General features: G+C 37.7%; 4 protein-coding genes across 4 annotated transcripts in view; 1 reads left to right on the top strand and 3 right to left on the bottom strand.

Moving 5' to 3' along the window:
- Window positions 1-48,650: 48,650 nt before the first annotated feature.
- LOC140244617 (uncharacterized) lies at window positions 48,651-60,838 on the bottom strand. The gene is made up of 9 exons (XM_072324238.1): window positions 60,667-60,838; window positions 58,577-58,788; window positions 57,176-57,366; window positions 56,225-56,325; window positions 54,935-54,974; window positions 54,273-54,338; window positions 52,573-52,691; window positions 50,916-51,545; window positions 48,651-49,704 (listed from the first exon to the last, which is right to left on the bottom strand). The coding sequence occupies exons 1-9, from the start codon at window positions 60,779-60,781 to the stop codon at window positions 48,854-48,856; spliced, it is 2,325 nt and encodes a 774-aa protein (XP_072180339.1). The 5' UTR covers window positions 60,782-60,838; the 3' UTR covers window positions 48,651-48,853.
- Window positions 60,839-63,905: 3,067 nt separating this feature from the next.
- Window positions 63,906-72,948, bottom strand: LOC140244167 (uncharacterized). Its single transcript, XM_072323796.1, has 5 exons — window positions 72,883-72,948; window positions 71,584-71,710; window positions 70,003-70,089; window positions 69,352-69,485; window positions 63,906-68,994 (listed from the first exon to the last, which is right to left on the bottom strand). Exons 1-5 carry the CDS (start codon window positions 72,939-72,941, stop codon window positions 68,499-68,501), a joined length of 903 nt encoding a protein of 300 aa, XP_072179897.1. The 5' UTR covers window positions 72,942-72,948; the 3' UTR covers window positions 63,906-68,498.
- Window positions 72,949-73,163: 215 nt separating this feature from the next.
- Window positions 73,164-105,726, top strand: LOC140244165 (calcium-binding protein 39-like). The gene is made up of 9 exons (XM_072323795.1): window positions 73,164-73,241; window positions 92,856-92,998; window positions 93,825-93,946; window positions 95,352-95,510; window positions 96,113-96,231; window positions 96,665-96,833; window positions 98,021-98,146; window positions 103,756-103,899; window positions 105,511-105,726. The coding sequence occupies exons 3-9, from the start codon at window positions 93,836-93,838 to the stop codon at window positions 105,697-105,699; spliced, it is 1,017 nt and encodes a 338-aa protein (XP_072179896.1). The 5' UTR covers window positions 73,164-73,241; window positions 92,856-92,998; window positions 93,825-93,835; the 3' UTR covers window positions 105,700-105,726.
- A 19,393-nt stretch (window positions 105,727-125,119) lies between these two features.
- LOC140244195 (ras GTPase-activating protein 3-like) overlaps window positions 125,120-144,179 on the bottom strand; it is a 142,104-nt gene continuing 123,044 nt past the window's right edge. The window contains exons 17-24 of the mRNA XM_072323828.1: window positions 143,359-143,471; window positions 142,614-142,696; window positions 142,076-142,146; window positions 130,184-130,273; window positions 129,451-129,498; window positions 128,296-128,399; window positions 127,551-127,731; window positions 125,120-126,120 (exon numbers count right to left, since the gene is read on the bottom strand). Coding sequence (XP_072179929.1) covers window positions 126,072-126,120; window positions 127,551-127,731; window positions 128,296-128,399; window positions 129,451-129,498; window positions 130,184-130,273; window positions 142,076-142,146; window positions 142,614-142,696; window positions 143,359-143,471 — 739 coding nt within the window. The 3' untranslated portion in view covers window positions 125,120-126,071. The remainder of the gene's footprint in view (window positions 126,121-127,550; window positions 127,732-128,295; window positions 128,400-129,450; window positions 129,499-130,183; window positions 130,274-142,075; window positions 142,147-142,613; window positions 142,697-143,358; window positions 143,472-144,179) is intronic.

Below are 144,179 nucleotides of genomic sequence, written 5' to 3'. Positions count from 1 at the left end.
CTTTAAAAAAACACTCTGTACTAAACATGGGTGGTGCAGTCAAGAAAGTAAATGTACAATGTATAATGATGTTCATACGGACGACGGACGAAAACATTCTAAAGCAAACGCAGGTTTAAAAACTTTTATGGCATGCCACTTTAAGATGTTTACGAACAAAATATCTCCACGGTGTTTAAGCGATTTTCTAATGGTTTATTCTATATATCTACCATTTAGGGGTGAAAATGCCATGAGCATGTAATGGTCAAAAAGTCTCTCACAGCTCTGCATGTTTGTTTGTTTGTGTATGTGTGCGTGTGTTTGTGTGTATGTGTGTGTGTGTGTTTGTCGATCAATCATTTTCAATCACAACTCCATGTTTACATAAATCTAAAGAGAAACTATGGACACAAATGACATTTCAAAGTCATGCATCCTTTGACAATCCTTTTAGAAATAAAAAGGTGAATGGTAAATGCAGAATATTGTCTATAAGTTGTTAATAGATAGGCGTCGCCTGATAGCGATCTCCTCTTTGAAATGAAGCTTTATTTTCTATTTTCCATTCTTTTGGACTACCATCGTGATATACCCGGACACAGTGCAATACAATCCATCCAAGGACACCATTTGGAGTTGCTGTTGTTGTCGTTTTCTTATTCATTTCTCCTTTAATTCCCACTATAAAAAGTGTAACTGCAAACCAATACTTAACAATCGATATTGAGTATCATATTGATTTTCTAACTTGATACCTCTCTAGAAATTGCGAAGGTCAAGTCCCCAGTAACTAAATGAACTATATCAAATCTTACGGCCATTATCAACAGCTTTCGTGGCTGGAACGATAGGTTAACTAAGCAAATACAGGAAGAACACAGACAAACACGCACATTCACACACACACGCACACACACACACACACACACACACACAGGTTTGAATTTGAAGCATCCAGCCAAGACATAAAATTGCACATTAATGTACTTGTCAGAAGTGCAGCGTCCTTAGATATTTTTATCAATTCAAAAAATGGTCTCATCAAGGTAATCACCAGGTCTTGGTTGATTGATAAACATTACTTGTGAGTCAAACATTAAGAGCACTAAATACTTCTTACATTGAATTCAAATCTTGTATTGATATGTGTATGTGCGTGGGCGTATTTCTTGATATAATCGAAATTGTGAGGTTTGTAAAACCAGGCGACAGACTCTTTGCGATCTGATTGGATTGCCTAATTGGTCTCCTGATCAGACACTGCAAAGTTCCGTGATAACAGCATTTCAAAGGAGTTATATCATTGTATCTGTTGTTATTTTTTCCTCACTCACTTTCTTTCTTGCTTTTTTGCTAGTGAGATTCTTCCTGAGCGAGGGTTTTTTTCTTCTTCTTCTTCTTTCACAAAACATAATGGTCGGCTTCTGATGGCACAATAACACGATGAAAACTGTCGCAAGATATTGATGCACTCTCAACTTTACGCATTATACTTGCTTTCCCCCAGTGTGCGCCAAGTAGCAACAATGGTGACTGGCGCCGCGTGTTACCTTTCTCAGCAGGGAGCTATCCAATAATTCCTGAATACTGAGCAGGAGTGCTCAGTGTTTGTCTGTTACGTTGAAATCCTCTTATTATTGTGTGATTGTGTATGTGTGCGTCTGTTTGTGTGTATTTGTGTCCGTGTGGTCTATAGATACACCTCTCTCGTGTTTACATATAATTTCAGTAATTTTCCACGCGAATTTCGCTGTATGCTTTGAAACGAATGTAGAATACACCATTGAAGTAAAACTGTTTCGCTGATGCATATTCTTGCCTTCCTCTGGCGATATGCGTATGTTTGTTGGTTTATGCCGCTGCTTCTATTACTTTGCTCGTTGTATTTACGTGTTATGATGAGTCAACGTATCTTTAAGAATAATCTGTTGGGCTGAATCAGTCACCAATTTTCGCAAGTTTTCTTTTATGTAATTCAAGAAATATATTCTCTGTTGATCATACTAAAAGATATCAAAGGTAATCCAATTTTCGTTCCTGATTTTTTACTTGTCTTTTCTCTCCCTTTTAAGCTTTCTCTTTCAATGATCTTATCCATCAACTCTTTCTCCATCTACTCCTTTTAACCCATAAACTGCGGAAACCAAGTCACTTCTATAGAGCTTTCAGAACGTCGTAGGGAACTGGTTAACATGCCCTTCTTTGACACTTCCTCAAAACCCTTTCGGTGATGCTACAATCTATACTGAAATCAAAATCATCTCTACACAGGCGATCAACCGTCTGTAGGATCTATAAGTCATTCAAGAGTAACGCTTTCATGAAAAGCTCGTCTGCACGTTAAGACTATAGAAGGCTTTAGAATTAGGCCCGTCTTAAGCTTAAGACAATCTAAAATTAACATCGCTGTGTTTGGACACTTGCTTCGTTACCGCCTGCCAGTATCAATTCCGTCAGTTAAGTTTCAAGGGTATTAATTTTAAAAGTAAACCAAAAAAAAAAAAAAAAAAAGGGGGGGGGGGGGGAGAAAAGACAGCGTTAAATACATTTTTCGACCATGCCATGATTTGCTTATCTTTTCACCTATAACAGTCTTATCTCTGTCATTTCACCTGGCATCTGTATGGACATTTTAATTTAGCAAACTATACAGGTGAAAATGTGATAAATCTTCCTATTTTAAAAGAAGATATTACGATTTCATTGGTTTTGAATAGTACAGAACGATTTAACTTCGATATACATACATTTTTATCTTCCGTCTATCGAACTGCTTTCCTCGAATGGCATTCCAGGCAGTAAATCAATACTTTGTATATCTCTACCTATGCAGTTTTAATTGATTCTAAACATTCAGCTCCATGTCATTAAGAAGAAGGCAGTTGAAAGAAATGTAAATCTTCTTTCTCCACGCACATTTTCTTTGTAAAGCTTTGGATTAAAAAACTTGTGCACGCTTTAAAAGCCCTTTTGGAAATATGTTCGTTCGAAAGTCTCGACTGCACACTGCGATAGCAGCCAATATCAAGAGAAAAAAAAGAAGAAAAATATCATGATAAACAGAATATCCTTCTTTGTCCGAAGGGCCTTTCAAGGGTTTTCAATTGATTTTGTGCAGTAATAGAACATCAATTGAGAGAGAGAAAAAAATCATTTTCTGCGCTCCAACGCCCACTCTCTGATGAGTTGGCGACATTTCAAGTTACATTATGGTTCCCACGCATGCAAAAGGTCATCGTTGCTATAGGTTTAATAGACATTGGAGACATGATCCGACAGGCACGCCACATCACCAGTTACGATGGCACTTAGAACGGCATGATAACAATAATATACTAAATTTCTCTTTCCGCTTTCTCTCGAATAAAAGAATAAAAGATTTTTACCTTTTTGTTGTCGTTGTTAAACACAAAAATTATGACGATCCGTAGACAAACATTTCTTTCATTTATTACAGAACATGTCGCTGCAAAGGGAAATAAAACTACTGACGTCATTTGCCGTGAGCATACTGCACGAAGTTTAGGACTTATTTTTATTGACAATGTAAACATGATATCTTGTAACATTGGTATCGAGGTGAAGATGTAGTATCTATACATTATTTTATATTTTACACCGAGCACTTTACATTCACACACTCACACACACACACACACACACACAATAACACACATACACCATATCTTGCGATTGTCAGTCATTCCTGGAAATTTTGAAAACACATTTTTCAATATATATGTATATATATGTATATATATATATATATATATATATATATATATATATATTTATGTGTGTGTGTGTGTGTGTGTGTGTGTTCCCTCATTCCTCTGTATATTACAGTCAGCTGTGACTGATGATTATCATTTGTCCTAACGTATATTTCGATTATTAAAGAATCAACCAACAACACGCAAAAGGAATGGCAGATAAAAGGGGAATAATAAATATAGACAAGTACCAGACACTTCAGTTCTTCTCTGAAAGCCGCCACAGACAATGTATACATTCGTGCTTCTTTTTAGAAGTAGAAATCATCTCCGGATGTGTGCTGGTTGTTAATGGCATTATGATCTTGCATTGATTAACTTGTATTCAATCTTTTACGCACTGTAAGGCTCTTACAATTTTTGGATACATGTATGGCAGAATCGTTTCGATACCTAGATATTTAGATGAAAATAAAAATCGTTTCGCATTTGAGCTGTTTTGTATTCTAGTGTACTCTTTCCTGCTGGGTGAATACGGACAATGACTTATTATATGAATTGAATAGAATATTCGAATGACTGAATAAGCAAATTCCACAGAGGGGCCAAGCGTGTGGGAACCACTTAAGCTATGAACAAGAACATTGTTCTACATGTAGGTTGGTATGTCACGCAATAATCGCCTAACAATCTTCTTTAGTTTCTCTCTCCCTCTCTCTCCCTCTCTTTCTCTCTCTATCATTCTATCTCTCCTAGAATCGATGACTCTTGCATTTCATAACTCTTTCGTGAACAAGTCCTTAAAGAGCACAGTAAAAATGGTAGGTATGTTGCCTTGAATGACGTCTTCGTTGATGCCATATACTTTTTATTTATTTATTTATTTATTTATTTATCTATTTATTTATTTATTTATTTATTTATTTGTTCATTTATGTATTCATTTATTTATTTATTTATTTATTTATTTATTTATTTATTTGTTTATTTATTCATTTATTTGTGCATTTATTTATTTATTTATTTATTTATGTCTTCTTTAAAAGCAAGGTAGTCCCATTCAGAGCCACAAAGGTCTACTTTACAAGGAAACCCTACGTCAAGTATAAAAGTTACAAAGCATGATATGTGCTTAATACAAACAGTAATATCAAGTAACATCAAGTTATAAGACATGGGAGTCAAGAAGGGATAAGAGTTACAACCGCATTGTCAAATACCGCACCTCCACATGAACTGAAGAATTCCATCGGCGTGTTTAGATTACACAACCATTTAAGAGTGGTTCGTTGTATTGATTGTTTGGTAGATACACAACAACATGTTATAAAAGATCACATTCTTTTGGAGTTGTATCCAACGTTTAAAAGAAGGCCGGTTTTAGATTGCTGTAGATTATTTTAAAGGGATGGTGCAGTATTGGTGGAGATGAGAATAGGGCTTTTAACTTTTGCGAGATACCAAAACGCTTATAAGACAGTGACAGAGCATACCATTCTAAGAGGAATTCAAAATTTATTTAATGAAAATTAGTTTTGGAATGCCTGAATCATCCAAAAACAAAGTAAAATAAAGCGATTATAATAAAAGGTGGGTCTCGCTTTTTATTAGAATCACTCTGTTTTGGATATCCTAGCCATTTCAAAAGCAATTTTCTTCAAATAAATGTTGAATTCTTCATTGAATTACATTCCCTTTCATATTTCATAAGAGGTTTCTCATTATCTAACCAATAAATGTTAGAAACCTGAAGTTAGGCCACAACCAAAACTATACAATCCCTTTAACAGACTTCATACTTTTATATGGTAGGGCAGACCACTTAAAGAAAAAGCAAGAGAACCAAACGAAAATATGAATATCTGCTGATTCATAGCAATATTGTGTCCTTAATGGTTATCATAATGCACATGAATATTTTATCACTGCACATTTAAGGATTTTGTAAGGTCAATGTTTGACGTTGCACAGCAGCAAAACTTTTCGCGAAGTATGTATATATTTTGTCTTCTTTATGTTCAGATGGCAGAAATTTGAAATCAGAAAATTGCGTTAAAGCATTTCATACAACACATGTATAGATCCTTGCCATGTGATTGGATGAATCCAGATCACATGACATTCAAAAGAATCAGCTATCCCACTATCCCACGCTCACTCTTAGTGACAGTGCAGATGCCTATTGAACAGTAGTGCAATAGATCCTAGGATACACTGAACTTGTGTATCGTAAAGCATTGATGCATACGCGCACCCGTTTGCACTGCCAGCAAGACCTAGAGCAAGATCTAGATCTAGGCCTAACTGTTAGTCCTCCTCCTAGATAGGCTTAACGTTAGATTTATTTTGGTCTAGACCAGGCCTATATATATTTATATATATCGTGTGTTGTATAAAACAAATATTCAATGTTTTATCAATCGAGCGACGGTTCGAATATTACATTGGGTGCAAGTTTAAAGGTATTGTTTACCATTGGGAGCAGTGATTTTAAAAAATGTTCGAGATATCAGATTTGATGCATATGTGTAGGTCAGTTGCATCCACACAAAACATCCCAGGCTGAACAGGCTGAAATACAAGGAGATATCACCTTTTTTCTCAATAAATCATAACTGTAGACGGTTTAGTCTTGAAACAATTTCATACCCATCGTTCACATTTTGTATATTTTACAATGTTTATCATTGATTATACTGATTCAAATTTTTACAATGGTTGTTTCTATGCCTAACTCGCATTTTAGAACTATTTTGAAGCACTAAAGTTGGATTTTTGTTTCATCTACAAATTGTAAATTATGCCTTTAACGGTTCTATTCAACTCCGCTTCGCGTCGTTGAAAAGCACTGGTGAAACTTGCACGCTCATGTGATATTCGGAACCATCGCACTCATAAACATGGAATGTTTGTATTATTCAACATCACGGAGAATGTGTGGGTGTTTCACAAACAGTCGTGCTCTTTGTGCATGATTCAGCACAAACTCTGTCTGTGCGGTTTCTTGGTCAAGCCTTGTTATGGTCGTTTCATGAAATTATTACGCTTCACAGACCAATTTGATGGGAAGGATGTGACTGCATGATGTATTGCTTTTTATTTAATCCTACCAGAAAGAAATTCAATAAAGAAACGTGTGCAGACCTAAGATGTGGTGACTCTAACTTTCACTGTAATCAATGCACTAGCGTCACATCTATTAAAAAAAAAAAGATGAGTTCCTCCCTTCCGCACGATCTTGAGGAGGAAATTTATAAACGCATACTGGAAACTCCAGGTTCATGGTTCCATATTTGATGCACCACAAGGTACCCCAGGTTACCATGTTATTGCGCTATCTTTAATTCGTAAGATATAATCACACACTGCAATCATGTCTACCAATAAAACTTAGCAGTCGGCGATATTTATCCCAATGCCAATTATTCAACCGGTTAGGATTTTTTTCTTTCAACTGTATAATTACAATAATGCTTAAGATGTTGTTTTTTTAATATTCATAACGTTTTCAAAACATCTTATGACAATTATGAAAAGTATTTCAGATTGAGATCAATCCACGAACTTGTTTTATGGTCACTTATTTTAGGTCTTCCATTAATTGGTAATGCATAATAAATAGTGCGGTGCAGTTGAAAGTGTAACACTAAAGTCATCGGTCAGTGTCGGTGTAGTGTATGTCATTAGCGCTGTTCAATGTTGTGATGCTATTGCACTGCTGAGCTCATTGTTGCGATCAAATTTTCCTCCATGAAATCCAAGAAATTACTCTTACCTATCTTTTTTTACCCATTAAACAGCGCTTTAAAGGGATTGTATAGTTTTGGTTAAGAACCAACTTCACATTTGTAACATTTTTTGAAGAGCTGACGAGAAACCTCTTTATACGAAATATGAAAGAGCATGTAATTCCAAAAGGAGTTCACCATCTATTTGACGAAAATGGCTGAGATATCCAAGCAGTGGCTGAGATATGGCTGAGAAATGGCTGAGATATGGCTGAGAAATGGCTGAGATATCCAACCAAAGCGATCCTAATAAAAGGTGGGACCCACCTTTTAATAGGATCGCTTTGCTTTACTCTGTTTTAGATGTTTCAGCCATTCCAACACTGATTTCATCAAACAAACTTGAATTCCTCTTAGAGTGGTATGCTCTGTACTAGTACTATTTCACGGTGGTTTCTAGGTATCTCTAGGGAGGTGACCTCCCTGGTATCTCACAAAAAGTTAAAAGCCCAATCCTCATCACCGCCAATACTATACCATCCCTCTAGAAAAGAAATCAACAAAATGGAGGATTTCTGTTTCGTACACTAGGCCAGGATACCAAAAACCGCATCAATTAATTCATTGTGTCTGTACATCGGGCTCAGCGGGGGATTCGGACGGGTGATAATCTTTGACTGCTAACAATGGCCATCTCTCCATCCTTCGCTACGCGCCCGGATCTTCCCCCTCGGTTGTAGTGTTCTATAGAGCCTCGCTCGGGCAATCACGCAGCTCTTTTGTTGTAAAATGTAATAGACATTCATTTTGTCGCATTCGTCGGCGAATGCATTTCCCGTTGCAGAATTTGTTATTCTTACAATACAGTAAATCTTTTGTAAGAACTCATTTTCTGATAGCTTTCTTGAATATAAAAGAATGAATGAATAAATGAATTTGAATTTGTTACCTTGCAGTATCATAATCATTGTACATGTTAATATGCAGTCACATGGAAAAAAGCAAGGATAGTAAGGAACAAGAAAATAGCATGAATGCTAATAATATATACGTATGCATAATCTAACTGAAAACTTCGAATCCCGATGGAAACCCACTTTCTTTGCTCAAAGTTTCACCATTTACCACTTGTTTCTGGTCAGTTTCCCCCTTTCTTTGTTTATATATATATATATATATATATATATATATATATATATATATATGTTGATAAGGTAGTCCACGTGTTGGCAAGATAAAAAGATAAGTAACAAAGCTGCTGCAACAATGTTCATGCTGTATTCACCAACGGCTTATTTCTTCACACAAATTTTCGAGCGTCTCGAAAATTTGCCCCTTTCAGAGAAAGGGCGGCGAGACGCTCGAAAATTTGTGTGAAGAAATAAACCGTTGGTGAATACAGCATGAACATTGTTGCAGCAGCTTTGTTACTTATATATATATATATATATATATATATATATATATATATATATATATATATATATATATATATTTCTTCGTTTGCATACATTCATTAGCCACATAATCTAACTGGACTGACGCTAAGCATTAACGAACACAGACACGCCCACTGTATATGCAGTGCTGTTTTATGTAAAACACGTAATGAATAAACATTTCTGTTTATTTATTACGTTTGATTTTTTTTTTCAGTAGAAGTGTGTGACCAATGAAGCTGATGTGATGTCGCCTCATAATCTCCCTCCCTTTTTTTTTTTACAGTCCGCAATGTGACAAAGCTTATGTAAAGGCTTATCAATAATTATCTGAGATTGCTGTTGTAGCTGTATATTTCTTTTTGGTTGTGAGACATACATTTTGATATTTTTAATTCAATTCAATTCAATTATCTATTCAATTGCATCAATGAAAGGAAGTACATGATACAAGGTGATACAATTATCAATTAATATCATTACAATCTAAAAGGACTAACCATGATAATGTAGCGAAAGAACGAACAATTCAGTCTTCGCGATTTTAATAATGACACATAAATATGGCAATGGAAACCTAGCTGATGCTCACATTATAACACACGCTATAATTTTGGATTTACAAAATAATCTTTGAAAAAAAAAATCTTTGAGATGCCCAAAATCATACGAAATGATGTACAGAGTGCGTGAAAAAATAAAGCCTTATTTGTTATGTATCATATTTGCTCGTGATATGGAGAAGGCCTTGAATTATTACAACAGTATTTTCTTTTTCCTGATTCCTAGTTTATTTGTAATGTAAGCATGTAGGAAACTTCACATTAAAAAAAAAAGAACAAAGCAAAAGGCTGGAGGTACAAGTTGTATATCAAGTTCAGTGCCCTGTTGCATAAAACTCTTACCGCTGGACTTACCGCTCCTTTCTAGCGGTAAGTCTTCAAATTAGCGGTAAAGCTTATAATCCTTGATGCTGATTGGCTGTGACGCCTAATTTTGACGGTATAGTTACCATTGAAATTCAACGGTAAGTTTTATGCAACGGGCCACAGATGTATGCGACATGGCGTGTGTCCAAGATAAGCGCAAATCATGGGGGGGGGGAACTCATTCAGCGGCTAATGTTTGCAAGCGTAGCGAATTCTAAGTTTTGTTATGGATCGTACGCAGTGGCAGTCAAGTTCTTGAACAGTTCCAACCAAATTTGCAATGTTTTCATTGCAGCAAAGAAATTCTGAACATGCTCATTTTTTTTTGTGACAGGAAAAACTGTTGTATTGCAACTGATTGAAAGATTGCCCTACATCGACCTCGATATAGTACAACAATCATTTGTCAGTCAATTGCAATAAATAGAATCGACGCAAGAATTTCACGAATTTGGAAAAAAGTTTGCGACAATGAAAACTGTTTACGAATTTGATTTCAACTATTCACGAACTTGATTTCAACTGTTTACGAACCCTGACGAAACCTAAAATTCGCTACACGTTCGCAAACATTCGCCGCTCTGTGAGATACCCGTAATGTATTTGGTTATGCAAACTTAAGTAACTTTATTCTCTCCGGATGAACGCTCGCGAATGTTTGCGCTTATGAGAAACACATTGGCGAGTACATATACCAAGGAATTGTAATTCCAGCATGTTGCCACACTTGATTACACACACACATAAGGGCGACATGATTCTCCGTATACTTACTGTCACGGTTTGGGGGTTGATTTGTTCTTCTCTTTTTTTTTCTTTTTTTTTTTTGCTTCCGGTGAGGTCGTGAGAAGACGGGATTTGGCGGCAAAGTAAAGACGTTCCGCTCGTTTCACATCACGAGAATAATGTCTTTTGTAGCGCTGCGATTCATTGCATAGCTGTCTGTGGCGTGAGGCACTGCTCCGAAAATGAGTATTCGTCACGCACTTTGGAAAATCGCGAAACCACAAAGTAAATATCTGACGTTTGTAGTGACAATGAGCACATTCATAAATGTTGAATGAAGTGCATATAATATATATATATATATATATATATATATATATATATATATGCGCGTGTGTGTGTGTGTGTGTGTGTGTGTTCTTATATATATAATATTCTTCTAGTCTGAATTATTCCTCTGATAAACCGTTAAAGTTGTGGTGAAAAAAAACTCAAGATGCTTACATTTCTTGTTCTAGATCAAAAACGTTTCTCTTCTTGAGAGAAAGAGTCACTGTTATCCTCTTTGCAGATGATGTTTGTTGTGGAAATCCACAGTATATGTGTTCCATAGAATAATGATTTTAAATTATCTTTTCTAAATCATAAGACAGTGTAATTTGCGCAAAATGGATCGATATCAAAGACCGAACATCACTGATTAAAGAAACAAAAGATCAAAGAAACAAACACCTATATATCATGAAATTACGGCTTAACGTATTAACTATCCGAATAAAGTGCACAGGTCTAGATAGCAAGTGTTTGCGTGTGGCCTGCTTACAGATGGAATTTGGACACTCTCGTCCACATGATTAGACTAAATCCCAGTTCAATCAAATATATATAATTATTGTTATCAACAGCGTGTGAATACGTAATCAGTTTGCTTGATAAAGGAAAATTTGGAAGGAAATTGATTTCTCAAATACGAATTTCTTCAAGTATGACTAGAATGATCGGGCTTAAAGATGAGGAAGCAAATAAGACGCTACACATGCATCATTATCATTATTTCACTGACAGTTAGTGACTCCAGCTAGTTATCCCCTTGAGTGCATCCTTTGAGTGCAATTTCACACAGAAAACCCCATATATTGTCCAAATTTCCTGGCATAGAAAGGGTTAAAGTAGATGGTGCGGTCTAGGCGGTGGAGATATAGGTGAGAGGTTCGAATTCAATATTGGTATATTGGTAAGTATATTATCCTGACTCAAATCAGTCTATAAACTGGGCATTACGTGTTACTTATATTGATGTCATTGATTATGCTGGCAGGAAACAACCTTTCGATTTTGAACATAAAGGCGTATTTAAGCTTTGAGCATAATTATGTGTGATAAAAACCTCTTCTGTCAATGACCACTTTATGATGATATCGACTTTCAAGCACAATATGCTTGGCAAAGGACTTAGAATGTGGGTATCATGATTGAAGCAACACTTGATGCAAAGCACATCGTTGACTATAACATGCTAAACACATTTCCTCTCTGTAAATATGAGCCCCGGATATCCAGAAACTATTACTTTTCGAAACAAGATTGCAGCATAAACAGGATATGGGGCTGGTGTTTCCTTCATAAACAACGCATTCGAAGTCTCTTTGGTTTCGTTCTGGCAGAAGGGCGATATTGCAAAGTGATAATAACGTTTAAGAAAGATTCTTTGTCCATGCTATGGAAATCGTCGCTTTGGTTTTTCTGTCCTTGTTTTGGTTTTGACAAAATGAAAACAGACACGTTCTCAGATCTGCGATTGACAATGTTGTGGAAACCGAGAATCAGAGCTTAAACAGAGCGAGACTGGTAAAGCAAAAAGAGTCTCTATTATACAGATGGAAGAGAAAGAAAAGGTTTGATGTAAGATCGTTAACAGAAATGAAAAGCACTTTAAAGCAAGAGATTCTGGGTTATTATTCTGCTTTTATAAGCGCATTTCCTGATATACAAGAGACGGTTTAAACGAGGCTATAGTTCAATGTCAATAGAGCGATTGCGGTCGCTCATTATGCATTTGAATGGCTTTTGTCTGAGCCAGATGATGGAACATCCAACATTCTTCATTAAGGCCTATGACCATCAACTGTCGCTCTGTCACCCCCCCCCCCCCCTTCACCCTCACCCTCCCCCTTCTCCTTCTCTTCTTTCATCTTTCCCTCTCTCCCTCTCCCTCTCCCAAAGAGGTTCTAGAACCTTTTTGCTCTCTCTCCCCGCTTTAAGCTCATCAATGCGCCATGTACGCAACTGCAGCAACAGTGACCGGTAAGCTGTCTCTAGATAGTCCTTTTTGCCTAAACACTCACTCGTAGATTGTCGACAGATTAATTTGACTGAAAGGCGTAACTCGGAATATGTCTTTCTACCTAAACAACCACTCGTATATTGGCAATTGATTGACTTGGCAGCGAGGCGTATCTATAGATAGGCCTTTCTACCAATTTAATCGATAGCAAAACGACATTTTCATGGTGTACTAGGTATCTGCAAATAGGCCCTTCTGCTAAATCAATCTGTATGTAGAGCAAGTAGATGTGGTTTGGTAAAAAAGGGATGTGTCAACGAAACCATCAATTTAGAAAGATTTGTGGAATTTTGGCACAAGAAAATTATTAGATAACTAGAGAAGTACTCGGCGAGTGCAAACCTCTGCGAAGCAGCTAATTGCCATCCATCCCATGCCGAAAAATCGTCCAATTCCATAATATCATAGAATCCTTTTGTTTACGTCATCAGCTTCCAGCTGCGAGGCGCCTCATCCGCGAGCAGAGCACGCGCTTTAATAGATCACGTATAAGATGTTCGTTTGTCTGTGTGCAAATTAACTCAAAAAGTTGTGTAGGGATTTGAATGGAACTGGCAGGAAAAGTCGATAAGGCCTTATAACACAAGAAATAGATAGATGATTAATTTTTGGTAGTGATCCGGGAATTTTTATGGAATTTTAAGGGTTAATGAACTTGGGAGTAAAAGCTGCGCACATTTCAGGTTTACATACGAGCTCTATAAGCGCGTCCTCTGCTCAGGCGAGACGCCGCATGGCTGGAAGTCGCAGACGTAAACAAAAGGCTTCTATATAAAAATGTAATATCATTTTATTGTGAAATTTGTCATTTTTCAGCATATGGATGGAAAGGAGTTGCTCTCTGAGTGCTTTTCTTGTTTCACATGTTTCTGTTCGATCGTGTGTAGCTGAATTCAGTGTTGACACTATTAATGCTTCCCATCTTTAGAGTTCTTGAATGAAGCGGGAACCCATTTCCAGCAGCTCACGGCAATTAGGTCAAGCTATTCATCATCTGGAACACTCCATTGTTGTGTAATGACATGTGAGGGGAAACATATCCACGAATGTGTGCATGTACATAAACACATGTAAATAATATAACAATACATTATTATACAAGGCATGCATTTCCAGTAACCCGATAGCCCGCGAGGGGTCTCCAGAATTAATTTTCAGTCTGTTTACGGCAGAATTCAGCCACACTATCTCCTTTCCTCGCTGCCAAATTTTATCTATCATTTTATCTATCTAATAATTGAACCATACCCCTTATGTTACAAATAATCATTACATGAACATGTGGTGTCACGGAAAAGCATGTGTATGCCTCAGTGCAATATCGAATAAATTAGGCTTAGTGAACTTGGTCACAGTATGTGGTATTTAGAACCCTTATCAGCATACTGCCATTGGGTTGTTTGTTTTTTTAAAACATAATTGTCATGGCTTAGAATTACTCCAGTGTTTAATAAAATGACTTCATTTCTTTTTAATTCTTAGTTAATTGTAGTGCTTGATTTTTGAAACATTTTCCTTCCAAATTTCACATGATCATCATGATTTGATATTCTAGTTTAGTGTACAAATCATCACATTATTTTTTGCTATGATTTTCTATACTTTCGGGCCTTTTTTCTATTAGGCATAACATTTTACATTTTTCCACTGCTCAGAAAAAAACACTGTTGTTTTTTTGCTTTATGTTTGTTTGTTTGTTTTTAAAAGACGTCCTTAACATGTGGTCGAGATGCAGTTTGGAGTGAATTTCCCTGAAGATGAGAATTCCGTTACAACCTGGTCGCCAAACACTGCCATACATGTCTGCTGTTCCATTTACTTTTTGACGAATACATGTAGATGAGATTCATCATTTGTGGCAGAACCTCTTAAGTTCGCAAAATCTCCAAATGCAGTATTTGTAAAATGAGAAATATGAAAAAGACTGAGAACTCTGTGGAAGATGAATTTTGATTCACTACGATTTCATTTGAGAAATATAGATTTGCATACACGCATGTGCATAGATAAGGATGTAGCTGTTAATATATCCATAGGTGGGGGTAGATAGCTAGGGCCTATATAAAAACCAATATACAACAGAGAGAATGATTACGTTTTCGGCAACAAAGTCGTATACAGAGGGGATTTTCTCTTCTTGGTTACTTTTTTTTTCAATTCACAGTAAAAAGTTAGACTGAGAAGAACGAGTAAAATTTTCTAAGCTCAACAATAAAGATTTGATTGAAATCGGAAGAAAGATAAAGAAAACGTGAAATTTTGACGTTTTTTAATTTTCACGAAATTGTTTTTGAGCAGTCAATATGAATATGAAAATGGTAAATTGATAATGTCATCCCCTCACAAACTGCCGCATACTAGTATTTATACAGTTTTGTGTATTAAAACGATGAAATTTCCAGTCTTTCGTTCGAACGCAATTATGGTTCCATGACATTTGCTCCCATGAAATTCCTGCACGCTAAGCCAAACATAAAACTTACCCACAAACATAACGCTAACCCTAATCCTAATCCTCACATCAAACTAAACCTTTCACCCTATCACAAATTTAACCCTAACCCTAAGTCCTTGGAGAAAATAAGACCAGAACAATTGTCGCAGGAGCAAATGTCGTGTCACCACAATGATTATTATGCCCCAAGTCTAAAATCATGATGTATCTGACTGATCATTATTTGGAAGACATTCAATCAGGAATTAATAATATTTGTTTATGTTTTACACTTCTGCAGCAGAAAAGTAGAACTATGGTCATTTTTTTTGTGTGTACATGAGCAAGGGAAAATTTGTGAGGTGATAACATCATCAGTAAATTGGCTTCTGCATACCAACCAATGCTAACTGTTCAAGAACTGTTTTGCAAAAATTAGCGGATCTCTGAAATTTCATAACTTCCTTACTTTTAATCCAATTTTGATTAGATTTTTTGCTATTTTGTTTGTCATATTTTGCTCATTCTTTCAGACTATCTCTTGATTGGTCCGGAATTCCCTTTAATAGCATGATATAGATTCGGGAGACAGTGACTGTGAAGTAGATAAATCAACCGTCCTTCCGGCACTGTGTCTGGGAGCCCTGCTTCAATGCGTGCGACTGTTATGTTATTAGATTTCCCTTTTCGATCTATAATAGACCAACACATCCCGATTGTTAAAACTGCGGGTGTTTTTTTTTTTTTTTAACTCCGCATTGCAGACGATGTAACTCAACGTGCACGATGCCTCTATGCCAACACACTCTTGGAAGTTATTTTTGTATAATTACAAATAGTGTCATCCGCTTTACACCATCCCGTGCTCTTGCATATTCCATCCTAGGTTTTCGTTGAACGAGAGAACACCAAATAAACAGACAACAAAACGGATATGGTACAAATGTATTATGTTTCGTCAAGTTCCGACCTATAATGGCTTTAAAAAGGTCAAACTTTCACAAGTTATGATTTCACTGAGTAATGATTTCGATTGTCACCACTGTTTTCTTTAATGCACATATTGGAAATGGTAACGTCAAATGCGCAATAATCCGGCGTTAGTTTGCCCCCGCTTCCTTGGTGCCAATCAAAATGTGCCATTTCTGACGTTTTTAAACACTTTATTAAATAGAGAGTGACCTAGTGAGCGGAATTGAGTGCCCTTTTAGTCTTGTAGGCCCTACTAACCTCGCTGAAAATGGGTCATCCCACCAGCTATAAGACACGCATGGGACGCATGCGGCCTACAAACAAGATATTGAAAAAAAAAAGGTCCATGGGTCAAATGCCCACGAGTCATACAAGCCACGAGCTACACACAAAGTGAACAAGAACCACGAGCTTGACATCAAGTAAACAGGCCCACGTATATGCAATATGTAGACACTAAGCAAATAAGGTCTGGTGTCTAGCTATAGTGTCATGGACAGATCTCATGGACCTATCTTACTTGAAGTCGAGCTCGTGAGCCTTTATTTATTTATTGTCTTGCTCGTGGGTTGTAGGACTCGTGAGATGCACAATTTCTATGTTGTATGACTCGTGGGCTGTATGACTAGTAAACAGTATGACTCGTGGGCTGTATGACTCGTGGGCTGTATGACTCATGGGCTGTATGACTAGTGGCTAAAACCCGCTGAAAGAGTTGCTTTGGTATTTGCTCATTTCAATTTCGACCAGTTATCATTACAATAATGCTGTGTTATTACTTTGTATATTGTTTGTTTTTGCACATTGATGACAAGGTAAAAGAACTTGTTCTATTAATTCTGATGTAATATTCATAAATAAGAAAAATAAAATGAATTAAAATAAATTGAATTTTCGGATTAATGAACCTTCGAAATAACGAGCGTCACCCGAAGCAATCTATACCAGCTACACTTAAAGGCATAATTTACCATTTGCAGATGAAACAAAAACCCAGCATTAATGCTTTAAAATAGTTCTTAAATGTGAGTTAGGGATAGAAACAACCACTATAAAAATTTGAATCCGTAAAATCGATGTTAAGTATTGTTAAATATACAAAATGTGAACAATAGTTATGATAAAAATGTTTCCAGACTAAACTGTCTACAGTTACGGTTTATTGAGAAAAATTTCTCCTTGTATTTTAGGTTTTATCGCGAAAAATTTTATATGATAGGATGTCTTGTGGTACAACAGGCCTAAACATATGCATTAAATGTCATATCTTGAATCTTTTAAAATCACTGTTCCCAAAGGTAAACAGGGCCTTTAATATTTTTGTAGTAAAGTGATTCTTAATTACGTCGGCCTCATGCCAAAAGGGCCCTAACAGTGTACAAAGTCTATGGTGTTAAGGCCCTTCTGGCATGAGGCCGACGTTAATGTAAAGCAATGCACATTACTTATGGGATATGTTGGCCCATCTCGTCAAAACTTAATATTCGTATTTGTCATCGCCGCTAAGGGCAATGCTTATTGTAATACCCACCGAAATGTCATGTTCAGGTTATGAAGTCTAGATTAAAGCGTCGATAGCAATAGAGTGAAAATGATTTCTCGTGTTCCTGAGGGTTTAAAGTCAATCCTATTTCACTGATCACGATTTGTGAACTTCATCGGGGAAGGTAAATGAAAGACCACTGTACGTATGACAGGCAGACATGACAATTACGTGACACTACGGATTCATCACTGACCTCGTTGACTGCGTGTTGCAGTCGTCAGTATGTCGCGGGTTTTTGCGTGTGTTTTTTTTTTTTTTTTTGTTCTGCTTCATACAGATATGAAGTGTATATCTTAACAAAAAGGTACCCAACTGAGATTGAGTTGTTCTTTTCCTTGAACTTCAGCTACAGGAGCGTTATAGAATAATATCTTCTTTTGCCTTGCACCACTCCGAACTCTGTGCAGTCAGCCTTTTTAAAAGGTTACCGAGGGATAAAGACATAACGAAGATAACAAGAAGGCGAAATAAGCATTTCTGTTGTAATCCTGAAGAATAAAAGCTATACGAGTTTGTTGAGGGTGTGTAATCGCACTCCGAGTTGTACAAGTACATGCCTACCTGTTTGTAACGTTATGTACGCAAACACGAGAAAATTTAGCAGTGTGTAAGGGGCAGTTGAAAAGTTCAGCGAAACCTTTATTACGAATTCCCTTGTCAAAGAGGCAAACGATGTAAGAAAACACGCCTGTTGAAAAATATAACAAGAAAAAAGATGAGCACGTCGAAAATAAACCACTAATAAAAAAAAAAATGAAAAGGGACATATCCCCAGGCTACCAAAGGACAGAGGTTAATTTTTGCTTCCAGACAGGAACTCAACAGCGCATGAAAAGGAGCTATGCCAATACATTTAATACAAGCGAGTGGAGATAATGCAATTTACGTAAAGTCACACAAAATGAATTGATCCCAAAATAGGAGTCAGCAGAATATTCATAAACACTATAATATTACATACTGCTGCTCTCATTTTATTCAATTAATTTTTCTCCTTTACTGTACACATACTCCACAGTGTACTATATACGTATACCATAGTGTTTGCAATAAATAAATATTCTGTATCTTTATTTGACTTTCCAGTTTGCAGTTACATTAATTCATTTCCAACAATACAAAACATTTACATACACATAATAACAAAATATCAATGCAATGCAGTAACGAAGAAAAATACTGTGAAGTTAACAATACTACGCATCAGTTTCAGATGACATTGAATTTGAATTCAAGTAGCAGGAAATGGAGGAGATGTGCTGGAAACACTTCAGTTCGGTATCATTGCGCGTACAGGAACAGTCGTAGAAAGCCCTATACAAATGTTATCTGTTATGTTATTTGGATTCTTGCATTATGATTGTACAGAGCACGAAAAATGGGGCAGATTCACTAGAAATCTACGAGCAGGTGAGAGCGAGAATGATCCACTATCTAGCGTGATGTAATCTATTTGGAAATCCACGATCTCCATGCAATTAGCGGATTCTGCGCTTTTCTAACATTTTTGCAGTGCGCGTAGCTAGCTATCACTACAAGCGGTAGGTAAAGCGGTGCCGGTGCATGGTGTGGCGTCTGGTGGGTGATCAGTGCAATTCAGCTCAATTGACAAAATGACTGCTTCCGATAACGAAGGAAATTAGTGAATTACAGTAGAAATACAACAGATCATGCGCGGTTTAGAAAATGTTCATTAAATTGAAGACGATTTTTTATGATGATCTGGATAACAAACCCCTTTTTAGACCTTCTTTTAGTCCTAGACCTCTTCTTGCAGTTCCACCACGCTGGAGCTCCGAAGAATCAACGGTGGATTCCGTGTATACGGTGTAGGCCTACTACGGAGGCCCGTGCATTACATTAGTACACAGCTCTGTCGCTCCCTAGATGCACTGCACGGCCTGTAGACCTATTGGCCCGAATTCACGAAGGTGGTACAAATGAAACCATGGTTTAAACCATGGACGAAGACCGTAGTTTTTTTATGGGGCGCCAAGTGTCGCATGGCCTAATCTATTACGAAATCAGTCATTTCGTTAACGAAATGATCATTTTGTAAATCAGACGTAATGTTAATATTTCGTGACAAAATGAACATTTCGTCGACGAAATCGACGAAAAGACTGATTTCGTCGACGAAATAGGCCATGCGACACTTGGCACTCCATACAAATTGTCCATGGTTTAAACCATGGTTTCATTGTACCACCTTCGTGAATTCGAGCCTAGGTCTACACGTTTTGTAGATCCAAGAGAGAGACTCTTGTAAGCATCCCTCTTCCCATGTTTCTTTAAATAGTGACATGATCTTGAGGGATATAAAACAAATATCGACTGCTTTTTTTTTTCGGGTCATGGTAAAAACTATTTGCCCTCAGTGATTCGCAACAGTGTCATATATCCGTCGACTTCGTCTCAGTCGGGGCATATAGCACCACTGAGTAATCACCACGGGCAAATAGTTTTAACCACCCCTTGACTCAGTATGTATACTATCTGATATTTCTTATCGTTATTATCATAAGATCTATTTTTCATTACTATTACCATTGTTATCGTCGTCATTATCAAAAGAAACTATAACATAAAGAACGTGTTGCTAGCCATGGCCTCCCGTACTCTCTCCAACTGCAATATCGGCCAGACGTGAAATAGACACAAAACACCTTTGTTACAGATGTTGCGTAAAACTGATCACTCTTTATCAAATCAATGACAAATGCAAACAACATCTCTGGAAATTGAATTGTATATATGTATATACATATATATATATACATACAGTGCGAGAAGAAGAGCAATCATGGACGTAGCTAGTGGTCAACGTGCGTGTTCATTGGCGAGCTTTCGGTCTCGTTAGGACCTTCATCAGGGCTGTAACGATACAAAAATGACTCACTCGTATGGCTACACTAATAAATACATATATTTACACATGATTACATAACTATTATAGACTCACGCCAGTTATATTTATATTAGTGTATATATAAATATATAAATAAATATATATATATATATATATATATATATATATATATATATATATATATATATATGTATTTATTAGTGTAGCCATACGAGTGAGTCATTTTTGTATCGTTACAGCCCTCATGAAGGTCCTAACGAGACCGAAAGCTCGGCAATAAACACGCACATGACCACTAGCTACGTCCATGATTGCTCTTCTTCTCGCACTGAATATAAATAATGAAGGAGCTACACTGGTGCTGTAAATGGTCGAGACCCCTTCTCGCAGTCTATATATATATATATATATATATATATATATATATATATATATATATATATATATATTTCACACACACACACACACACACACTAACACACACTCTTGATATTAGTGTCACGGTAATGAGGTGATTTATTCTTGGGATAAAATGGAAATAAGAAAGGAGGCACTGTGAGAATAATATTTTTTTCTTCACACTTTACTGCACATCATTACGCTTCGAACATAGGTTTTTCAGGTCGCGAAGTTACACAAACGAAATGACTAACGTACGTTTCCCAGCCGGTGGTCGTGCTCTGATAAATAGGCAGATTATAGAAGATAAGTATTATGAAATCGAATCGCTGGCATGGCCTGTCCATGTCACCTAAAGTTTCTCTAGGACCACTGAATTTCTGATCACTCTCCAGCGCTGTAGACATTTCCACTGGAAACTACTATGTCATTTTATTTCTAATATACGTTGGTATCTTTTAATTTGAATTTAAAGTATTGTTGGTCTGTTAATATGTTTATTATTCCTTTACCTTACTCTGACAATAAGATTGGTTTTCCATTTGCCTATTGCTGCTCTACAGATCCTTAGAATCTTTTTAGTTGATCTGATGAAAAACTAGCATAGATTTGTTTCACATACATACTTCACTGAATACACATTATCATAAGTTGTGTTTAATTAGTTTGTGTGACACTTTAAAACTGATTTTGTACTCAAATGAAGCTTTTAGTCCATTTCTTTGTCTGCTGTCCCAAGGTACATTCGTATATGCATACTATGCTTTGCATTTCATTTTGATTTTGAAGTGAAAGACGGATATTTCGTACTTCATTCTTTCAACTAAATTTACTAATGATCCATGCATTCAAAAAAAAATAATAAAATCAGTGTTATGCTCCAGACTTTGCCGCAGGATTTTTTTTTTCACATACCAACATAAACTAAAGAAAGTCTTCGCGCCTTGTACTAAGGCTATAAAATGACAACATAATATCCATTCATAATCGTTAGCCTACGACGAAGATGACTGTTCCGATTTTCGATGTATGAAGATGTACATAACAAGTAAAGCGCCATACTAGCGCCAACCTAGGTATTCAGTGAATAGAAGAACATAGCCTTGGACTATTAAAACATTCATTGCTTTGTTTGTTTCATCTTTTCCTTTATTTATTCAGACACGGGCAGAAACTCGCACTCGACCGAGAAGCTGTTTTTCAGCAAGTCCGTACATACATGCTCGCATAAATGAACAAGCTTAAAACAAACATGCATTTTTCACAAGGACGAAGCAGACATGCACAAACATGTACAATCTTATGCAAACAATATGTATTTACTATACAAGCACTCGAATTAACGAGTATATACCGAAAATAATTTTTTAAAGGAGAATCGTGTTAATAGTTTCCAGCAGCGTATTGTTATCAAGATTTTTTTTTCGAACAGTCGAGAAATAAGAACGAAAATATATGAAGAATTAACACGTTCCACGGAAACTTGATAAAAAGGGTGACATTGTCCAATTCCAGCTGAGCATAACCCCGGAAAGTATTTTCTATGGAGGAGGACGTGCCGCGTCTTAAAAGAAAAGAAGACGAAGAAGAAGAAGAAAATAAAAGCAAGTGACGCATGTGAATAATAGCGGTAGTGTCTGAAATTAGACCTTAGACCTTTTAGCTACAAACCTTGGTAATTTCCTCATCCCCATCTCCCCGAACAAGTGTCTCTGGTATTAATAGAGAGAGAGAGAGAGAGGGGGGGGGGGGGGGGGTAGAGAGAGAGAGAGGGGAGGGGGGTAAAGAATTGACGTGATGTAACTTTTACTATTCATTATTCCATCAATTTACCAGATAAGAGGGAGTATACTTTCAGACGTCATCATTTTCAAAAGACGTAATTTATTGCTTTCTTGATATTTTGGTTTTGCAGATTTTTTAAATTCTATTTTAAATAATGTTTTGTGCATCCCGCCCCTTCTAAGATTGGAGAACATAATACATTATGTTCTCTAAGCTTTTTGCCCCTACCCCAATCCCCAAGCACACACTTTCTCGTTAAAGCAATAATCATAATTTGTGCCTGGGAGGTGCGGGTTTTTTTTTTTAACACTATATCCGTCATCCCAAATTTTATCATTGCATATCAATCCTGCAATATGCGTTGCGCGCTCAATTTACCACGTATACGCTGGTAACGTATGGAATACATTGCTCATACAGCACAACGGAGGAGTGGACAGATGAATTGTTAAAGTCCTTCGACCCAGGCAGCCCTGGGGCTGACGTCAACCGCGGAGACGGCGCGATTACCATGGCAACGGGTTTTTGAATGAAGCTCGTATCTGAATGGACTGTCATTGATTTCATTATTGAAGGCTCATCCACTTAACATAGCGCATTCCGTTGCCGTTGTACAATGGTTAAATACTTTGAAAATTGATCCATTGTCGAACAGTTGACTTCCTTTTTCAATTTGCCACTGGAATTCTCAATCCTTTCATGTTATATTTCTTTTGACCTTGCTGATGTACGTCATCGTTGCAACAAAACATTCAATGAATTACCCTCCCCCTTCAGAAACATATATAAGTATTATGATTTTGTCCAATTTCAATTCTGTCAACAGGGGATAAGGATCTAAATATAAACTGAACACTTTGAAAAGTTTGCTCTTTTTTCAAGTTTTTCTTATTTTCTATATTCATCCCTTGTCTCCTCAAGATTCTGTTTCCACATTCTAAAGCTCAACATGTTGTTTAAGATACAAATGAGTGCATTTTATTCGCAAATATTCTCTTGACTTCTGTGAGACGGTGCACTTGTATTTCAAACAAGCACTGCCAAGGAGTGGTTGCCATGGGACAAATATTAACGGTCAGGCTGAAAACGGAAAAAACAAGTGGATAGGAAGAGGTTTAAAAAAACAACAACATAGAAGTCAAAACTCAGTAATAAAAAAGAAAAGGAGTAGTCGCAAAGAGATTGACAGCAAAAGAATGAGAATGGAATAGGGTTGGGGTGGTTGTGTAAATCAATGTTCATACCAACAACAACAAAAAATGAAGCTTATCAAGAAAGCAGCTCCACCCATTCTACCGTTTTATGACTCTCTTGCTTTTATTTGCCCTTCATTAGTCAGTGCGCCACGTAAATATGACGTCACTTGTGCAATATGCCTTACAGTGCCACCCATCCTCTGCCCGTGATTCGATCGGTTTCAGCTCCCTACTCACAAGGTTCGTTATACCGAAGGTTTGTTATTCCAAAAATGAAAAGAAGACTTTTTATAAGGGAGGTTCGTTAATCCACGAAAAAGGGGGTTCGTAATTCCTGAGGTTTGTTATACTATACGCACCTTTTTTTTTTCGGATTAACGAGCCTTATTTCATTTTCGGATAAACGAACATTCAGAAAAACGATCCTTACTTTATTTTCGGATAAACGAACCTTCGGTAGAAACGAACCTTATTGCATTTTCGGATTAACGAAACTTCGGGATAACGAACATCACTCGCTTTGTTCTACCGATATTTGATTTCCAACTTCGAACGCATAGACTTCAATGTTCAATTGTCTTAATTGCTGTATTCAACAATTTACCCATGCAATTTTTGTTATGTTAATGGTTTATTTGTTGAAACGTGGAATATTGAACAATAAAACAAACAAACAAACTTCGACGTCTCCTGTCCGTCTTCCGGTTATATCCAGTAGCACCAACCCCACGCCCATGATACATTGTCGGTAGTAGACATTGTTCTTATTGTTGTTTCCTATATCCACCACGTTAACTTTAACTCATGATCATATTTCATCTTTGTAAAATGCAGTACTGCGCATTTTTAATCCGTGACTTACATGTTTTACGCACTAGAATACGAATCCTTTCCATGTCCTTTTCTCTCTCTCTCTCTCTCTCTCTCTCTCTCTCTCTCTCTCTCGAACAGGCACGGGCATAAAATAAAATCAATCTGAGGTCGAATTGCAATCCTTTTAATCCTTAAGAGATCTATTGTCTTTGCGAATGTATTTTGAATTTAATGCAATGCCATGTTATTATCATTCTGACGCTTACGAATTTCCCTTGGTTCCCATGATAACAAGATAGTGATGTTTCTTAAAATATCTCCTGAGGGGAGGCCTTCATTCCGTCTGTAACTTTATTTTCTTTATCCTCCTTCGAGGGACTTCATTTCATTTCAAATATCTAAAAAAAGTTCACAAAAACATACAGAGAGCAGGATGTACGAATATAGAAAATAAGGGTACGAACAACTAGTTGTCAAAATCATATGATCACATGAATTTCGATTCCTCTAGTGAAAGATATACTTCAAATATATTTCGTCTGTAACTTACCATTGCTTACTGCTGGACTTTGCATATCAATTATTTAAAGATCCCATTGCACCATCTTTAGATATATCACTTCGTTTTAAAGAGATGAGTAAAGCACACGAACGTCACATTAATTTTGAATGAAATAGATATACAATGTAATTGATGACCTTTCCTATTAAGAAAAAAATAATCTCTGCTGTATGATATCTAACTATTCTCTGACAAGGAGGCTATAGTGCTGAAACTGAAACAATATTGGGGTTCAACATGATCATTAAAATGCTCTAATGACAATTTTCACTTGACCGAATTTTCAGCTCAATTTTTCCATTGACCGTACCATTAGAAACTATTTTCAAACAGTCATTATGATCGAATGTTGATATTTGTTCATATTTAACAGGTATGTTGGCAGTTCATCATCTATTGTCTAAATGTATGCATGCCTGAATGTATCCGGGTTTTTTTTTTTGTTTGTTGTTGTTGTCGTTTTTGTTTTTTGTTTTTTTGGTTTTTTTTTTGGTTTTTTTACCCATAGCATAATCATTATACAGCTTAATATTCAGCAGAGTTTGACAATGTTCCTACATGGAGCCACCGCCATGTTTGAAATGTGTGTGTGTGTGTTTGTTTGTTTTAATATCAATCGTGAATACCATTTTTTTTTTTTTGGTCCACGGCAAGATAAATGACATTAAAGTACTGAAGTAATTAGAGAGGTACAGACTGTCTGTGTTCAAAACATTAATTATTCTCTACAGAGCATAGCGTGTGTATCAGGTTTCTTCAAACAACAATGTGACAATGGTGTAACACCACAGGATCATATTAATGACATCCTGTATATCAACTGACATTCGTGTCAGCTATCAAGAACTGGATCAAGGGTCAAATTTAAAAAAAAAAAAAAATATCCACCTTCGTGTCAATTATTCTGCCATAGTGATACTTCTATCATAGTGATACTTCTACCATAGTGATACTTCTACCATAGTGATATTCTATCATAGTGTTTACTGACTTACAGAATGTAACTAACTATTTTTTGTAACACTTCTGTGGACAACCTAATGGCAGAGTCGAGAAATAGATAATGTCATATTATCAACCTAAAAACTTGTGAAGTGATACCAATATCACGACCGACATGATGAAACATTAATATTTCCTTGCCTGCCTGTGGTTCATTTTCCAATCAACTTGAACATGATAAAACTTCATGAGGACTTTGTAGTCTCCCTTTAAAGGAGAATGAAACCCAGATATGTTGTCTATATTTTGGATAGAAAAAAAAAATAATCCTGTTGTGATTGGTTGAGAGAGCCTCACGTGATTTTCAACTATTTCAGAATGTTGGTCTGTTTGACAACCTATGGTATGCTACTTGGAAAATTATGTCACTCCCTATGATTACATTTTCAAAATAATGTACTGTATTATTTGTGAAATGATGGAACGGTGTAATTTCCTATTTTTGAGGGTTGTTGTTGTTGTTGTTTAAATGAATCTGTACATTGTGTCATTATATTAATTTCCTAAAGAAATTATCAAACTGATTTGTAATGTTAAAATAGTACTATATCGATAAATGAATAAAATTTTTGAAAATAAATCGGAATCAATAAGAAAGCGAATAATCTAGAATAGCGAGCTCTTAAGTTGATCGCCATTCTTTGTTGTTGCTTGTGAATGACCGGGTTTATGTATTCAAGTGGACATAGAATCTAGGCTAGGTGATACACTTCAAAAAACGTGGACCCAAACGTAGTCTGTCTCGCCCAACACAGCATTCACCTCACGTGACGATCCACTTGTTTTCTTTATACGTTCGTTGTGTGAGGGTGTGTGTGTGTGAGTGTGTGTGTGTGTGTGTGTGTGTGTGTGTGTGTGTGTGTGTGTGTGTGTGTGTGTGGGTATGGGTGTGGGTATGTGTGAGCATAAGTGGGCATGGAGGATTTTTGATTGACGGTTTTACTTTTTTACATTATGGATTCCAAAAAGTTATGCGTTCACTTTGTTTGATTTTAGATTATCTTCTGATCACGATTATTAAGTATCAAGGTCGTGTGAAATATTTTCAATCATTTTTTTTTCATCATAATGAATTGAAAACAAAATCCATAATTGTTTGGTTCAAGTTGTTGCCACATTCAAAATGATTGTGTAAATCTTCATTTGCATTATTATTGTGGAATCAGAAATAAAAATCGTTGGAAAAAAGGTGTGCCTGTGCGTGTATGTGTTGTTTCTTGCAAGTACTAAAATACTTTTTCACATATAAAGGAGAAAGAGCCTCAATGCAGATAAACGTTTGTTCAAATAGATTAAAAAGAAAATGAATGAATTGATAAACTAAAAGATAGATTAAAAAAAATGACAAATATATTTTGACAGAATCTCTACATTCTCACAAGGGGGGGAGCAACCTGTTGTTCGGTTCGGTTGGTTTCGGATCAGATGACCTCAACAGGTGAATGAACAATCGATCGCTGATAGATGTTAGAGCTTATGTTAGGCTTATATTGCGGATCGAAAACTTAAATTGTAATTTTTGGCATGTCTTTTGAGAATGTATGAGAAATAATAAAATTGCTTGGAAGAGTTAGAAATAATATTGATGATTTGGCGGCCAGTTTTTCAGCGCAATAGATGGTTTTACGCTTGAAATTTTGCTGTACAATTCTTCTAGCATTCACATTTTCCCCAGCCATTGACAAAAGCGCATTGCAAATGTCTACGGTGCCTGCGGTGTGGTGCGTTTTGACGAAAAAAAAACCACCAACAACAACAACACAAGATCACGTTATTGTAATTGTTTAAAGTAAAACTTTCTCATTGATCCATTCCCCCCTTCCCGTTCGGATGAATCCATACAATATGTGTATGTGATGCAAGATATGCGTTTATTTCGGTTAGTTTGTTGTAACGACGTTCGTGTGTGTTCTTACCCATAGTAACGATAAAAGTAATAATGATAACAACAACAACAATAATAATAATGACAATAACGAAACAAAATAACAAGTCGGGTCCATGTGACTTATCATGACATTGTGTCACACGGGATGATACTTCGGTCACTCATTGTGGTCATTAGAATAAACGCAGCCATCCGAACGAGGCTGACTTAAAAATATACAAAGCAACCTTGCTCTATTCATTTCTGCTGTTTGGCTTTTAATTTTTGTTGCGTAGTGTAATGCATAAATATTGTCACATTCCGAGCATGAAAAGCGGAGATTGGCTATTGCTCTTAAGCAGAGGGCTCCTTGTTTACCACCCTTCCGCTAAAGTGTAAGTATGACGATGGCGTAACATCTTGCTACACATGCAGAGACACGAGCAGAGAAAGACAGACAGGCAAATGATGAGTGGGGGCGGAGGTGGGGAACAAAACTGTGCCAAAGTTTGGTTAAAAAGAAAAACAGCCAGGTTGCGCACTGGAACACTTTATAGCAATAACAACGTTACTTAGGATCTTATCTAGCCATTGAAGCTTCAGCCATGAAGACACAATTCGGGGGGTGCATAATATTGTTATTATCATCTTCATTATAATTTCCACGTACCAATTTATACACTTGGGTCGCAAGGATTTAATTGGGTGTAACATCTATCCCCCTTGAAAGCAGGTATTGTACAACCCAGGATGTCTTACCGAAGCGTTGCAGTATGATTATATTCCCCATTAAAAGTGTAGTGTCGAAAATGCAGTTCGCACGGCCAAACGATCTTTGGAAGAGGTTGAGAAAGGAGAAATTTCCGTTCATTCATCGTTGAATTGGCTTGCTGGAGTGAGACAAAATTAAGGGAAAATAATGGACCGTGGGACATCGTTTTTCTTTTTCAATCGATGTGTGGATGTCTTTATCAACCATGGATCAATACATCCTCACATTAATAATAGTTTTGGTCTACAACGTTTCTAGCAATCACACTTTCCCAAGTTCAAAAGACTAGATCACATGCATGACTCTAATTTATCACTTACAATGTTCTCATTCTTTTTTTTTTGTATGCCGTTCCTATGAATAATAATAATAATAATAATAATAATAATAATAATAATAATAAGAATAATGTATACTTTTATAGCGCAACAGTCCATCAAAAGATGCTCATGGCGCTTTTAGTCTTAAGGTTAGGAGAAGAAAGAAAGAAAGAAAGAAGAGAGAGGGAGAGAGAAAAGGAATTATGTGACATCTTCACTTTTGTTTTGTTTCCTACAACATGTTAAACAGATATGTTTTTAGGGATGATTTAAATGATTCCACAGAGGATGACTGGCGAACGGTGAGTGGGATATCTTTCCAAACTTTTGGTCCAATGTGGGAGAAAGAACGAGTTCCCCATGAGTGCTTAACCGTAGGTATCTGAAATGAAAAGGAAGTAGAGGATCGAAGTCTGCGAGGAGGGTTATAACAATATAAAGAATTCTGGAGATACTCGGGTGCAGTTGAGTGAACTACATGATACACAAGAAGAGCAATTTTGAAAATAATTCGCTTTTCAACAGGAAGCCAATGGAGAGAACGTAACACTGGCGTAATGTGAGCAGTTTTCCTACTATAGGTCAGTAATCTTGCGGCAGAGTTTTGAAGACGTTGTAGAGCGTTGATTTGTTGTTGTGACATGCCGAAAAACAAAGAGTTACAATAATCTATTCGAGAGGAAATAAGAGCATGTATAAGTTGTTCAGTTGCTGTTTTAGTGAGATATTTCCGAATAAAACCAAGATTACGCAACTGGAACCTTACAGATTGTGATACATACGCAACATGATATTTGAAGGACATGGTACTATCAAAAACAACACCAAGATTGCGTGCCTTTTCACTGTTACCAATTCTCAATTGACACTTCTTCATGTTAGCCTTTGTCAGCATGTGTCTTGACCCAAGTACCAGTAACTCTGTTTTATTGTCGTTCAACTTTAGGTGGTTTTTGCTCATCCAACCTTTGATTTCATCAACACAAATTTCAAGTTGTTTTAACACTGTTGCTGCTATAGTTTCAGATGGCGGGAAGGAAACAAACAATTGAATGTCATCAGCATAGCAGTGATAATGAACATTGTGCTTCCGAATGATCTGACTAATGGGTTGAAGATTGAGTGAGAAGAGGAGTGGGCCGCCAACCGATCCTTGTGGAACTCCAAACTCGGTGGCTACAGGTTTTGACGCTGAATCATCATCATTGAATGGACAATGCATGCGTGTATGTTTTTATGTAAGACTTTTTTCAGTCCCATTACACTTTTTCGTATATGCTTTTATTACAAAAAAAAAAACAAACAAACACCAGAAATAGCTATACCGTATGCAATGTGGCAGACGTATTGTGGATGATAAAATTGGACGATCTTCCCAAAAATTATCAATTGTCTAGTTTTAGGGCCACCACCGTTAAAGGCAAGATGAAGAGCACTTGAAAATATCACCATTAACATGTGTCAGTAACAAGTCTAGACAATGTCTAATTTTCATTAAAATAGAAAAGATAAAATTTTGTGGAATTCTCTTTATATTTGCCTTACATCGTTGTTCTGCAGTGATGTCACAAACTGTCTTCTGATCCAGCATTGGCGGCACTGAAACGTTAAAAATTCATCCATCCTGAAATCTTATGTGTGTGTGTGTGTGTGTGTGTAGGCCTACATTTCATATGTATATCATATGTATTTATATATATATATATATATATATATATATATATATATATATATATATATATATATATATATATATATATTATATATCATATTGATAAAACCTGCTTATACTACAATTGCAAGTACCTGTTGAATGCATGTTGAATAAACCACGACGTACGTTGGATGTCAAGACACCTTCAAGTGTGTGTGTGGGTGTGCGTGTGTGTGTGTGTGTCTGTGTCTGTGTTTGTGCGTGTGGACACTTTTATGGTAGCGCCACAAAATAAATAGTAGGGCCTATATCCCTTAACATACTGTATGTCAGTAACAAGTCGATGGAGTGTGTACTTTTCATGAAAAATTATACATTTTGTGGATTTCTTGTTATGTTTTTATATTGTTGTCCATAATGACGTCATGAAGTGAAGTATTCTCCTTACGAAGCGATGACGGCACCGAAACTTTAAATATTTATAACTTTTGAATCGATTGTCCAATTTATCTCAAACTTTCACTGGTGTGCATGTTCTATTGCTGCTTTCACTTAAAGGTCCTGTTTACCTTTGGGAGCAGTGATTTAAAACATGTTCAAGATATCACATTCATATTCATATTCAAGTAATGTGCAGATCAATGTACAGTGACGGGCCCGTTAACGATCGCCCCTTCACTGTATAGGCATGCTAACCTCTAAGTTGAAACATTAAACTGTACATTACTTGAATATGAGACCATTCTGAAGCAAATAATTTTCACACAACAATAGATATGAAATGTACTCTTAAATGAATTCCACAAGGATTGGAACAATCATCCCCCAGCATTCCCACTGATTCCCACTGATCAGTTACCAGCCATCCCCTTTAAATCTGGAGACATTTTTATTATAAGTATTGTTCACATCTTGTATATTCAACAATACTTAACGTCGACTATACTGGTTCCAATTTTTACATTTGCTGTTTCTATCCCTCACTCACATTTTAGAACTACACTGTATCTTGAAGCACTAATGCTGGGTTTTTGTTTCATCTGCAAATGGTAAATTATGCCTTTAATCCACATTATCTTATATTTGGGATTTCTTATCCATTAAAGTTATGATTGTAAGTAAACAGGCGCAATGAAATTGTTCAATAAGGTACAGAATGTCGATTTTGTTGTGTTCCAAAGACCACAACATTAATGCACAGAAAGACTACAAGAGTGTATAAGGAGATCAGACATTTCGGATTGCCCGATTTCGCAGTCCAACCCCTCCCCCCCCCCCCCCCCCGAAAAAAAAAAAAATTGTTTTTTTTTTTTGGCCCAATATAACAAATCTATTTCATTTCATTTCATTTTTCCAATTCCAACAAAAACAAACACAAAAACAAAAACAACTAGAGATGTCGCTATGGCGACTGGTATGCCTCCGCCATAATGTATGATTCTCCTAATAGGTCTATAGTACGTCTTGACAATGTTTGATAACAGTTTCATCTAATTGGCAAAATATTAAAATGACATGTTATAATGTGTTGAGTGTTCACTTTCCTTGCCCTAGGTTTCATTGGATGAATGGCTATATACATTTTCTAAGAGCATATGTTTGGGGATTTGAGTATTTTTACTTTACTTTTGACCCTTTTAGTAGTATATAAGTCTATGCATTGAGTAATTTTCAAGTTATAGAGACAAAGTGTAATTTCTGTATTATATTGTACATTGTTAGCATTTTTACCTGGCCTTTGATCCTATGACCTTAAAATTCCCAAGAGAATCACTGTCAGGCAGAACGTGCATAAAATATTAGTTTCATGATGATACCTTGAGCCACTTCCGAGATATGGAGGAAGAAGTAAAATTTAGCACTTTCACTTGACCTTTGACCTTTTGATCTTTGACTCTTTGGCCAAAAACTTCCCAGAGAATCTCTATTGGGCAATACATATAAACACCAAGTTTCAAGAAAAATCCTGCAGGCATTGCATAAATAGGACGGAAAAATTGATATTCAATGAGTTGACCTTGACCTTTAACCCCGTGATCTTTGACCTCATGACCCCCAAATTCCCTAGATAATCACTGCCCTTGCTGGTCATTAAAGGGGAATTCGAGATGATTTTCATAATTTCACATCATGTAGTACATGAATCGACAGCTCCATGTACAGATTTGTGGAACTTATTGTGGTCCTTGAGCTGAGAAACCAATACTCTGTTCAAGAAATCACACTGAACAGTGTTGATGACATGGAGCCTCACATATTCCAGAAATGCAGCAGTGTAATTCCATTACAATACCGCTTGCTTAACAATGTTCACCTGTGTAGAATCGGTTACAGCTCGACATTCCGAAGGTTCGTTATTCCGAAGGCTCTTAAGTCCGAAGATTCCTTATTCCGAATTTCCGAATTTCCGTTTTTCCGAATTTCATTTTCCGATGAACAAATCTTCGGAATAACGAACCTTCGGAATTACGCCACAAATATTCGGATTAACTAACCTTTTTTTCATTTTCGGATTAACGAACCTCTAGGTATAGGGAATTTGCGTGTTTCGCATTAACGAACCTTCGGAATAACGAACCTTCGGAATATCGAACCTTCTGAATAACGGACAGCACCCGTAGAATCTATGCATGCCTTTTTCTTTTGTTCTGCTTCCTTGAGCCCCAACTCATGCATTCTTATGTTGAGGCTGCTCATCCTTGTTCATTGCAATTTGTTATAAATTTTAAAAGCATTCTTATTCTTCAACCCAATCACTATAAATTCTGAAACTCTGTATTTAGTATAACTAATTTATACTTGTTCAAAATGTAAGAAAAAAGAAGAGAACAAAAGAGCGCTCTGAATCTGCTGCACTCAGGAAAACAGAGAAGTAAATGGGGGGGGGGGGTGAAAACTTATTACTCTACCTGAGCAAAAGAAATACAAGACATTACAGAAGGTGCCTGAAATAAAAAAAAAAATGGAACGCGATTCTTCACAGTGCAAAAGTGTATGTACACATTGTATATGCGAATGTCTTCTGGCATCAACAATGGTGAGCCTCATATTATGAGCTTTGTGATGGTGAGAGGTTTCGGGGGGGGGGGGGTTGCTTGTTTTCCTTGTGCATTCTTTCTTTTGTTACTTATCTCAGATAAAACAAAATAAACTATCATTATATTGAACAAAGCAGGAACTGTTAACGTCCCTATTAACATGAGCCCGGTAAATTCTTCAACGAACAGAAAAAAAAAAAATGTACAGCCCGAATGTGTCTGTTCACTGTTGAACAATAGTTGGCGCTGTTATTCCTCGATTGCGACAAAACTGATCTCTCCCTACCCCCCCCCGCCCTTCATAAGGCAGTTCGAGGTTGCACCTTGTACGTGCACATTAAAAAAAAAAAAGTTCATATATACCAACAAGGTATGTTGGAATTCATGAAATTCTTCCGTCGAGAGGTTTTTATGCATCTGATTGACAAATTGCCCTACATCGACGTAAATAAGCACTGAATTGGGGTTGATGAAAATCATGGGCGTATGTGATCGAGCAGGATTCGAACCTACGACCTCCTGTGGGGGGGGGGGGGGGGCATGTCATGAAGCGTTTTGGTCGGATATTTTTCTGACAAACTGTTACAAGCTACCGAAATCCTTGCATCTGATTGGCTGAGAGCAAAATGCTTCATGAAATGCCCCCACCCACACCCCCACCCCCCCCCCCCCCCGATCTCCGAACAGGCGTCATCTCCACTAGACCACCGGGCTTCCGCATGTGTTGGTTGAGTTGAGTTGAGTTGAGTTTATTAACAACATACATGTGAATATGATAACATGAAATTACATAGGGTAAGATACAATAACATGACAATCTTTTATGAGAATACAATGATATACAAGGTTCTTACAGCTATGCAAGCATATGTTTTACATACTTATATTTATCTTACATAAGAATACATGTGGTATAATTGATTCAGTTTCATTGCGATACATTTATCACTGAAAAGGCAAAGAGAATGAATAAGTATGTAATATAGACATATATGCATAAACAAAGGTTCTGAAAAAAAAATAGAAAATAGAAAACAGAAGATAATGTTGTTAAAGGGGGAACAAAAAGTTAGCACAAGTGCTAGTCGAGAATGGTTCTCCCATTATAGCTACATGTATATTTAAAATGCTTATTGCAAGGTCTACCCTTCTAAGGTAACTGTACTATAAAGTGCATTAAACTAAACAACTGAATATTCTTTTCATCACTTAGCTTCATTTAACAAGTGGTTTTTTAGGTTTCTTCGAAATGAAGATCTTGTTCTTTCCTCTTGAATATTTTTGGGCAAACTATTCCAGAACTTTGACCCGACAAAAGATATAGAAAATGTACCATGTGTCGTTTTACATTTCGGGAGTCTAAGCATGGAATGATCTTTGCCTCTAGTCCTGTATGGCATGCATGATTCATTGGCTCATAATATTGCGTTACAGAATGTGGTAAATGTCCCTTGTATAGATCATATACAAAGGTTGACACTGCAAGCTTATGCAGGTCAAGAACATCGAACACTCCTAGACTGGTGAATAATGGCCTAGAACTTGTTCTTAAGGGGGAAAATGTAATTGCTCTCACGGGAATTTTTTTTTGTGCTAAAAATATACAATTTAAGTGGCTTCTGTAGGTACTTCCCCATACTTCAATTCCATGAAGTATATGTGATTGTATAAAGAATTTATATAAAAGCATGAGAACATGCCTTCGAACAAAGTATCTTAACTTAAAAATCAAGCCAATTTTGCGCCTAATGCATTTGTTGATAAATTGAATCTGATCCTTCCACGTCAAGGTCTCATCAATTTGGATTCCTACAAAAGATGCTACATGTACTCTTTCTATAACCGTTTCAGATACTGTTAACACGCCTTTAATTGCAATTGGTTGTCTTGGTCCTTTGATAATTATATGATTTGTTTTCTTCAAGTTAATAGTTAATTTATTCACAATACACCATTTCTGCACCTCATTCAATTTTCCATTTCCGACATTCATATCAATTTCTTTTGTACCTTTGGAAAATGTATGAAAAATGTTTGAATCGTCAGCGAAAGTCTGAACTGAAAATAGTTAGATGAGCTAGGTAAATCATTGATGTATAATAAGAGAAGTGTGGGTCCCAGCACTGATCCTTGTGGTACTCCACATGAGATTGTTCTACTACTGGATATTTCAACCTTGTAGCACAATACCTGCGATCGGTTTCAGAGGTAATTTTGGAACCACTGCAACACAATGCCTCTTATGCCATAATATTCTAATTTCGCTGAAAGGATGCGATGATTGATTGTGTCAAACGCCTTTTTGAAATCTATATACCAAGGGTTATTTCACCTTTATCATTTGATTGTATTAATGTATCAACTAAATTAATTAATGATAATTTTGTACTGTATTTCTTACGAAATCCATACTGGTGTCTGCACAAAATTTTAGTGGACTCTAAAAAGTCCATTAGACGACCATTGACTAATTTCTCGAAAACTTTAGCAATTACTGGCAGAACTGAAATAGGTCTGTAATTACCTGGGTCATCTTTCGAACCTTTCTTGAACAAAGGCGTCATTTTTGCAATCCTAAGTGCATCTGGGAATTGGCCCATTTCTAATGACAAATTAAAGATATAAGTCAATGGGGAAACAATTTTGGTGCTGCGTCCTTGATCAATCTTATTGACAAATTATCATAATCATAAGACTTTGTAGCATCAAGAGCATATACAATATCCATAATTTCTTCTTCTCTTATAGGTTTCCAAGCCAAAGACTTTGTATTTCTGGCACCCAAATAATCTTGAAAGCAACTATTAGGAGGCCCATTTGGTATTCGTTCTGCCAAATTCGACCCAACAGTGACAAAGTAGTTATTCTTCGGCTATTTCAATTTCAGAAGATACAACTTTATCAATTCCACCTTGATTAATAGTTAACCCTTCTATATCCAACTGCTTACTCTTACCCTTTCTACCAATTAACTCATTAATGGTATCCCACGTCTTTGTCATATCACTTTTGTTACGATTAAACGAATTGCAATAATACAATCTCTTTGCATTTTAATAACTGTTACCAAAGTGTTTCTATACCTTTTATACTTGTTTCCGTGTTAGTCACTAAAATTTGATGACCTGTAGTTTTTGTATAAGGTGCGCTTCTTCTTGATGGATTTAAGAATCGCTGAGATCCAAGGTTTCTGTTCTTTTTCTGGGATACATTATATTCTATTGTGGGTGCATGATTATCACATATTTTCACAAACATGTCTTGAAAAACTTTATATGCTGTGTTTACATCTTCGTATCTAGATACATGTGCCCATTCAATTCTCCCTAGATCCTCGTGAAATGACTGGGCATTAAATGGCTTGTAGGATCGGGCAAATTTCCGCACAAAAGCATTCGTATTTTTATTCCCGTTTTCAAAAATGGCAAAAATTGGAAAATTATCTGACACATCTGTCTCAATGACACCTGAATGAATTGTATGACTATACACATTAGTATAAATATGATCAATAACAGACGACGTAGAATCTGTCACCCTTGTGGGTGACGAGATAATCTGTTGCACTACTGGACTCTCTACCATACTCAGATAATCATATACCTTTTCATTATTCGTTTGAGATACAAGTGTACATCTATATTGAAATCCCCAAGAAGTACAATGCTTCTTTTTCCAACATTAAGCTCCTCTAAAACATTGAGCAAGCTATTCCGAAATTGTTCAACGTCAGTATTTGGTTTTCTATAAATTATTCCTATCACAGTTTCATCAAAACAATTATAATTTATCCTCAACCAAAGGTTTTCCGTGTGTTCAACATAATAATTGAGTGTAACATAATTCAGTATCTTACGAATATAACCTCCTACTCCTCCACCCCTCTCCTTTCCCTGGCGGCAATTGACCTGCAAAACATAATCCTGTAATGGTAATGTATTAACATTACATGTACTAACGTTCCAAACTTCAGAAAGTGCAATAATATCAAATTTGAATTTAAGGCTGTGATCATACAATAATTGCAGTCCACTTATATTTCTATTTAAAGACCTAACATTGACATGAGTGATACTAAGAGAGGTCTCATTTATTTTATTCATTTTATCATCAAAATCACTGGGACATAATTTGTATTCATAAACTTCAAAAGTATTGACTTCATTTTCTATCATTACTGATTGGGTTGGAGTTTATTTCAAATTGGCATCAACAAGGTCACAGGCTATACCATAAAGTGAAGTTTGAAGTCACTATAGGAAACATCATCAAAACCTAGATCAAACAGATCATCCGGGTTCTTGATGATCTTCGTCTCTCCGCTTTTGGTTTTAATCCTTATAGCGTGCAGCGGGTACTGCGCAATTATTCAAATTCACGAAATTCTTCCGTCGAGAGGTTTTTATGCAACTAATTGACACATTGCTCTACATCGACGTAATTTTACGTCGATGTAGGGTAATTTGCCAATCAGTTGCAAGGTATGTTGGTTTTTAAATTCAGTGAGATAAGCATAATATGTAACGTCAGGTTCCTATAATTTGCCGACGACACAACAATCTTCTCATCCGTGAAAAAATTAAAATAAATGAACAAATAAATAAATAAATAAATAAATAAATAAATAAATAAATAAATGATGTCATGACAATAGATAACACGAATTTGATTCATTCACATGAATTGCTTATTTGTGACAAACAATTCCTAAATTTTGATAAGACTAACTGTGTTGTGTTTCCAACAAGAAACAGAAGAATACCTAGTAACCACGCAAATATTCGTATCGGAGGCCACATTGTGTCAGTGGTGGATAACATGAACATTTCTTGATGTCACATTAAATTAACCTCTCCTGGAAGCCTCATACGAGCCTAAATTCCATCTCACTCAAAAATATTAACAAAAAAAAAAAAAAAAAAAAAAACAACCGTTGGTATTCTTGGAAGATTAAAGCACATTCTACCCGAAAACCGGTATACTTGAAACATTATAAACAGTATTATATTGCCACATTCACGTCTACACCCTTCTCGTACACTCCGATCACAACACCAACTACTTCTTCAAGTCCCCCGCTTCAACACTCAGTACTATACGGCTCAGGTTCCATCTCTGTCATGGCGACCACCCTCTGGAAAACTTTACCCGTCTCTGTCCGTAGTGCACCAACTCAATATACGTTCAAGACTGGACTCAAAACGCACCTATTTAATCAATACGATCAAATTATTACATTTTCTGACCCTTTTTTTTCTCACTTCTCAGTCACACGCAGCTTATACTAGTACATGGTATTTGACGCACTTTGTCATACCTGCAAACTTTCCAACAATTGTCATGGTTTAGTGTATCAATTTAGTCTTTTATCAATTATATATATATATATATATATATATATATATATATATATATATATATATATTATATATATAGGTATATATATATATATACATACATATTATATATAATATATAAATTATATATATATATGTATATATATATATATATATATATATATATATATATATCTGCATATATATATCATCAAAAATAAAACTGAAAACCAGTTCATGTTGTATTCACCAAAAGTATCAATACTTGAGAAAAAGTGAATTGCTCGAAAATTTGTGTGCCGAAATAAACTGTTAGTGAATAGAGCATTAACTTGTTTTCTGTTCCATTTTTGATGATATTATCACACCAACACGTGGACAACTTACTCAAAATACTGACATATATATATATACATACAGTATATATATATATATATATATATATATATATATATATATATGTGTGTGTGTGTGTGTGTGACGCATTTGTTTATTTTGATTTTTATTTATTTATTTAGTCATTTTTATTCATTTATTTATTCATTTATCTATTATTATTATTATTATTATTATTATTATTATTATTAATCTATTTATCATTATAATTTTTTTTTTTTTTTTTTTGGGGGGGGGGGGGGGGGGGGGGGCTAACAGGCGCAAGCGGCGGAGAGTCCAGGCCAGGCCAAAGACTAGAGGTTCTATGAATCTCTTCGGTCCAGGCGCATCCCCTATCCCATATTATATTGCATACTCCATATTTCGCGAGGTATTTTATTTTCACGAATTTTCGAGAGTCGGGTGATTTTCGCGTATTTAACAACATGCGAAAATACTGACTCTGATCCTGACATAAATGCAGCTTGCCAGTATACATATCTCCGTTCATTACTCCATAATCGCCAAATTAACCAGTCACAAATTTGTCGGGAAGTGCCGATTCGCGAAAAATTAGACTCACTATAATATGGCGTATACAGTATAATGGCTATCAATATACATATATCTCTGTTACAATTATACGCAGGGAAAGAAATATAATTGCAAACAAGTCTCAGCATCATGCCTCACAGAAAAACGAAATAAATTTTGTGTACAAACAAGGACGACGGGTATACAGGTGTAAATCAGCTGTTTTTATGTCTCAAATCCAGAATACAAAACTGACAACACAACGGGGCTTGGCCCGACATAGGAAGATCAAATCAAGACACAAAATCGAGTCCGTAATATACAATATACAATACATATATATTTCATCAATTTTACAATATTGACACAATATATACACATCATATTATCACAAAAACTGTAAAAAATAACTGTCCCTTTGAGGTGAACATCAAACTAAATCCCAACACAAAACCAATTGGCATTCTCACACACAGATCTTATTCAAGGCAGGAAGAAAATTGAAAATTGCACATTATCTAGCTACACAAACCAAACTACCCAATACAGCTGTAGAGACGGTAAAGTAACCCTGAATTACATCACGATACATAACTTGTTTCACAGCAGGGGTCCAAGTGGTCATACAGAGTGACCATTAAGGAAAGAAATACTGTATGGGTAATTGTAAATCTTCACGTTGGGCGTCAAATGAATGGGCTCGATTTAACCAAAAACATATCATATAGGTTTGCATACTGTCACAAGCTTTGATTCACGATTGCATAGCAACATAACACTTCAGCTGTCAAACATACTACTATACTCTCACAGTAACAGAAAGTATACAGAAAAAGATATGCAACTACTTGTATCATTCTCAGCGAATAACGCATGCAAAGTGTTCTGGGCTAACATAAATAACTCTTATATCATTGGTCTAGAATAGTGTGTAATATTACCATGTTTTCATTGACTTGGCTATCGTGTTTTTGTTGTGTTTGTTTTGCATGGCTTTGTTTAATGTCGACAACTCTGAAACTTACACTTACTAGTACATTCTTAACTGAGAACTGAGTGATGCGACTTGCAGCGCAGAATCACTTTCGCAGTGTCCAATCCATCATAGTTTTCTTGAAGGACCACTGGATTTTTGGCACGTTTTAGCTCTGACATAATGCACGTTTTCTCTCTATAGTGGCTTTATTGTCTAGCATCTACAAAAAAAGAAGAAGATTGTATAATTATTATTTCCGCAATGAATAACAACATATCAATACAGCAGCTACTTAAGCCCAAGTACTGTAAATAGCGCTTGCTCTGGTAACAACGAGCAGGAATAGACTATTACAAGTTGAGAGAACACTTAGAATAGACAAGCACCACACAGCCCTTTGCAATAATGTTAATCAATACATTAAAGTGGCTGTTAAATGATCGCGGGCATCATATTATGATGAATAGCGCTGCAGTATACAATGAACGCAAGGACTAATCAAAAAGATTGTCGCAAATGCAACGTACAAATCCTACCTTACAGCATCTGTTGGGTTTTTGAAGAGCGATGGGCGAATCTTATTTAGTAAATGACCTGGCACGCACATTGTACACAAGAGTGATCAAATGATGTACGCCAGTATTGTATGGAGCAGAAGGTGCTGCTAAATAACATTCTGTCACCAGCATGGCTATTATCACCATCAATTTCATCAACAAAAGCAATATTTTTTTTTCTACCTAGATAATTAATGGAGCATGGTTTGACGTGCAAAATTGCAAATAATTATGAAAAGTGGAGGGATCTATGATGCGATCCTTGTTGTGACACATACTGTAGCATCAAAATTATTTTCATCAATACCAATTTATCTCATCATAGGTATATACGAACAATGACTGTATCAGATACATGTATGACACAATAAACAAACATACAGCATATGATATAAAACCAAGACAAGTGTTACAACTACGGAAGACATCGTCGCCCAAAATTAATGTAGGCAAGGTGGCCCACTAGCGTGCATGCCCAGCTTTAGAATACATCAAAGTTATCATCACATCAGCGAACTGCCGAAGGAGAAAAAAAAAAAAAAAAACTCATATGATATAAACACATATTCTAATCTAAAAACATATTGTTTGTAAGTTTGCATTTTACGTATTAAAGTAAATCTCCGCACAGGGAGTGACAAACGAGAGGAAAAAATAAAAAACAGCGCTTTAAAGAGCTGGCGCAATGTAAATACACAATGTTACAATACAGAAAAGACTGCAAAATTCCATTTCCTGTAGCAAGTAGCATGCATTGAATTGCCGAATGAAAAAAAAAAAAAAAAAGAACATTGAATTCATCTGAGCCATTCAAAAAAGAGAATAATGCAAGTTCGGGGAAATCATGAAAAGGGTGAATTGGCGGGGGAGAAGAATCTATTCATCAGCCCTCTGCAGAAACATAGTCTGTCGAATGTATTTCTGCCAATAATGTAGGAAAACGCAGAGTTTAACAAAAAGAGAGCAACAAATCTAAGTAGCGTCGCGTTAACACGCTCTAAATCAACTGGATTTACACTGTTGAAATCACATAAGTGTCTGGCTCATAGATTATCTTTTAACTCCGCTTTCAATATGGACCGGACACAAGGAAATGCTAACCTCTTGTCAATGTTTGTGCATGAGTGGGAAAGTGTCATATAGAGACTTGATAGACAATTAAGAGTCTGTTACATTGCATTATCACTTTCTAAGCCATCTTAAAAGAACCAACCATTTTGTTCAGTTATATACAACTACACTGTACAATAACGACAAAAATCACAGACTAGGTTCAGCTGCATAAAACCGTAACCTCCACACCCTCTAATGTCCCCACCCCTACACGACGAACCCAATCATGTACAGACAAATTGAATGGCTTTCAAGTGTTCTGCATACAAGCGCACAAGATAAATAAAATAGAAGTGTTATGTCGAGCAACAAACATAAGAGAGCAATAGGAGATAGTTTCTGTGCTACAATGAGAATGATAATGTTCTTAAGCTTCATTTCTGCTTTGGTGTACTGCCAAGTTTCACTCTTAAGTTTTGCGAATGGCATTAATTGTTAGCATTACATTGATGCCGAAGGATAACAAAACGCTCGCTTTCTATTAAAGTGCACTCCTCTCCTAAGAAAAGGAAAAGCATGCATATGTTTTTATTAAAGCGCAATGTCACATCATGTTCACGATGACTTGAATAAAAACAAATTCAAATCATACAAACGACATGACAGATGTTATATCAAGATGGCACCTAGCATATGCAAGTGGATGAAATGTAGCGAGCAAATATGCAAATCAGAAGACGAAATGATTTCACAACACGACACTCACTGACTTACAATGTACGAATGAATCGTCACAAAATTTTCTTTAACCCATGTACAGGCATTTTTGACACTATATTGTATATCAACAAGGAAAATATGCATTCTCTTTGTGTGTTGTGATAACCTTGCATAGACAACTGGGGGGAAAGGGTTGTAGCTGGTAAATTATTGACCAAAAAAGTGATTTGTACAACAGTACTCTACAGAGTAGATTTGGCACAATATAAATAATATATATAATTATCTTGTACACAATAGGGCGAGTTTTGAATTGATGACATCATAACTTTATGCATTCAAGTGTACTGTGACCAATATTCAGAGAAAACGTGTGAAACTTGAACATTCCTCAACTTTCTTATTTCAGACTTATTATTCATGACACTTCTGGCAATCTGTTCATCTAATAAGGCAGTTCAGATATCCGCTTTGTGCATGAGCAGAAAAAGGTCATTCGTACCAACAGGCATGTTGTTGTTCTTGTTCTCTTGTTTGTTTGTTTCTTGATCACTGAGATAAGCATCTATGATCTGATGATTATTCATGTAATCCTTATAAATGGTACTTGCCAAACTACATCCACCTGACAGAAAGCCTGGTATTTGGTAATACTCACAGAAAAAGTTTGAAAATGCAATCAATATAAAATAATGAAATGGATGCTTCCCAAAGCGTTAATTAATGGACCATTTTGGTCACCATAGGAGCCCTGTTTCACTAACACGGGAATTATATCGGGCCGAACAATAAAGCCAATGTTGACACAGATCAGATCTAGTTGGGAAGGATGCAGAGACATTCTAGATGTATTCTAGAACGTGGTATGGTGGGAGCAAGATATTGTTCCACAATGGCTTTTAGTTTGTGAAAGATTCCTGAGGACTCATTGATTCCCAAATTGTCCCTAAGATCATTTGAATTGAACTAGGGATTTAATTTTATAGCGCTCAGTGAAACAGCCCCTTTGTCTGCATAAGCTGATTCGTTGTGTGAACATGATTGATGAATTTCATAAATTGTTAGTTTGGGCAAGCTTATGTATTACGTTGCTTTAAAAAGCAGTGAAGTGGCTAACCAGTTTAGAATACAGAAAGGTCGTTTGTACTAAAGTGCGTGCACATGAGCTAACCCTGGACAGGCTTATTTTACTCTCATTCAATTACGTCGACTTGAACATGTAATGTGGAATATCATTTTTAGTAATTCTTACTTTGGATGTTTTAATGTTGAACATATCCTACTTTACTCAGTGTTAATTCATACTGTGTGTACTCAAGCCTTCTTGTTGACAAAATGTGGCCCTTTTGTGAGATACAAGGAGATTCATGCATACTAGATGTTTTCAGTTGTTTGTTGTTGTTGTTTTTTGATACCTTACACAGATGATTTTCTTACTTAAGAAGTTGTCCATTGTGCCTGCATTCTTTTTTTTTTTTTTCCATTCAGCATGAAGAATGTCAGACCGGGCATGATAGAATTGAAAATTTGGACTATGGACATCCAGGACTCAATCAGAATTGAGCTGGAGTGCCAAAAGCAGGTGTGTCTAATGCCATTAATTTCTTACAATGACAACAACAAGCAAATGTGAAAACATGAACCAGATGAAGCGTGTAAAATGAGGTGGATTACAGTGCACACATATCTCTTGAAAGCATTACTTGGATTTTCAGCCAGCGCGCTGAGAGCATTGTCAACCTTCTCACATATTTTTAACATTCAAGGTCTTTTCTAATTCATTTTTTCCCTTCCTTCCTTCCTCTATTCTTTTGCTTGGGTGCGGAACAGGCAGTCCTTGAGTGAGACATTCCTAAAGTGGTGCTTAAATGTGTCATGCATTCTATAGTATGATGTCTGCTTCTTGTTACAGTCTGCTTCAGTTCACGTTATTTAGTAGTTTCAGGTAGGAAGATATACATGTATATGAAGAGTTCCTTTCCAAAAGGTGCTAAATCCATTTTCATCAAATTTAACTTTTTCACAGAATTGTATTCATTTGTAGTAGTCCCACACAGTAAACTCGTCGCAGTGCTCAAATTCTTGTGAGAAAATTTAGAAATCAAGCGATGAAAGACGAGTTTTGTTCCAACAGTTGCTAAAGCCAGCGGGAACCAATCAGAAACCAGCGTGCATGCTTGACTGCACTTTGCCCCCACAGTAATGCCAGGCTGGCTAGCCTCCTATTAATTTTTGTGTAGCTTTCCAGATTACACACATACATTGTAAATTATTGCTTGATTATTATCTGTGAAATGCTTCATTTCTATGAATATGAATTCTTTGGAGAGATGGAGAAGGCAGGAGGAAAATGTGTTGGGTTAACGAACCTTTCCAGGAAAATACACACAGTCGCACACCCCAGTCGCTAAACAACATTTACATGCTGCACATTTCCGTGCTGAAAGTTTTGTTCCAAATGGTGCAAAGTCCATTCCCCCCCCCCCCCCCCCCAAAAAAAAGGAGGAAACCATTAATCTTTAGAATTCAGCGTAGACAGGTAGATATTTCCAAGGCACAATTTCTTAATCCCATTATTGGGTACTCCTTTGGGACATAAAGTTATAGCATGATAATGTTTAGAAGCTTGTGAAGTAAAAATCCAGGTTTTTCATCATACCATTAAAGTGGACTTGACACATTTTCGAAAGGAACTCTTCTTATCCTCAAACAATTTCTTTGAATGTCCATGAGATTTCATGTGAAGAAACTGAGCTGACAACGATACAGTCAACCTTGCTTAGTCGACCTCGCATAAGTCGAAGGTCTTTTTAAGTCCCTCCTCTTTATATGCTATTAAATTTAATCCCTCATAAGTCGAATTTTTTCTTAGTCGAAGCTATTTCTTCAGTCCAAATAGATTCGACTTGTGCAAAGTTGACTGTACATGCAGAGTTACCTTTGTCAAATTTCAGACCTATTATCTGCCTGCAAAGGCTGAACACGCTCATTTAACTTCTTTCGGTTTTCTCATGAATTCAAGCCATCAAATGTAACCATCAATAAAGACGTGCTAATTTTTCATGAAGCTTACTTCTAAGAATGTGACTCAGAGTCAATATTTCTACTACACAGTTTCTCATATCAACTTACAGCAATATGTTATGTAGTAAGCTTTAAATGCATTCTAAACATCCCCTTCCAGATAGAAATTACTGCTTTGTAACTAACTACAGGTGTGCACAAATGTATGTGTGAAAGTGTGTGAGTGTGTGCATGCGTGTGTGGATACTTGTGTGATACACACATACACATGTACATTTTTATGTGTATTAACCTATATTAATTTGTCTGGATTGATGAGGAACTATACTTTGTGCAGGGCTAGACATTACAGTGGCCCGGTGGCCCAGTGGCCCGGTGGCCCGGTGGCCCGGTGGCCCAATGGCCCGGTGGCCCGGTGGCCCGGTGGCCCTAAAAATTGACATCCAGCCACCAAATTTATCTTTACGTGGCCTGCTCAGGCAGCTAAAATCCAAAAAGAATTGTCATATTATCTTGGGCCACATTTTTTGGGGGCCACCAAAATGTCAAATTCAAAGATTTCAGTGGTCTAAACGGGTCTAGGGCAATTACCCCCTGGGCAATTACCCCGCACCCTTTCCCTGGCTCTAATCCTAATCCTAATCTTGAACCTAACCCTAACCCTATTCCAAGCTCCTAACCCTAAACCTAACCCTAACCCTAATCTTTACTCTAACCTTACCACTAACCAGTATTTGGCCGGGGGGTAATTGCCCTCTAAACAGGCCACCAGAGGAAAAAAAAAAAATTCAATGTCAAGCCCTGCTTTATGTATACCTCAATGTAGGTCCAACGACAGCAGGTACAAACACAGATTAATCCCCCCCCCCACCAAAAAAAAAAAAAAAAAAAAAAAATCAACAAGGCCATAAAACTATTGAGTCAAGATTGCTTTCCTCCATCTACAGGTTGTACAGCATGCTCCTGGTAATGAAATAAGTCGCATCTAATTTCTTGATATCAATCCTACTGGCAGTATCATTTTTCAACAGGTAAAGTGGAAGCAGCAAATAAGATCGTGTGCCTTGCTTTGATCAGAATAAATTGATACATTTTTGCCACCTTCACATTAAGAAGCCACAACACAAGACAGCTTTTCAGGATTTCTTTAGGATACCATGCTGAAGTAGATGATTAAATGAAGCCCAAATCAATGATGGGGCAAACCCAAAAAATTACAATCCACTTTTCGCATTGATAACACCCAATATGATTAAACCGTGTAAATGCTACTTCAGGGTCTTAAAATATAACATATTAGCTCTATTTTGAAGAAAACCCCATTCAATTTGGTCAAGCCGTCACAGAGAAATGTGGATTGTTGTAAAGCATGTCATGAGTCTGATTCTTCCAAGTGCACTTGGATGCTCTTGGAAATGCATATTAATGTGTGAATACAATAGACAGAACTTCGAGGAAAGGGATTCCTGACATGCTCTCCAAAATTCCTAATTTCTCTTTGACCACTGAAGCAAATCGAATGGGGTTTTCTATAAGATGTGGGCAATGAGTTATAGTTTCATACCCTGAAATTGTATTTGGATTGATTCACTATTTTCAAAGCTATCATTGTTGAGGGTACTGTTGTAATTTTTTGGGGGACATACGGTAGATTAAGCTTTGCAGATTACATAATAATGTGATATGTCACAAGGCTTGCTGTGTACTGGTCAAACATATTCTTTCTGATGCTGCATACATTGGAGGCACAACTTCATTAATCCACACATTACCAGGACAGACTAAGTCAAACCTTTCATTGAAATTAAAAATAAAAAAAAAATCCTTTGTGTAAGTTCTCATGGCACATTTAGAGTACTTGGCAGTAAATGTTAAATTCATTTGCATCATTGCTTCCAATAAAGTAACTTTTTGCCTCTAACACTGCCAAGCTCCCAAACACCTCTAAATATTACAAATACACTGATTCAAAATAATACCAAAACCATCTTTTAGGGCTAAGAAGGCATACAATTGTCTTGTAATATAACTTCTGTCCATATTGCATATTTCATTTGACATCTCCAGAATATCTTTGGTACTGCAAAATGATTGTTCAAAAACAAAAAAGGAATATCATCCAAGCAGATAAGCTGCATGAGTGATACTCGCCTTGGAATGTATTTTCTTTTTCAAGTGGTGGGTTTACTCATCTCTCCACATCAGGGTCTTGGTTGCCATGGCTTACCTCTTCCTGACCCCTAGATACATCTCCTTTCCCTACCGCATCATCCCCTCCAGGGGTGGGCAGAGCTTTGTTATTTAAATCCTCTAGCATAGCCTCTTGCCCCTTTGAAACCATTTCTCCCTCTGTGACCTCCACAGCTCCCTCTGTGACCTCCACGGATGCCGCCGTTTTGCCTCCGTCTCGGCCCTGTGGCTCCTCTTCCAGCTCGCCCACAGTCATCTCTTCCATTTCAGAGACCAAGAGACCTCCATCCTCCCGACCTTCCCCGGCTCCTTCCTCCCCGGACGGTGCTGGTGCCGTATCTTGGATGACAGCTGCAGCGCCCTCTATAGGCGTGGCTGCCTCCTCCTGATGCTCACTTTGCAAATTTTGATTGTCCGCTTCCTTCTGATTGCACTGCTCCTCATCCTCCTCCACATCTTTCTCCTTCCCCTCCGGGTCCATCTCAATCAGCCTCTCTTTGTCCTCCCGTGGGCTACCTACCACCACCTCCTGACTGCGAGGGGTGGGATCCACGTCCCCTTCTGTGTGGGGGGAGTCCATCTTTTCATCTCCGCCCGAGACACCATCTATGTGCACTGAGATCTTATTGTTGGCAGCAACATCCTCCTTAATCCCCTCTGCTGATGTCTCCGCAACGCCTGCCTCTGGCTTGCTCTTGTTATTGTTATTTCTGTTGCGGCCCTTGAGGGAAGACCGTCGGCCTGACTTTGCTGCCGTCTTCGGGCGTGTCACACCAGACTGCTTCGGGCTGTAGTGAACTTTGCTTTGTGGCGAGTGACCCTTGTCCTGCATCATATTCATCTGTGTGCCTGTACAAGGTGCAGAAATAGGAATAGATATAAACATCTTTCAAGTCACTGCACTTATGTGTTGTTTGTTTGTTATTTGCTATGGCTAAACTAATAAGAAAACGAGAAAAGCACTCTGAGAGCGCAGACCGCTGCCAAGCAGCTACTTTCCACCGATGATCTTGCTCTTTCCAAAGAGATTTTTCTCCTCTCCACACCTGGAGAAAAGCTCTTTGGGCTCTTCCATAGAGATCAGTGATTTCCACCCATAGGTATATATGCTGAAAAATTGCCCGATTTCTTAATATAGAAGCCTTTGTTACGTCATAAACCCTCAGCTGCGCGGTGCGCCTCGCCCTAGCAGCTTGAACTCCCAAGTTCATTGACCCTACCTGCCAAAATATCAAAAATCCTTCATAAATTCCCCCAAAATTCTCAGATCACTACGAAAATTTAACCATCTTTTACTTGTGTCATTCTCAACCTTTCCTGTAAGTTTCATCAAAATCCGTTGACTACTTTTTGAGTTATTTTGCACACGGACAAACAAACTAACAAACAAACAAACCAACGGTAACGAAAACATAACCTCCTCCCTTGGCGGAGGTAATAAATATATAACTTTTCCCATAAACAGGCATAACTGTACACCGCTGTTATCATATCACATGTCAAATGTATTGATTTCACTTATAATGGTGAGTATTTCATAGCATCTGACACAAAGTAGATCCCCAAAAGAGTTGGCATCATCATTTTTCTTCTTTTTCTAACAGTACAATGAACTTCATGATCCCATCTTTAGGAACACAAATCCTGTGGAGGGCCCAAACCCAGCACTTAAACATGTGGTGAGAACTTTATATGCCATATCTTTGTCTCAATCCTTCTGGCATTTATAATGGAAACAAGCACTTAACCTGTTGAAGACTTGTCTCAAGTATTCCTGAGCTGGGGTGAATGGGAATTAAATGCATGTTGTAGGAAAATCAGTCCATCTTCAGTGGGTTAATATAAATTCACTGTATAGCTTGTGATTGTACATTTAAAGCATTTAAACTGTGCAAACATAGAGGAAGAAGTCAGCCCATCTACACCTAACCCACGAGTATCTATATACTCATGGATAGATCTTGAAACATGACACGCAATGGTTCGTACTGTGTGGAATTTTTGTGACTGCCAGTATTCTTTGAGGAGAGTTTTGATTTAGAAAGATGTTAAGTACATACCAAGTATCCGGAGATGGTACTGCTGAACTAGCATCAGATCTCCTGCTTCTTTCTTGCTGTTCCTCTGTCTGTGATAGTGTTCAGGCTCATCCGAATAGCGCCCTCTTGTGACGCCATGTGTCCACTTCCTTCTGTTGGGTGCTGACTTGATATTGCGGCCATGGAAGTGGACAGGGACACCGCTCTTGACCGCTGCACCTTCCTGGCAGAGAACGCAAGAGTCGCAGCTGCTGACCGCGGACCTCGTCAAGCTGGTCGTGCTCCGTTGTTGTGGTGTCGAGCTGCCAAACTGGATGGGCTTCGTCTGGAGCATGCCGCTGTCTTCCATTGGGCGTGACTTCTGGTCTCGCCCGTTGCCGGGTGTGGCAGGTCCGGCGAAGGGCTCGCTGCCGGGTGCAGCGGAGCGAGGGAGGGGATCGTTGCGTGTGGAGACGGTGAAGAAAGACTCTCGGCTCTCGTTCGGGGTGGGGCTGGGGGCACTGGCGATGGAGCCAGAGGTGCCCCATGCCTGTCGCGCCTTGGCAGGAGGTTGTAGGTGACTGCGACTGTGAAGACTGGACGTGGACTGGCAGAGGCTGTTTGGCTCTGAGGCAGACACTTCAGAATGGCCAGCACTGGAGGAAGTATTTCCTGGTGAACAGTAGACACAAGATAACACGCAAAATTAGCTTCACATTACACCGTATACGTCTTTAAACAATCTGACTGAAATAGGGCAAAAGCAACAGCATATTCACTGACATGTTCACATTTTAAAATTCATAATACTATATTAGCATATGTGACCCGCCACAACAAAAGGGTCCGAAAGTCGCTGGCGGCTGAGCCGGGGAAATCGAGTTTACAGTCAGATCATCAAAATCGGTCAAAACCATCAAATTTCTGTTTTTGACATAATTTTGCAGTCTGATGTTTCGTCTATTATGTGCTGAAATTTCGAAGCTAAATGATCAAAGAAAAGGCAATTTTAGCAAATAAGCATTTTTCTGAGCCATGATTTTCTCACTTTCAACGGATCAGAAACTTGTCCAAAGATTTGGATTTTGCGCCACAGATAGACTCTGCCCCTAGTAACGAGGGAGAGATCTTATTGGTCAGTGCACGGCATCTTATACTGATTGGTCGCATGCGTACACAGCTGGCGCTAAGCTTGAATGAACATAGCGGAGGTTGCTAGGAGCATGCCTTCTATTGTCAAGAGATGAAAACCGTCTTACCTTCCCCTGATTAAGACTGCGTTGGTAGGAAAACTTTGAAGGTGGTTTTCTCAAAATGCTGATTTCCTAGACTACTCGACATGCTCTCATAAAATCATTGATATCTCGGTAACCAAGTACTTTTATGAGTCGTGTTATATATGAAATTAAAGCGTAAGAGTAAGGGAATAATTTTAATTTTCAGAAAATCGACCTTCCCCGAGTTTCGGATCCTTTTGTTGTAGTGGGCCATACACAAGTATGATGCCTACGACTAAAATCTTTTTCTATGGCTGATTTCACAAAATATCCATGCTAAACCCTATCTCTGGTTTGAGCATCGACTGCACTCATATAAAGAAAAGAACGGACCACATTAAAGTTGTAAAACTGCCATGCCAGTCTCGGCACTGAGATATGTACAGCTACTCATTTCAGGTAATAGCGTCTTCGTATCTCACCCTTGTGTCCTAGCAGTGATTCTTGGTTTGTTCCTGGCTTCAGGAAGCAGTGCTGGGGATTGTCCCTAGAGACGTACAGACCAACCTTGTTGTAACACTTAGAGTCCCTGTAGTAGGATCTGATAGAAAAACAAAACCAGAACAAAAGTGCATCTAACATAAATACTATGGAACACACACAGCAGTTTAGTTTCAGGACCACAGCACAACTACCTCATCTTGTTAACACAGCATATCGTTCAGATGCGTGTTTCTTCACTTTGTCTCCCTCTACAAATTAAATTTGTTAAGATCGCAACTGCTGATTTGTAAATTACAGATCAGCAGTTGCGATCTTAACAAATTTAATTTGTAGAGGGAGACAAAGTGAAGAAACTCGCATCTGAACCTTCACCCCTCTGAATAATATCTTTCTTTCATTTGATATGCCTTGTCCGCCGTGGACTACTTAACATAACAATGTCGGAATTTCGGAGCTTGGGTATTTGTTCCATGTTCATCGTGTCACTGCCGGCAACCAGGGACAGCCTGGTGGTAGTGTCGCTGCCCGGAAAGCAGTAGATGACAGGTTCGAGTCCCGCTGGTTCCTTTTTTCCGACATGTTTGTTAATTTACAGATCAGCAGTTGCGATCTTAACAAATTTAATTTGTAGAGGGAGACAAAGTGGAGAAACTCGCATCTGAACCTTCACCCCTCTGAATAATATCTTTCTTTCATAGCATATCGTTGCTTGGGTGACACCTTGCATCTCAAATTTTGGTGAAAATCACTTTTTTTTTTATTAATCATCAGATAATCAGTTAAGTGATGTCCTATTCAAATCCCAGCTGTCTAGCCCCCAAAATAAAACCACCATGGCATGCCTAAGGGAAGGAAATCCCATTTGTTATCGTGCTTTGGCTACCATGTGTTTTTACTCTCCTGCACTTCTGGCTATTTTGAGATACAAGGTTTTGTCACATCAACAGTGATATATAGTTGCTACATACTGCTTTGAGGAAAAGTGAAACTTCAAATTCCATATTTTTTTTTTTTTTTTTTTGGTTCAGGTTTAATTTAGAAGAAAACTTCATTCATTTGACTTTACTATGTTCATCTGATCCAACTTGATCATGGTGTTGAATTGTATTTCAAATAAACAAACAAAATATTACTGATTGAAATCTAATATTCTTGTGTTAAATGTTATTTTTTCAAGTTTAGGCTCAGGTGTTATTTACAAGAAAAGATGAAAAAGAGTGTCATTGATCACATCAAAATGTGAAGTGACATGTAACCTGCATGCCAATGTTGTTTGTTGGGTTTTTAAGCAGGGTCTTGTGGCATTTGATAAAAAAGAAAAAGAAAAGAAATCACACAAGTTGTTATCAATCAAAACATAACAAGATACAGACACAGCTGTGAGATGTTTTGGGATTATTTTGACTGGCTAATAGCCAACATTTATTTTTTATTCTGCAGCTTGTCAGCCATCAAATGATCAAGAAAAACAATAAAATATTAAGTACGAGTAGGACTGACAAGGAAGTAACACATGACAAACTCAAATACAATAGCAAAAATAACACATGAAAATCTTAAAAGTCAGTGAAATTTTCCCAAAATTTGCCATGTCAGAAACACACTAGAGTTCATCAAAACTGGCCGATTACTATACAATTACCTGTATTCATGTAAAATTTTTCATTTTCAGCAATACCTGTTGTATCTCGCTCCAACCAGAAACTGATGAACGGTCTCTCCATCCTCCGTAAGGGGCTGTAAACTTGAGTGGGTTTCATGAAAATTCAAGACATATTTGAGTAAGTTTTGCAGTAAATCCAAGACAAACTTGAGCATGTTTCAAGATACAATCAACCAAGACAAACTTGAGTAGGATTCAAGACAATGTCTACCACGGTAGTCCCACCTGGTCACATTTGAGTTTGCATTTGAATTCTTAGCTAGGAAAAATTTAGGAGTAGCCAATCTTTCCCAAGGGAGCCATGGAGTTGGGTGAGCAGTGAACTGATACTTGCCAAGTTTCAAAAAGCTCTCATGGTACAGGAAATGATTTGTTTAAATTCATTTAACCATTTTATTGATTTGTGTGTTTTTGTTTTTTTTTCAAAGACACAACAAACATGTGACCAATATGTTGGCCTCCAAAACAGGTTTGCTCATTCAAATTCTACAAGCTTTACCCCATGTTACTTTGGCCTGTCGACATTACTGACCCGTTGGCTACAGGATTGGGTGTCCCAGTCCTGTATCATCCCTATGAGGAATTACAATTACTCAGGGGTTATGGGTTAAATGATGGTAGTAGGCTGAGCCTTGAATTCATGGAAATGAGAGTGAGGTGTGGAGATAAACACTTACTCATCTGGAACATCCACAGATTTGTACTTCTCCTCCCTCTCTGTAACATCAATAAATAAAAAGACACTTGTGTGTCATTAGTGTGTTTACAGCAGAGTAGGTTTCCCATAGGAATAGAGCGTACACTGCACATTCATTGTACTCATACATACACGTGTCTAAGAGTACCCCTTTCCCTTTAACTTAATTAGTGTTTTGATGTATGGTTGAAGCTAATTTGAAACATGGAAGTGCATGTCTATTATGGATAGAGTATCATGTTGAAGGTGTAATAACATTCAGAGCTTTGGTGCCTGTATCACCACAAATTTTGTTTCACTTAGGTCTGAAGAAGCAAGAGAGTCACGATGCATTTGCAGTCCAGTATCCATTTCTATTCAAACAAAATCATGTGTCCTGATTTCTCATATTTGCTTCCTGATTGAGCACAAAGGATGCATCCTGCAACAACATATTGTGTGAATTCATGTCAATCGATACACCACTTGATTTACAACAACACCTGTATAATATCCTTGGCACCGGTAAGGCAGCATCACCACACCAGGGCCGTCTTTTTGTGCTTTATGTTTGCTTCCTGATTCAGCGAAAACAGAATGCACCTTGCAACAACACATTGTGTAAATTCAGATGTCATTGATATGGGCACATGATAACAACAACACCTGTATAATATCCTTGGCAGCATTACAGTTCCAGGGTAGTCTATTTAATTCTCTTTCTTTTTTTTTTCCTTCAGTGTTTTTGGCAAGAATGTGAGGAGAGTCTTTGCATCACAAATTATGGCAGACATGCCATGCATGGTGTGTGACAGAAATGACATTTTTGTGCCTATTTTCCGTTATCTTATAATAAAGCTTCCATTTGTCAGTCATGACATCCCTCTTCTCACTTTCATTGTTTGTTCTAATAATCATGTTTTTGTTTCTTCTTTTTTTTAAAGGGAGGGCATGAATCTTCATACACACACACACACACACACACACACACACACACACATATATATATATATGTATATATATATAGATATTTTTTTTAACATATATATGTATATATGTATATATATATATATATATATGGATAGATAGATATACTGGGGAAGGTGAATTGCTGATTAATTGTCACATTGACATAAATGGTATCAGAGTTGTAGCTTTCGTTGCTCTTGATGCGGTTGTTGTAAAGTTTTCTTGACTACATGGAGACAATGCACCCCAACTCATTCATTGGTTCATTCATTTTTCTATTCGACAAATTTAAAAAATACAAAATATGAAAAAATAAACTCACTTAGAGCTTGCTCCTGCAGGAAATGAATGTCATCCCGTATCTCCAGTTTGGCCTTCTCTGGCCCAGGGGCCGACCTGGATCTGTGCCTCGCCCTCAGCAAGCTGAAAAACAAGAATGAGAATTTGAACAGACTCACCACAACTAAGCTGCATGCCCACTGCTGGCAAAAGTGTCAACTGGGGGTTCAAGATAACTATCAGCTAGGTATCATAAAGAGCAAATGATATTGTAGGCATGGGGACTATGAGGCATAGGCTCATGTACTGCGATATCCTCAGCTTAAGATTTGACAAGTGCTGTGATGTCTTCAGTTTCAAATTCAGTGACATAAGATGCATCTATCTCTTCCCTATCAAAGAGATGGTATACGATGTAGTTTTGGTGGAGACGGGGGATTAAGATTTTAACTTTTTGTGAGATAAGTAGAAACCACTTATGAATATCAAAGAGCATACAATTCTGATAGAAATTCAAAGTTTACTTGATGAAAATTGATTTTTGACATGGGCTAAGATATCCAAAGTCAAAGTAAGACAAAGTGGTCCTAATAAAAGGTAGGTCCCACCTTTTGAAAGACCTCTTTGTTTTTGGTTATCTCAACCATTTCAAAAACAGTTTTCATCGAATAAACTTTGAACTCCTTTTATAATTGTACGTTCTTTCATATTTCATTAAAGGTCACCCATTATCTTGCAAAAATGGTGAAAACCTAAAACCCCATCTCAACCAAAACTATACCATTCTTAACTTCTCCCCTTTCTGTCTTCCTCCAAAGCCTCTGCATCTTCTTCCTCTCGTCTGCTTCCATACTATTCCTGATTGCCGTCCTACCTTCCATTCTTCTCCCTTCCCCCATTTTCCCTCCCATTCTAATCTTGTCCATTTATTCAACCTCTCTTTCATTTTCTTCCTCCTCTATCTCGCTTTCATGCACACAAATAGTTCACCGACCTTGTGCGAGTGGGTCTCCCGTGTCGAATGTCCACCAGCTTCTCGGACTGGCCGGGCATCTCTGTGGCCGTGAGATACTGGTGGAGGCTGAGGCCTTGTTGGTATTCTCTCTCGCCTCCTTCCTCTCTCTCGACATGGAACCTGGACTGTGCTTTCTGGTAGACTGGAAGAACGCCATCCTGCTGTTCTTGCTATGATGGAGAAAAACAATAAATGCCAAAAATATACTTCCATTCCATTTTAGTTCAAATACATTTTTAAAAGGTAGGGAATCCCATTTGCATGCCTTAAATGAAGAGTTGTATAAATACAGTGGTATGTTGAAGAGAGTATCATTTTAGAAACTCCCATAAAGTATTGAAAGTGGAAGGTAACATTTAGTACATTTTTATTGACCATTAGATTTTGAATTGAATTTTTTTCGGGGCTCACCGTAAATTCCAGTACATTACTAGGCTACCTTTGCAGACCCATGCACTGCATGTGTGTCCATCATGTATATTTTGTGAAGAAAGTTCATCAAAACTTACAAACATTTCTATACACATTCTTGCCACGCACTCTATATGTTATTACATCAGCTCTTATACTTTTAGATTTGTGTTTATAGATAAAAGATACAGAAGACTGCAACAAAAAGGCTTAAGTGTGGCTGACACACAGAACTACTGAGTAGTTGAGTTTTGTGCATTATTCAAATTGTAGATAACTGTTGACTTCCAAATTTCTCAGCAGTGGCCTAAACAAGTCCCCTGAGGTTCATATTGAATGTTTTGCTGCATTTTGGGAGGTCTGTAAAAGGTATCCCCTACCTTTAAGTGCCAATACAGTATTTCAAATGGATTGAAAAAAAAAATGGTCATGAAATCTGGCAAGACTCATACTATACTACAAAAAGCACTCTCATTGACAAAGTTGGGTTCAACAGAAAATGACCATCTTGGCATTTCAAAATGAAATCTATTCATTTTCCAAATTAACATTCAACAGCAACATTTTACTACCTGTTCCAATGGATTCTAATGACACAATTTTAGTTGTACTAATGAAATAATGAGATGATTAGATATTATTATAAATGTGTGTAACAGATAAATTCTTTAAAACCATGTAGTTTCAACTATTCCCCTTTCTACCATCAGTACTATGACCATGAATTAAAAAAAAAAAAATCACACAATATATCTGTAGGTTCTCATGCCTGATTCCCTTCCCTTCAAAGCAAAGATTGTGGCATATGTGTAATAATCTTGTTTTAGACAATAGAGGGTCTACGTATTCACGTGTTGCTTTGAGCCCTCTCACATGTAGTTGAGAAGTCATCATTCATATAGATCTAGATCACAGTGTCCAAGTTACAAAAGATGGCAAACTCAAACAATCGACGCCTTCATCACAGACCTTGTTGCTACCGAGAAATCGCTGCACCATGAGGGGCTGCTCTCCCGTGTGGTTCTGCTCCTTGTTATACTTGCTGATCCAGTGCGGAGAGACGCCATGCTTGTTGTCCACCTCCATCTGCCTAAATACCATTTCCTTCACATCGCACAGGAAGTCAGTTGGCCGATCCGAGGAGAAGGCATTGATGGATGGTGGATAGTGGTTGGAAATACCTGATTGCGGTGCAAAAATTACAATAAGAGGAGGGTATACTTTAGACTGCAGTGGCAGATCCAGGGGGGGGGGGGCGCAACCGGCGCACGCCCCCCTTTATTTTTCGTCAAAAGCAAAAGAAATAAAAAGAAAAAAATGAAATGAAACCCGAAAGTGGCACCAGAAATATTAGTTGCGCCCCCCTTTACAGAATTCCTGGATCCGCCCCTGGACTGTAGACGGTCTAAAAGATGACTGATATTCCATTATATTTGCAAAAGGTTGATTCCACTACATTTGCAAAAGGTTGTCTAGAGTAAAACCACCAGTTTTTGGACACTTAAGCTTTTCTGCAATACTTGTTCACTCAAAATTATATTTACAACAATGTATATTAAATATATCAAACTACTTTTATCTCAGTGTTAATTTTGTTAAATACATCATAAAATTTCACAAAATCCCCCAAAATTATCCCCTTGATAATCCACCAGAATTCATCCGGGCTCTCTAGAATCTGGACACGTGCTGTGCGCATTCAATGTCGATGTGCATACAAGGCCACTGAGAAACGTGCCACGCAATACTTTATTGGCGCAAGGTTGCTTCGGGGATGTTGTGGTGCCCATTGGTGTCCAAATTCTGGTGAGTCAGGATTTGCATTTAACCCCTGCACATTTAGTCACTGCATCGGCACATACAGATATTTTTTATTTTTTTTTTGAAGTGGGATTTTGTGTGTGTTTGACTTTGAGGACACCATCACACTCTGAGCTTGCGGTAAGTAAAAAATCTTGCAACAGAACGGCGTATTTCCCAATTTTTAGCGCTTTTTCGGTGGCCCAGATTCTTAATATGGGACTTTAAATTAACTCTCATCATGCGCTTTGGAAAAGTTCTGCCGATTCTGCATTTTTTTATGACAAAATTCAGGATTTCAGATGAATTTTGGAGGTGACTAAGGCATTTCCTGTTGTAACACTAACACTTAGGCTAACAGGTTAAATGACTGTTGCAAGTATGTGAAATGATGTGATATGCGTGTGTTGTGACAGTAGAATTTTCTGGCTTGCGATAAGTGAGAAGTGTCCAGATTTTGGAGGCCGGCCAAAAACTGGGGGCTTTGCTCTAGAATCTGGTACACTATGTTCTAGACGCCTACTTGTATTACTGTGGTCTAGCACTATAGATCTCTAGGGCCTACTAGAATCTAACGTCATAGAACCTACTTTGATGTAGAAGTTCTAGCTCTTATTAGTATATTACATTTGTTTGCTGGTACAGTGGTGGTGTCTAGCTCGTTATAACTTTCCATAACGTTTAGATTTTTCTAGAACCTCTAGAAACTCTAGTGCATTCCCAATCAATGAATAACTTTATAAGCCTGCGTCGCGTCGAGTTCACCTTTTTCTTTTTTGAATGTTTTTTACACTTTCAAGAAAAGGCAAAAACAAAAAACAAAAAATAAAAACAAAAAACTGTCCTGAATTCGGAAGTGAAAAGTTTCGCCTTGCACCTAACGACAACCTATTCTTCCACATTCATGAATCATAATAACGCGTGTAACGTTAGACATTCTCCTTTTAGGCCTAGATTTCTAGACTGAAACAATCTGACAACCACGAGGCAGAGTCTATTTTATGCTAGAAAGTAAGAAACAAGTAAATAGACCCGTTGTTCTAGTTGAGGTGAGCATGATTGGGTACTACTACTAACCCCAGAGCGCCGCCTGCACTAAGGCGCGTGGGAGCCCGGACGGATCGACGCTGCTGCGTTCGGGCTGCGCTGGTCGCAGTTCACGCTACCGGGTACAGGTACGTGTTCGAGTGAGTCACACAGAAATCTTTATGTGGGACCAAGTAACGTAACGCTGTTTACGTTTCATGTTCTGCACTCACCTTTCCTACCTCCATAGGGGCGAGTTCCATATTCTTCACCTGCTTTCTTTGGCAGCACCAAATTCATATACACCCTGGCATCTCTTCCCGATGGCTGACTCCTACCTTTTTTCATTGTTTTTCTCCAACTTCCTCATGTTTTCAAAACTTCAACGCTTTTTCGAGTTTCGCGTTCTTCGATTCTTCATGATAGTCATGATAGTCAGTGAGATATCAATCCGCGAAGTAGAAATATTTCATATGTTTTCACTTTTCGTCTCTAAAATAGCTTTAAACGTCTCAAATATTTCTTAAAATGTCACCATAGTGGATAATAGTTTGATTTCATTTGCATAATAGTCGCATCAATCAAGTTGTGATCAAAGCGAAACCTGTCGCGTATGAATATTTAGCGGCGATACGTCTACATAGCAACAGCAGAAAAACTTTCGATCAATGAAACGTCTGGAACCAGACAGGGAAAAGTAGGTCGTCCAGCAAAACGGCGGTCGCAGCGGTACCGTAGGATAAAACGCTTTCGACACGTCTTCAATGCTTGCCTGTTGCCGTCATAAATTATGCATATTATGGGATCGATGTCTTTGTGAAAAATTGAGTTACTCTCGCAACATGATCAAAGCAAAATTCTGGTGACAATGAATTGAATTACACCTGTTCTTCCGTATCTGTACAGGCAAAGAAGGAATCTTCCCGTGCACACAGTCATTCTTCAGTTTTCACAAAGTCAATCTCAACTACTCAATCAATGATAATGATTATTCTTTAGACCGCCAGCCACTATAACGTAAGGTCACTGGGGACTCTTTTGAGGTTAGTGGTTGGGAAAGGTCAATAAAAACCCCTATCATACTTACAATATCGAAGCGGAAGCTAAAAAAAAAACAAAACAAAACAAAACTTTAATTGAAAGAGTAGAAACAATCTCCAAGAGCAAAATAAAATCCGTTTTCTAAATGTCCTAACTGTTATGAATTTCTTGCAGTCTGTCTGCTGAAAATGTGCAGTTTATTTGGTATCAACCGCTTTCATGTTTCTGCAATCGCCATTTCTTCTCACTCATTTGCGCTGGTATGTGAAAGCCTTGTGGAGTTTACATCCATCTATCAAAACAAATGTCAAATTGAATCATATTATATTGCCCATGTCAAAGTGGGTGTAATGTAGGACATAACAATCTCTCTCATCGCACCTAATGCCTTGACCAGCGACGAATGACATGTAGCTTTTGTCATTACGTAAATACGAAATACAGAGAAAAGGTGAAGAAGACAATAAAGAAGAGGGAGGAAGGGTAAAAGGAGACTGGGTGCGTTATGGATAATTTGCTTATGTAGTTTGCTTTTTTTTCAGCGTCTGTCATATCCAGGTAGTTGTAAAAAGGCCTAGCGTCTCACTTGGAGCAGGGAGGTGACCCTGGTTGCAGTGCCTGAAGAAATAAGAAGAAAACGACCCGACGAATCGTAGCGAAGTCGTGTGACATTCACAGCGAGTGCCGTCTCGGCGGTCTACTCTGTTCAGCAGCACGCCACCTACGACAAACTTGGTGATAGTAAATGCTCTCTTTCTAGATGAAGAATTTGGTCACTGACGAAATGGAAATGATCTTTTTTTTCTCTCCCTTCGTTCCATCCTTTATTTTCAGTCCTTGGCGAGATAACCATCAACCTCCTCAAAGATACCAAATGGTGGTGATATCTAACCCCCCCCCCCCGCAAAAACCCCACATTTTCAGTTTTGATGGCCAATGTCTTGTATCAGTACCTGAATTTTGAATTGAAACACGTCTAATATATGTATCTTGTAATTGAATTACATGTATATGTAATAGCTAAATCAGTTTTCTTGACTTGTTTTATATTGATTCACTAGGTGCTTTCATTCATCTGTCAATCAAATTATCTATCTATCTATCTTTTTATCTGTCTGTCTATCGATCTATCTTTCTGTCCATCTGTATTGTATTCAAAGAATATCAAATAAACAAAATCAAGAGGGAAAAGTTAGATGAATCATGATATGCATCAAAAGCTATCAGCTACACAAAAATGAAAAGATATACCTATGTGTATGGGGTTTGATGAATTTGATATTAAAGGGGTAGTACAGTATTGGTGGAGATGAGAATGGGGCTTTTAACTTTTTGCAAGATATATAGAAAGCACTTATGTTATAGTACAGAGCATACCATTTTAAGAGGAATTCAAAGGTTATTTGATGAACATTGGGTTTGGAATGACTGAAACTTCCAAAAACAAAGTAAAACAAAGCGATCGTAATAAAGTGTGGGTCCCACACTTTATTAGAATCGCTCTTTTTTGGATATCTCAGTCATTTCAAAACCAAATCTTATCAAATAAATGTTGAATTCCTCAAAGAATTACATGTTCTTTCATATTTTCATAAGAGGTTTCTCGTTATCTCACCAAAAAATGTTAGAAACCTGAAATTAGGTCTTAACCAAAACTGTACAATCCCTTTAATGTTTGTTCACACATATTCAACTGAAAATGAATGTGATTGTTAACCTAAACTTTTCTCCCTCCATCCATCATGGAAGTCTCCTGCTTTTTCAGTTTTGCATTACTTGCTTGCGACTTAAGATTTACAAAGGTGATTCAAATTTAAACCATGGTTATGAAAATTTCTTCTGCATAAGATAATACAATTGACAGATTGCATGTGCCATCAGGCATCCAGTAACAAAAAGGTATACCTTTTTTTTTTTATAATTTCATTTAGGACAATGGTCTAAATTTGTACCATGGTCTAGGTTTAAACCACCTTCATGAATTCGGGCCAGAGTTTACACACTCACTCACATTATTCACAACCATCACACTGTCATCTTTGTTTGTCTATCTATGTGTGACCTGCATCACAAAACTCTAAATACACTGTACAATAGTTGTGCTACAAAAGATTAGTCTTTGAAGCTGACATTCTGAAGAATAGGAGCATCTCGGCCTTTAAACAACAAATAACCCATCAAAAATGGATACTCCTACACTTTGCACTCAACTCTCTGCAGTCAACAGATACACAGACATGTCATGGGCCCTGTTGCATTAGATTAAAAGTTGAGATCAAACGTCAGTAGGAAAAACAAGCATAAGTCTCTGAATACTTAATTCTGATTGGCCAATACCAGACTTATGTTTGATTGCTTCTTTTCATGCAACAGGGCCAAGAAATGCTACAGAACCCTTTTTAGGAAATAAATAAGAAAGAACATATTTACATTAATTCACAAAACTTCGGTTTATTCTTTCATCTACAGAACAACATTGTTGCATAAATACATAAATAGACATCGAGACAATTATATCAATAAATATTGAATGGCACAACACATTATTATTTCCAATCCTCGGATAAGGTGAAGTACAGGTTGGATTCTAATGTGGCCCATTTTATTTGTCAATCATGTACAAAATATAAATTTGAACAAAACTGATTATTCACAAAAATCCACAAAAACACTTACCAGGAGCTCTGGTAAGGTTGCAGAATAAACAACAAAATATCATCAAGAACTGCTCTAGAGTTTGTAGTACAGTACAATCTCTTCGTTAAACAATGTGTCCATACTTAGATGAGATACACAAACGATAACATAAAGCATACCTTTCTGCGATCTATGATCAGTTTTTAAATGAGATTATTAGATGTAACAAATAGACCATGTCAAGTTTTGGCCAAATGTGGATACTCCAGCTCCTCATTTTTCTTCTCCTTCTTTTCACATCCTTCAAGTTTTTGTTCTTCTTTTTCTGTTTTGCTCCTCTTGTTTTTTTCTCCTACCATCATACTCCTCCTTCATTTTTTTTCTTCTTCTCCTTCTCCTTCATCAACTTCTCTTTCTCCCCCCCCCCCTTCATCCTCCTCCTCTTCTTTCTCTTCCTCCTCCTTCAAATCCTTCCTTTTTGCATGACAAAGCAAGCAGCATTAACACAAATAGCCCTCCACTACCCTGCCAATTATTTCCCATGTTACAAAATTTCATGAACACAGTCAGCTCTGCCTATTAAAGTCGAATCCAAAAGGACTGCAGAAAATCCCTTGACTTCCATGAATTTCAACCTACACAACAGAACTAGCAAATGTTTGTACCCATTTAGAATACAATTTTTCTTTGACTTAGCCAATGTTAGGACTTGTGCAAGGTCAACTTAGGTGAGGTTGACTGTAGCAACACCTCGACCACCCGTTTAATTTCCTTTTCTGGTTGAAGTGCAGTGACAGCACACCAGAAATGATTAGAGATGTGTATACAACCATACCATAGGCTGCACTACATGTAACACTCCTTGGGTTCAACAAAGTCAGTCAGATAAACACATGATTATTCAATTTTTCTTTGATCAGTCTTGATGAGAAAAAACAACGATCAGGTTTATAAAAACTCAGGCAGTTATTTTTGTTGTTGTTGTTGTTGCTGGTTTAATAAAAATATGATTTTTCTCGTTTTGTGGTTTGTTATCTTAAGACCTGGTAGCGTGGGGATACCATGGTGTGGGAAGGTTGGCCTGGCTTGGATATATTGGAGAATCCTTGTAATAAATTGTGTATAGCTGTATCACTGATCTCTATGTGAGTACACACACTGCTGGAGAATCTTGACTGGAGTTGAGCATTACCGATGAGCGTACGCTTTGATGCATATATTCGCTGATGGGTGCCATTCGTACTTTTGAATGTACCCCAGTGGGCAGTGAATGAAGACTCGATTCAATCGGACCACCCATGAATCCCAATACTACCGGGAAGATGACAGTGAACAATAGACCACTTTGCTTTCGGTAAACTCAATTGAGGCTCCTGCTGATTGGTTTGTCTTCGACCAGATTTTGTTTTGCACACATGCATTGAAGAGCGGCTTGGCAAGCTGAAGGCACATTTTATGAGATTTGGAGAAAAAAAAAAGTTATTTGAAAAAGAATAAAGGTACTACATTAAAAAAAGAAAAAAAAAATCACCCCAGGTAGTATACACATACCTGCATAACATACATACATTTTATACTATGTAAAAATACTTCATGATATCCTGTATTCTGTCAAGAAATCCAAGATTTTTGTCACTTGCAGCTTTTATAGAATATGTATCTGGTAAAAGAAGTAAAACAGAACACAATTCTCTCTCTTTTTTGTGATCTAAAATAATTTGTAGATCAACATCTACACATCCCATTAGATACAACTAGTATGACAGAATTTGCTTACAATGTGATTTTCTTGTTCTGCTAATAGTTAGACTTAGCGTAGGCTTGTGTAATAATTTTATCACTGAAATACATGTACTTTCCATCTCACAACTTTAGCTCTCTTGTAACTGCACGTGCTGTGTGGAATGTGCTTTGGTCCGTAATTACACAGTATGGAGAGGAAAGCAGAATTAGAAAAGTTTCAAACATTGGCTCCTTGTGCACTCTTCTTCAGTGAATAACCATATACTGTATGCTGAATATTTCGCGAAGGTTTTTATTTTCACGAATTTCGCGAGTCAGCTGCTATTCGCGAAATTGAAGAGACACGAAAATATTGACACTGATCCCGATATGAATGTGACGTACGCGTATACATTTCTCCATTCGGTACATGACTCCACGATCGCAAATTTAATCACTCGCAAAATCATCGGGAAGTCTCCATTCAGGAAAATTTAGACTCGCTAAATATATGGCGTATACAGTACATCGTTTGGGATTAAGGTATGCATTAGCAATCTAATCATTTGCACTGAGGAATGATTTTCTGCAGAGAATATTTAGCAATGCGTGAGATATCTGACCGTGTGAAACAATCAGCTTTGCTTCACACAGATATGTAATAGAACCAGTGTCCGAGTTCATACTTTCTAAACTCATCATCAGCTATTAAATATTAATGCATTTCGTTGTGCTATTATGCATATTGCTTTATTTATATCAAGCATGACAGACTTTTGTGATGTTCCAAAAGAGCATGTTTAGGCAAACTGGAGTGAGTTGGTCAGAGTAACAACTGATATTAGATGGTCCACATAAGTACGGGACAGTGATTGGTCAAAGTGCAATCATGTGACTGAAACAGCACGGATTGAAATCAATACATGACATGCAGTGACATCACGCTGGGTAATGCAGTTCCAGAATTTGATTGGCTGCTGATAAGGCCAGAATGAAATGATGTGTTTCTATGTAGGCCATATAACAGAACGAATATTGCCTTGTCTGTTGTTGTAATATGTAATATTTGACAGTGCCTTGGGAGTTATATTGCCCCCTTGAGACAATATTTTCCTTCCACTCTGCATGCTTTGGGAGAATATAATCTCTTGGAGAAAATCTAACTCCAATAGGGATGTCAAGTATTATATTACACCTCTAACAAGGCAATACCTATTTAACATACAAATATAACCATAAATTTCTGTCTTCACATTACCCACTCATGCACAGTTCATTCTCGAATCATCCATGTCTTGCATATTAAAATCACTGAACAGATCTGCTGGGACATGAATTAAACCAGAACAATCAATTCGACAGTTATGACTGTCAATCAAAACCATGACTGTAGAGTATTAAGCATTGTGAAAATCTAAAATCTTACAATTTCTCCTTGAAAAAAATATAATTCTGGAGCACTGCAAATTAAACTAACCGGTAATAGCTCTGCAAATCGTCATAATTCTTGAAGTTGTACATTTGCGTACAGATTGCATCACACACTATACTGTATCAGAGTTCTACAAAATAAAATACACTTTGTAACAAACCATTCTCAAAGTATGTGTGCATATTGCAGATCTGTTATACAAGAATGTAAAAAAATTATCTCTACATCCAACTCTAACACATACATATGCCAAGCAAAACTGCTTGAATATCATAGATTGGGTTGATGATTTGTAACAAAACTATTCAAATCACAAATACTGCACAGAAAAATGTCTACTGTACATAAGCTAATGGCAGATAACCATTCAACAAAAAAATAAATTTCAACCATAAAAACACATAAGCAATGTTCACTACTTTAAAATTCAAGGTAATAATTCGCACATACATGTACACCTACAATGATGAACACTTGTACCGTGGCGATCGTTGATATGACGTCACAAAAATAAAAACTGGACATACATGTAATAGTCTTGAAAGATGTTGGTCTCCTGTCCTATCAAATCTGAGGCACTAACAGTATTAAACACAACCTTACCACGCAGTAAGGCAAAATCAGAGGCAAGAGAGTGTTTCCCTTGCATCTTAACCTGTTGAGGATGGACTGATTTTGCTATAACACTCATTTCCCATAGACACCTGCCTGAGTATACTCGGGACTTGTCTTCAACGGGTTAAAGGGGCAAAATGGAGGCATATTAAGATTACTTTTGCTCCACAAAAGGTGTTGGAATCAGCCAATGCCAGGTCTAAAACCAAGTTGATCTCTATATAAACCTCCCCAATGAGCACGTCTCACTCGTAACAGACTCTCACACTGCGGCTCGTGTTATTGCAAGTCCTGATGGGCTTACTTTCTAGTATAATATTTTGTTGTGTCTTTGCTGTTGTTCTGCTGTACACGAAAAATCAAAGGACTTTTTTTTTCCCCCTTTCACAACCCATATATAGATTTAATAATTTCTCTGACCTTGTGAGGATACACCTGTATGGAGGGGAAAGGATTCCTTTTATGAGTTATAGAAAAATGCACTAAATCCATAGTTCTGAAATATAGTCTGAATAACGCTTACTTTTTTGCTTCATTATCATGTTGAAAGAGTTCACACCTACTCTTTTAAACTAGTTGGACAGTGTTTCGCATAGAGCCCTCCTCAGAAAAAGGGGGTCACCTTCTGTCATATGGCTTTGCTCTATTAGCCTGCTTTGACTTTCCCGGGTGCTTGACTACCACTTGCTCAGATTTGAGGGTACCGGTAGCTGACACGCCCTTCGACGACGATGAAACTAATGGCGCCGATGACGCCGACGCTGATGATAATGATGTTGATGAGGACTGTTCAGTGGATGAGGCTGTTTCTGAAGGCTGCTGCGGACTTGTACTCGAAGTCGGCTCTGCTGCCTGCGATGCTACTGTTGTCGGGGGTGATGCTGAAGATGATGTTGATGACGACAGTGACAAAGATGATGATGATGATGATGATGTAGTTGTTGGCAGTTCAACTGGCAGTGACATGAGACTGGGCAAGCATTTTTCGGTGATCTCCGTTGGGGGTGCTGGTTTCTTCGACACGTAAACGGGGACGGGCTTGAAGGTAGTTGATGTCGATGACCTCTCCATGTCTCTCAATTTCCCTTCAATAGCCCTGATTTGAGCTTCCACACTAAAATTCAACAGAAAAGTTAAATCAGTGTCAAGAAATAAAAAACAAAAAAAATACAAGGAGACAAAAAAAATCATCTGCATAGAGCGAAGATGAGATGAACGTCTTGGTCCACCCGCAACAATTTTGCATATACATCACTTGCTTCTTTTTTTTTGGAGTTTCATATTCAATGATGAGTGTTAGGAACATGAAATGTTCCTAACGACACATACTTTCAATGCTTATCCATTTCCTTCTCTTTCTCTTTTAGACTCAGTAATGGCACCACAAAGAGCACAATGAATCTCTTTCTCTGCTAAGGAAGGGGGGGGGGGAGGCGGGGAGGAGGGGGTTAGATCATGCCTTACAACCAACCTCGTCTTTATAATCCGCTTCTTTGTTGTTACAGTGTCCTCTAGCACCTTTGTTGACTGGCCTCCGAAGCTGCTGGGTATCTTGTCTGGATGGAGATTGATTACCGGCTCCAGCGGCACAGGTTCGTTGGGAGCCTGATTTAAAAAAAAAAAAAAAAAAAAAAAAAAAAAAAAAAAAAAAATGAGTGAGTACAAAGCATTCACTGGGTTCAAAACAATTAAGGTTGAGGCACAATCATGTCTACATTGTACACATGAAGACAAAAACAAAATAATAATCCGGTCATCAGGATTGAAAGCAAAAGATTTACCTGGGATAGTTTAGTCTACACCGTTTCAAAAGTGTGAATGAAGTGAACGAGAAAATGGCCCTAACCTTTCTCCATGTACGTCTTCAGGCCTGTTCAGTTGCTCGTACTGTGCATGTTTGAAAAATATCACTTACATAATCCTAGGTCACCACAGTCCACTTGTCAGTTCCCTACTTGTTGATGTATCCTCATTGCGTTCATGTGATTGGTGCCAAAATAAATGTCCTTATCAGTGACACTCTAACTCATCACCTTTCAGCCATTATTATTAGCTGCAAAATCTAACCACAAAGTTTCAGTCTACACCACCACAGCAACTGATCAGTCCCTTGTTATCTTACCTTTATATGTGAGTGTGCCCATTTGACTGCCAGCTTTTTCCCCAGAGCCAATTTGCCATCTAAAGCATGAAGCGCATGCACTGCGTCCTGAAGAGATTTACAATTTAAAGAAACAAAAAAAAAAATAACAAATAAAAGAAAAGACAAAATTATTTGCTCTCACATTAGAACATGGAGGAAACTTGATAGGAAATGACCATTTCTTTGAATAACAAAATACATTTTTACCAGTAGTGGTATCTGTGGATTCTGCCAGCTAGTAGCCGATCATCACTACCACTTATTGAGCATTTGAACAAGGAACAATATCAAACTGTAGCATGGACACTACAGTACAGTACATTGCTTCAGTAAAACAAAATTTGATATAAATGAAGAGTCTACCTGGGTGGCTGAAAGGCTACCTTAATGTCAATGACCTGGAGGTCTTCCTGTCCACAAATGCTCCCCATATTGTAAAATGCAAAAATTTTACAACAACTTTTGTGAATTGGAGCCGATGGCCTTTTTCGTGGCATGAAACTTTCACGAATTACCAGTGGTATTCAATGCATTGTGTAGACAAACCCTCTCGCATGTATTTTATTTTTGCGAATATTGGCTCCTCGCAAAACTCATGAAAGTTTCATGCACACAAAAATTTCTGGCTTTACAGTCTTACCAACATCCATACACAATCAAGGCATTACTCAACGAAAAAAATAAAGTGATAATGTGAAACATCACAAAATACCACTGCAAGCAGGAAGGAAATTGTACACTTGTGCAGGTAGTATATCAAAATTATACAGCAAACATTCTCTATTAAACCTATACATACAAACAAATACATACGGCGATAGTCACTGCATCATTTCAGCAAATTAAACAAGCCAACTTTATTACCTTTCATGATGCATCATGTCATCATGTCACTGATTATTTTACATAAATTGTACAAATATCTGATGTACTTGGAAGCAAATTTGCCATTTCAAATGACGGAGCAAGCTGAGTTCATGCACTTGTATCTACCTGAAGAACATTTCTGTCCAGAAACGAAGGTGATAGTTACAGTCATTGCAAACTATTGGCAGTCTGAACTCAACATGCGTGATAAGCAATGGAGTGACCTGACAAAGTTATCTTTTCTACCATGAGGAGTCTAAAAGATGTACATTACCACATAGAGAAGATAAAATGGGACAGGATGGTTGAAGGTTTCATTCCTAACTGCCATGAGGTATGAGAGGTTTGAGTTGGAACTTCAGACACGGTGCCTGTACTGTGCAAACACATGTCATTGTCTCATAAAATCCAGTTGATTTTAGAATGGTTGTAATAGAAGAAGAGCAAGTTCACCTAAGGAGGAGGAGGAGGAGAAGAAGAAGAAGAAGAAGAAGAAGAAGAAGAAGAAGAAGAAAAAGAAAAAGAAGGACAAAAGAGGAGAAGAAATAGATAAGCTTACAAAAAGAAAAAAGAAGAGGAGGAGGAGAAAAAGAAAAAAGCTTCTACATTGTTCACACTCAGTGCTGCCCTCACTGGTGGATCGTAACTCAATTCCCTTTGAGAATGACCCCACCATGCTCAACTTGTGCTCACCGTTTTCTTCTCAAAGCTGACAAAGCAGTATCCTCTTGGTTTGCCTTGATTTGGTCCAGACTTGTGAAAGAGGAAGTCAAACTGCTCAATCTTCCCATATTTCTGCAACAGTTTCAGCAGACAGAACCTTAAGAGCGAAAGCAAAACAGAGACAAATTTTGTCATGAATCACATCAAATCAAAATGAAAACAGTTGTATAATACCTGGTAGTCTGACAAGACTGAAAGGGCCTGCTTATCCAAAAAAAACAACAACAACAAAAAACCAACAACAACAACAAAAACAACAAAAAACATGATGGAGTGTAGCATAGTATGCGTACATGGCTAAAAGGATTGATGTAATCATTAACTTGTCAATGAACTATTTCACTGTAAAATGCCATGTAATTTGTTTCACTTCATGGTCTCTTTCTCTACACGTCCCAACTTTCTGAAAGTAACCAGTAAAAGCTCCTCTCTGTAGTCAAATTGTGGGGGTGCATACATGTAGTTACAGTGGCAAAAGAAATAAAAAGAAAACATGGGGGGTGCTGCGCCCCCTTTAATTTTGTAAAGGCGCCTCGCGCCTCCCCTTTACAAATTCTTGGATCTGCCCCTGTAGCTATACAGTATGTCTAGCTCATATTGGGATTCTCTATCTCTGTTTTTTTCTGACTAATTGAGAATGTGACTGAAAACTGCCACACCATGGGCATGGCATTATCAATTGAATACACAGCCGATACAGGCATCGCGTCTGCACTGAAGACGTTTAAACTTACATATTGTTGAATTACGGGCAGCTTGATTAAATATTGGCCCTATACAACAAGCAACAAGGAGACAATCTGCAACAAGCTGCATAAAGTTTTACTATACTTTGCTGCAGCTTTTACTGGCTCTGAATTAATGTTTATTCATAAATTCACGGTTAATTTAATGCAAATGGTTTTTTACTTTCGTCAGTGTGCGTGGACGTGTGGTGTGGTGTGTGGTCTTGTCAAATTGTCTTGGATCTTGGGAGTTGGAAAGTTGGATGGTGGAAAGACTCACGAGTGTGGCTGTAGATATGGCTAGCAATATACAAAACTCTAACGTTATGTCCTAAATTTGAGTCATGTTACTTTTTGTATGGCTGTATCTGACAGGTTCCTAGAAACTTACAATCAGAACAATATGTGGGACTATCACACACACGTACAATTAAAGATATGCAACAGAGCACTATTCTAAATGAACGGCGCGTTCTCAGCATTTCGAAAAATAATGGTAACATTATATGAATACTTGAGTATTCATATAATGCTATTCACTCACTCTGATATTCTTTCATCGAGATTTCCTATCCACAGTCGACGTCTTCCAGTATCGTCCATTCTTTCAATCTCGACACTTCGCAAAGCAATGCACTGTTATGCAAATAAAATGCAATAAACATAAATTTTCTTCTGTATTTGCTAGCTCCTTATATATCTATGCATGGTGTACAGACGTGTGGACCTCATCCACGCATTTTCTGCACCTTGACGTCAGCGAAAATATTAACTACACTTCCTCATTCAATGACGTCACTGGGAGGTTTTGTACCGTACCGTACCGCCGATTATTTAGCCGTTTGCGTCTGTTCTGTCGATCTACCTGAATGACTGTTTTTGATGCCTGAATCATCTGAACTCGTGAGTAAACGACATCAAATTTAAAGATATGTAAAAACCTCTATTATTCATTGGTGTGTTTCGTTCTCAACTACTGTACTGTAGCCCCCTCCGACTCTGGTTTAAGTGGGTAAAGTCGACACAGTCCTTTGAGATTGAGGGATTACACCCATCCGTATGTAGTCCCATACGTTAAAATTTGTGTATCGATTTAATATGTAGAATAACATGAACTCTGCTGCAACTCTGCAATCTGCACACGATGTGATCATAAAATGCGAAGCGTCCATGCATGCCATACTGCATACCATCCAATCCCCGTCATCACTTCTTCCCAACACTCAGTGCAGGACCAAATAGGTCCACACACTTTGGAGAGCACTACAGTTCTAGGTAATCTCAGTGGTGTAAAAAAATTGCAGGCAATATTGTCTACAGTAGGTCCTACAGTAATTAAATTAAATTTACACTTAAAATAGTTAAATTGGTTACACAGCGTATAGAGCATCTAGAGATCTAGTAATTTACATGCGTACATGGGCATGATGCGTGTGTCTAAAATTGGCAGACGTAATATTAACAAGACGTTTGCCATCCAGCCACACACACACACATAATAATGCGGTTTATTTTTTTAGCATGTGTGTGTGGTTGTTTGTAACTTTGCTAAGACCTAAAGAGTAAAGTCTAAGACACGCCATACCATGCATGTCCTGAGTCGCTGGATACAGCCACGCATGTGTGTCAGCCATGTGTACGTGTACATCCATGTCGAACTTCACCAGCGAACCTACAGTGTGTACACATAGAAACCCTATTCACTTTTTGTGCATGGTCAAACCTTGGCACAGGACGTTGAACGCTGAACCTTGCTGGTGCTGGTGCGGGGCCGATACCTGTATACCTCACACACCACCACCAACCACCTTCTTGCAAAGCGATGAAAATAACCTAGATTCTAATCTATCATTCCTTCTATGTTGTACCTGTTCTAGACTGTTTTCATATGATGTTATTTCACTCCATTCTCATCTTTGTTTTGATGGAATAAAAATCATTATTTAGCAAAGTTACAATTGATTGGGGGACCTCTGATTGATTTAATTATAGGACGGATCATCGGATTGATGCAGCAGAGACAGAGTCTTCGTACATCGGGACTTCAGCTGCTTGCTAGTGTTATACTATTGTACTGCTGCAAACACATGCTATACACAGGAACATGAGCATACTGTAAAAGTGGATATTTTCGTGCGACTAATTTTTCGCGCTTGGCCGGATAAGAAGAGTTTCGCGTATTTTTAATTTCTGTGGAATCAAGACATCACGCACAGGAACAAATGCCTAGCAAAAATATTTGCGTGCTTTTATTTTTGCGGTACACTTGTAGTTTCTGGTTGTGGGAAATGGGCGAAAATTTCAAGACAGCAAAAATTTCCACTTTTACAGTATATCATGACTATCAAAGAGCGTGCATATTCTCTGAATAGCACCGAATGCTCAATCATAGAATGGAAATGCACCAAACCAGAGGCTCAAAGTTAGGAAAGTACATAAGAAGATATTCTTCAAGAAACTTGCAGTTGAACAGATGAATGTTTGTAACAAAACCAAAAAAAAAAAAAAAAAAAAAAAGTACACACACACAAAAGCAAGGAGAAACATGACGAGAATAAATTGGAAAACACTTAAAAAAAATAAAGTTGTCTAGAACGTAAGAAAAAAACAGGTTATGTTCGTCATGCAAATATAATACATAATTGTACGTAATACTGTACATGTGTAATTGTACATTGCATGCATGTTGATGTTGGGCTAGCTGTATACAACTGGCTGCAGTCAAAGCAGTCAAATGTCAGTTTGTAGACAGTGATCTCAACGATTGTCGGCATGTCGTTCAGATGTCTGCAATCTTGATAGACTAGACCTCTGGTCTCTAGATCTGGACTACACCTAACATTAGATCTGTGTAGATCTATTGGATAGAACTTAGAGGCAAAATGTATTTTATCATGACGCCATTAAAAATTCGACTGCAAGCTATGTGTAGACACCTATGCTTTTCGCGTGCAGTCAAATTCTGGCTGAGGTTGAACCTTGGTACGGGTACTGATACTACAAATTTATTCTTGATCTCGATATTGACAAGATTCTCACTACACAGATTCATAATTATTCTTCCAGCTGAGTACATGCATCTCAGACCACAAAGTACTGACCGCTGTTGGCATATTATCGTACTTGTGCTTGTCAAGTGCCTGAATACTGAATATAGTGCAAATAAAATCCAAAGATTACCAATGCGTAGAAGGCCCCTGCATTTTAAATGTCCAGATCCAGATCCAGGTCTTGGAGTACCCTAATGAATGGAGAAATGTACACACGCACATCACATTCATGTTGCAGGACTTGAGTTCATACTTTTAATTGTAAAAATCTTGAACACCGCCAGACTTGTGAAACTGACAAAGATAGAATAAGTTAGCATCCAGATTTTGGCAACTACAAGGGGAAAAAAAATGCAATAGGATTTTATTTGTTACTCATCTGAATTCTGATAACAAACTTCACTCGTTTGTGCATGCTACACTTGTAATATTTCAGGAGTTTGTTTCATTTAAACAGTATGAAGTCAGTGAGGCAAGGTCTGTGTCAGAGTTATGAAGAATAAGTAAGTGTGTGCAGAATTTTTTCAAATGTTGATGCTGGATGCTTTCATTCACACATGTTGTAGATATTGTGTCTTATGGATACAATACAAGAGATCTGCCCCCCCACGGAAGAAAGCAGTAACTGCATAACTGCTGAGCTGAGATAAATGCGATTTTGTGTTTTTTGCAGATTCTTTAAAAACACAGAAACATTCAAAAATAATTTTGTGGTATGATTATGCACCATACCTAGTTGTCTAACAATACCTAGGAAAAAATGATGTTTCCGTTATTTTCTAAATGTTATTTAGGAAAATGCAGTTACTGCGGTGGCTCACCCTTGATTCTGGGTAGTTTCCCCACGGAAAAAAGCAGTAACTGCAGACGGCAAGGAGTCTGCTGTTTTCCCCATGGAAAAAAGCAGTAACTGCACATGTCACATGACCATAGGAGGAGAATTGTTACCACCACCAGGTTATAAAGTTCTTCTACTTTCTGGTTAGTCTAGATCTATAAGATCTAGGACCTATCGCTAGACCTAGACTAGGTCTTGTAGATTGAATGGCATTCTGTGTAAAAATAAGGTAGAAACCTATGTACCCTAATTGAACTTTGGAGTGCCCGGCCTGGCCCCTGACACATGACCCTGGACTAGACAATAAAGTCAAGTCTCTTCGTCTTAGATCCTAGTCGAACTCTGACGTTACACTTAAGCTAGACTACAGATCTATGCCCAATGTTAGTGCTAGACCTAGATCTATTACGTTAGATTAGGCCTACTGACATTTTGTCTAACACTAAACAGTTAACAATAGATTAGAATCTAGATCTACTCTGTAACTTTAGATCTGGTAGACCTATTTTAAACTTTAGGGCCTACATCTAACATTAGACTAACGTTAGTGCATTAATACTATAGTGCTCATCTCCCTTCAATATATTTTCAGCTCACCTAGATTTTCTGGTTCTGGCCAAAGCCATGGCTACCATGACTTTTCCTCTGCAATTCATGATAGATTTACAGGCATGCCTGGACCGCAGAAACTGTGTGACAGCATGGTTAGCACTGGCATGATCACTCAGACTGTACCAGACCTGCAATACTGTGCATGCAAGTGATGACTGTGATGTGATGCAATGTTTAGCTAGTTACTGTATGCTGCAGAATTTATGCGCATGCAGCTGCTGCAGCTGCACGCGTATTCTGCACTCTGAGCGCGCTGAGTCGGCCAGGTTTGCTAGTCTCCAGAAAGAAGCTTTTTCTACAACTTATCATATGATTCCCTGCGGGCAGAGTCAAGTTACTGGTGAAACAATCTTTTTATATCTACTCTCCTAAATTATGGGAGAAACTGCTGTTTACATTGTTTAAAAAAAAAAAAATTAGTAGAAAAAATAAATGGTATTAGGGAAAAAATATACAGGAAGGACTATACAGAGTCTGAATGATAAAGACTAAATTGTTAGTTACTGCTTTCTTCCGTGGGCTTTGTTAGTTACTGCTTTTTTCCGTGGGGAAACTTGCAAAGTTGAATCAACTGGATGCAGTTACTGCTTTTTGCAAAAGTGAAAAATTGTATTTTTGGTCACTTTCATTTTTCTTTTTGCAAAACTGACCTATTAACATTGGAGAGCATTGGGTAAACTATTCATTTTTGCAAAAAAGTAAACATTCATAAAAATGTCAGTTACTGCTTTTTTCCGTGGGGGGGCAGAGATGTCTTGCGTGAGATTATTGTATTGTAATCACACTTTGACACATAGCATAGTCCCGTGCATGATCACATGTGTTGGTTAAGAAGGTGATTAGCTGGGTTAGAAGGACCATGATAGTTTTTGGCAAGTGCATACAATTGTAGGGGGCACCTTGAATTTGATTCATTTCCATAGAATATAGTGTTACCTTATCGTCGGCAAAAGAAAGTGAATGTCGGTGATACAAGGTACAATGTATTATGTACTTGTGTGCAGGGTGGGTTCATTATGGCAGGTTGAACCACTCACCATTTTCAGTCATAGTGTCAATCATCTAAAAAAAAAAAAAAAAAAATTAATAAAAATAAAATCATGTACAGACCTATTAGACCTGTGCTTTTGCATGCTAACCTAAATAATACAAGATGTACATTACCGGTATATGTCTTTGTTTCTTTCTAATTGTTGCAAATATTTATCTTTTATCAATATTTTTTTCTGAGCTTGCCTTTCATGTGAATGATATTTTGTTCACTTCTTAGAGAAATGATGTATAACTTGTAATGTGCCTATAGATGTACAGCCAAGTGACAGATGTACAAATTTGTAGATAATCAATGTGTTGCCAATCTAATCTGCATGCTGGTGCTTGGCAAAACAAATACAGTACCTTCGAAGGTTCTATACAGTAGCACCCTGACTTAAGGTCTCCTTGCCAGAAAAGTTCCCAATTTTTTAGAATTCCTTCATTGCTTTGTTGCATGTTGATTTGAGACTGTGTTTTATTGTACAGATCATTCTCTAGTGTTATATCATAACTTAAAGGGAAAGCAAAGTTTTGGTTGAGACCTACATGTATACATGTATGTACTGTAACTTCAGGTTTCTAATATTTTTTGGTGAGATAATGAGAAACCTCTCATGAAATATGAAAGAGCATGCAATTCCAAGAGGGATTCAGTGTTTATTTCGTGAAAATCAGCTTTAAAATGGCTGAGATATCCAAAAAAGAGCATTCCTAATAAAAAGCGGGACCCACCTTTTATTAAGATTGCTTTGTTTTACTTTGTTTTTAGATGTCTCAGCCATTCCAAAACCCGATTTTCATCAAATAAACTTTGAATTCCTCTACAATGGTATGGTCTGCACTACATCTATTTCATAAGTGGTTTCTTGGTATCTCACAAAAAGCCCAATTCTCATCTCCACCAATACTGTGCAATCCCTTTAACCCATTGAGGACGAGTCCCGAGTACATACGTACTCGGGCAGGTGTCTGTTGGAAATGCGTGTTGTAGCAAAATCAAACCGTCCTCAACGGGTTAACAGCCATGCTCAATAAACATGATGACAGCCCACACATTCTTTTTAGAAATCAAGGAAGAGCAGTAGTTGACAATATACATTTTATTTGATGGCTTACTGGTACTGATTGATTGTCTGAATTGCATACAGAATTTGTATTTTTGAGTAATTTACTCAATAGATTTCCAAAGTACATTGTAGTTGTGAGCTTATAATACTCCAAAACTTGTCATGAAGACGTACAAAACTGTACAGGAGTACACAAACATAGCTCTATTGAGGCTGAGCTCACTAGATTTTGACTTTCGCTTGCCCCATTCGGGTGCCCTCATAGTGTGTAGCAAAAGATTTTGCGAGTCCAGCGCATGCTTCGTATCTCATATCTGAGTGATATTTCTCTTCATACGATGGCTCATGCAGTTGACCGAGGAAAGAGAATATATAATGGTACAATATGTGCCACTTGACTGCTTTTGCACAGTAGGCAGATTACATGTACCAATAGGTTCAGCTACATTTACATACATGTATCTGTCCATTCTTTGTCGACGGGCAAAAAGAATCTTGCTTGAGGACATTAAAGTTTCTCAGAGAATTTCAAGAGGAACAGGTCAAGATAGTTATTGATAACACTGAGCTTTTAGTGACAGGTGATGACACTCTGTTGTTCCCTTTCTGACGATGTAGGATTATACATGACGAAGTTAAGAAAATAAAACGAATGAGATGATGGAGATTACGGAGGGTTAAAGTACCAGGACAGGTGAACATGGGAAGTGCAGTTCGAGAAGCTACACATTTTGTGTGTCAATCAAGGGATTAGAGTATTATCAACTACATCGCAGCTATAGCTATCGGATGTTCCCTGATTGCGCATGCGTGCAAATCAACATCTTGTTGAGGTTACATTACATGGAGCCACAAAATATCTACATCTTCTCCAACTCCATGCGGAGATTTAAGGCCCTGCTCTTCCAGACTCCGAAGGGACAACTCAATGATTTATAACGGTTTAATAGTAAGAATTGCAGCCAGTAAATATTCTGACAAGAGCATTCGATCATCCTATCATCCTCTATGTATTTACACGCCTCAGTTATAAAATATGGACCTTTGCTACTGATTCTGTGGCTGACCCTTCACACTTCAGCTGTACACTGTACATTGTATGTGTGAAATTCAGTTTGAAAGTGGATCAGCACTTCATTCATAAGGTCAAGGTTATATTTTCTTCAAGCCCTACAATCCAACTCTAGCAAGTCACACTTGAAAAAAAAAAAAAAATGCAAAGCAAACCTTCTCTTTCAAAGACAACCTCAGATAGTGTATGAGTATGGAGTTAGAGGTCAGATATACTGTACATCATGTACTTGTGCCAGTCACAAAAAAGACATGAAAAAGAAAATTTCAAAATCATATTCCTTGTAATTGTCATTTTCCTCAGAGAAAAGTATCATGCTGCTTAGGATAACTGTGGCAAGAATGCTTGTAGAGGTGTGTTTTGGACCACAAATATTAGTGATTCGTGAATGAGAATGGTACAAACTGAAATACCACAAATCTACTAAGTACTGTCACATTGGCCAGTGATGAGAACAGTGACAACAAATTGCTGAGCGATGGAATTTGCCGGGATAATGAGTTGTTTTGGACCATTTTGAAATTATAAATCAAGAGTATGAGATACATGTAATTTCAGTCGTACAGTGTAGGACACAACTTTTATTTCCCCGTTCAGCAGTGGGTTGATAGAATGTTACTGGTACATGATGATCAGATCATGCCGTATCAGTAACTGGTATTGAAGCGCACATATACAGCTATTAAGCTGCTGCATGCAATTCACTCTTGCGGGATGGATGCTGTTATGACCCAGTTATATTGCAGTCAATGTGATGGAATATAAAACACGTAGCAACCACAATTGGTTAAGCTCTGAGATTGCAATACTTCTGGTATATATTTTTAGGTAATATTTCACATTTTTGTTGTTACCGGACTGAAATCTTGTTACCACCTAGCGTGATTTTCACTCATTTCTTATGCATATGTCTCCATTTTCGAGTGAAATTCAATAGTGTCTGCCGGCATGTGATGGTGTGAGAATTATGGTTTTCCTTTAATACCACGGGTCATTCCAATGTGAATGCACCACACCTAGTGATAGGATCAGGAATGAGTCACTGCCGAGCTGAGTTTTGACAGTGCCTAGTTATCAGATTAGTCAAGCTTTCTCCTCCCTGGCATGTGGACGAACAAGTAGGTGTTGGTGTTGGGGGGGGGGGGGAAGGAGGAGGAATTTTTTGACCAATGGTTTAATTGCCATGGCATTCTATGCATGACCTGGCTGCTGCAACGTATGTTTGCCAACCAGGTAATCTAATTCAACATTTGTAGCCACAGCTATTATTCCCAGTGCCTCTAGAGTAGACTGCATCATATATGTGTCAGTTATAGTCAGGTATTTGATATCAACTTTCTCTGAAGGTGAAAATATGAACATTTGCTCTTTCTGTTCTGTTTTGTTTTATTTTCCTTGCATTGCAGTATGAACATTATGAACATTTAGAAACTTTACAGGTTTTCTTCAAACATTTGCTGTACTTTAATACATCTGTATATTGAATATGTTTGAATATTTGTGCGTGTGTGGGGGGGGGGGGGGAGGGGGTAGTATGGAAAAGGAGAAAATCAGGCTGTATTTTTTAATTGTTGGAAAGCCAGCATAGTTTTTTATATAGGTACATTGTACCTATAGCTTGAATGAGAGACCTTACTTCAGTTCAGTTTATGTACATTGTACACGTACATGTTTGTGATAAACAGATATTCATGTAAAATAATTATATTGAACATGTTTAATACAACCTGTATGATGATGCTAATAAGCCTATATTGATAATCAGCCTGCTCATTGGGTGTATGGTTGCAATGCAAAAATGAACGCTTGAAGGCATTCTTAATGATCGTTTTCACGAGGATCCATGCGAAGCAGCCAGCTGTAAGCCCAGGCATCCTTGAAAGTGAGTAAAGCGAGACCTAAATGAGACGCAAGTACCCACTAAAACACCCGAGCTCTTGTCAGTGCTCTTCCAGGACATGATTCATAATCCATGTGGTTCTCGGCCTTTTTTTTTTAGTCAGCAGTCACTCTTCGATGTGAACTCCCATTAACCTTCAAATCAGTTTCCCACCTCAGACACACACACACACAGACACACACCCTAGAAGTTGTAATGTGTACGTATATGGGAAAAGGTGTTGCGTTGTCTGACAGACAAGTTACCTGCCCCGACTCTATCTAGGACGAGAGTCAGCATATCCTTGTGTCAAGTTTCATTTGGATTATGAGCACACCACTAATCACATTAGATTTAAAGACACACACACACACACACATATACAGGAAAAATCAGGATTTGCGTTACTAGCATGTTTATAGTGGTTTAAGTAGCTATCCTTTTCCAAACTCCTGTAGTGCTTAGTACTACGTATAGCCAGTGGAAACAAAATTTCCACATACATTTACATGGATCGATAAAAATTTGATTAATTTATCAACTTGTGCACCATTTCATGATTCTCACTTCCAAACTGCAAAAATTGTAGATTCAAAATATCACGATGTGTTTTAAAGTCTCTAGATTTGAAATACCCTACATCATGTAAATGCATTGTTGTGAAAAAAAAAGAAACTTAAACAAAGAAGATTATCTTACATTGACAGAAGTCATGTCACATGTAACTTACACCGTATATGCCATAACATCTGCAAAATCAAAGCTACATGAAATGGCAGTGTCACAAGTGGTCAAATTTGTTATTGAAAGGGGTGAATCCATTTCATTCAATGGAGTTTTTCATTCAATACACTGGACATGCTTCTCAATGGCGTATAAAATTGTTTCATATCTCGTGTGAAGTCCATAAATCTCAGGGATGCATTTTGTGTTTTGTGCAATGATTTTACAAGCATAAGATCTTCTTCTGGAAGTACTGTGAATATGTTATTTAAACACTTGACACTATTTTTAATAATTCGATAAAGGTAAGGGGAAAATTACAATTAAATGATACTAAATGTATAAGAAAATAAGGGATTAAATCAAAGGTCTGATTAATTAACTTTGATAACTTTCAGTCTGGTCAACTAGATTAATGGGTCATCATCAACTCCAAAGAGAGAACTGTGTCACAATTTATCTTGAGTTGTTCCTTCAACCCTGACCAACAGATGATGATTCTCGTGAATGTATTAATTACTGGAATTGTAATTCTTATGATGCATTTTGGCCATGTGTACACAAATTAGTATCATGGAGGGTGATTTGAATTACGCAATTCAGTTGACGGTCCGGAGTTGATTTCAGGTGAAGATGATCTTGAATGACGGAATGAAACAGTCGTGTGTATGGATTGACCGCCAAATTGTGTTTTAGGGGGCGGAGCTTATGGTGACCTTTCAACCACTTCTGTAGAAAAAAAAAAAAAAATCGCACTCATCAAATGCATGCACTGCATGTGATGCGAAGCTGTGCAGCTGTGTGGTACTTAGAGTATTATGACTGGGGAAGGCCGAGCCTGATTTTAATTTTGTGCATGAAAGCCTTTTTCATTACCTCTTCACAAAAGAATGGATGAACACTAGAAGAAGTACAACTGCCATCAGTAAAGTTAGAGTCTGCTTGTATGTTCTGCTACAACTACCAGTGAATGTTGCCGAACAGCAAAAAGAGAAATTTAAATTTGTACTTCTCATATGGCATTGCAAACTTTGTTGAAGAGTGACTGATGGGTACCAGGAAAGAAGCCACGCCTCCTCTCATCACATTTAAAGGGATGGGATAGTATTGGTGGAGGTGGAGATAAGGATATTAAAGGCTTTTTACTTTTTGCAAGATACCAAGAAATCACCTATGAAATAGTGCAGAGCATACCATTCTTTGAGGAATTCAAAGTTTATTTGATGAAGATTGGTTTTGGAATGGATGAGATCTCTAAAAACGAAGTAAAACAAAGAAATCGTAGTAAAAGGTGGGTCCCAACTTTTATTAGGATTGCTCTTTCTTGGATATCTCAGCAATTTCAAAACCAATTTGTCATCAAATAAATGTTGAAGTCCTCTTTGAATTACATGCTCTTTCACTTTTCATATAAAGAGGTTTCTCATCATCTCACTAAAAAATGTTAGAATCGTGAAGTTACAGCTGTAGGTCTAGACCGAAATTACATGTATACGATCTCTTTATGCAAAATTTCAAATCTTCACAATCCTTGAAGCTTTCCTTGGTTGTGTGTGCAAATGATAATCCTAATATTAGCATAATTGTAATTCAGCATTGCAATTTAGTTTCTCTGCTCATGTGAAAACGGCCAATGTTACACAGCCAGGACTGCTAGACCTACACTGTATCTTCCTTTGACAGCAATTCAGGCTTCTACTGCATAGACTGACAAGTAGCGAACCATTCTAATTCCTACATTTTGACAGTAGCTGAGTGATCTCCTGTAATGCCAATTATTACAATTTACAGTGCATGTCAACTCAGAAAGCCAATGGCAATTAATCTACATGGTAGTTTCAGTTGCCTGACTTGGGAAGGCTTGAATAGCAGATATCTTAGATTGATGTGTGCATGGAGTGCAATAAAGCCGCTCAGCTGTGGAGCGCAGAATGTAGAGTGGCTGGTGATACCACTTTATGAGGGGCAGTTGTGCCTCCATAATTCATCTTGACTCTCTAGCTTCAGCAGTTCACATCTAGCCCATTAGAAGAAATATGGAACTCAGATGGTTTATATTTCCTTGTGGCTAATAAGTGTGATATAAAGTCTACAGCGAACAATTGGCTTACATGAGTACATTCACAGAAGCATGATACAGTGTATCCTACATGTACTCACAGTTACCCTGTGCCAGTATACAAGTACGTACATGTAAATGATTTTTAGTTGTGGAATTATTAGTTGAATACACGCTGTGGCTAACTGTATTTTGCGATGTGGTGGGAATATACAATGTAATATGCGATTGATGGTATGCCCTCCCAGATCCAGCAATCCAGTAAATCAGGGAAATGTAATTTTGATGCATTACAATAGGCATGACAATAGCAATCTTGTGTGATGGCTGTGTGGGTATGTACAATGTACAGTGAATGTACACAGTAATACATTTGATGTGCAAGGCTGCCAACACTGGAAACTAGTTGAGAGTGAGACTCCCATAGGCCAATGCTATAATTCAGGAGTCAAAATGAGTGAGATCAATAGAAATGCATGCAAATGAAATAAAGTTTTAGAGTGAGAAAGGACCAAAATGTGTGAATCTCACGCTCAATGCGTGAGAGTTGGCAGCCCTGGATGTGTATAATGAATGAGATTACATGTATGTTAAAGGGAGAGTATAAAATGATGATTATGTTTAATAGAATCTCATTTAATATTGAGAGCCTTTTTCCAATTTAAAGTTTGTATGTTTTTATAGTCCTGAGTGATTTTGTCTTCTGATTTTACAGTGGGCTCATGATTTTAAGCATAGGCCTACACTTTGTACATAACTTGGCTGGTTGTAACAGGATTAGCCATACAGTACAAGATTTGTTGCTATACAATGTATGTGCCCTTTGTGTTGGTCTATTTTTCAGCCATTTGTAAGATGAGGATAGTTCATGGTACAGTCATCCATTATCGCCCCCTTTATTATAATGCTGATTGTAATGACTTTTGTAAGCATGAAAATGGTTTCAAATTCATGAGACTAATGTACAGTATCACCATATCAGTGTGCAGAAGGTTTTGACAGTGAAGTCAAAAGTGAAGTCATGGCTCTACTGATTCTGGCACACAGTTTAATACCAAGGTCTCAGTGAGATTCTTTCTTTATTGATATATCGATTGTATAATTCATGGATTATTTGTACTTGCAGTTGATTTTATATTTGTTTCTAATGCTTGCTTGTCAATTGTAAAGGGCTTAGAAACATTTTGGGCCAAAGCACTCTATAAAGTTTTCTTATTTATCAAATTTAGCAATGTTATTGAAAACCAGTGACTTCCAATCATAACCTGCTTGCATGTGATGTCGATGGAGACTTGTGAAAGTAAATGGAGAGTCGCAGTGACGATTTAGATTGAATATCATTTTAGTGATGCACTCTCTCTAGTTCAGTAAATCATTAGTGTTGACTCTTTGCATCTGTACCTGTGTGCATGGTAGATTGTGGCTGACATTTTCAAGTCTGAAAGGCCCCCTGTAATGAATGGGCTGGCAAGACAAGGGAGCCATTCTCACCCATACTAAAGAATCATGATATTAGAAACCTGAAAAAAAAAAAAACAATAGTGAATGTGAATGGTCTTTTGAAATAAAATTTGTTTTTTTGTTATATATTTTAGTCAGTATAACTGAAAAAAAGTTGAATATCACTAATTTTTATGATTGTAATGTTTCTATGTTACTGATTTTTAGAATTGGCACGTTGAATTATTGGTGAGCTTAGACAGTGTCCCAACAGCTGCCCCCAGCAGCAAATCTCCTACCATTATCTGGGTTCATTATTAAAGGGATAGTATATAGTATTGGTGGAGATGAGGATTGGGTTTTTAACTTTTTGCTAGATACAGCTGTACCAAGAAATCACTCATAAAATACATGTAGTACAGAGCATATCATTCTAAGAGGAATTCAAAGTGTATTTGATGAAAATCAGTTTTGGAATGGCTGAGACATCCAAAAACAAAACAAAACAAAACAAAGAGACCATCATAAAAGGTACCGCTCTGTTTTGGATATCTCAGCCATTTCCAAACCAATTTTCATCAAATAAATGGTGAATTAATTTTGGAATCACATGCTCTTTCATACAGTGTATGTCATAAGAGGTTTCTCATTATCTCACCAAAGAATGTTAGAAACGTGAAGTAAGGTCTCAACCAAAACTATCCCTTTAAAGTGCTTTTGAGTGTTGACTGCTGCCCCTAAGTCTGAGTCTGAATGTGTGCCAAGATGTTTTGCATTGCTTCATGCACTGTGGATTGATCCATTGATATGCAAGTCCAAGAAACCACATTTCTGCCATTTGGTACTGTAGGTTTTATCATACCAATATATATATATATATTTAAAACTATATATTCTTAACCCGTTGAGGACTAGTCCCGAGTATACTTGTGTCTTTTATGGGAAATGCGTGTTGTAGCAAAATCAAACCGTCCTCAACGGGTTAATAGTTTTCTTATACACTACTATAAATCCAGTTGTAAGAAAAATCTACCCTCATTTGAGCTTTTTCTTGATCATATAATAACCATCTAATGTACTATCTATTTCAGTTGCACGATTCTCAATAGCCTGTCAATCACTTAATTTGTAACTGATCCTTAATTTGGCAACATATTTTCAAGGAGTACTGAAAGATGTTTCTCTTTCAAACAGGCAAGTTTTTTAATTTTCTGTTTCTATACTGAATTAATGAATTTAACCAGTTCCATCTTCTTTTTCTTTCATGTTGGGATATGTAGTTGGCAATTTCATGAGGAGTACTGAAAGATGTTTCTCTTTCAAACAGGCAAGTTTTTTAATTTTCTGTTTCTATACTGAATTAATGAATTTAACCAGTTCCATCTTCTTTTTCTTTCATGTTGGGATATGTAGTTGGCAATTTCATGAGGAGTACTGAAAGATGTTTCTCTTTCAAACAGGCAAGTTTTTTAATTTTCTGTTTCTATACTGAATTAATGAATTTAACCAGTTCCATCTTCTTTTTCTTTCATGTTGGGATATGTAGTTGGCAATTTCATGAGGAAAAGAAGATAAAATCTCCAATAGAATTACTCTCTTGTTGGACCTGATGGCTTAAAGGGTGTGTACAGTTCTGGTCGAGGTGAAGATTTAGCTTTTAACGTTTTGCGAGATATTCAGAAACTACTCTATGAGATGTCAAAGAGCATGCAGTTCTAAGGGGTATCAAAAGTTTATTCGATGAAAATCGCTTTTGAAATAGCTGAGATATCCAAAAACAAGGTGAAACAAAGATATCCTAATAAAGTTGGGGCATGTCGCCTTTTATTATTAGCACTCTTTTGGATATCTCAGCCATTTGAAATCCAATTTTCATCAAATAAACGTTGAATCCTTCTTAAAATTACATGCTCTTTCATATTTCATAGGAGGCTTTTCATTATCTCACTTAGGAATGTTCAAAACATGAATCCCTAACTCAACCAGTACTGTACAGTCCCTTTAAAGCCTCTCAGATATTTCCTGGTGACAAATATGCACATACATCACTGTACTTTCGAAGGAAAGAAATTTTGACACATTAATGCATTTGAATACATGTGCACCAACTATCAAAATTAAGTGATCATTCATCAGCAAAGTACTGTACATACCAGGTAATGTAAATGCATCATAGACAGTCGTCAATATTTTGGATATTGTTCTCTTCCTCTTGCCCCTAGAAAGTATTTACAAACAAACAGACAAACAGACAAGCCTAACAACAGACAGTTTTTTTTTTTTTAACTTTCCTGACATTGCAAAGTACTGTATAAGTGGTTATTTTTTGCGAATTTCGCGAATCGCAGTTGGATCGCGAATATAACAACACGCGAAAGTGTCGCCATACACTTGAGTAACAATTCATGCAATATAGCGTTGGTGTCAATTCGCGAAAACAACATCTCGCGAAAATGTCTGTGACCTTCTAATTCGCGAAAATGTCTGTACGCGAAAATAACAGCTCATACAGTAATATAATCATGATGGCATCAGAGCAGCATTTTTATTCAATTCAAATGTATGAGATGAGAAGTACAGTCATGAATTATTTAAGACTGACTTGATGAAGTCAGGGAGCTGTGTTCTTCGTACACTTAAAATACATACTGGGGTTTGTGTTGTTGTGTTCAAGCGGTAGTTTGTAGCAAACGCATGATGGGTTCTGCCCGTCTGAGACTACATGTGGAGCTGTCACATGTTTTCTAGGCCAATCAGATGTTCATTGACAAATGGTTGCCATTCTTGCCCGACATCGTACATCATAATCAACCCAGCACCAGTCTGCTGGCATGCGGAAGCGTCAAATGTATACCTGGCCAAATTTAAACTCCACGGGGCGTGGTGAAATGGGGTTTCGGTATGCACATGCAGAGCACTTTCCGCTCCTTGGCATTCCTAGACCATATAAATAGTCCTTGGATTTCATTGAGTATCCTACATTTGTTTGTGTACCTACAAGTAAACATACAGTTGTATGTATACATACTGAATACAGACATAGTGTACATAATCAATAATAGATGGATACATTATTGATAGATAGGTAGATAATAGATACAATTGTAGATGATTGATAGATAAAAAGATAGACAGACAGACAGACAGACAGACAGATAGATAAGATAGATAGATAGATAGATAGGTAGATAGATAGATAGATAGATAGATAGATAGATGGATAGATAGATAGATGGATAGATAGATAGATAGATAGATAGATTGATAGATAGATTGATCGTATAACGATGAAAATTATTCCCTGTACAATATACATATATTGTAGATTATACAACTGTATATGTGTACCTACAGAGATACATACATACATTTACATACTACATACAGTACATACAAACATTATACGTACAGTTACATTCATTCATACAGTTTTGTGTACACTACGCTGTATGTAGAATGAGGCAGATTTTGTTGTACTGTCTGTATGACACACCAAGAGTTTTATCAATTACATACGGCTATATTATATAGCTGGACAATTTCACTCGCAGCAAATTGAAAAGGGGCTGTACTGTATGTACTTATGGATGTAGGATGAATGATTACTGCTACTTGCCATTGTGCCATATGCAACTGACGGTTACCAGGCACGTGTGTACTGCCCCCATTCTGTGCCAAAAATAGAAACGATGTGATTTGTTAGTTGCACCGTGCAAGTCGTATCATGTGGACGTAAAATGTGTGCGAATAATCATTTGCTACAGGCTCACTCTGAGTCTTCTAATAATCTGGCTGATTTATTTCCATCATGGTGAAGCTCAATAATGAAAGTGATATTGAGAAACATGTTACAATGTATGAGATGTTTGCATACCACTTGAGATTTACAAATCCTTTTTTCACCTGAACCTACAATGATTGGACTTGATGTAATTGTGATATGACCTCTTCCATGTCTGATCTAGACAGGACTTGAAAGAATTATCATAATATTGCAACAGAATACCAATTTAAAGAAATGGAAGAATGAGCACTTGTGTATACTGAATGACAATCAAAAAGATGAAACACAAAAATAGAATTGGAAAGACATTGCCTTGAAGACATGTTGGGATCAGGGGAGAAGGTTTGCTCCTTATTCATTTTATCTTTCAAGTTTTGTAGTGCTCAGGTATTTAGAAGGGTTCCTGTATACTTCAACTTCTTTAACCCTATTCTGACTGGGGGGTCAAATTGACCCTCCCCTCGACATTTCGCGCTACGATTCCGCAATGCGCAAAGATTTTGCCACGTCGTTTCATGACTCTTTTCATTGAAGTCTCCCGCATATTTTTAGACCGAATTTGCGACGTCCAGGTACACCATTCTGAAGTTATGTAATGTTTTGCATATATATGCATGTCAACCCGAAAACTGCTCAAATTCATGAAATCTTGTGCAAATCCAATGCAAATTGTGTGTTTTTTGTTAAATTGATATAAATTAGATTATTTCAACTTTTAACCATTGAAATTAATCAATTCTAATGTAGATAAGCTTGAAAAAGTGCCTGCAACAACTTTTGGCAAAAAACAATAGAAAACAAAAGGTCAAAAAACAATAAAATACATAAGAAATTAACAAAACAATAAAAAACAAATGAAACTAATTTTGATTGTGCTTTTTTTTTTGCATGAAAATTGTTGGATGTGTCTTGAGGAACTCTGACTTAAAAATTTAGCAATCCTTCAGTCTTTTTAATGGAGTTATAGGTGAAAATATGATTTCATGCGTAAATTTGCATAATTAATTCACTAAAAATAGAAAGCCAATATTTTTATATTGGATGACAATGTAATCTTGTGGTTGACATCCAGCTCTATCTTCAGGCAAAATTTCGCGGCTGAGATCTGAAGGGGGGGGGGGGTCAAATTGACCCCCCCCCCCCCCAGTAAAAACTTGGTCTCAAATAGCCCAGTTAAAATAGGGTTAATAGATGAAGTAAACACTTGGTGAATTGTTGACAGAAACCTTGGGGACAAAGTTGAAAGGAAAAAAGAAAATCTCTGCCCTCCTTGGGCACCTTATTCATTCTATCTTTTTAATAGAGTTTTGTAGCAGGTCATTGGAAGTGCTTCCATATATTTACTAGTTTTAGTTAGGCAAAGTAAACACTTGACTGAAATGGGGGATTTGCATTTTCTTCTTTCTGGTCTCCATCGCGCTTGACTGCCTTTTGGTGTGAGAGGTATTGTTAGCAGAGTAATTCATGCTATAGATAAGTTTCTTCCTACTAGAATTGCTTAGAGGTAGAGAGGTAACAGCAGGGTATAAAGGTAAGTCTGAAATGTGTAACTACAGTAGGTGTGTTCCGGTGGCAGAAGGAGTGAGACAAGATCCAAATCTTGCTTTTTTTCGGTCATTGTTCGAACGAGTGTAAAATTCAAACAAGTGAAATATTCCACTGAATAATCGCAGTCAAGACATCAATTTTTTGTTGGTTTGTTTTTTAATAGTTTGTGTTTTGCAGCCGTAGAGCTACTCCAGCATCTAGCACGATTGTGTGTGTCGCATGGGTTTACACACTGGAGTACCTCAATACAGGCCCTGGCCTGGACGCGCACACACACACACACACACACACACACACACACACACCCATATAATCAGTATGCATTGTATCCGCTCACTGCTGACCTTTGTAGCTAGATCGGCTGGCTGTGGTGAGACTGACGCAAAAACATCAATATTCAAATCATTCTGACGGGACATGGTGCTAAGCAATCATCACAATTATTTTGGGAAAATCACACAAATAGTACTTATGATTTGAATCGTGATCCAAATCACGATATTCCAGCTTGCCAGATGTTCACACAACAAATCAGTAAGACTTGGATCACAATCCAAACATTACTTTGGTGATGATTCTGTACAAAAACTGATGAATTAAAATGATTTATTCATGCTTGTTTATTGTTTTTTATGTTTGTTTGTTTCATTTTGCATCTGATAAGATGGCTGGATACAATTGTAGCCCATATTCAGCTGCACTAGCTGGTCTTCCATAGTGGGTCCAACTGGGCATGAGGCGGGACCATTTCACAGGGTTATGCATGTTGCTCTTAGCGATGAATGCATGAAGCTTGATCTTTTACGTGACTGAGGTGTAACTCTGTCACACACGAGACCTCCATTTCATGTCCTATCAAAGGGACAGAGAGTTTTGCCTCTTAAAAGAGGGGACCAGTGCCATATGTAAAGAGAATCTGGACGTTATGTCATTACTCAGCGTATTATGCGTTAGAGGGTTAGCGTGTACGCTCAGATGTCATGATGAAAGCGAGCCAAGTAAAGGGTAGTGAACAATGGGCACTCACTCCTTGTGAGCGCAGTTTGGTAAAGACATGGCTCCACGAAGATCATGGGACCGCTTTTGACCAATTGCAGGCGTCAAAACTCATAAGCCAAAACCGAGTTGGCCAAACTCTCTTCATACAGTGGACTCACGTTATAACGAAGTCCTTGGGACCAGCAGTTTTCTTTCATTATATTGATATTTCCTTATAACCGAATAAATAAACAATAAAATACATCAAGAGTTGATAATGTTGCAGCCCTCAATTTTACTCCGTTGTAACTGGAATTTTGTTATAATCGTGTTCGTTAATAACGGGAGTGCACTGTATACGGTACTGGAGGGGACGGTATAATTACACACGACATTTTAATTTTGTTTTTTGTTTCTTGTTTCACCATGCAGCTGTCACTGTGTTACTGCTCCCTGCATTCAGGGGCTCCCTCCAGCTAGGCACAAGGCTCCACTCGTGCCAGGACCCCCAGAGTAAAGCAGCAAGTTTCTTGCAACCCACCAGATCGTCTCGGCAGATTGTATCGCCCTCACAGGTATTGTATTCAATTAGCCAGAATTTTCCCTACCTGGCCTCATGGCACCTCGGGGAATCGTGGCCAATTTGATGGTGAAAGTAGAAATGAAAGATCTGTGCCTGGAGTCTTATTATTTTGGGGTTCGTTTGTATCTAAATTAGGTATCATTTTCTCACTTAGTCCAGATAAAAATCAATTGCAATTTTTGTAAAACTATATCAGGGGAAATAATTCCATCTTATTAGGAATGCCAGTTTTCAAGCAAAAGCCTGAATTCAGGCCATGGTAGTATCAAAGTTCAGACCCTTCTGTTTCCAAAATAGCTTCATGTAGATCATGTATTTCAGGCCCTGTCTTTCATTCTAACTGGCATCCCTAATGTATGCTTATGTCTCTGGCATAAGCTGATATTCGAATAATACAAATTGTTTGCACTCCAATCACTTCACTTATGCACTCTCATCATTTCACTGTGTTGTTCAGATAAAGCATGTAGAAAGGATGCCAAACTAAAGTGTTGCTGCTATTATGCAATAATGGAAAGCACAAAAATACCCCCTCCTCTACACCCCCCCCCCCCAAAAAAAAAAAATCACTTGTGATGGCATAGTTATAGAAGGACATCAGTATAAAAGTAGACATGAATATTTTGCCCATTCTTTCTGTACACCTGTGGATGCTGTTCCATACTGTAAAAACCATGACAAAAAATAAATAAATAAATAAATAAAATCCACATGGTGAAAAGTTTTTGTATTTACAAACATACAAATGAGTATTTTCAAAGAGTTTTGATATATGCTTCTCTTTTGTGCTTGGCACTGCCAATAAAACACCAAACCAGGCACCGCCACCATGCCTCTGTTTGGAAGGTCCACCAGGAGCCCATCCGACCTGCTACAGTCTCTAAGGACGAGCCTCGGTGTACTGGCAGATACAAAAACTTCGGGAAAAAAGGTTGAAAAGGTGAGTGCGGGGCACATTTTCTTTAGTAGTTGTTGTGGTTTTCTGCTGTTTGTGTGTTGCTTGTTGTTGTTGTTGTTGTTGTTGTTGTTGGCGGCATTGTTGTTGTTGTCGGTGTTGTTGTTGTTGTTAAAAGTTCAGTAGGGTTGGAAGAAGTATTCCATGACAATATTGGAATTCAGTATAAAATGAATGCCTTCCTGAGCTCCTTGCCAGAAGTATTAAGAGGTGAGTGAGGAAAATTTTATGTTATTTAGGCATTTGCACTAAATGTTTCAGTTTCGGCCGACAAGAGCTGAAACTCTTCATTCATATATGCCAGTTAATGTTCTACTATACCTCTAGTTTTCTTCAAAGTACCTCTAATATATTTTTGATTTCTCTCTTCTCTTTCTTTGTGTGTTTTGAGGGGGGCTGAGGGATATCATGTGTTGATATTGCACACAGGTCTTCCCCAGATGTATAGCTGCTATTATATACCTCATTTCTAGAATCCTCTCATCTGATTGGTTAAAAGGTGAGTCATGAAAATAGCTGTGCCCTATTTTTTAGTTACTGTGACCGGGGCTGGGGCACAGTTAGTAAATAGGTTTGGAGACAGTCGCGACCCCGTACGCATAGATCGCTCATAATGTACGCACCAATGATACGACCGCCGCGCATTCGATCAGCGTGCTGTAAAAGAGACTAGCGGACTAGTTTGGAGGCAGTCGAACCCCGTACACTGTACACATAGATGATCACTCATGTGCGCACCAATGATACGACCGCTGCGCTGTCGATCGGCATTGATTACGAGTGCTGCAAAAGAGACTAGAATCTATATTTTCGGTATCTATATTTCGGAATCTATATTGTCGGTATATAAAACAAAAAATGACTGCTTGATATTCGGGGTACAGTTAAATTATGTAGGCCCTCGGTGATGTGAAAACCATAACCATGCCCTCAGCTTCGCTTCGGGCATAGTAGGTTTTCACATCACCTTGGGCCCATAATTTTAACTGTGCCCCTCATAGCAGTCATTAGGGAGCTTTAGATTTTAGACGCGCGGACGTTCAAAAGAAAAAAACATGTTCTGAGCGTGCGCAGTAGCGAGCGTAAAGTCAATCTATTTTTAGCTTGCGTCGCCTGAGTTTTTCACTACACGTACTGGGCTATTTTCACGTCCGCACAGTTTGCGACGTAGAGAGCTTCTTCATGCACTGATCATATGGGGGCGCGATTTTATCTTTTATACGTTGCGTCCCAGCGTAATCTAAAGCTTCTTTTCCACACGACGCAGGGAGAGGAGAACGTCCAGCGCAAGCGTCAGCTCAAACGTTCGCGCGTCAAAATCTAAAGCTCCCTATTATTTGTATACTCAACCCCTGTATGGTCTTGCCATTTTCCCATTTTCCATCTGTAGGCGACAGAGGAAATAGGAAAAACGCTGTCACAGATCAAGGGATGCCTCTATGGGGTGGATGGGCAGGATCCCCAGTTGGAGTTGGTCAGCCAGATCGCCATGGGGATCTACGAGTACCTCTTCCCGCTCATCGAGAACATGTCCAAGCTTGAGTTTGAGGTGATGACCGCCGAAAACCTTCCTTGACTGCCTCTGGTGGTGCTAATTCTTCTTGTTCACCAAAATTATCTTCTATCTTTCATTCCTTCTATTTTTTTTTTTTTTCACTTGGCTTTATATCTTGAGAAGGTTGCACCCATTCGGAAGAACAACAACATACATACATTGTGTGCATGTACATGTACGGGGCACTCTGTTAGGACAAACATGATTGTCACAAATTTTGTTTCAATGAAGTAACAATTCAGGTTTTAAAATCTTTATTTTTATGTATCTTTATATATTTCATTTGTACAGCTTTAGCAAAATTTCCATATAATGGGAAAAAAAAAATCCCAGTCTCAAAGACTTGGTTATCAGGGAGTAGCCTGTATTCCTTTTTGGAGGCCTCTTTAGGGGCCCAGCCTTGAATTGCCTCTTTCTGTAAAAACTCTTATGACATTATTCTTTCTGTGATATGCTTCTTATATTTTCATACGAGCAAGAAAGAAACCCATAGATATGTTCTTACGGTATGATCATGATGACACCATTGTTGTAATTACATTTCTCCTCTTATTTGTTTCTTTGTGTCATATTTTTTTCTTCATTTTGAAATGCAGGCCAAGAAAGATTTAGTACAGATATTCAGCAACGTCCTTCGTCGCCAAATTGGCTCGCGGTCACCCACCGTTGAGTACATCATGAACAAGCGAGAAATTCTCTTGATGCTGGTCACAGGGTAAGCTACTATCAAAGTGGGTGCCATGGTATTGATTTGTTTAATGCCACCAAAGTGTTTATGGTTTTGCCAGTATTGACTTGTTTGTCTTTCTTTCTATCTGTCTGTCTGTCCGTCCATCCGGCTGTTTGTCTGTTTGCAATTAAGTGGTCAAAAGGTTATGAATGGATTTGGATAAAATTTTCAAGGAAAGTTGATAGTGACACAAGGAACAGATGATTAGGTTTCAGTAGTGATCCAGCTCACCTTCATTGCATTACCTTGCATCACCACCTACCAATTATGTTTCTCCTTAAGGAAAAATTTGAGGTATTACCTCACATCACCATGCATCACCTCATATCACCTTGTATCACCTCAAATTTGTATCATTCAGTAGAAACATGGTACATGTATTGCTCAATATGTCATCCCTGCTTGAATCTTGTCCCAGGTATGAAAACCCAGAGGTGGCCCTCAACTCTGGCCTCATGTTGCGAGAATGCATCCGCCACGAGCCACTGGCCAAAGAGATCCTACAGTCTGAGCATTTCTACAGGTTTTTCCAGTACGTGGAGGTGTCGACCTTTGACGTCGCTTCTGATGCCTTTTCCTCGTTCAAGGTAATGTAGGCTGTGCTCTCCCCCAGCTCCCCTCGGCTCCCACCTCCATACCCAGATAACTTTGGGTGTATTCATCTGTAAAATTTCTGAGGCAGAATCACGATCCTAAATGTGTTGTAGGCATTTTCGGGCGATAGATAAATGCAAGCAAGTTTTCAAATGTGTGTAGAAATGCAGACTTGAAAAGTCATTCAATGGGTGGTTTTGGAACACGTTTGAGACCAAGATCACCTTTCTGCGAGTTGATAAACACAGTGCTGTTTTGAAACATGTTTATATCTCTGAGCTGCCCAGGTCAACTTCCAGCTGTTTCCGGCTGCGGAGAAAAAGCATGCACCATTTGTGTTTTCTATCTATTGTTTTGTGTGTGAATGATGAAGGCATGTTTAGTGGTACGCAGTTGACCTCTATGTCCTGGGTCAAACAGCGCAAAGCAGTTGTGCAGTAACAACACTCAAATTGTGATTATATGATGGTTAGATAAATGCAGCACCCCGAGAATCGCATTTTAAACCATGTTCGTAAATGTCATTCGAAATATGTTTTGAAACATGATTCTCTCAAGTGAGATAAACACAACCTTTCACAGCTCTGTCCATTCACCCCTTCCTTATTCCTTGTATCTAGCATTTTTAATAATTTAGGTGCATAGACACTTTGCCGGTACTTGCAAAGCTCTTCCATCTGCATATAGTAATCCATCCAACTTAACCTAGTTATAAAGATAGCAAGCCCACTCAGGCGTAGCATTGTGCGTCTGTCCAGCAGGAAGACCATGGTGGCACATTAGGGATTAGGAGGATTAACTGGATTAGGTGGATTAGGTAATCTATATTCATCGACAATACGTTTCCAGACATCTGTTCCAATCGTTGACCTGAACATAGTTGGGGTTACTGCAGTTTGCTGACACCATAAAATCTTGGATCTTTTTGGACCTCGACACAGTGAAAGGAGATTGACGGAGAAACATGTTGAGCATTGCCAATTTAGCGAGTTTTTAATCAAATTTTTGGAAGAAACTTGGTAATGATGTGCAAGTGAATTCAGCTACCTGTAATGAAACAGATATTACCTTTTGTGTTGTTGTTGGGTTTTTTTTTCCACACAGCTGAACATATTTGGCAACTCATTGTTGGTAAAAACATTGGTCATATCTTGTCATATTTTTTTTTTTTTTCACACAGGAGTTGCTGACTCGACACAAATTACTAGCAGCTCAATTCTTGGAGGAGAACTACACAAGGGTCTTTGACCACTACCAGCACCTCCTCAACTCGGAGAACTACGTAACAAGGAGACAATCACTAAAGGTAGGCAGGGTTGGCAACCTCGAGTGAGAGTTTAGAGTGAGACGTTGTGAGGGAGTGAGCAACCAACCCGAGGGATCGAAGAAATGGTGGTAAGAATCTTTACTGCATACTGCAGTAAAGATTTCAACACATGCCATAGAGAAGTGTGCCTATGGGAAAATCTCAAAAGCTTAGGCTTTGGCATATTGAATTTTGGATTATTTTGGATTTTGGGGCCATTTCTTTTATTGCTTTCTGTTTCTGGGGTTCAATATGAGAATTCTTTCATCACAGTGAGACAGTTAAAATTTGGTGAATTGCATGAGCCTCACGCTAGTTACACAAGTGTTGGTAGCCCTAAGTAGAGTTAAGATGATGGCTGGGTCCAATGGGAGGCATTAGGTCCCTCCATAGAGGGCTCACTCTGGATAGTTCGGGTTTTGTGCCATTTGCAGGGAAAGTTCATGGAGTGTCTGCTGCAACTTTTGATCTGCAGTCTTTACTGCACTTCACATTCAAGTGACTTTGATAGTAAAATCAAACAAACCTGTACAGGTTCCATCAAGATTGGATGCAACAAAGAAAGTTGGAGAATTCTTGGGTTTCTCAGTTTCCCTCAAAGAAGCAATACTGTCAAAGTCTGATGTCATCACCTCACTGCTCTCTTTTTGGTTTGCAACCAAAAATGTGAACGAGATATGAAACTCGTCAGACTGACGAGTTAGGTGATACGCTTGGGGTTATCAGATGTCGGTCATCTGTGATCGACAAAGAAAAGAATGTGATATAGACACCTTGAAGTTTTAATTGAGTTTGCATGCAAAACCGTTTCCCTAACCTCTCGGCCACGGGACATCCACGGAAATGGTAAGGCAAAAAAGAAATGTATAGATATTACAGGGAGAAAAGTCAATGCCCACTCAACCAACGTGGCCGCGTGAACATGTATTGCATTGCTAGACGGAAATGCGGCCTTGTAACTACTGATGTCGCTATGCCATTTCTGGCAACTTGGGAAAAATACGTGTCGTAAACATAAAACCTATAATCGGCTGGTTTTGATACCTTGCCTTTAATCACAATTTTCAGTGTGATGACGTCATCAAAGTACAAAACAATGATGTGGTCTTGAAAGACAATTGTTCAAAGTACAACACCTCCGTCGTCGTCATTACATATTATGATCAGTTTGACAAAGTCAGCCTGCAAAATTTTGCAGCAGTCGAAGCAATATGGTCTCCAACACAAAAAAGAGGGATATGGTGTGTGTGTGTGTCTGTGTGTGTGTGTGTATAGGTGCGTTTATATACGAATGTGATTTCTACATGGACGATATATGTAATACAAAATTGAAGAAAAAAAAAGTAAAATAGCTAAGTAATTTGTTTCGTGATCTTGTGGGGTTCGAACCCGCACGTGTGCAACCTCACGTCTCTGAGACGTCGCCTTTAACCACTCGGCCATACGTCTCGACGAGAAAAAAAAGAGGAACGTAAACTTATGTATGTGAAAGATGAATCAGGAATCGTTTTGTCCACATTCCATTCTCATTTTCAGTTTTAAACTGCAAAATTGTCAAACTAATAAGGAGATTTCAAAGAATAACATGCATGATTACTGCAGCTTATTGTCTCAGTTACCACACACTTAAGTTACAGAGGAAATGGAGCAAAATCATCTGAGATAAAGGTGCTTAAACGTTGTCAAGTTAATGCACATAAAAAAAAAAATCACCTCCCATAGAGATAACACGTAAACTTGTCTGATTTTGAGTCTTTACCTTTAATAACAATTTGAAGTATGATGGTAAGTCTTCTTGAACCAAGAGTGTGGAACGCAAGCTTCTACGTGAAAGATGAATCATGACGATCACCCGTGACCGACACATCTTCAAAGGGATCAGTTATTAGAAGTGGAAGCCCTCGTGCCAAGCATATTGTCTCAGCAATTCCAAAGCAATGATACCCTTACATTTATGCATACCATAATTTCCCTCTGAAATCAATGGTAGGTATATTCATGTACAATTGCTTGCCTTGTCCATAAACTTTGCTTTACAAACTTTCAGTGAAACGTGTCATAACATAATTCTGTAACTCCATTAGCAGGGATTGACTTCATAAAGAAAGATATATCAAATTGAACGCTTAGCGCGTATAACTAAGGGGGATTTTAGCCTGATGCTCTGTTCTTCACTGCTCAGATACCAACAACACTCATTACCTACGGCTACGTATAGAGAAACAGCCATGACGAAAATAAGTTATTCCTTTTCTTTGGCAGATAGACACACAACCCCTTTAAACCACACTATAATTGACATGGAGGGACATGAAAAAGTTCATTACTACTACTGAACAGTGATGCCTTCTACTCATGTGGCACAAGATACCTCTATAGCAACATAAAACCTGTCTACAACTCCGTTATTGCGTCAAACAATAACATCCTGGAATTTCAAAGAGATGAGCGAGACGCCATACACCTGGCCTAGAGTTAATTCATTCAGTTGCCATTCCTGCTCCAGTTGAGTTATGCAAATTATTTTCCGACCTGTCTTGTGACAATATAACAGGAACAAACGTAGAGAAAAGGAAAGGGAAAAGGAAAGGTGGCAAGCGGGGCACTGTACCAAGGGCAATTTAAACAATACGTATGATAAATCAAGCAAATCCAACCTAGAGCCTCCGACAAAAAAAAAAGAGGAACTTGAGCGACTGTGTGTCGTGGGGTAGTATAATTGATAAGATAATACGATAAATGACATCGATCGGAATAAAGCTGAACTGCCAAAAGAAACACAAAGAAAGAGAGAGAAAAAAATGATAGCGTCCTGCGGGTCTCGAACATCTCGTCCTAAGGTAGTGCATAATGACCATGCAGCGCGCTAAGTGACTATAAAGCCACACGGCTGTACCGAAGATTGGATGTGAAATTTATCTTTAATCTTTTTATATATATATATATATATATATATATATATATATATATATATATATTTATCTTAAATATTTATACCATATACAACATGAAAAAGTTCATTACTACTACTAAACAGTGATGCTTTCCATTCATGTGGCACAAGATACCTCTATAACAACATATAACCTGTCTACAACTTCGTTATTGGGTCAAACAATAACAACCTGGAATTTCAAAGAGATGAGCGAGACGCCATACACCTGGACTAGAGTTAATCAATTCAGCTCCCATTCCTGCAAGTTATTTAAACATACATGTTCCTACTGTAACAAATTTGCCTCTTTGTTATTACTGAGTATTTTCACCAACTCAATCGGGATACTCGCCAAAGTATATGGCTGGCAGGCACCTCAGCTCATCGCTCACTCATTCATGGTCACCTCACAGTCACACCCTCGCTCATCAGAGCAACCACCAACAATGAGCATCCACTACATGCACTTATTATGTAGGCCAAGACATCACAAAATGAGTCAACAGTCAGGGTACATACCGTTCCGATGTGTTTAATCACGGAGGATCAACTCCAATAGCTTCAGTGTAGGTTGATTCAAGTACAGAGCATAGCAAGAGAGAAGTACAGTAAACAGAGCATTACAGCCAAAAAACACCACTGTGGCAAACCTATGCCTACAGTACAGTACACACTCCAGTGCACAACCCTGGACTGATCCATTACAGTGAGAGGGGTGCTCTAGGCAATTTTGTGACACTACCTATCCTGTTACAGTATAACAATAACCAATGAAGAGAAAAGGAAAGAGCAAACGAAAGGTGGCAAGCGGGACACTGTAACAAGGGGCAATTTACAACATTAAGTGTGACAAAATTAATGAAGCAAACCCAATCTCCAAACTCCAATACAAAACAAGGGAAATAGAGCAGCCGTGTTCACGGGTTACGTACACTTGATAAAGTAATACGATAAATGACATCGGAGTAAAGCTGAACTGCCGGAAAAAAAAAGAGAAAAAAAAGAAAGAACGGATAAAAGTCCTGCGGGAGTCGAACCTCTCGCCTTCCGGTATGGCGTTATGAACAACCAGCGCGCTAACCGATTATGCCACATGGCTGTCCTGAAGATCGAGTGCGAAACTTAAATCTAAATACTATCGTGACAGTGTTGACTTGTGATGGCGCTATTCAACTTCCCACAAGTGGCAGCGTGGATTCGATCAATATACAGTTGCAAAGAAAAATTGGGAATCGTTCCGTACAGATTGCATTCTCATTTTCAGTTTTAAATTGCAAAATTGTCAACCTGATGAGGAGATTTGAAAACATAAAATGCATGATTACTAAGCTTGTTGTCTCAGCTACAACATATTTATGTTTCAGAGGAAATGGAGTAAAATCAGATGAGGTAAAGGTGCTTAAACGTTGTCAAGTCAATGCATGGTTTAAAAAAAAATCACCTCCCATAGACATAACACGTAAACTTGTCTGATTTTGAGTCTTTACCTTTAATCACAATTTCTAGTATGATGACGTCATCATATTTCAAAACCATCACATGGCCTTGAAAGGCAAATGTTCAAAGTGCAACATATCTGAATTTGGGGTAATATTGAGCTTAAACAACAGAGATACGAGCAAATGAATGTCAGAAACAGTACCTCAAAAAAATCAATTCCACTTTTTTGATTTAAAATGACGATATGATGACGTCATCGCGTATTCCTGGCAATACTGATACTTGGAATGTTACTTACAATTCATATACTTTTGTAATATGCAATAGAAATATAGGGTCAACGGACGATTTAAAGAGCTATGGCGAAATAAACAAAGACATGTTTTTTCACTATATTTGCAGAAAGACGCGCACGCGGAATTTCAACTTTGACGCCAGTGCATTCCTTTGTTATAGGTCGTAATCGATCGGAAATCAATGGATATTATTACTCAAAGTATCAGGAATCCAAATCAGTCAAAAAAATTGCATTTTCATGTTGCTTACGGGCTCTGCGCGCGAAATTGCGCGGACGGACGCGCACGCGAAAAAATGTTTGAAACGCTTAAAATTGTCTGAAACTTCGAGATTTCCCATTGGGAAGTCGTTTTGAGCCTTTTAAAATTTTGACGCGCGCTTACGCGCGCGTGATGATGACCTGTGTAACTAGCGTTAAAAAGTAAGATAGAGCGTGACCTGAACTTCATGTCCACCGAAAATGATACAAAAATGACATCTAGTTATGAAGTTATGATCGATCATGTGACAAGGTCCGAAAATCACAAAATGGCGCCTAGATGACGTCATAGATATGTAACTGTCATGAAAACCTTATTGTGGCTAGATTTTGTCATGAGACATGTTGACTGAAAATGTCATGTTATTTCGTAATGTCATTCTTGAGATATTGACGACACAAAATTGTCCAGAAAGAAAGAAGAATAAAAAAAAATAAAGAGAGATTTTGACAATCACAATAGGTGATACGCTGATAGCGTATCACCTAACAAGAGTCAACTTGAACATGGGGTAGATTTTTGACTGTAACCAAGAATGTGAAATTGTTTATTCCTCAAGTACATGTCATATCAAAGAATGTTTGGAGCCTTTCGTAATCTGCTGTTATGAAAGAATTTTTTGTTCGGGTAGAAGTCTGCGCACCTGTCTTCCATTTTCTCTCTTTCATATTTCACAGCTTCTTGGTGAGCTCCTGCTAGACAGGCATAACTTCACCACCATGACCAAGTACATCAGTAACCCAGAAAATCTCAAACTCATGATGAACATGCTGCGAGACAAGAGCCGGAACATCCAGTTTGAGGCGTTTCATGTATTTAAGGTGAGCACGACTGTGTCATCTCATACTGTTTGTCTGTTAGTATGTGTGTGTTTATGTATGTGTGCATGTGAGTGCTACAGCGTACACGTCCACAATGCGTTTGAGTCACATACACTTGTAAAAGCTTAAAGGTAGGGGATACCTTTTACAAACCTCCCAAAATGCAGCAAAACATTAAATATGAACCTCAGGGGACTTGCTTAGGCCACTGCTTAGAAATTTGGAAGTCAACAGTTATCTAAAATTTGAATAATGCACAAAACTCAACTACTCAGTAGTTCTGTGTGTCAGCCACACTTAAGCCTTTTTGTTGCATTCTTCTGTATTTGTGATCTATAAACACAAATCTAAAAGTACAAGAGCTGATGTAATAACATATAGAGTGTGTGGCAAAAATGTATAGAAATGTTTGTAAGTGTTGATGAACTTTCTTCACAAAATATACATGATGGACACACATGCAGTACATGGGTGTGCAAAGGTAGCCTAGTAATGTACTGGAAATTACGGTGAGCCCCGAAAACAATTCAATTCAAAATCTAACGGTCAAAAAAATGTACTAAATGTTACCTTCCACTTTCAATACTTTATGGGAGTTTCTAAAATGATACTCTCTTCAACATACCACTGTATTTATACAACTCTTCATTTAAGGTGTGCAAATGGGATTCCCTACCTTTAAAGATGATAATAATAAAATAATGTATTACATTTGTAATGTGCTTAATACAGTGTTTCTAAGCGCAAAGGGAAAAGACGAAAGGAAAAATGAAAAACGAGATATAACAGACAAGTCAAAATACAAGTAAGAATACTGTGACATTCATCAGTGTGTACCAGTAAATAAACACATACAATAATCGGGTTACACTTGGCACATTAACTTAGGGAAGGAATCAATATAAAACAAGGTGAGTCTTAAGAAGTTCCTTAAACGATTCTGCTGATGGGGATTGTCATTCATGAATGGGCAGATCATTCCAAAACTTGGGTGCAATAACCGCGAAGATGTCTACAGGTATGTTGGACCAAGGAGATTCAAGAGATGGAATCACAACAGTCTTATTCATTTGATCCCATCTTTGATACCGCCACTCAAAAATATTTGAAGTGTATGCCTAACTGGATCTGCCACATAGATACGAAGACAGTCAATACAGAAGAAATTCATAATAGACCTGACATCTCACAAGTTGATTTCTATCTTTTGGGTTTATGTCAGGTTTGTGAAAGCTAATGACCACACAAGCAATAAAATTTAAAGAGTTTCAGGAATGAACACTATACAAGGGTTTTTCCGTAGCTCAGTCAGTAACAGCACCAGTGTGGCAATCTGGAGACATCAGGATTGAATCCAGTGGAATCCCATTTTCTTTGCTCATTTTCATTCAAATTTAAAATCATGTGACCATTTTATAAAACAGATAATGCACATTTATACATGGTTAACTTTGCCTTGTGTGTTTCTGACTGTTCCCCATTTTCTTTACTCAATTTTTCACTTATAAAGTTTTTATCAGGCAGATAATTCTAACTAACACCCTGTGTACCCCAAGGTGCATTATTTGTTTTATTATGCCTCATTTTAATTCTGATGGTTATTCCCCGAAGGTATTTGTAGCCAACCCCAACAAGTCAAAGCCCATCCTGGAAATCCTACTGAAGAACAAGGAGAAGCTAGTGGAATTCCTGACCAACTTCCACACAGACCGGACGGAGGACGAGCAGTTCAACGACGAGAAGAACTATCTCATCAAGCAGATCAAAGAGCTGCAGCCTGCCCTGCCGACGTCGTCGTAAGAGAGGGTGGAGGCGGAGAGATGGAGCGATAGAAAGGGAATGTGTGTGTGAGAGAGAGAGGGAGAGAGAGAAAGAGGGAGTTTGTGTGAGACTAACAAAAAAAAATGGATCCCATGTATAGTGCAGGCTAGCTTTCATCGTAGATCCACCGTTGGTACGGGCAGACCCATCTTGATCTTGGAGGAAGCAGGTAACGGTCTTGGCTTTCTGACGCCGGGGCCTGCGTGGCTCCTGTCTGCTTTTCACAAAGTAGCTGATACCCTGGCCCTCCAGGACGAGCAGGAATTCCTTCGGGAGTTTGGCAATCACTCTACCGTTTGTTTGCTCACTTTTTTGTTTTTCAATTTATAAGGCTTTTGTATAAGTTTGGCTGGATGTTGTAAGGTTATCAGAATGTGACAGATGAATATATATTTTTTTTTTTTTTTTTTTTTTTCAAAACAATTCTCAGACTGAACTCAGCAATTGTACTGTTTCTTGAATTTGGAGATCTACATTGTGTTAGTGAAATGCCATATATTTTGTGAGGTCTTTATTTTCGCAAATTTTGTGAGTTGGGTGTAATTCCTGAAATTAACAACACACAAAGTTATCAATATGAATTCAATGTGTGTACATATATTTCTCCATTCATTACTGGACTCTATACAATCACAAATTTAACCACATATGGTATTGTCAAGAAGTCTTGCTTTTGCAGAAAATGAGACTCACTGAATATATGGCATATACAGTATATCACCACATGATACATGCAATTGATCACAGCATACAACATGTAGAACAAAGTCACATAGTTTCAAGTCTATATGCTTTAAAACTTTGAACACATATGTCAGATCCTGCAAAAACTATTAAGCGGTATATGGTATTGTATGTATCACGAATACTCAGTTTCCTGTGTAACGTACTGTAAGTATGTGCTAGTTCCTTGTTCTTATGTCCATGCCAAAAGCAAGTCAATTTTGGAGTAGTAGATTTAAAAAACCCAATTATGTGACCGTCCCAGAGCCCATTATTACGCCAGTGTTGGAGGTTGCAGTAATTGCACTAACCCCAGCAGCCAAGTAAGCCGAGTTTCTGGCTGATTGAATGTTTTCCAGCCGATATCGTGATAACTACGATATTTAAACTTGCGACAATTTGGGATTCCGGCAATATGTAGAGTGCTGTAATAGAGCCCTGTCACAGATGCACTGTGGGATAGCTCGACATTATTATCGCTTCTAGTTGTCTAGATTGCATCTTAGTCCGTATATGATGTAATGCAATCAATGCGTGCATTTTGTTCAATACTACTCTTTCCTCGATTTGAATTTGGCGTAAAAAGAGATTGTAGTTTTTCAGTTTGACTAAATTTGTGGCCATTAAATTTGTGGGTTTCCCCTGTTAGGCTGCAATGTGCTAATCAGAAGATGATAAGCAAAGAAACCTCCAAGATATCAATTTATGAAAGACATAACCTGGGTTGTTATTTGGCAAACTCTACCAGGCACAGTGATTCTTCCCCGACTTATCCTTGTCACATATAACAAATGCTGTTTGTGCACTTGTATGTCAAGCCAAGATGCAGCCCTGATCAAACATCCCACAATGCATATGAAATAGGGCTGACCGGGAGGTATTTACGCATTGGCAGTAAACCTGAATTGCAATCCCTCTCTGTGGAGTGGGTGAAGAGTTTGTTCCCGATGAATTGCATAAAGCTTGCTGAGGACTTTTGAGCATGGGCAAATGCATCCCTCAAGACAGGTGAAGGTTTTCAAAGACTCCCTCCTGAACATGATCTGTTGCGCCCATACCGAAAGCAATGGCTCAATTCTTTGAGAGTACAAGGAATCGCTGAATTTGAGATTTAATACGTCCAAAAGGTACTTTCATATCAAACTTATAAAGTATGCTTACATACAACTGCATCCTTGTGCTTCACACTTACTTTCTCATCAATCATCCTACTTTCTACCACCCTACCTCCATCCTACCACCCTACTATCACCCTATCACCACACTACCACCACCCTACCACCACACTACCACCACACTACCACCACCCTACCACCACACTACCGCCACCCTCCCACCACACTACCAACACCCTACCACCCCACACAAGGACTGCTTGCTGGTGGCCGTAGATAGTGTTTAGAAAAAGAAGAAAAAATGAAGAAAAGAAGACAAGCACAATTTATTTCAGTCGGCCAAAGTGCAACATGATCACAGTGAACCATATCTTTGCACTGCACTGATTGGCAACCTGCAGCACCCTGTGCTGTCATGTGGAATAAAAGAAGTGGGCTCTACAGGCGTAGTCACATCCATCTCGGCACGTAATCATCCATTTATACCTCACTTCATGGTTAGACGTAGATGGAAAAAAGACTTGGCCTGATTGAGTGATGTTGAGAAGAGAAAGGAAATCACATCTTCCTGATTTCAACTAGGAAAAAAAACAAACAAACAAAACTGGAAGCACTCATTGTGTGTATGACCCAGATCTTCATATCCTTGTAGGGCAGTAACAAGTCCTCCTGCTGAGCATTTGAGCTCCTATGGTGCAGAAAGTGAAAATGTGGATGAGAAACTGATATATTAAGGTTCGGTGGGTCTGGATTTCCTGAGATTGATTTGGCTATAAGTTATGCCTGTTTTGCTGTAATGAAAAAGCTACACCCTCACATCCTAACAGCTGGACATTTTATGCGTTGTGGACACTGATGGCACAAGGGCTATACACACTTTCTAAGAAACCAGTATGACATCAGGTGTGTGTGTGTTTGAGTGTGTGTGTGTGTGTGTGTGTGTGTCTGTGTGTGTATACAGGAATTTGTGCACATATATTTCTCTCATAGCGAAGTGCTCACACCCTCATGTCAATTTTGTTTTGTTTTTTCTAATTGATCGACATTGTAATTATTCAATGCAATTGTACCAGTCATAGTTATATATATGTATGTATATCATAATTGTATATTTCTTTGCTATAACCAAGGAAGGAACATGAAAAAAAAAATGGGAGTATGTACATTTACCATGAGTGACAAGCTAACCAATTAGCAGTTTGGTTTATTTTTGTTGTTGTTATTGTTGTTGTATCTACTCTTGATTTTTCATTCTTGATTTCAACGAATGATTTCTCAGGTTTTGTTTTTCCATCGCACTTCTTTTCTTTGATGCTATGATTTTGAGGGGGTTAAAATCCAGTTCCGGGGAGACACAGCCTGGTGTTGCTCCGTCAGAGACGGGATTTTGAATGCCAGAAAGGCACAAGTTGCAATGTTCAGGTTTAGGAACGTACATTGCAAGTCTAAAAATGCAAAGGGATCACTAAAGGGTAGTGCATGTCGAATGGAGCCATGCTCTACATAATGAAGTCCCAGGCCAGGACACGCAGAAGTCAGAAGAACCGAAATATCTCCTGCCGTAATGTCGAGAAAGATGACACTGTCATCGTCAACCAAATGGACAAGATCGAGCCCTGATACAGGGATATGATGATATTCCTGCCCCGTTTTGCCAAAGCACGGCGTGCTCCACTAACACCTGCGTAATATTGAAGCTGAATGGAGAGAGAGAGTTAGAATGGTAGTCTTAGAGCTGCACATGTAATACTGTACATGGATCATTTACTTGTGATGTGAACGTTCACCGAGTACTGTGAAAACTTGGTAGCTTCGTTACGACACAGTATCATTCGCCTGTGGTCCACGGAGACAAAAAAATTGATAGTGTCACAAACCCCAGACAGCGTGGGTCAAAATTCTATCCAGCTGTCATCATTTATGCTGGACCCAACCTATGATGCAAGTTTGCCTCAAATAATACATTGTATTAAAAGGTGATGTTTTCCTTCCCATTGGCTGCAATTTGCATGTTATCAAAAAGCAATGTTCAGGGAAAGTTTCTCCCTCTTTGAGTAGAACGAGAAGAAAAAACAGAGAAAAGATGAGATATGTATACTTGTGTACATCTACCATCACAAAATGAGAATTCCCAACATTGCTATTTAAGAACAAACAGGAGATTGAGACTACAAAAAGTCCATGACACAAACCCACTTGTCAAAATATGGCAGAAGAATGGTTATGTGGGACTATTAGACATGTTGTCTCATGAGCCCTACATCTAGGTCTGAAAATAAGCTCACCATTGATTTTCTCATACCAATAGCAAGTAAAAGCAGTGTGTACTGAGCACCACAGGATTGATTCCTGTTGTATTTGGCAACAGATGAGGTAGCATACTACACTGTGATTCCTGTTGATAATAAAGCTACATGTACAGCATGAATCAGACATGTGTAATCTTTTATATTGGCAGTGATCTATAACAGTATTCTTTTCTCTGCGGTGATGACTCAACTTGTTCTTGCACATCGTACATAGTATCAAGTGCAGGAATCTTACTGGTGTAGTCTTTACCCAAACTTGTATATGATGTGTACAGTAGCAACATGTGAATACAGGAAAACCCTGTACTAGTGGAAACATGCATTTTATGAATGGAACGATATCAAGTTAGCTACACTCTGTTCAAAGAAGAAAAAAAAAAAAGAAACACCTTAAAATTACATACGTCTTTTCATACTTTTCCTTATCAATTGAATTTGTGTTTATACAGATACACAGAAGACTAGATTATTTGGGCAGAGTGCTGTTTGCCATGCAAACGTAAAGAGTAAATATAAGATTCTGGTAGTAAGATTTGTATTGTGACATCACAGGTGATTATTGTGATATCACAGGTGAATTATGTGAAATAGCAGCAGTTTTTTTTCCCCCTACTTCAAGGGATGTTTCTGGTTTGTATACGGCAGAAAAGTGTAGCTGAGTTTTCTCGGAGATGAGATGCCAAATGTGAAGATTTCTAGTATTCTCTTTAATTCTTATCACTTTGTTTCTTATGGTACTTTGTTGTACTCTTTTTTTTTTTTCAGTTAGTGTTGATTCTACACTTTCTCAGAAAAAAAAAAAGTTCTAAGAAGAAGAAGAAAATGGTACCGAGTTTCTTTCAAATGTGAAATACCCCCATTGATCCAATGTTGAGTGTACAGAAATATCCAGCAATGTTTCACACTGGACGAATAAGGTTTTGTAGTTGTCCTGCCTGAAGTTAATGAAACTTGTGTTTTCGTTCTTTGTGATAATGCAATGAAAAGAGGTGTACAAAATGATTCTGTAAATAGCACACAGGTAAGGATATAAGTCCCTGCAAATCAATCTAGCCAATGCCAAATTTGTGTTACAGTTAACACTGTGTGATACACATGTACTAGTACCTTCTGTAAACTAGCCATTAGAATCACATGCTCAAATTGACGAAATGAATGCTGTATTTTATTTTTTTTTCTTTCATTTTTCATGATGAATACTCAAGAGTGTTAATATGTTTCTGGAAATTGTCGTGAAGCATGGAACAGTGTGAACGCATTGCGTCCTCAAGGCTCCGTGTTGCTCTGTAGATTTCACTGTCTGGGATGAAATCTCCCCCTCCCAGCATGCACTGGTATGCTGAAGTCAGCCACCAATTTTGCTGTGACTTTTTCACCGTCATGGCTAGCAGTACACTTCACCCATTTCATCTAGATGATAAGATGGGCAAAGGGTTGTTTCTACACCCCTTTGCATAATCATCGGCTATAGTTTTTATGCCAGTGTTCAGTTAGGCCATATGAAAAAGCAACAATATTCTGTCAGATTGATGTTAAGTAAACAACAGACAAAAGACACTTTTAAAAGTATTATTTTAATGTAAAGAAAAGAAACGCTGGGAATTTATCACCGTCCATCCATACAGGTAAACTATTTTACTTTGGCTGCTGGAATTTTCCACATGCCCCATCAATTGTGGCTGCACAGCTTAAATTATTTTCTCCTCAGTTGGGTGTCTTATGATGCATGAACATTATACGTCCAAAGGAGAGCAGAAATTATCAGTCCAGTTCATATTGGAGCTGGAATCGAATTAATTCTAGAATAGTCTAAAATTCAGTCACTTCTTGAATGCTCTTCTCTATCTCACCGAGTAGCATAAAGAGTATGTTCCTCAGTAATTCTGCTAGTATTCTTCATATTGTTTGATCATTTTGTTTTCATGTGACAATATTTTACCTCAGTTGAATATGTATTTCTAGTTAATCCTCTATCGAGTGCATTGAAGATACTATTGGGTGATGTTAGTATGTACTCTTAATCCGGATTTCCACGCGCTTGTGCTCAGACATGATTTTGTAGGGATGTTTATTTTGCTGACAGACTTAGTTTTATCTTGTATCTCTCAAAGAGGAATGATTGATGACATTTTTGCGAATGCTACACTACTCTTCTTCATTTGTATCACACAGAGTGTTCATTTATTTCTCTTCATATTTAGAAGAAAAAAAAGAAGAAGTAGGTTAATTGCAAGTGCAGAGAGTTGGATTTGGTTGCACAGCCTACTTTTGAAGGCTTTTCCCAGGAATAGAAACATCTGTACCTTTCCTCGTATCTTGTGTGTAGACGATACTGAAATTCAAACAGCATTATACACTTGATTGTTGTAATTTGCAAGGTCTTTGCCTGCAAGTCATTCTGTTGACAGAGAGCTGAAGATGAAAGTAGGTGATATCAATTTGTACAGGACACTCTTTGCAATGACAAATCATTTGACCTTTGAATTGGTGTGTTTGATGAATACAGTCCAGTCAGAAACAAAATCCTATCAATCGATACCAACAGTCAGTTTTCGGGGTCTGTGAGTAGGCTTGGGGTGTGGGTGGCATGGTAGAAAATGTGATCTGCAAGAAAGTCACAAACATCTCATTGAGTTTCAGCCGACTGTGAATTGATTTTTTCAATGGACGTCGAGCTCAAGCTTGGGTTAAACTACAACGGTTCATACCAAAACTGAATCTTTTGTGACAGGGAAAATGTCTCTATCGCAGAAACCCATAGCTTGACAGTGAATACTGAATGCAGGCTCAGACATCTCACCAAACTATCAGTGGAAATTGACTTTGTTATGAAACAAATAAAAAGGTCAAAATGTCTGTAACTTACTTTCTGGAATGTTTGTAAGCCTCACTGACCTAGTCATGCCAAGTTAAGTCCAGGAAAGTAAGATCGCATGATTTAATCTAGCCCAGCAGACCTTATGACGAAAGATGAAACTGACTGATCAAACTTGGCATATATGTATACCTGTGTCTTGCGCTTTTTATTTTTCTGTGACTTTTGTATCTGCTACATTATGTTGGTTTGTCTCTTAATTATTGCTTTTCTGTTAAGTCTTCCTTAGGCTAAATATGTATCTGTTCATTGGCTTCTGAATTTACAGGAATGAAACCAGTCAGTCAATTGATGCTGATTTGTAAAGGATGGGTCATTATGTACATTATGGTGATCTCGTTATCAAAGATGTTATATACATATATATAAATATATATATATGTGAGGCTAACAGGAAGTGATTAAAAATCTGCTAATCTGAATATGTACTTATTCTTCCTTTTGATACATTGTGCTGTTGTTTTGTTTTCCTCATGTTCTGATTAACTGACTCATTAGAGTCTTAAAGAGCTATGCCGCTTTATTATCATGTTGACTTTAATAGGCCTAGAGGACACCAAAACCCCAAGTTTAAAGGTGCATAGTCCCGGTAGTGTAGAGGGCGCTGTTGATGATACTGCAGATCACCGTTAGCGTTGATACGAAGATTGCCGAAGTTGAGCTGTCATCAAGAGTAAAGCGCATAGGTGTTGCTAAGTAACGTTGCCTTTGTTGTCTTCTCTGCGCATCACGCAGTCTGTAGTAATGCCAGGGTGCCTGCATATGTGTTTCTTATTATGACATCACAAAAGAAGTTTGCTAAAGCTGTCATCCCCTCAGCCGAATCATGAGCCGAACTGTGATCGGACCACTGGCTGCAGTGGGTCGACTTCTTCGGACTCGGGGGAAGTGGGCCACAGCGTAAGTGCTAAGGAGGAGTCGATAGCATAGGTCTCTATAGGAAACTTGCGCTGTGTGCCCGCGTACACATTTGACTAACCACCGGGAACATGTACCTTTAAATGTGGACTGATTTTAAAGCAGTAATATTGTTAGAATATATTTTTGAGGGAAATTGGACAATTGATTCAAAAGTTATGAATTTTGAAAATTTTGGTGCTGTCATCGCTGGATAAGAAGACTACTACAGTTCATGATGTCATATGGACAAGAATAAGAAAGTAAAAGGAGCATTCCACACAATGTAATTTTTCATGAAAAGTACACATTTCAAGGACTTCTTACTGACATATGTTATGGGTAATATCATTCCCCCTGGGTTCTGAAAGAGGCAAGTCGAGTGTTCTTTCATTATGCTAGAAAAGCGAAAATATGTTGAACTTTTTTTTATATTTTCTATATAAAGTTAATTGTTCATAACGATGCCATGAACTGTAGTAGTCTTCTTATCCAGCAATGATGGCCGTAAAACTTAAAAAATTCATACACAAACACACACACACACATACACACACACACACACACACACACACACACATACATACATTGATTTGGGGGCAACTTTGATTTCTTCCACTGTATTCTTTTTCTCAGTACCCAACATAAACACACAGACACAAATGCATACAAACACGCACAAATACCAAACCAGCAAATATCACAATACAAAAAGTAAGACCTGTAAGAGTCAAGTAATCATATTTAAAATTAACAATTTTACTTCCTTTTTTTATAAATAATTACTATATACACTAGCTTCCTCTCGTTTTTATACAAACATCATGGTAGTACAATATTTTCACAAAAACACTGGATTGAATCATAAGCTTCAACATGTGGTTTTGAACACAGTTAAAAAGTCAAATGACTGACTTCGTAGTAGTACCTTCAAAATACAAGTACTAGATTAGTAGTACTATAGCATTGATTTTTCAGTGTGAAAATAGTAATTCATGATTCAAAAATTAACATGGATATGACCGTACTTTTAAAAGTGAACACACAAAAATATATACTCATTCATATATTCATAAGCTTTGTGACTATAAGTGTTAGGCAGGTGGCAACTGAAAGCACAACTTTTCATTAGTCTTTTTTATTGTCTCGTTTGTCCGCTTTATCCCCTCGAAACGCAAGAAAGTGTAACAATCAGGCGTGACTAAATCAGACACAGTATGAGCAGTGACGTTAGCGTGCATGCTACATTTTTCTCATTTTTACCAGGGAAGTGTTGTAGATGGAGCACCAGTAGAAACATATAGCCCTCCTTTTCTAAAGTCATGTGAGACACCGTCAAGCAGTTATGCCCTGAACTAAAAGTGGTACACAGGTGCTTTGACAAAAGTGAGCATATCAGGACCAGAGCTCTCTCTTTCTATGTGTTCCTAACAATGAATGTGTGTGCTCTAAATTGGAGCAGCGAAGTCCAAATGCAGTGTAAAAGTTACACTTTCAACTGCAAAAAGTAGAATGACATGGTGGAACATGCTTCGGTGCAGTACTTCAGTAGAAAGATCAAATATGCCAGGTTAAAAGATAGCAAACTACATATGTGACCCGCTACAACAAAATGATCCTAAAGTCGGGCGAGGTCGATTATTTGAAAATTGCATGACACAAATCCCTAATCTTTCTGCTTTAAATTGATATATAACACATCGTATAAAAACAATCGGCTCCGGAGATATCGATGTTTAAAAGAGAGCATGTCGATACGTCTGGGAAATTACTGTTTCGAGAAAAGCGCCCTAAAAGTTCTCCTTGCGACGCAATCACAATCAAAGCACACGCAAGTCAGTTTTCACCTCCGAACAATAGAAGGTAAGCCCTAGCAACCCCCGAAATGCTCATTCAAACACAGCGTCGGCGGTCTCCTCACCGACCAATCAGTGACCAGGATGGCAGGAGAAGCGGCTGGGCATAGCGCACCCCGCCAGCACGCACCAGTCGACTGGGCAGTGTGCGAGCTTCACGCTTCGGTTAGCGGCAAGCAGCAAACTAACCAATGAGATCACTCTGGTCGTTGTTAGGGGCGGAGCCGATGTGTGGCGCTCACTCCAAATGTTCGAACCAGTTTCTGCTTCGTTGAAACGCCAAAAAACATGGCCCAGAAAAACGCTATTTTTTGGTCTTTCCTTTCATCATTTTGCTTCAAAATTTCGACAGATGATAGAAGACATGTCAGACTCTAATAATATGTCAAATTCAGAAAATTGTAAGTTTTGACCAATTTTGATGCTCTTACTTCAAACTCGATTTTGACGGCTTCGACCGTGCGCGACTTTAGGACCATTTTGTTGTAGCGGGTCACATATAACATGCACATGTGTGCGTATCACTGAAAAATATTACATTTTCACTTCATTTCAATGTGCACGTTAAGAGAACAGAAATACATGTGTATAACTTCAAATTCTTCCTGAACTGTTCTAAACAAATTCTCTAGTACTTGATTAAAACTTTTACATTGAAATCCAGGTTGTACTTCAATGAAATGTAAAACTTTTTCTTCATAACTCTACATTTTGTCTAAGAGGTAGAGCAGTGCCTTGCATGGCTTTAAAGCGCACAGGAATGTTAGACATCCCTATGAAATTCTTTAAAACCCAAACAAACGTTACCATGGATTACTTAAGATAAACGTTTGGTGAGTACTCTATACGCCATAAACTGGATATCTTGCAAGCACATACATTTGGGACTTGAAAGATCATTTTGCCAGTCAATGAATTTGCAATCTAGAATCACGCTGGCAAAATGAAAAATATTGACACTCTCAACAACAACAAAATAATCAATTTTCTTCCATATTTGATACGTATTTGTTTCACAGGAGGCAATACATTTGCAAACTTCTTATTCTGCAAATCATTGGTCAACCCGCCAATTTCATGAATGTAAAAATACCACAAATGTACCGTGTATACAGCATTCACGTCGACTCTCATGCAGAACAAGGTTTGCTTAAAATAATATGATTTTCACTGACCACGATGGCTGGATGATGTTGTTGTTGTTTTGTTGTTTTTTTTCATGGATGGATTGATTGATACAACCTGAAGAATTCATACTCAGAAGGCAAACTTGGTGAGCTTTCACAAACACAAAGACAATGGTGACGGACAGGTACAATCGCAATTATTTTCCCTAAGACACTTGCGAGCGATACACACAAATTTCGATGGTGTTTTTGGTAATGTCCCATTACATAAAGTATGCATATATATAGATATATCTATTTATTTATTTGATACAGTTGCCGACATAAAATATATCAAAGAAAAATTTTAGAAAGAGACTTTTTGACTGCAACCTTCCTCCATGTGATTCGGGTGAGGCATGCCCACTTCACACTCAATCTCCAACAGCACTATGTTATGCAATCATGCATATTCTATTCCATGCAAAGTCCATAATTTGTCTCTGGCAAATCAAATATCTGCTAGCTTTAGATCATCAATGCAAATGCAACGCAGCCTCCCTGGATAGACAATGACCACAGCTGTCTCCAGCATGTGCAGAACATCATTTTTTTGCCTAATTAGTGTTGTCTTGGCATTCACATAGCAGATCTAAGGCTCACTACTGTAAACGCAGACATTTTCACGGTACATTAATTTTCGCATATTTCGCGCTACTTTGGGCCAGTTTGAATTATAAAACCCACGAAAATATCTTCACAATTTTCTCTGTACATTGTGAATGGGTTGACAATTGCACACCGCGAATTCAAGAACTTGTGAATATGCCTTTGAGCTGCTCAGCATGAAAAATTAATCACGCGAAAATATTGACGTTTACAGTATTTATCGGGGGGGGGGGGGAGAATAGGAGAAATTATAATGGAGGCGGGTTGTGTTGCATCAAAATCTGCATCAACTTTGAGCATGTTCAGTTACGCCAATGTTTACACAGTGCAATCAACAGAACTGCTGTTCGCAAAGTACCAATCTCCCTCACATTTACTGTTGTTCTTGCTCATGTTAACCATCACAAGATGTGCACCCCATTAAAAAAAACAAACAGAGAGAACAAAATGTAAGTCTTAGTGAAATCTTTCCACAATAGCAGTACTTTCTGGACACATTTTCTATTTGCTGCACACGCATTACTGTCTGAAATACTGTACATGGTACACAGGAGACCTGCGAAACACATACTTAGTAGCCTAGAACATGTTAGATCGCACATAGAGATTGCTCCAAACATCTGATAATTTTACTCTTTCTTTGATCCATTAAAGATATGTACATGATTTATGAATAGTCTGTATTTTCTTTTTGCATATATTATATGTATGTACAACACCTTCGTAAATGGAATAGATACACTGTAAAAGTATAAAACTTTGATAATGTAATCAGCATACATCACATGTTCACATTGTCTTTTAATCCAACATTTGGGCAACAAAAAAACAAACAAACATAGAAAAAACACTGGTGGGACAAGTGAAAAAACATTTGGCCACAATGAGGCATCAAAAAACACATAATGAATGTGTATTATCATTTACTACCCAATGGCATACGCTAATACATGCATCACAATCATATCCGCTAAAGCACTGGCTAATACCTTGCTAATGGTGATGATGGTGATAATGATGGTGATGATGACGAAGATGGTGATGATGATGATTATTGGGGGGGGGGGGGGAGGAGGAGGAGGATAAATGACTTGGATGACAGACAATTAGTGCAAAATTCACTGCAGTTTCCTGTCATACCGAAGTGAGTAAATTTCATCAGTGTGCTCTGCAGAGCCTCTCTTCTCCAGCCTTTTTGAAACCCAGGCCCATTTTGACTTCCACAATTTTTTTTTTCAAGACCCAGCTAGGTTGATTGAATATGAAGTTTTTTCATTTTATTTTGGGCTGACAAACACGTAGTGGCCCACCTGGGAGATCTTTGTGGTTCACTGGTTGAGAAGTGTGGCTCTAGAGTATTGAACCAAATGACCCTCCTCCATGAACACAAAAACCTCTAAACAAACAAAAAATGATCATCATACACGTAGCCACGAAACCATAATCCTCATATTTGCATATTGGCATTTCAATTCGGATTTCAACACCTTCAAAGAGTATTGGAATGTGGTTTAATAGTTATGTCATTATGATGCCACAAGCACAATAAAGATATACAACACGACAACACGAAAATTCACAGTGAACGAAAATATTTTCAACAAACTCCAGATGCTCTTTGCTCTGAAATCTGACAAAAATCTTCCATCTCCTTTTCTTTGAGGTAAACTTTGTTCACAAACAAAAACAAATGAGTCAGCATAAACAAAAACTATGTGTATTTTTGTTTTCAGGACTGTAAGTGGTGTCAGTACACAACCTGGAATGAATGGCAGACAGAAAGAGACAATAGAAGAACCAATGAGAGCTGAGAGAGTTTCACAACATTACGGGTGATGATGATGAGAATGATAATGATGGTGATGATGGTGATGATGATGGTGATGATGATAATGAAATTGAAAATGATGAGGGGATGATGATGATTATAATAATGTGATGATGATGATGATGATGATGATTATGATGGCGATAGTGATGATGATGGTGATGATGATGATGATGAAATAATGATGACAAAATTGATGAGGAGGAGGAGGAGGAGGAAGATGACATTTAGGAGGTGGTTGCATTGGTGGTGGGGCTTTGAAGCATGCAGCATTGCCGTTTGTTGACTGTAGAATGACGTAGTTTTCATTAACAATATATATCTGTCTATCTTTTCGTCTCATTTCAAGCTAACAAAAACGATAGGAAAAGCCAAAGCCAGCATCATTCTACGACATAATATTCCTGCCCATCTAAGACCATACACACCAAAACCCTCTGTGGTTCTAATTTGCAACACTGGTCAACTGAACCCAAATATTCATCATAAGGATAAGGACATCAAGACTTGTGACTCCTGGAAACAAGAATGGCTGATGACATGGAAGTTTGGGATGGGATGATGTGGTAGTCATGGCAACAGCAAGGACTGCCAGAAATAACGATGGAAATACATGTAGAGCTAATGTGAGGGTGTCACTGCAGACTAGAAATTGGGGATGGAGGGCGGTAACAATATTGCTAAACCATGACAAAATGCTGACGAGAACAATGCATTCGCTCTAGGCATGATGGGAAATGCAATGGCAAGCTGTTGACAGTGAGGGCAGCATAAATTTAAAATGACATCAGCAGAATAATGCCCCAAATTTCAGAAACAGGGTATGCCTTGAAGTAATGTGACCAAGTTTTGTCTGGATACTGTGAGGGATCTATCAAAGCATGGCAAAAATCATTGTTTTACTCCATCATAAACACAAAAAGACCAAAGGTTTTTTGCCTCCGCTCACACATTTGAACAGCGTTCATGCCATATTGCATGAAAGCCTGCTTTGTTTTTGTGCGCAAATAGGTTGTAATACATAATCCATGCTGTAGGATTTCATTTTTTTTTTTTTAATGTACACTACTTTAATCCTCTCCTCAATACCATGGTGAAAATATTTCTAGGTTTGTTGGCCTGTTAAACAGTTTTAAGTTATAAGCTATCATTGGTGTAAGTAAGCTTTCATGTAGTAACCAGTACTCCATAGCTACAGTTAACAAGGCTAATAATTATGACATGGCAGAAAGATATACATACAGTCAAACTCGGATACCTCGAATTCGTCGGGACTGAAGAAAATGGTTCGACGTACGCGAATTTCGAGGTACGCGTACGTCGAATTTTCTTCGACTTATCCGATGTTTATCGATGTTCGACGTTTATCGATGTTCAACATGGTGTCTGTTATAGTGCCTACTGATTGTTTGCATGCTTGTCAATTTGAATTGAATCAACTTTTATATGAATGAATTGAGTGAAAATCGGAAATGAAATCAAAATTTCAGAAATAAAGATTTTGGTGGCCCGATCGCGCCACCAAAAAAAAAAAAGTCGGATGTTTGCCTTTACTTTTGAAAATGAACAGCGGTAACAATCGGCTACGTAAGATGCTAAAATAAGTGTCAGAGTTTTGCGTTTAATTGTGGAAATGAATGACGGTAATATTCGACTCGGTATACAATATATGATACTAAAATAAATGTCGGATGTTTGCTCATACTTTTGGAAATGAATAACGATAAGACTCAGCTCCGTATGATGCTAAAACTAATGTTAGATATTTGATTTTGCGTTCGGAAATGAATAAGGATAACATTCGGCTCCGGAAGACGCTGAAATGAATGTCGAATTTTGGCTATGACGTTCGGAAATGAAAAACAATAACATTCAACTCCGTACGATGGTTAAATAAATGTCGGATGTTTCCTTATACTTTCGAAAGTAAATAGCAATAGCATTCGGCTCCGGAAGATGCTAAAATAGATGTCAGATGATCGTTTTTATGTTCGGAAGAAAAATCAGTAATATTCTGCTCCATCATGTCCATATGATGCTAAAATAACTGTCTGATGTTTGCTTTTAAATTTCGAAATGAATAACAGTAACATTCAGCTGCGTTTAATGGTAAAATCAATGTTTGACGTTTGCTTTGACGTTCGGAAAAGAGTAACAATAATATTCAACTCCTGACAATGATGAAATAAATGCTGGATGTTTGCTTTTATGTTCGAAAGTAAATTGCAATAACATTTAGCTCCGGAAGATGCTAAAATAAATGTCGAATGTTTGCTTTGATGTTCTGAAGTGAATATCAATAATTTATTCAACTCCGTACGCTGATAAAATAAATGCCGGATGTGTGCTTTTACGTTCGAAAGTAAATGTCAATAGCATTCAGCTGCGGAAGATGCTAAAATACATGTCGAATGATTGCTTTTACGTTTGGCATGTTTGGAAGTGAACAGCAGTAACATTCTGCCCCATACGATGATAAAAAGATATTGGATATTTGCTACGGTACATTTCGAAATAAATATCAGTAACATTCAGCTATACGTTTCATGGTCCAAAATGTCTGATGTCTGCCTTGACGTTCAAAAATGAAAAACAGTAACATTCGGCTCCGTGCGATGATAAAATAATTGTCAGATGATTCATTTCACTTTCGGAAGTGGACAGCAGTAACATTCGGCTCCGTTCGATAATGAAATAAATGTCGGATGTTTGAAATGAATAACGGTAATATTCTGCTCCGTACGATGCAAAAATAAATAGCAGATTGTTGCTTTAACATTTGGAAATGATTAATGGTATTAATCCGCTCAGTTAGATGCTAAAACAAATAGCGGATGTTTCATTTCACGTTTGGAAATGGATTAGGATAGTATTCAGCTCCGTAAGATTCTAAAATGAATGTCGGTTGTTTGCTTTTACATTTAAAAATGAATAACGGTAACTTTCGGCTTTTTACAATGCTAAAACAAATGTCGGATGCTAAGAAATGTCAGCAAATGCTCCCGTTTTCTCATTTCAAACGTAAGTTTTGACCTCCTCAATATATGGGCATCAACTTTTATAATAATCTCTACGCCTATTTGTCAAATCTTTAAACACAGAGTAAGATGATTGAATTTTCTATTCATTTGTTTTAGACATGGACATCTGTATCACTTCAATAACGCTTAATATTAATTTGTCTATGTTTAGTAGGACAGATTTAGTTTTTCTAATGTTTTTCCTGATTTTTTTTTTGTCACCAGATTTTACTTTCGACCACCAGAAAATAAAAATCAATGATATTGGTGGCCCGATAAAACTTAGTGCGGAGCCATGTGTATTCTATTCTTCATTGTGATCGGCCTATACTTCCAGATTTTCATAATCGCATTGCTGGAAAAAAAAAAAGTTTCAGTGCTTGCGTTCTCAGGGAAGTAAACTTCGTGAAAGGCAAAAAAAAAAATAGTTTGAAAAAAGGCCTACGAGGGAGATTGATGTTTTGACAGTGGAGCGTGATTAATGGCAAAGATATAACCGTCAACGTAAGCAGGTGCGCCCCGACGGTTGAGAAATCTACGCGCACGGTATGACTGTCTCGATCAAAAATCAAAACACAGTGGTTAAAGAAAAGCAAATGATGGGGCAGCGCGTAGTGCTATCGTAAAGCACTCCATTGGCACGGGTGCTATGTGCATACCATGTACGTGTGTTGGTAGGTGTTGGGGATTTTCCTTGTCAGCTGTGTATCGGATATTTCTTCTTGGGCGCGCGATTGTTCTGGTCTCAGAATATTTACAATCGAGTGTGAAAACATTTGTGACATGTCTTCGCTGTCCACGCGCGCTTAATCGGAGATGCTGAGTGATGTTTGCAATTTCGATTCGAGCAACATGCTGGGAAAAACAATAAGTTAATTAAGATCGGGACATTAGATTTCCCTTCGAGGTAACCGAACTTCGAGTTATCTTTTTCGAGCTACGCGAATTTTAATACACGGAAACTCCATAGGAACAATCGGGACTTTCATTTTGCCCCCGAGGTAAGTGATATTCGGCTTATCCGACGTCGAGGTATCCGAGTTTGACTGTATATCTATATTCAGTATATTTTGTAAGTACAGATTTGATAAAAGAGTTGAGACAGTGCATAAGTTTGCAAACTTTATGACATACTCAGCATCACTTGTGTACACACTTCATTTCTTTTTCTTTTTTTTTCTTTTTTGCTTGCTTGCCATCTCACAAAAGTGGAGGAGTCATACTGACATTCTGAATTGACCAAATGTTTACAACTGACAACTTTATTTTTTATTTTGAGAAAATGTCAATGGTCACAAATGTGACTTCCTTGTATTGCTTGCGTAAGTGGTTACCGGGTAATTTTTATCCAAACATGATTAGTGTTAAAATTTCAACTTGTTGCAAACTACCAAGATCTTAGTCTCTAGTCTCTAGTATAATTTGGGGGTACTGAAGTAGAATATCACGAATTGGTAAAATTTGCAAATTGTCAAAAGGAAATCTGAAAAATGGGGATTTAACTTAACACGTATGCACACTTTATGTCAAAACAAGAAAATCACAAGATCCAATGTCTGCTACGCCTTTTCTTATTTTGTCTTTTGGTAGATTTGCTTTTCTAACACACATGCACACACACACAAACACAAACACCCAAACAAATATGGCAACAACTTGGGCAGTCCTATATACCCAAAAGCATGCAGGTACATTTCAGCATATTGTATGGCCTTCAGCAATTTTTCCTGGACTGTTTTAATGTTGCTGGTTCACAACATACAGAACATATATGTGTCAGCCATCTGCCCTACAAATATCAAATGTTGCCAAAATGTCTAAGTTTAACATACCTCAAGAATTTGAATCAATTAAGTACTGTTTTAATATAATAACTATTTGTACGGCCCTAAAACTTTTATTTCATAACTAGAAATCTTTGCATGAGACAAGTACTGAGTACCAGGATCGGTGATGCGGTGCAATTAACTCGCCAAAAGCTTTTGACCTCGCTGCCTAATTTGCATAAAGTAAACAACACTTTTACATGAAACTTCTGGGGAACTGTTGCAGGACAATTGCAATATCTCGCCTCAGAAGCCATCAAATGATAAATCTATACAGCAAATTGAAGGAGAAACTATTCTCTACCTCGCAATGTTAGTTATTTTGGGTTTTACTGAGAATAAACCTGTGACAATACCGTTGAAACTAAGCTTCCAAAAAAGAAAATTTGGTCTCTAAAAAACTGTTATCTTCTCACATTTTTCTTAATTGCCCCAAAATGAAACTTTAGTGTATGACTTGTGGTAGTATGTTCATACTGTGCTCAAAATACAGTATCTTTTCTGTCATATTTGTCGCACGGTTATGCCAGTATGAATTTCTAGGAAAAGAACCCCAAAGGCACAGCTGTTTCAAGTAAATTCCTGCATTTTGCTGAAAATGTGATTCTCATTACAAACTTTCTGGAAAACACCAGAAAACCAAAAACACTCATTTATACTCATTTGATGATGAATATGTCTAGCAATCAAGTGATAGACATGACAGGGAACACTGTACAATATCATCAGCACATTCTCCTATCTGTTTTGGCAGCTTTCACAGTGAATAAATTTGAGCAAATTCTTTTGGTTTGCAAATGCCTGTTTCTTCAACTTACACCAGATATGCGATGATTTCTTCAAATACGCATTTTTTTTAGAAATGAGATAAAATTCGGTGTTTAAGAGTGATGTTAGGTTGGAAAGGAGGGGAAAACATTGACATCAAAACGTTGCGGCTATATTTAAAAATGGAGAATGAGCCATTCAGTCTAGAGTAACATCAGCTACATGTGGTCTCTGACATATTTGAGTTGACCTATCATGCATACACAAATATAACTCTATAACACACCTCACATTGCTTTACAATGTCACCTCTTTTTCTTTGTGCTATTGTTAGGTACGCACCTCCTAGATTCAACTCATAAAATGAGGAAGGAAACCATGAACATAACTTCCTAATCAATGAGGGTTAAGAACTAATAAAAGAACATGTAACACTTCGCGCTTATGCTAACACAGTTCCATATTATTTCAGGTTAAAGTTAAGTAGGAGTGAGTACACGTAATACGAATAAAAATGCACTGTCAGGAGCGTACTGTATTTCAATGTATCTGTACTGCTTTTGAGTTAAAAGCTTTAGTATGTCAGCTTCTATGAGTTGAATAGTAAGTCTCAGAGTATTAATATATCAAAGTCTCTTCATAATGTTTAACCAACAAGAGGAATTTTTTAACCAAAAATGAAATAAAAGAGAGGAAAATATGAGACATGGTACAAAAACAGGGATTGTCATCAGCAATCTTTGGTTATCCGGTGGTTGGTATTCACTTTCACTGATGCACATCGTACAGCTTCTCCAAGTACCTGGCATGGACAATTGAGGGCGCTGTATTACATCATAGATGAATCCGGGGATGATGATACTGGCAGACTCCACTCACAGGAACAATATGACTTCCAGCTGCTGCGTGAATTTCCCACTTGTGTGACAGGGATGAGCAACACTCTCACAGTCCTCATGATGATGATGATGATTTCTCCATCTTGCGGTTACCATGGCAACCCATGGATGCAGGCTGAGGAGGCAAGCTGGTCACAAATACTGCCACCATCTTCCCTCTCTAGACCACGAAGCAAGGCATCCCATTACAAGACCACCAGAAGCAATGCGTCCTGCACGTTTTTCTCCGCCCGTCGATCATGCCAGCAAGCATCACATCATATCAGATCAGAGCTGCCACAGCTGGTCCTGCTACCAGGGGGAGGATGGGAGCCAAAATTGCACTTCCAAACCTGCTCTCACAGTTGCCATGACGATGCATCACATCCATCGACGACATCTCGGGGTGACGAGATGCTGCACCAGTAACTTTTCGAACGGCGCGCCGCTTCTTCTTCCATCAAGGCTCTCTCGTGACCAGTTAGCACTTGAAAGAGTTGTTGTAGTTTTCGTCACCAATTGGCGTTTGTCTGTCCAGAGAGATAGAGAGAGGGACAATGGTTTAGGGAAGTGGAAGAGATGGGGGATGGGGGGAGGGGGAGGGGGACAAGCACCCCCCCCCCCCAACATGACAAACACAACTAATGGGAGATTATGAATTGGGAGTCATGAAACCTGCCTTTATGTCCTTTCTCTAAGGGAACCATCAAAGACCCGATTGCAAGTGGATGCCACGGATATACAGTTGAACCTCTATTATCCGGCCTCCCTTTATCCGGATCTCTCTATTATCCGGACGCAATCTCGCCGTGATTTTTTTATCTTTTTTTAAGAATTACGGGAGGAAAGGGGGATTCCCAACTCCTTGAGAACTCCTACACAAACACACATGAATTACATATACTTGGTACATTTCTTAATAATTATTTAGGTAAATCATCCCAAGAATTTATAAAAGAAAATGATTTCATTCTTGCAAACACGAACTTCTATTTTGGGGTCTGTTACTGAGTGTAACAATGAAAAGGTTGCAGTATACACATTACTACATGTGGTACTACAATGGGCTACATCAGTACATGTGTATGTATATGTACATGTATAAAGCATTGAGTCTCCCGTATCCGGCCAAATCCCTTATCCGGATGAGCCCCGGTCCCGACTTGTCCGGATACGAGAGGTTCAACTGTATGTTCAAGGATCCCTGTAACAATTGTGAACAAGCTTACCACTGATCTCTACATAAGCATACACACAGCCACACAATCTCAGCTAGAATCAATCATTACTGATGAGTATACACTTTGATGCACATATTCGCTGAAAGTAAATTAGATTCTAGCAGGCCTGCACTTTTATTTTTGCCCTAGTTTCATGTCGCGCAAAATGCAAAAAAAAAAAAAAAAAAAATTCTACACCATGAAAACTTCCACTTTAAAGGGATGGTACAGTTTAGGTTGAGATGGGGCTTCAGGTTTCCAACGTTCTTTGATGATGTCTCTGAGATAATGAGAAACCTCTTATGAAATATGAAAGAGCATATAATTCTAAGAGGAATCCAAAGTTTATTTGACGAAAATTGGTTTTGAAATGGCTCAGATATCCAAAACAAAGCGATTCTAATAAAAGTTTGGACCCACCTTTTATTACAATCACTTTGTTATACTTTCTTTTTAGATATCTCAGCCATTTCAAAACCAATTTTCATCAAATAAACTTGGGATACCTCTTAGAATTATATGCTCTCTACCATTTCATGAAGTGGTTTTAAAGTATCTTGCAAAAACTTAAAAGCTGAACCCTCATCTCAACCAATACCATACCATCCCTTTAACAGCAACTTTGATAGTAAATGCAGCATACAACAGATGACACTGAATATTTGTTCAACCATCACAGAAGACGGTGACATCCATTAGTCGCCAACGCTGCCTATGTTCGTTTCTCTTCTCCCACTCACTTGCTCCCGTACTCCCGACTCTCCTCCCGTTTGGTCCGGTAGGCCTGGTGCGCCTCGTCCACGATGCCCAGGTCGTGGATGAGTGCCTTCACGGTCTCAAAGCAGCTCTTGAAATCCTCCACCGTCATGGGTGGGGTGTCACTCTTGGTCCCCTGGTAGACGGCCTGCATCCCACAGGCATCTGGGGGGGGGGGGGGGGGGGGGAGGGGGGAGGAGGGGGAGGAGGATGGAAGGAGGCAAGAAGATCTTAGCACAGAAGAAACTAGACCTATCACTGAATGTGATTAATAACCAACACTTTAAAAAAAAAAAAAAACAGAGAGAGTTTGATAGCTCAATCTACAATATCATTGTATGCTTTTTATATTTAGAAAAAAAAAATGTTGCTGGCATAGCAACTCACTGTTTAATATTGATAAAAGGTCTGCTTTGCTAATTTACAAATTATGAGAAAGTATGAGAGAGTAGTTCGATCCACGACATTGTGTGATTTTATGAAAATTGACCGTTGCCATGGCAACACATTACACGATACTAACGAAAAAGGTGTCTTACACACCTATGACAGCAGTCACACATGGCCAAGTTTGGGGTCAACTGCTCAAAAGGTGAAGGAGTATTTCAATCCACAGGATTTTGAAACAGACACCCCCTTTTTTGTTTTTTGTTTCTTTGTTTGTTAGTTTGTCTGTCTGTCTGTCTGTTGGTTTGTTTGTTTGTTTGTCTACCCTTCTTCTCCCCTCACCTTCTAGTTTCTCCAGCTTGGCATAGTTGGCTTTGAAGAGAGAGTAGATTCTCTCCATCTCTCTGTCTGGATCAATGTCTAGTAGTATGCTCCATGGGACCACTCTGTGGGCAGGACCAATGTATCAATGCTTTGTTATAAGCTGAAGGGCTGCTGAAATTTTTGGTTGAGGTGGGGGATTCAGATTTTAATTCTTAGCGAGATAATTAGAAAGCTCTTATGAAATGTAAAAGAGCATACAATTTTAAGAGGAGTTAGGGGTACAAAGTTTATTTGATGAAAATAGGTTTTGAAATGGCTGAGAGATAAAAAAAAAACCAAAGCAAAACAACAAAGTCGTCCTAATAAAAGGTGAGACCCACCTTTTACTAGGGCCTCTTTGATTTTCGATATCTCAGCCATTTCAAAACCCATTTCATTAAATAAGTTTTAATTCCTCTTAGAATTCTATGCACTTTCATATATCATGCAAATGGTTTCTCATTATCTAAAAAAAAGTTAAAGTCTGAATCCCCATCTCAACCAAAACTATATCATCTCTTCAAATCGTATCTAATCTCAATCCATGTAGCAATACTCGCTCTATAACTTATGTTACATGACAAGGTCTCATGATGCGAATGATGCACGTTCTTCCAAATGAGCCAAATGACACTCCACGACACTGCAACCTTTTTCATCTCACTCAAGTGGGAAAAGGAGGGGAAGTTATACCCTATCCTCAACTGCAAAAAGTGGGATGTTACTGTAGCTATCTGCTATGCACATGGATCAAGCATTTAGTATCACAATTTGAAGACCAAGTTTCTTCACAAACAGTCAGTTTTTGACTAAAATTAAACTTTAATCAAGTACTGAAACATGGAAAACTATGATAAATCAATAAAATAATGCAACTGTCACCATCATAAAACAATTAATTAAATTGTGCACTATACGAAGACAATATACAAATGTATTCAGGAAATAACCTATACATGGATATCATAAGTTAAACTCAAATTATCTCTGAGGTTCATTACCACTGAGTCTTGACTAAAATGACAATCACATTTGGATTTTGTTTAACATGCACTAAAACATATTTGGCTTTATAATGTCCACAAATCCTTTCTTTCATCTGTTAAATATTGCACTTCAAACTGTGAAACTCACCCTGTAACTGGTGTACACCCTCTTTCTGACTCGTTCTGAGCTTTACAACTGTGAGAAAGTAAAAAGAAATCAAAGAAAGCTGTTACAGAATTTTCACCCTCATTCAAAAATGGTCTTTTCACTGGCGATTACAAGCCAGGCGAGCAGACAGTGTGCACAACAGTAGACTCAGAGCCAGCTGAGGTTTAGTGTGACAAGATTTTAATTCCAACCAAGATCCTATCAAATCAAGCTATGCCAGAGTTTGAATAAAGGAAATGTTCCCAGATCCTTTTGTGGCAACTTGCCAAAGCTAGGTTTGCAATTGCACAAGACAACCATACCATGAATAACTATTAATATACAATTGTACAATTAGCTAGCAAACCAATGAGCCAACAATAAAGAACCAAACAAACAGTGGCTTGACTACCTACTGGCAGAGTTACATAGAAGGCTTGTTGACATTTATCCAAAATTAGAAGTTTTTGGAAATCAATATTTTGAAGCGCAATGCAAAAACGGTTGATTCTTGGTGTGGACAAACACACACACACAAAAAAAAATCAAACCGTGCAATACGCACAAAAAATCGCTCCAGCTTCATCCTTTATAGAAACTCAAAAGATAATTTGTTCTGCACGGCTTGTGTGAATGGCACAGAGAGAAACCACAGATGCAAAACACAAGTTGATTAACTTTTAGAATCTAAAGCTTTGCCACTCAAAGTCATCTGAAGGCATTGTTCACTCACCACATCCAGTGGCCATTGACGTAGGCGGCAGGGTGGTAGTAGCTGAGGCGGCGACGGTTACTCTTGCATATACTTGATATCATGTCAATCCTAGACAGGAGTACAATGAAAAGTTTTCATTTTCAAATGAATGTACTTTTCATTAAAGAATGCACAATATCTTAACCCTAACTAGGCCGGGGGGGCCTCCGAGGCCCCCCTCGACGTTCCGCGCAATGTATCGCTAACGCGAAAAGCTATCGCCGCGACGTTTCATGACTTTTTTCTGTCGAGTCTCCCGCATCTTTTGACACCAAATTTGCGATGCCCGGGTGCGCAGTTCCGAAGTTTTGCATAAATATGTACGTGTATGTCAGACCAAAAATTGCTCAAAAACGTGAATTCGTGTACAATTTCAATGGAAACTGTGCTTACAGTCAAATTTCATAAAAGCATGATTATTTTGGGGTTTTATTGATTAAAATCAATTAACCCGTTTAGGACGTGTCCCGAGTATACTCGGGCTGACGTTTTCCAGGCTGTGGACTAATCCCGAGTATACTCGGGCTGAGAGAGTGAAATAAACACGCATTTTTAAACTTAGAATTTCATCAACAATACGATGCCTATGTTAAAAATGAATTATATTTTGTGGGACTACATACATCAAAGTTGCCATCTGTGTACATTTTGTGATGATTGGTCATATCTTATGTCTATAAACAAGCAAAATATTGACAAACATGAGTGCAATTTTCACGACATTCAGACCTTCGCAACGGTCGGGAAACTGACCAATGACGAGCGACCAGCCGCACGCTCTGGCGATCTCATTTGCATCGCTATGCAAATTGCCACACTCAAGTGAAAAGCGTGCGTGCGGCGGTCAAGACCGTTGCGTGCACGCACCTACCTTATTAGCACACATTTACATGCTAAAATATTGTGGCATACCACTTCGTGTTATTATAACGTAATGTTGTTCTTATGGATCTTCTATGAAAGCCATCTCGGCATGGCAACCTGCTTACCATTATTGGCATGAAATGTTGGCCTTCTTCTTCCGCTACCGAATCCTGGGATTTACCAAAACTCGGCAAATTGAATAAATTCAGAAGTAAATCTTTTGCGTGTCCCTGCATGTGATGTGTGTGAATGTTTTTGTGTCTGTTTGTTATCATGACAGCGATGTTACTTGTAGTTGTTTGAAGAGTTTTACCGTCATGAATAATATTCTGATTATGTTATAAAATCGTAAAAAAAAAGAAACCACTTGGCCAAGAACAAACCGAGTAGGGGATGTACTGCATACAAACAACGCAGTCGATTGTGCTACTTCATCGAAGTCGTATATTCATCATGGCGTAACACAGCGTTACATGTGCACGTGTTACGGGCGAGAATATTTTAAATAGACCAGCTGGCGAGAGTATCAGGTTACATTGTATATTTATGAATAGACAGGATGTAGATACAAAAACATTCCTAAATAAACCCTTTCGTAGACGCAATCTAAAAGGGCAGGGGATTATGAGCATAATAGAGAAGGTCAAAGGTCGATTACTGACAGTCTTTTTTTGTTTCTGTACCGTCCGGTCCATATAGAATGGATGTTAGCGATGTGCTTCGTATGTATATGTAACCATAACTTTATGGTTGTTTGGAATTGAAAGTGCAAGTTCTCATGTGCATGTTCCAAACATTAATTTATTATAGAAATTAAAATGCAACAACGAAATGCGCTGCAATAAAGCGAATAAACAAGACACATGGCACAAGTTTTCTCTCATACGTTTATAGCATTTGCGAGAAATTGTCTATGAAAGAAAAACGATCGGTTTTTGGTATTTGCAGCAGTTCAAAAAGTATATTAGATAAAACTATATCACATATTACGTTGATAGTGACAATGGTGATTTCGACTGTTTAGTCTGTATTTCTATTTTTGGTATAAATTATTGATTATGCTTATTTTCGGCTGCAGTCGCTCGATAAATTATTTGAACGTTTAGAAATCTGGGTCTCTTAGTCCATTTCTTTCGTAAGTTCATAAGACAAAATGATTTTGCTATCATTGAGTAGCAAGGACTTTAGCCATGTAGTTGTAGTTCAATCCACTTCAGTCAATCGGATATGACAACTCATGCCGAAAAAAAAAAATCTATTTTTCATTCAAATTTGTAGAAAGCGCTCAAAATTTGCGAAGCGCTCATTCAATTCTGGGAAAGACGGAGATGTGATTATGTTGCGCTTCAATTGTAGCACTCGACTTTTTGGGAGTATGGATAAGATATTTCGAGCAATAAAAGTAGCGAAATGCTCTTCTCTTTAATTGATGTAATTAATGTTTTAATGCTATCACTAAAGTGGTTTAAGACTTATTGTGCATGTGTCTTCTCTCTATCTACCTCTGCATGTAGGTACATGCTTTCAATTGCATTATAGACTTCATGAAATCGCGTTGCAGCATTTTCATATTCATAAACGATTGCAGCAAATGCTCGTTTGCTTTATGCATTATGCATATTGAATGAGAAAAGTACTTTTCAGTCTTTTATCGGGGGATGATTGGTATACACAATAAAATATTGATTAACACTCTTGACAGAAGAGAAGATCATTTCAGGGGAATTAGCCGTCTGCTATGAGAGATCGAAGAATGTCGGGAGAAATGTTGTAATTTCAACAAACATGTTGCCTTTTCCTTATTTTTTGAAGTGATGTAAAGATGTTATAGGCTTTCAAGCCTGTGTGGCATGTGTTCGCCATTCTTCCATGGTCATGCCGACTTCTTCAGCTTCCAGGTGGTCAACCTTTTGTTGCTAAATTGAATGAACTTCTCCGACGAACTCGGAAATGCTACCTGCGACTCTGTTTGAAACAACAACAACAACAACAACAACAACAACAACAACAACAACAACAACTCTCTCACATAGAGACGAACATGACGAATGTGAGTTCCCGATTGGCAATCTAAATTGAAGTGTGTTCATACCACATTTTTGAAGTGATTGGATATAGCGAAAGGAAAACAAAGCTGAATGACCATCTTCATGGAGCTATATTTTTTGTTGGCGATTATGAATTACCTAACTATGAATTGAAAGACAAACATACGCAAAAAAAAAACAACAACGACTGCAAATCTTTGCATAACGTACCATTTTGTAAACTCAGGTTTGCCATTTTGCCTTTCCTTTATGATACATTTGCTTCGATAAGTGCTCCTTCATTCTATTTCATTACATTTCACCACTTTCCTTTCCAGCTACCCATTTCATTCCCGTCTACAAACGTATAGATTGATTATTATCACTGATGATGGTGGTCACTTCTCCAAGATATTTTGCCCGTGATATATAAATAATCTAAACAGATATTACGATAACACAGACAGGCAAACCTAGCCGTGTGTAACATTACATTTCGATTACAAAAGTGTGATCGGATTACCATCCAATAAACAAAATTTAGAAGACCACCATATTTATTTCCCCCTTTTCATCTCTCTCCCTCTCTTTCCCGTAATCCAATTCTTCATTATCATCTACAAATGTGTGGATTGAATATTATCATTGATGGTGACGATCACTTCTCGAATATACTTTGCCTGTATATATAATCTAAAAAGATGTTACCATAACACAAATTTTATAGGCAAACCAAGCTGTGTATAATATTACATTTCGTTTGCAAAAGAGTGTTCGGATTACATCCATCAAACATAATTTAGAAGACCAGCCTAGTTTTTTTTTTCTCTCTCTCTATCTCTCAATCTTTCTTCTTATCGCATAGACACTCTGTTTTGCCTGAAGACCGGAAGACCTCATGTTATATCAGATATACATATTCATCAAAACAATCATCTTTCCTGTTAGTGATGACTTTTTATCGTATGATAAATAACTTATGTCTTATCACTTTGTGAAATCTTATTTCATGTGATTCGTAACGAGCAATATCTTCCCGGCAGTACGATAGAGTTATAAGTCAATCGTAAGATTGCACATAAAATTGGCAGCATTTAAACCCCAACAGTAAAATCACAGATGCGCTCGTTGATATCTTTTATTTATCCCATGGAAACCTAAGTTATACCTGCAGGCAGTCATGATGGATAATTTCAGAAAGCAAACTTCTTTATACACAAAAACTCCAGTGTGGATGGCAGGTACCGCAAGAGCATGGAATTTTCAGATTTAGTCATCATTAGTTGTCAAAAACAGCAAGAAAGATGCAGTGATTTATTTGAATATTGAACATCCCATCAGGCTCTTGTCAATATTATGAAAAAAAAAAATTGCTGAAACAAAACCAAGAAACAAACTCAAATGAAAGATTGGTCTGCGAAATTCAACTTTAATGATGCTTGAAGTTTTTTTTTCTTTTCTTTTCTGTCATACTTATGAATTACAGCCTGATTATGTTGTAAGATCGTTCAAAAAATCTACTTGGCCAACGATCCAAATAGAGGATTTACTGTATAATATTCATACAACGCAAGAGCCGATATTGCCACTATGGGGTCCTATATATTCATCATGGTAAAACACAGCGTAACATGTGTGCGTGTTTTAGGCAAGAATACTTTGAATAGACCAGGTGGCCAGAGTATCAGGTTACATTGTACCTCCTTGAATAGACAGGATGTTGATACAAAAACATTCCTAGATGCGCTCGTAGACGCCATCTGAAAAGTCGGGAATTATGAGCATAATAGAGAAGTTCAAAGGCCGATTACAGACAGTCTCTTTTTTTTCTGCACCGGTCCATTGAATGCATGTAGTGATGTGTTTCGTATGTATTACGTAACCTCTTTTACGGACCCCAATGATTTTATGGTTGTTGGGAATCGAATGTGCAAGTTCCCATGTGGTTGTTACCAACATGTATAGAATTTAAACTTCGACAACGAAATACGCTGCAATAAAGCGAGTAAACAAGACATATGGCATTTTTTTCTCTCTCATACGCTTAGCATTCGCCAAAATTGTAGATATAATTACGATGTTCGGTATGATGCATTTCAAAGAAGCAGTCAAAATAAAATAATATCCCATATTACGATGATACCGACGATGGTAATGTCGACTGTTTAGTCTTTTTTGTTCTAGTTCTGTATGAATTCCTCATAATATGCTAATTTTCGGCTATAGTCGCTCTGTCAATTATTTACACATTTAAAAGTCTAAGGTGTTTTCAGTCCACTTCTTTCGTAAGTTCACGAGTCAATTTTTTTTTCGATCATTGAGTTCAATTCATTTATAATCAGTCAAATATGACAACTTATACCGAAAAAAACCCGATTTTTTTTTTATTATTTTTCTTTTTAGAAAGAGCTCCAAATTTGCGAAATGGTGATTCAATTTTGCGAGAGACGGAGATTTGATAACCCGTCGCTTCAATTGAACACTTTGTTTAGGATCAAGGTATTTCGGGCAATAAAGCGTGACATGTTCTTGTCTTATCTCATGTTTGTCGATGTAATCAAATTTTTTCATGCCGCTATTGAAGTAATTTATGCACTTACCGTGCCTGTGTATGTTTTATATCTACGTATATCTCTGCATAAGGTCTGCCGACATTCATTCATTCCATTAGACTTCGTGAAATCGCATTGCAGCATTTTCATATTCATAAACGATTGCAGCAAATGCTCGTTTCCTTTATACATTATGCTTATTGAATGAGATTGTTAGTACTTCATTTTTTCTTTTTGTCTTTTATCGGGGGATGACTGGTATACACAATAAAACATATATTGATTTACACTCATGACATAAGAGATGATCATTAATTTTCAGCAAAATTAGCCGTCTATTACGAGATATCAAAGAATGCCAGGAGAAATTTCGTTTATTTCAACGACAAAAAAAAATCGTCTTTTCCTTATTTTCTGAAGTGATTTATTAATTTTAGGCCTTCAAGCCTGTGTGGCTTGTGTACTTGCCATACTTCCATGATCATGTCGGCTTCTTCTACAGCTGCCGGATGGCCAACCTTTTTTGTTGCTAAATTGAATGAATTTCTCCGTCGAACTCGGGAATGCTCACCTGCGACCCTGTTTGAAAAGACGTTCTCTCACGTTGAGACGAATTTGAATTCTCAATGAGCGTTCTAATTTGAATTGTGTTAACGCTACGTTTTTTGAAGTGATAGGATATAGTGAAAGGAAACTGAGATTGAATGAACATCTTCATTGCACTATCTTTTTTTTTTCTTTTTTGTAGGCTATATAATTTTGAATTACCTAACTGTGAAATTAGAAGACAAACGTACACACACACAAAAAAAAAATGACTGCAAAATCTTTGCATAATGTTGAACCATTTTGAACACTCGAATATACCCTTTGCTCTTCCTTTGTAACACATTTGCCTCGATTAGTGCTCCTTCGTTTTATCTCATTGCATCTCATTACTTTCCTTTCCAGCTATCCACTTCTTCATTCCCATCATCTACAATTAATCGTCTATATTGAATATCCCCATTGATGGTGGCTATCACTTTTCCAAGATACTTTGCCCGTATTATTATATATAATGTAATAAGATATCACCATAACACAGATTATAGGCAAACCTAGCCGCCATGTATAATATTTCATTTCGTTTGCAAAAGTGTGTTCAGATTACCGTCCATCACATGGAACTACATTTAGAAGACCAGCTTATTTTTTTTCTTCTCTCTCTCAATCTTTCTTCTTATCGCATAGACTCCGATGTTTCGTTTACAGACCGGAAGAGCTCATAAATGTTCCATCAACTGACTTGAACAGGTGTTATATATATATATATATATATATATATATAACACAATAATGTATCCCGTTTGCTGATGATTATCGTATCACTGTGTGAAATTTAATTTCAAGTGACGTGTAGTGAACAATACCTTCCCGCCATTACGGTAGAGTCGTAAGGGAATCATGATTGCACATCAAATTTGCAACATAAAACCCGACAGTAAACTTACAAATGCGCTCGTTGATCTCCTTTATTCATCCCATGGAAACCTAAGTCAAGTAATTATGGTCGAAATCTGGAGGCAGTCATGATGGATAATTTCAGAAAGCAAACGTCTTTATACAAAAATGCATGGAGTTCGCAGGTTTAGTCACCATTAGCTGTCAAAGATTGCAAGAAAGATGCAATGATTTATTTGAATATTGAACATCCCATCAGGCTCTTGTCAGCATTATGAAAATTGTTGAAACAAAACCAAGAAAAAAACTCAAATGGAAGATTGGTTTGAGAAACTCAACTTCGATGTTGCTTGAAGCTTTTTTTCTCTCTCATACTTATGAATGACAGCCTTATTATGTTATAAGGTCGATCAAAAAATTTAATTGGCCAACGAACCAAATAGAGGATATACTGTACAATAGTCATCATGTTCATACAATGCAAGAGCCGATATTGCCACTATGGGGTCTTATAATTATATTCATCATGGGGAAACACAGCGTAACATGTGCGCGTGTTTTAGGCAAGAACACTTTGAATAGACCAGGTGGCCAGAGTATCAGGTTACATTGTACCTCCATGAATAGACAGGATGTTGATACAAAAACATTCCTAGACGCACTCGTAGACGCCATCTGAAAAGTCGGGGATTATGAGCATAATAGAGAAGTTCAAAGGCCGATTACAGACGGTCTCTTTTTTTTTCTGCACCGGTCCATAGAATGCATTATAGTGATGCGCTTCGTATGTATTACGTAACCTCTTTTACGGACCCCAATGATTTTATGGTTGTTGAGAATCGAATGTGCAAGTTCTCATGTACTTGTTACGAACATGTATTACAGAATTCAAACTTCGACAATGACGTACGCTGCAATAAAGCGAGAAACAAGACATACGGCAGAAGTTTTTTCTCTCTCTCATACGCTTAGAATTCACAAATAAAAATTACGATGTTCAGTATTTGATTTTTGCAGCATGTAAAGAGGCAGTCAAAATAAAATTACATCCCATATTACGACGATACCGACAATGGTGATGTCGACTCTTTAGTCTTTTTTGGTCCTAGTTTTGTATGAATTCTTCATAATATGCTAATTTTCGGTTATAGTCGCTCTGTGAATTATTCATACGCTTAGAAGTCTGGGTTTTTCAGTCCATCTCCTTCGAAAGTTCACAAGTCAAATGATTTTGCGATCATTGAGTTACAATGGTTTTAGCAACACACTACCGTTTTGTAGCTCAATCGATTTATAATCAGTCGAATATGGTAACTCATGCCTAAAAAAATAAACTTTTTTATTTAAATTTGTAGAAAGCAATCCAAATTTGCGAAGTGGTGGTTGAGTTTTGCGAGAGACGGAGATGTGATCACCCGTCGCTTCAATTGAACACTCTACTTTGTTTATGAGCAAGGAATTTCGAGTAATAAAAGCATGAAATGTTCTTGTCCATCTCATATATTGATGTGATAAAATGTTTTCGTGCGGCTATTGAAGTGGTTTATGCACTTATCGTGGCTGCGTATAATTTTATAATAATTGCATTATACATCTCTGTATTTAGGCAGACCGACTTGCATTCATTCCTTTAGACTTCGTGAAATCGCATTGCAGCATTTTCATAATTTATATTATTATTCATAAACGATCACAGCAAATGCTCGTTTCCTTTATACATTATGCTTACTGAATGAGATTGTTAGTACTTCACTTTTTTTTTTTTGTCTTTTATCGGGGGATGACCGGTATACACAATAAAAACAAATATTGATTTACACTCATGACATAAGATAATTTCAGCAAAATCAACCGTCTGTTATGAGAGATCGAAGAATGTCGGGAGAAATGTCGTTTATTTCAACAAAGTAACATATCGTCTTTTCCTTATTTTCTGAAGTGATGTAATGATTTTAGACCTTCAAGCTTGTGTGGCATGTGCTCGCCGTTCTCCCATAGTCATGTCGTCTTCTTCTATCAGCTGCCGGGTGGTCAACCTTTTTGTTTCTAATATGAATGAACTTCTCCGACGAATTCGGAATAAAATGCTCACCTGCCACCCTGTTTGAAAAGACACTCTCTCACAGTGATGCGAATCTGAATTCTCGATGGGCATTCTAATTTGAATTGTGCTAATGCTACATTTTTGAAGTGGTAGGACATTGTGAAAGGCAAACGAGGTTGAATGAACATCTTCATGGCGCTATCTTTTTTTTTTTCTTTTTTTTTGTTGGCGATTTTGAATTACGTAACTCTGACATTGGAAGGCAAACGTACACAAAAAATGACTGCAAAATCGTTGCATAATGTTGTACCCTTTTGCCCTATTTTTGCCGTTTTGCTCTTCCTTTGTAATACATTTGTCTCACTTAGTGCTCCTTCATTTTATCTCATTACATCTCATCACTTTCCTTTCCAGCTATCCACTTCTTCATTCCCATATACAAACGTGTAGATTGAATATTATCATTGATGGTGATGATCTCTTCTCCAAGATACTCTGCCCACAAAATTTAAATATGTATATCTATATATAATATATGTATACATACATATCTATATTATATATATATATATATATATATATATATATATATATATATATACATATACATATAAAAACGTAGAAAGATATTACCAAAACACAGGTTGTAGGGAAACCTCATCTTGTATAATTTTACATTACGTTTGCAGAAATCGGTTCAGATTATCTACCATCCATCAAACAAAATTTAGATGATCAGCCTATTTTTCTCTCGTTTTTTTCTTCTCATCGTATAGACTCCCCTGTTTCATCTGGAGAGCTCATACATTTACTGTCAACTGGCTTGAAGAGGACGGTGTTTTATTCTTAGTTTTTTTTTTTTTTCGATGTAAGAAATGACGATACTCATTTAGGTTGGTGATTACTTTTTATAATATATGTCTTGTGTCACTGCGTGAAATCTCATTTCACTTGATACATAGTGAATAATATCTTCCCGTCATTACGTTGAAGTTGTAAGGGAATCGTAAGATCGAACAGAAAAATGGCAGCATCAAAACCCGATAATAAACTCACAAATCCACTTGGTGATTTCTTTTATGCATCCCATGAAAACCTATCATAAGTCGCATGGTCGAAATTTGTAGGTAGTCACGATTGATAATTTCAGGAAGCAAACGTCTTTATACAGATTTCTTCAGGGGATGGCAGATATCGCGCAAGCGCGGATTATGCATTTCAGTCGTCTCAAAGAAAGTTAGAAAGATGCAAAGATTTATTTGAATATTGAACATTCCAGGCTCTTGTCAAATTTATGGGAATTACTGAAACAGAACCAAGAAACAAACTCAAGTGGACGTTATTCTATTGCGAAATTCGACTTTGATAAATCAGTACCACCAATTCTACTTGTGATATTACATCGACGTTGATGGTTGCCTAGTGTTGAAATAAAGCCACGTGCTTCTGTTACAGACACGCGAGCCTTGTATTTGGATATTATACAAGTGGCGGGGACAAACAAGGTGTTACAGCTTTTCAAACGTTGTATACAATGAATAAACTTCCTTCTGTTTCCAAAATTCCTTGACTAGCTATGGTAAGGAATGTGAACAACAGGAAGTCAAGAGTGGGTAATTCGTGTCATCGTGTGCTTTTGATATCGCCACAATACGAGATTTACTCGCCGTGTCTTATAGTCGTGTAAATGGAAATACGCAAGGCTGTACACAATCCTCCGATCGATCGCTTTTCATTGAAAGACTTTGAAGGCTTGTGATCAACGGATTACAGTTCCCATAAAAGATTGCCTCCATGAATCAGTAAATTCAAGACAATAATGTAGTAGAAATTCGCGACACCCTCGGCATAGCCTGGTGCCCAATAATAAAAGACGCTATTCATTTGAGTTGACGAGGGAACGTAAATTGACGATAGTACAGTACATGAAGTTCAAACCGCGCGCGCGAACCCAGATAGCGAAGGGAAGCGACATTATTATTTATGAGCGGTCGTCATTCATCCAATCAGAAAGCGGATTCCTACACCGCATACACGGCAATTTGATGATTGGATAAAGCGGGACCGTAAGTCACACCCCCTTAGTAACCCTCGGTTCGGGCTCGATTTTGGAAAACCTGTCCGTCTGTGGGGGTGTTCGCTCGCCAAAGCAAACCGTCCTAAACGGGTTAATAACATATTTTCTTGTTCGGAACAATGTCGCGGACAAGTTTCATCGAAAAAACAATGAAAAACATAAAGTCGAAAAAACAAAGAAATACATAAGAAATTCAAAAAAACAATAAAATACTTGAGAAATTTTTTTGAATGGCTCAATTTTTTTTTTCTTATATTTGCTTAGGACACTAAAAAGAATATTTACACAAAAAAGTGCCCATTTTGAGCTTTATTTAGTGATTTATACCAAATTGTCTGATTTCATGCATCATTATGCATAAATTAGCATAATTTAGCATAAATTATAATTTTTTTAAAATCTAACTTCGTAGTACTTTAGATTACATCATAGGTAATGTGTGTGCCAATTTTCGTTGCGATCGCGCGGTCGTCAAATGAATTGACTCAATACTTGATTCTATTACTAGTTCTGGAAGTTAACCTGTAAGGATGAGTTGATTTTGCTATTACACAAAATTCAGATAGACACCAGCCTAAGTATACTGGAATAGGAATTGTCTGCAACAGGTCAATGCAGTATCCTGGGAGGCAGTACGGACGCAGTAGGAGGTTGGGCATGGTATCATAAGAACATAAATCTATCAAAGAGTGAAAGTCGGGAGACACAAAATTTGCTCCTGCAACACTTCTCCCATCTTACATTCTCCAAGGACTTAGGGTTAGGGTTGTGACAGGGTTTTACATTTAGTTTGATGTGAGGAAAGCATCAGACAGTCAACAGAGCCTACTCCATCACATCAAGCAGAGTACCAAATGTTCTCACCATTCCTTTTCCTCCACACAGTTGCCGGCCTGGATGTATAGCGCCCTCTTTGGTTGAACAACTTGAAACATCTGAGGGAGTTGAGCAGACAATACGGTCACATTTCAAGTGCATGAGGTGCTGTGCATATCACACAAACAAAATTGTACGCCCCAAGACAGATGCACACATGCACACACACACACACACACACACACACACACACACACACACACACACACACACACATACGTGGCAGAAAATCAAGGAAATCAAGGACATGTTTTACCCATAAGAATTTTACCACATAAACGAGGACCTGTGTGTAAGTAGGAATCTGCTCAACCGAGGACTCATTCGTATATTACCATATTACCCAGGACTAATTACAGTGATGTTAATCGAGGACCTACGGTCATGTACCCCTATATGCAAAATGGAATGGTCTGCGAACCGAGGACGTCCTCGGTACAGATGTAAAGTTAGTGTGTGTGTCCTCATTTTCGTTTTAAAAACTGAATAAAAGAACATTCCGCAACGGAATGGAAATAGAACTCACAAACTTCATTTGAAATGACTCTTCTTCCAGCTTCTCCACAGCCAAGATGTCTGGGATGGGTATGGTACATAGAGGTGGGCTGTCTGTTATGCGAGGAGGAGGAAATATATCATAGAAAAATATAGAAAGATGTCATGTTGGGATGTTGAAGACAATTAGTGATACTTCAGTCAGCAGAACATCCACATATATGACTTTTAATTCTCATCTACCTCTCAAGTACATCCAACAATTGTGCTTTGAGTCCGGTGGTGACAGGGGTTATGTAATCGCTCTTCACTATATATTTCTCTTTCATTTATCAAAGTAAAGGGGGCATGCGCAACTTGTTGAAAGAAGTCATACAAAAATTAATGCTTAGACTGACTGGAAAATGTTTAAGTTGCATGTTTCCAGAAAAAAAAAATGAAGGGAAAGATAAATGTCTTGAGAGAAAAGGGATCCATCTCTACTGAATGTTCATCAATAATATGTCGTTCTAAAAAATTTCACATTTTCACAAGCACACATTTCATTCTGTACTCTGTATGTACCAGGGAAGCCTCTTCCCACAAAACAGAAATTTACCCAGATTTCACTGACAAAAATCTACTTTTAACAGTTGTTCAATCTCTCCCAACCACACCCCCTATCAAAACAAAGAAAAAAAAAACCCAGATAAATATCGCAAGAAAAATGGGGAAAAATGAAATAAAATAAAAAAAGTCACACAGTCAAAAGTTTAAAATTGCTTTTCATATATTACCATCACTCTTGGCGTAGGTCAGCTCAGAGTTGGTAAGCCTGAACCAGCGTCGCTTGAAGTTCTTCATCCCGATGCCGAGTCGCTTCCTACCCTGAGCTCTCTTAATCATGTACCTGAAAAAAGACAAAAATCTAGTCAACAAACGCTGCCAATTGTTGGCATTTTCTACTTAATTTAAAATGCAGTTCAACATTTGTGGAATAAATACACTGTGAATGTATTGAAAGCTTGACAGAAAAACATGTTTTTGACTTGATAAGGCATGACCTCATTAACTGATAACAGGGAATTCTGAACATGTTGTAAACATTTTCAGAATGCTGTAGGTTCTTCTCAAAATTACGCCCACAATTTCTGTTGCATGCACATAATTGGTCCTCATAAGTCAAAATTGAAGAATTGGAAATGGCAAGCTCATGTGAGACAAGACAACAAAAAATGGGATAAGGTGTTGCAGTCTTTGTACATGAATAAGTTCAAAATCACATCAAAGGAGGAAATTCACTACTAACTGGGCAGAATATTGCACCAATTTTTGATTTGTCAGCCTAGTTCAATCTGATTTGCCTTATTTCTATAATTGTTTTATATTAAACTTTCCTTTGTCACAACCTTATATTGGCAAGATCAGGAATTTGACAAGGACTTCTGAAATTATGGTTGCTACTTAAGATCCATAAAAAACTGGCATTGAATATGGGTCACTTCCTTTGAATAGTTTGTTTGGTTATTTGCCAAGCCTCAAAGGCAGAGTTGAAAAAAACAAACAAATTTAATACCAGTCAGTATTCACTGCCTTTTGATAATGAGTACCAACGATT

Source organism: Diadema setosum, chromosome 21 (genome assembly GCF_964275005.1).
Source record: "Diadema setosum chromosome 21, eeDiaSeto1, whole genome shotgun sequence".
In the NCBI taxonomy this organism is placed as follows: domain Eukaryota; kingdom Metazoa; phylum Echinodermata; class Echinoidea; order Diadematoida; family Diadematidae; genus Diadema; species Diadema setosum.
This window is presented reverse-complemented; position numbering and strand designations above follow the sequence as displayed.

Coding starts and splice junctions, on each gene's coding strand:
- LOC140244617 (XM_072324238.1), bottom strand. CDS start 60,781: ATGAAAAAAGGTAGGAGTCAGCCATCGGGAAGAGATGCCAGGGTGTAT. Junction 54,339..54,934: donor TCTGTGGATGTTCCAGATGA/GTAAGTGTTTAT, acceptor AACCCACTCAAG/TTTACAGCCCCTTACGGAGG. Junction 51,546..52,572: donor ATCACTGCTAGGACACAAGG/GTGAGATACGAA, acceptor ACTGTTCACCAG/GAAATACTTCCTCCAGTGCT.
- LOC140244167 (XM_072323796.1), bottom strand. CDS start 72,941: ATGGACGATACTGGAAGACGTCGACTGTGGATAGGAAATCTCGATGAA. Junction 70,090..71,583: donor TCAGCTTTGAGAAGAAAACG/GTGAGCACAAGT, acceptor AAATCTCTTCAG/GACGCAGTGCATGCGCTTCA. Junction 69,486..70,002: donor GGGCACACTCACATATAAAG/GTAAGATAACAA, acceptor TTTTTAAATCAG/GCTCCCAACGAACCTGTGCC.
- LOC140244165 (XM_072323795.1), top strand. CDS start 93,836: ATGCCTCTGTTTGGAAGGTCCACCAGGAGCCCATCCGACCTGCTACAG. Junction 93,947..95,351: donor CGGGAAAAAAGGTTGAAAAG/GTGAGTGCGGGG, acceptor TTCCATCTGTAG/GCGACAGAGGAAATAGGAAA. Junction 96,232..96,664: donor CTCTTGATGCTGGTCACAGG/GTAAGCTACTAT, acceptor ATCTTGTCCCAG/GTATGAAAACCCAGAGGTGG.